Below are 141561 nucleotides of genomic sequence, written 5' to 3'. Positions count from 1 at the left end.
CTTAAGCAGGCTCAGAAACTTCACGTAATGGTGATACAAAATCTATGAGCAGTTAATGCTATGAGTGTCTGTCTGCTACCAGAGTGCTTCAAATGCTGGTTCATGAGCTGGCTACCAGATGTGCTCCTCTTCTCCCTGAAGGCCATCATGAGGACTGCTATTTCATTCTCAAATCTCAACAGCCAGTGTGGTGACAGCAGAGAGGCTGCTCTCTAACATATGTCTCCTGCATGACAGCACATTCATTTGAATACCTTGTTATGCTGAAGGAACTAAAGTGACCACTTAACAGGAAGGGATTAATCTTTTCAGCTATCAAAACTGAGCAGCTTAACAAGAACACCGTCAGAACAGCATCCAAAAATGAAAGGGCAGTTTCTATTAAGGATAGAACAGGGCCATATGCAGGGATTACTCTCTTGCCCGAGTAATGGCTATTGCCATCCACATACATATACTCCCTACCAAAGAAAGAGTTGACCATATTAAATGACATTGTCTTTTCTGATGGTTACAGCAAACTAGGAAACAATGCTGCCTTGGGCAAGGTCATTGCTCGAATGTCTGGCAGGTGTAGATCACGGTGTGCCCTGATCAGGGACGTGTTTGGAGTGTGCTCCTTTCACAGGAGCAGAAGCACCCGGGAAAAGGAATGAGGATAGCAACAGGCATCCACGTCTCACCCTGCCCTGAAGCTGTGACTGGGCCATGACAGGCACCAGGACAGGGCCCTGGAATCCTGCTGCCCACATACAGCCTTAACTGTCATGAGCTGTCTTTTAACAACAAAGTGTCACCAATATTTAATCATCCTGTTAGGACAGTATGAGCCTGAATCACTCTGTAAGATGCTTCTGTGCAAAAGAATAGAAAATTATCATTGATGTAATTAACTGTGTATGGCTCAACCTGGTGAAACCTTCAGCCAAGCTGTGTAAAACATAAAACCCTTAGAAAGGAGCCGCACGCTTTGTGCTCCTTCAGGAGCTGTGGAGTGAAACCTGTGGCTCAGTCTGGCGTGTTATAACCCATCCAGGAGCACAAACTGCTTCTCACTGCAGGCTCAGTTCTCATGGGTGCTGAGATTCAGAAGCCAGTGAGATGTCAAGACCTCGGATCTCAGTGTATTCAAGATTTATCTGCATCCCTATGCATATAAATGTCCCTTCAAAGGAAAAAAATAGCCCCGTGTGATTGAAGTCTGCATCAGTGCAAACCCCAGGCTGGTTTAGACCATACACATACAAGAATGGAATGTATAATCACAATGCCTGGGATTCTCCTTAACTTTACTAAGGGCTGGGTTGAAGCTATTTTGAAAGAAGCAACTATATCTCCTTAGAGCATTAAGCATTCCTGGCAGTAATAATTGCCTCGTAACTAACTCCTCATTAGCGCTCTCTCAGACCTGAATTACTGTGCTGACTTTATGTTGCTCCCGGTCCAAGAACAGGATTATCATCCCGGCACCAAAGTCTGCTCTTAATTATACTGTTACAGATACAAAAAGAAAGAAAAATTCCAGTGAAATAAAAGGAATGACTCTGGATTTAGAGCAGCAGAACTGAGATCAGTTTGTCCCATTGTTTCCCATCTAATCCACAATTTAGCATGATAAAGCGCAGTGTTCTACATAAACCTTCTTTTAGCTGAGAAGACCAGTTTGTTTTCCCCACCAGCAGTATGTCATGGTGACAGATAACTATTTTAATGATTTTAATACTCTTATCTGAGTTCCTTATACAGGAAGCAAAAATAGTTTTGCAAAAAAAGAATATGGCACCTGCTTTAGATAGAATAAAAGCATTAATGTGAAGAACAGGAAACCAAATGTCTGACCCTGAGTGATGCTGAGCAGCTGCAATTTCCACGAACTTTGTAGGAGCTGTAAGATCTCCATGGATGATGTTTTAAGATCCAATGCAATGTTTTCTCTACTATTTTATTCCAGTTTGTCATTAAGGCAAAGGAAGACACTAGATAAAACACCTGAAGAAATCACCATGTGCAATCCAGATGCCTGAACACAACTTTACGAAGCAGAACTTGCAGTGGCAATGCATGTAGAAGCTTGATCAAAGAGAGATCATTAATCATGTACATACAGGTTGGATGAGGGGAAAAGGCCTGAGGAAAAACCACATGAAAAGTCTTCATCACACAAGTACTTACATTATTGCTTCATAGCTTTTTACAGCCTTAAATCCAAGCAAAAGAAGACGTTATCTAAGGTGGTCTAGGGAATACAGCAAGGATATACAAAGACAGACTGAGGAAAGAGTAAATGAGGTTTTATAGCATTCCAGATTCCACTTGCAAGTGATGGAATGGCCGTTAAGACCGTTGGAATGATTTCTTGCATGGCAGAAAGCAGGAACTCAAGAAAAGAAAGCAAGATAAGTAAGTATGTTTTAGCAGAATTCTTACTAACTCCTAAATTATTATTGGCTGAATTCCAAACACTCCACACAGTGATAAACAACTGTTCATTTTATTTCACTAAACAAAAAGCCCATTGAAGGATTTCTACTATTACTGCACTCACTGGAACTCGCTTGAAAAATACAGTTTTGGACATACATCAAATACAATTTACAGCTGAATTGCTGCACTGGTCTGACTTACTTTCCAAATATGTCAAGAAAATGTTCTGTTCTCCAGGCAAAAGGAGAACAACAGAGTGAAGCAGTGCACTAACTACAGGTATCAGACATTCCCTGGGGCTCAGAAATAGCTTCTCTTCTTAATTGTGGAGATTTCAGCAACTGCCCCTGCTTTCAGGGGAACAGGGGCTGGGGGTGGTTTCACATACAGCCCCTCATTTTTGGTGGCAATCCAGCAAAAACAATAGGAATTCCCATATTCTGTCTTGCCACCAGAAAAGGTACATTTGCAACAGCTGTGTCAGCACAACTAAGGCCACACAGTAAACTAGAAAACCAAACCTATCTCAGTGAAAAAATGTGTTTCTAAAACCGGTGCTGCTTTTAATCCCAGCACTGGTTCGATCCCCAGTGCAGAGTTACAAACAGCTGTGGCAGCACAACCTGGTGCCATAGGTGGTGGTGGCAGTGGCAGGGATGACAAAATCCTTAAGATCTGCAGCCAGGAACAGGCTATGCAGCACTGTGTATCAGGCTGTATAGAACTGTCATTGTGACACATCCCATTTCCCTCAGAGGCAAGGCCAGTTATGAAATCCCTCTCTCTGTTCTTTGCCCTGGCTGCTGCAGTTTATCACCTCCAAAGCTGTGCATATAGAACAGTTTTAGAAGCTGCATCCTAAAATGGATCATGGAAATCATCTAGGTTATGGAGAAAAAAAGTACCACAATGGGTTTGTTTTCTAATCTTGCTCTGCGTTAGCTGAAGTGCAGGGCTAATGACTGGGCATTGGCAAGCTCCTAAACCACTTCTGTGTCAAAGAACACATAAAAGATCCTGAACATTTGAGTCAAAACTAAAATCCTCTGTAAAGCAACCCTAAAGTGTTTATGACTGGACAGCTCAAAACAGGGGCTCTTTCAGAAGGCCCATGTCCCACTTGAAAACCTGGATCCAAATTTGGTGAACAATGGTTCTGTAAAATGCTATGTGTGTTAATGGGTTTGTGCTCCCCACACCTTTCCTTTCCATGTGTTTACATCCCCTACATGTCTGTACAACACCACCAAATGCAATTCCTACTCTGCTGTTATAAATAGCTACCCAAACCCAAGGAGAGCAGAGAACCACTCCGTCCAGGTTAGGTTCTGTGTTGCTTGGTTGCTTTAGGCTCTGTTCATATATCTATCACCTGATAATCTGTTGATTCTCAGCGTCTCTGAAAGACAACTCCTACAGTTCTGAAGCTGGGTTCTCTGACACATTAGCGCCTAAGCCCTGTGAGCAGTTCTGGAAAGAAAGAAAAAAAATCCTTAAATCTTTCCACCCTCCATAGCCCTCACTCATTGGTGCAAAACCCTTTAACACAATTGTTTAGAGCACATAACACCCACAACCTGCAATTTATGAAGTTTGTCAGTCTAATCACCGCAGACTTTTTCAGAGTAGATCCACACAGTAACAATTATTTTCTGCTTTACTGACTCAGGGAATTTCATTCTAGTTTTTCTCCCCTTACCTCCCATCCACCCTTTTATTTCTATTCCACATTTCTTCATTCTCTCTTGTACATATTATGCCTTTTGTGGCCAAAAAAAGCCTGCAGCTATAGTATTTCCCCATGTTGCTAGTGGAGACTGCAACAGCCTGCATAATTTGTCCCCTCAAATGCAGATCTGCCCTAAACCTTCCAGTTTGTTTGGCTAAGCTTCGAGTTGTTCAGTAAAACTTGAAGCTGTGAATCATTATCAGGAGCTTTTGGGTTTTCAGTGAATCCCCGTGAAATAGAGAATAGAGACTGCAAGTTTTACGTGCTTATTGTCACTGCAGCAGTTGCACAAGCCGTGTGACATGAGCAGAGCTTAGCTCTCTGTCTGGCTACAAGCTTTGTTCTATAAAGGCACAAAAATAATTGCAGGAAATGGGATTTTAAAACATAACAGGAGAAATCTTGGATTTTCTTTCTCCTCCCTCATTTCATTTTTGAAGGGAATTTTAAAGTCACCTTTACAGACACACACACACGACTGAAAAGCAGAGTTCCCCAACATATGTCATAATTTTATTCTATGCCATTCAGCCTCTTCCCCAAAGAGCAGCTTTAGTTTAGCTGTGCCCCAGCCCCTCTCGGCAAGGTGGGCCAGGGAAGCCAGTGAGGGGCTCCCACATGTCCTTTTTGCTCCACACGAAGCCAACCTCCAGCTTAACGCAGGCCCTTCCAGCCGGGGAAAACCTGGGAATTGCTTCAGCTGGGAGGGCCGGCCGAGCAAACAGAACACCTCAGGTGCACGGCCCCGGCCCTGCCCTCACCTCCCGCCGGCCCTCCAGGCTCCCCGCTGGCGCACCCGCGTCCCCACCGCCCCCCGTGGCCCCAGGGCGAGAGGCTGTGGCGGAGACAGCCCGGACCTGGCCTGGCAGAGCCCCGCAGCTGCCAGCCGCGGCAGGGGGGGCGCTCCGCTGGCAGCGGGGCTCGAACCCGCGACCCCCGGGCACGCAGCCCGGGCCGCCACGAGGCGCGTCTCCCTGCGCGGCGGGCGGGGAGCGCCTGGCGCCATCCCGCCGCGCCTCCAGGGGTCGCTGTGGCGGGAGCGCTCGGCCGGCGGCCCGGGAGCCCTGAGTCACGCTCTCCGCGATTGGGCGGCGCTTTCCCGCGGGCCAATGGGAGGCGCCGTCTCAGTCGGCCGCCCGCCCGCCTCCGGCGCCATCTTGCCGCGGCGAGCCGAGCGGGCCCGGCCATGCCGCACTTCCAGGCCTGGGAGGAGTTCACCCGCGCCGCCGAGAAGCTCTACCTCGCCGACCCTATGAAGGTGGGACAGCCCGGGCCGGGAGGGCAGGATGTGCGGCCCGGGAGCCGGGAGCGGCGCTTTGGAGGCGGCTCCATTTGCGCGGAGCTCGGCGGGCGGTGTCGGGCTGGGGGTGGGTTCGCTGGTGACTGCACAGGGGAGGCAGGAATCACAGAATCGATTAGGTTGGAAAAGACCTCCGCGATCGTCGAGTCCAACCTGTGGCCGAGCACAGCCATGTTAAGTAGACCATAGATAGCACTGAGTGCCACGTCTAGATATTTTTTGAACATTTCCAGGTATGGTGACTCCACCACCTCTCTGGGCAGCCCTTTCCAATGTCTAATCACCCTTTCTGTGAAGAAATTCCTCCTAACGTCCGACCTAAACCTGTCCTGGCACAGCTTAAGGCTGTGTGCAGGTTGCATGGGAGAAGAGGCCGACCCCCACCTGGCTACTCCCTCCTTTCAGGGAATTGCAGGGAGCGATAAAGTCACTCCTGAACCTCCTCTTCTGCAGGCTAAACACCCCCAGCTCCCTCAGCCGCTCCTCGGAGGACTCGTGCTCCAGCCCCTTCCCCAGCTCCATTGCCCTTCTCTGGACTCTCTCCAACGCCTCCATGTCCTTCTTGCAGTGAGGGGCCCAGAACTGGACACAGCACTCGAGCTGTGGCCTCACCAGTGCCGAGTACAGGGGATAAAGCAGCCCCGAGGAAGAGGGTTACTCCTTGGTGTTGCACCTGACCATCCTTTTCTGTGAAACAGGAGGAAGCTCTCATTTATAACCCCAACAACATCCCTACAGAGCAGTGTTTCAGGTGGTGTTATTGGCAGCTGGGATGAACCTCAAGAACCGAACTTCAGAGACACTGAGTTCATTCACAGTGTACCCGTGTGTTAAAAACCGAGGTTAAGAGCTCTGCTGAAGTATCAAGAATTGGTTTATTTTATTAGTTTATAGCACTTAAGACTGTGTCATTTGGATTTGTCATTTCATTGGTTCTTATGTTGCATTGTTGCCTGCAGTGATGTTTCGGACTGGAAAGTGTTTGCATCCTAAAGAATAATTCCTTAAGGACTTAAGTTCTCAGTTTATGACTGTTTCTTGTTTCTGGTAACTTTTTTGGGAATGTGGTTTATGCAAATATTAAAAGTAACCTCAGACTTCCGAAACAGCATTATAGTTCATCTAAAAAGCAGCACAAACATGTGATGTGGAACTCAGACCTGAGAAAACTTCAGTAAAAAAGGCCTAGTTTTCTTCGCCAAAAATAGGGAAACTGGCGAAACCTTTAGAATATTAAATTAATATCTGATTATTTAAAGCAGATTAACGTCTGCCGTTTAATTAGCATAGCGGTTCCATATGCGATTGCTGCTGATAATAAAATTGCCCAGTTTTGCCGCCTTAGGCTCTGTGACATTCAATTAAGTGAAAGAAGAGGGATGTCACTGCAGCCAGGAGTTGCTCTTCCCCTTTCCTTAAGGGGTCTCCAAAGGCAATCTCTTCCCATCCCTGGCAGCAAACTTGTCTAGTTACAGAGGGGTTTATGTAGGCCCCGTTGTCGTAACACAAATACCGTCCTGTTAATTTGGCAGAGAATTAGCCTCAGGAGCTTTTGTATTTGGGCTTGCTGGGAAACTGAAGGAAGAACAAGAGCTGTGGGAGATGGGTGTGTGGTCCCCAGCCAGGTAGTGAGTGGCCCTGCCTTTTGCAAGGGCAGGTTATTGATGTGTTGAGCCTGTAGCTGCTGCCTGTGGCGGCCTCTCTTGTGCTTTTGGGGCTGCCCAGTAGGGAGATGCGCTGTTGTTACACTGCTGCTGTGGTCAGAAGGTGGCAGTTTGCTAAAAAGGGTCAATCTGTGATGAGATCCGTTCTGGAGAAGGAATTTCAAAATGTATTTGTAGTGAAGGTGGTTGTTGACCATTAGCACAAATCACTGTACAATAAAAACCTGTTTACAGTGTGAGTTCAGAATGTTCTCAAAAGCCACCTTGCCTCGTTTCTAGTTACTGATGTTAGCTGAGGCTGCAAACAGATACAGACCCTCTGTGGCTGATTCTGTGCTCAGGAGGAACCATTTAGTGCTCAGTCACTAAGGATGTGGTTTTTTATCAGCATGGATTTGAGAACTTTGGTGATTTGAGGGTCCAGAGCAACTGGATAGGTTAGAGCTGCGGGCAGGTGACTGCAGGAGTAACTGTGATGACAGTTCAGGTACCACAGGAGAAAAAGTGGTGGTGTTGAGCTTACCCCATTTAGTTGATCCCTTTCAAGTCTTCATGTAGAGCTACTTTTTTTTGAAGTGTTTCAAGCCTACAAACACAGGCTTCCAGTTGGTTTTTCTGGAGTGATACACAGCGAGGGGGTGTCTTGTCTCGACATGACTCTCATAGTTTATCCTGGCTGTCACCAAGGTCTCTGCAACTGTTGTTGCTGTATTTGCAGTGTTTTTGAACATCCCCAGTGTTAACCTTGCTGTTGCTGCTATGAAACCAGTTTAAAGTGTTAGGCAGGGAAATGTAGTGGGCCAACTTCCATGCCACTTTGGCTATGGGATTACAACTTCCATACCACCAGAGCTGAGGAGCACCACAGAGGTGCTGAAAACATGGAGCAGTACGTAATTATAATTAAGGGTAGTCTGAATGTGGGCAGGTTTCCTTCAATATATTCTGAGAATTGTTAGCTGTAAGTGCTAATTCTTAAAGAGTTTGTCATTTCAGGTGCGTGTCGTTCTCAAATACCGACATTGTGATGGGAACCTCTGTATCAAAGTAACAGATGACGTGGCTGTAAGTACAGAACACATTCCTCTGTCAGAGCTTGTTGTACCTCTCACAGACTTGTGTTTTGCTGTCAGTTAGCTTGGGAGCTCTTGGACACTGCCTTGAGAGTGCCTGACAGTTTTTAGAAAGCTTGTGCTCAGCCTTCCCTCGTTGCTGCGTCTGTGATTGACACTGACCTGTTCAGGAGCATTTTCAAACAGGTGTTTACTGCTGTGAGTGTGGTCCTGTTTATTTGCTCAGAGTGATGAAAACTTCTAGCCATAGATTAAGTTCCTTCTTTGTGATTATGAGACTGAATGACAGTGATGTTATAGCCGAGGAGTTGTTTTTCTGCAGTCCAGGGTGAGCCACAGTATTCTGCCCTACTCTTGTCTTCAGACTTGGAAAAGAGTCAAATTTCTTCTTTCCAAGAAAAGTAGTCTGGCATTGGAATTTCAAGTGCCTGGAAGCGATGTGAAACTCCAGTAAAGGCACTTCTTGATAGGGTAATAGGGCTAAACATGGGTGAGATGGTGAGTGTGGGGCACTGATAACAGGGACAATTTAAGGGTAATTTTGTTGAAATCTCCCACAGGGGAAGTTGGAGCCAGGTGATTCACAAATGTGAACTCTTCTGGGGTGTAGGCTGCCTTACCTGCTTTCAGTCACAGAAAGATGTTACACCAGGTGGGGGAAAATGGGGATTGGTTTCAGGTTTTTGGTTGCGTTGTTCTGTTGTTTCAGTTTTTTGTTTGTTTGAGTGTTTTTTTATCTTAATCAGATGCTGTGTTCCTTATTTAGGGCTGCCTTTGAAAAACAGGTTTTGCTTGGGGTAGGGGATCCCTTTCAGTGGGAAATACTGAATTTTATGTCCCAGGCAGTGTAACGTTAAGGACTGTGAAAGGCAAAATAAACTTGCTTTCAGAATATAGAGAATATGAAAGTAACTTCAGGTTTAAAATCTTGTTCTATGTTTAGGCAGCTCAAAGAGGAGTGTCTTTAAAGACAGCTTTAAAACCTAAGTTTTAACAGGCTCTTTTTGAGCTAGAAGAAACTAGAATAAATTATGAGCTTCCCTGTTTTCAAAATGGGAGGCATGAGCATTAAGGAGAAGCTGAAAAGTAAACACAGATATGTGTGTGCTTTGAAACAGGGTGGATGTGTTGGTGCTGCCTCCCGGTAACAAATGAACATTTCAGTGCTCTCCCTTGTTTTGTGTGTTCCAAGCACAAATGCATAGCAGCTATAAACACGATAAAACCAGTTGAAGTGAAATCTGATATTAGGAACTTTATCTTGCAGTGTTTGCTGTACAGAACAGACCAGGCACAGGATGTGAAGAAGATTGAGAAATTCCACAGTCAGCTCATGCGACTCATGGTGGCGAAGGAATCCCGCAGTGCTGCCATGGAAACAGACTGAAGTGCTGCAAATAAAATGAGTGCTCCGGTCATATTTCATTGGAAGAAAATCTCTTGGATTTCAATGAAAAACTGGGGCAGGAGATGCTTTTATGTACTGAAGTGGACTGATGACAAGTCAAGCATTTTCACTCCTCAGACTCCACTTTGGAAATCTAGGAAAATAAGTGCTTTCAATTGAAAGCTTATATTTATTTTTGGGTATCAAGCAACTATTCTTACACATTAGGTATGCTAAGAAGACAAGTAAATATTTTAAATCTACAGTATGTTAGTCTGAATTTGATCGGCCACAAGCATACTTCTGGAAAGTTACTGTAAAATTTCATATAGATTTGTGTTCATACCTTATGCTGGTGTATTCTTAAAATGAGAGGGTTTATTAACCTAATACTGTAGCATGGTGACTGGGTCTAATAAATATTTACATACATTATATAAATCTGTTGGGTTTAGAATAACAGATGTTTTCTGGAAGTGTTGAAATTGCCAATTTGTATTACCACTGTCACTAGCAACATTCTAGCTTTGGTATTGCTCTTGGTCATAAGCCGTGCAACATTATCCATGATGCAGTTTGTAGAACTCTTATATTGCCTAAGTAATTAAACTGTATTTTAAAAGTTAAAATAGAACTTCACTTGAATATTGCTAGAGATCTGTGAGAAACTGGGAGAGTTTTTTTTCTGCCTGTGCAAATACTGTTACTAAAAAATAGTCAGTGGCTTTTTTACATACTTGAGCTATTTTGTACTAGCAGGGGTTCCTTTTCCCATCCTTGCTTCAGGCAGGATTGAAGTATATCAGCAAGACAAATTCTGGAAGCTCTTGCCTATTATATTAATAGAAAATATCCAACCAAACACTATCCATATTCCTTATTCTAGCAGCTTGTTAACTGCATTTTCAAAAGTTACATGTGGCAGGTGGATGTCAGCCAAATGAATAAATGGATGAAAACAGCTTAATAAATACTTAAATACCACTGTCAGAAATAGACCGATGCTCCTGTAGCTTGGACTTGTTTCTCACAGTAACCTCTGGTAGGCTGATGGAAGCCTTAATTGTCTCTTGCAAAAAAAGCCTTTTGTTTGAAAACCCAGTAGCTAAAATTGATACTTACTTTGACTGGGTCTTGCATACTTAAAAACAGATGAACATTTTCGTGTAATTAGGCTATTGGTATAACTAGGTGCTTTCAGATCTAATTTTTTGGGTTAAACCAAGCCATGAAAGTAAAGCAGACCCATACTTGTAGTGGTATTTGTATATTACAAAACATCTACTTAAGTAGCTACCTGCTGTCACTTACATAAAAATAATTGAGCTACTGGGAAGCAGTGGACTTTCCACATTTGCCAAAAGCTTGGAAATAAACCACTGGGCTTAAATATTGCATTAGAGTACCCTTTCAGCTGAACATAGAATGTTGCACGTTGTTGGAAAATACTGCAGTGCTAAATTCGCAGTGACTGCTCAAAATTCTGGTCTGCAGGAATGACTGATATGTGTGTAACATTTTTGTATTGGCTTTTGAAATATAAATAAAGCCAGAGAGAAGGCTGGACTCGCTTAATTGTTAAACTTTCATAAAATACTGTAATACTGAAATTTTTCTTTGGTGCCCCCAATAACTTTCCTAATATTTGCAATATAGTAGTAGAGAGACTGGGTGTACCAAGTGGCCAAAAGGCTCCAGCTTTATACTCCAGGAGGTTTTAGAGGAGGGGCAGTTACAGTACTGTATATTAGAGCAGCAGCTGTCAAGCAAAACAGGCAAGGAAACACATTTGTAGTTTTCTAAATTCAGAAGTTATTTCCCTAAAACCATGGGGAAATACTATTGCTACTTTTGTAAGTGTATGTGTTGTTAAGCTTGTTCTCCATATAATCAGAAAAAAGCTAGGGTGGTTCTGTGCAGGCAGAATGCAAAAGAAGATACTACAAAGGTGCTGCTTAAAAAAACCAAATGTTTTGAAAACTTCTTTAAGAAAACATAGGTGCTTCGTAGCTTCGTCCCGGAATTTTCAGCCATTTCCATACTGTGTTCATGGGGCAGTAGAGAAGCTCTGAATTCCAAGCTCTCTTCCTTTCATGCCTGTACCCTTGCTGAGAGTGCTCCTATATACACTGGTCACTTCCCTAATAAACATTTGTTGAGTTAGTCCATCATGCTGCCAGCTACTTGAATGTGTTTTCTGGTTTGTGATTAAAAAAATCAGTTTCTTGTGGCTGCTGCAGCAGAGGGGTGCTCACTGTACATGAATCTGCATTGGGCAGCCCAGCTTGCCAGAGACTCCTGCTCTCCAGCCAGGAGCTGGTGCTAGGAATTACAGGCTGCAGACAGGCAGGGCAGGAGCACATGGGCAGCCTGTGCTGTGACAGACTGGTGACCTTTGCAGAGGTGGAATGGTTAAAAAAAAATAGGATGCTTTCCCCTGCTACAGCTAATTTTGTTGCTACCTGTTAGTTATCTTCAGTAATTGTTCTGTTTTGTGAGATTAGTTTAATAAAACAGGCCTTGTTATTGTTCCAAGAAATTGGGTTAGTTTACCCATGGAATTTATTCCATTTTTCTGGTGTTCTCACCTCCTGGATTCCCTGAGTGTCTTGATTTCAATTCTTTCTTTGTGCAAGGCATTTAGGCTGACTTTATGCCCGAGCTCTCTCTTAATGTGCAGCTTCACTGCTTCTGTTTCCAATTTTAGGGGTTTGAACCCTGAGCTGCTCCATATTTAATCCATTGTGGCAGTGGATTCTGGAGTGCAGGAAGATTTTACAATTATGTGTAGAAGTGAGACATTTGGTCCCAGGTCTTTGTTTTAGAGAGCCTTATGAAAGAGGCCTTCCCATTAAAGTCCTGACCTAACTTCTGGGAGTGACAGGTTTAATCCGGAAAACTGGATGCTTTGGTGCCAGAGTCTGTCAAAGTGGGAAATGGAACTGAAGCCAAGCAGGTGCTTTTACAAGTGTTTTAACTTGTCAAAATAATTATGTTTCATCTCAGTAAGTTTCTTCCTGCAGTATAAAAGTGGGTAATACTCAACATTTTGCTGTGACAAATGTGAAGAAATCCCGCTTTCTGCCAGATGTGGTCAGTAGGACTGGGATGATCACTTGTTACTGTAGGCTGATCTTAAAGGATTAAGTCATTTTAGGTGTTCATCCTGCTATAGGCAGGTTGAATCCCCTCACTTTGATCTCCCAGAAGAAGGGTGGGTGTTACCTTACCCACCTGTGCTTTTTCACTTCTGGCTTGGGGGAGGACAAACCTCTCACAGGAAACAACCACCTTTTCAATTAAGTTTGGATCTGAAGTGGAAGTATATAGAAAATAGGTGGGGGGTTTTTTTCTGTAAACTTACCCAGGGTGCAGATTACACACAAGAACAGATCCTTCATGATTCTGTGAGCATTAGTGGATGTCCTTGGGGAGTAGGAGCTTAGCTGCAAACTGGTGTTCTTTGTACAGTGCTGTGTGCTGGGGGACCTCCCAATTGACTGAAACAAAACTGTTTTGATCAAGCAAATCTAAGGAGTCCTTTTGTTAGATAACTGTCTTAAAGGATCTTCACTTTCTTTTTTTTTTGAGAAGAAACTAGTCTATGAAGAACTGAAACTAATTCCTTGCTTACGTTAATAGTGATCTGCTTTTCAAGACATGGGGGTGTCTATTCTGAAATGTCGATACTACTTTAAAGATAGATGCTGTGTGACTCAGCATAACTTTTGTTTATAAAGATATTATCTGTTAGAAGAGCCTTGAGAGTTCAAGGATTGGTATTTAAATACAAGCAAGGGTTGAGTTGTCTTTGTTGCTGGGGATGACATAAAAACATGCCTTTCATCTCTTATTACTTTCACATAAGTAGATCTTTAGTGTAAGTAGACTCTTCAGACTGGCTTTCAGATAAACCTCCCCACCCTGATGCTGGGCTGAAGTGTTTGAGTCACTTCAGACTGGAGACAGATGTGGGCTTTTTAGTCTGTAGAAATGTTATTTCTGAGATGAGAATAATGCCGCAGTACTTTAGCAGCAATTAGTTACTCAGCAGAATGCAAAGCACGGTAGTTTGTTAACCCCTCCCTGCTTAGTATGCAAGCCTGTATTTGTGCCCTGTAACTGCTCCACCTGAATAAATGCTCCTGGGAGAATGTGAGCTTGAACTGGACCATGTAAAACTGGAGTCTGTGGGAACCGAGCAAACAAAAACATGGTCGTGGCATGATAGCAGAGTTAACTGCCTTCATGCAAGTCCAGGCCCATGTTGTTGAACATAATCTTTGTTTCTGGTGAAGGTAAGTCCTTATGTTCTTCTACTGTGCCAAAGTTAGCTGTAGGGGTGTGGTCTTGGAGCCCTGGGATGGGAATGCAATTACTTTCTGCCATTCTAAAAGCGTCTTAAGCCCTGAGTGCCATCTCTGAGTGCTCTCATGTGAAAATGCCTGGTCTCTTAGCAGGAGCCAGTGTGCTCGACCCCTTATGACTCCTCAAACAGACAGTTCTTGGGTGTTGTGAATATTGGGATTATAAAACTAAGCGTATAGAGTTTCCCTTAAACTGTAATGCTGGTTTTTATGAAAGTGTTTTCCGTTTAATCAAGACGAGCTCTGAGGATACTTTGCTTTGTTTAGCAAGTGTTGATTTTGTGCTGACGTTCTTTAGTCACCTTTTTGGTGACAATTCTTAGTAACTTTTTTAGAACTTAAAACATCAGTCATGCCGAGAGGTCTGGAATAGATTGATTTTTTTTAAAATTTCCTTTGAAGTTCGTGCATGTTGGGTTCTTTTTTTGTCTAGAAGAAGTGTTACCCGTCCATGAAAGGAGTGGTCTGCATTGTCCTGCTTCTCCTGAGAACCTTCCTGAGTTACAGGCGTGTGTTTACAGCAAGATTCCAAAGACTGGCCCCTTGGAGAGCGGGTTGAGTTTTCTGGACACCTCCTGAATGGCTGTGCTGGCTGGTAATGAGCAAATGAGAGTTCGGGTAGCTGAAATATGCATTTTAACTGGGTTGCTCATGCATGTAAATACAGCCACCTCTACTGCAGCTCTGCTATCATTGTGTGGCTGCGAGATGAAAGGCTCGCCTCGGGGCGCTGACAAATGAGGTCTGGCAAACTGTGTGTGGCTCAAAATGTTACTTTCCAGAGGCATCTGCTCCGGTAAGGAGTCAGCAATGCAGGGGGATGAGCTAATGCCTCAGACACGTCCGTGTGAAATTCAGTGTCTCACTTTAAATTGCCTTAAAAGATAGCTTTTAAATTTGGGGGCAGGAGGGAAACTGACCTTTCAGTGACTGACATTTCGGGGTTGTTTTTTTTTTAAACACATTTTCTGCGGCAGTGCTCCCATATAGCTGAGGTCAGGGACCAAAGGAGTAAACAAATTTCATCAGGGATTGTTGATTTGTGCCCAGAGGCGAACCTTCTGTGCTTGGTCACACAGCAGAGCCGGGTGACACGTGAGTAAAACCGTGCAAATATCCAGCCATGGTTTTAGCAGAACAAACAGCTGCTCTGCAAATAGCTCCGTACCCACCACAGATGTTGATCATCCCATGAATGTTCAGACTGGGATTCCACAGCAGCTTTGGTCCATGGAAGAGCTGGCTGCTGGTCCCTCTTGCCTCTAGCACCAATTCCAGTGTACCTCTGAGCCTCAGCTGAGCTGTTCCCATTCACCAGTGCATCAGAAAACTCGATGTTCTGGAGAGCTGCTGGTGTGGTATTCCACCTGCTTAGTGTGCTGAGATGGCTTCACAAAAGGTCAGCTGAGTGCTACAGGGAGTGAAATGGAAGGATTGAGAGCTCCCAAAGGGGTGTGGAGAACGATGGGAGGGAAAGAACCAGTTAGATTGGCTTAGGTTGCCATGGTACCAGAGCCTAAAAAACTGTCATCTTGGAATTTCCCTGATTTGGTTCTAAAAACCTCCTGTCTGTCCCATTAAACGCCCTGTAATGTGCATGCTATACAATATTTACCTAAAAACTAGATATGTCTGAATTTGTTTCTGTATTGTTCTAGTTCATATGGATAACACAGAAAGTGCGGAACCAAAGATTGTAGATGATATTCTTCCTAGAAGTCTGTAACACTCTGGTAGCCTCTCAAACAGAGTAGCCAGAACTGAACACATGGTACAAGGTGTAAGTTATATCATGGATTTATAAAACTGTGTTGTAATTCCTAGCATTCTTAAAGTGCCGATGTTGGGGCAGGGGTTTAAGAAGGGATCAGCATTTAAAGGCTCACTCCAGCAGTAATGGTTCAGTGAGCTGTAGCTGCTCCAAACCAATAAATTCTTAAGATGCCTCCAGAATGCATCCAGGTGACCAACCCTCGAAACACAAATACTGAAACACCTCCTGGATATGATTTTGCTGGTGGTGAGAATGGGCTATTTTGATTTCACAGAGAAGGGTGTTTTCTTTCCTTATTCTTTTGACTCCTGTATTGAGCGTCCTTCTTTTCTGACTCTTCAGTCCCTTCTTCTTTTTCATTTGTTTTAAACTTATTTTTTCTCTCTAGGTCTTTCATGCTCCCCTTATTTTCCTCTCTACAGTTAATCATGGTGATGTTATAATTGGCTTAGAGGAAGAGGATTGTTATACAGTTGCAGCTTTACCTTCTACTTGTGGGTGTTCATAAAGGATTTTGTTCTCCAAGTTGAGCTTCAGTAGAGGGACATTCTGCATTGTCACACTTGGGAAGAGCACGTGTGTAGGTGTCACTGGAGCATTAATAGTAAACTGCATGGCCACCTTCCTCAGCCAAAAATAGTATAAGAAAATGGTTTTACTGGATATAGACAAATAACACTTGGACTTTAGCAAATAAAAAGATCCTTCAGCTCATACTCTGTGTTGGAGTATCTGCTTAGACTGTAGCAATTAATTTACTTTCCTATAGTGCATATTGCATATGTCATATTTTATTTCCCTGAAGACTACTATTGATGTCAGCCAGCCTACAACTTGTAAAAGATTAGATATCAGCAATTCTCCATAATAATATTTCATCAATATCTGTCTTACAATATAAAGAGTGACTTTTAAGGACAACCATTTTTTATCTGTTGTTGTCTGTTTTTCTGTGCTTGTATGAATCTTTGTTTGAGCGCTCTGCAGTTCCCCTCACACCAGCAGTCCCATAAGTTTCTATCATGGCCAAATCCTCCCCCTAATTTCTGTAACAAGCTCCAGCTGCTTTGAAGGTGGATATTGCGTGTATTGTTCCTCTACCTCAGCCCGATGCTAAAGCAAAAATAACTTCGAGGAATGCCAGACCATGGAGTTGCTAATGTTTTCCATTTGCTTTATTTAGAATCACAGAATATCTCAAACTGGGAGGAACCATTAAGGATCATCAATTCCAACTCCCACTCCTCACAGGACTACCTAAAGCTAAACTATATGATCAAGATCATTGTCCAGATGCTCCTTGAACTCTGACAGGCTGGATGCCATGAGCACTTCCCTGGTCCAGTGACTGACCACTCTGTGAAGAACCTATTCCTAATGTCTGATCTGAATTGCCTTTGGTGCAGCTTCATTCCATTTTCTTGTGTCCTGCTGCTGATTACCAGAGGGAGATCAGCATCTCCTCTGTGAGGAAACTGCTGGGCTGTGATGAGTTCACCCCTCAGACTTCTCCAAGCTGAACAAACCAAGTGACCTCAGCTGCTCCTACTGAGTCTTCTCCCTGAGGCCTTTCACTAGGTTGGTCGCCCTCCTCTGAACACACTTTAATAGTTTTATGTCCTTCTTATATTGTGGTGCCCAAAACTGCAAACAGGACTTGAGGTGAGGCTGCACCAGCACCGAGTAGGGCAATCATCCCCCTTGACCAGCTGGTGATGCTGTGCAAGATGCACCCCAGGACATGGTTGGCCTTTTGCCTTTAGTGGTATTTGCATCTCTGTGTTGTCCTCTGATAGGTTGTGGGATTTGTATGATTTTTGCAATAAACAGCCAAACCAGTTCCAGTTAGGAGGGATCCACGTAAAGACCTAAACCCGGTGTAATCTTCCTCTGTTCTCTGTCTGTTTGAGGTACCTACTTTGCTCGTTGCTCTTTACCACTGCTACTGCTATAAGAGATCATAGAATTGTTTAGGTTGGAAAAGAGCCTCTGAGATCATCAAGTCCAACCATTAACCCAGCACTGCCAACCCCACCACTAAACTATGTTTCTTAAGTGTTCAGTGCTGCTAAAGCACAGAGAAAAACTACTGTTAAGTTGTCAATTTAAGAGGGTGGACACTCACAGGAAAATGTGTTTGTCAGAGGGATATCTCCATCATAGAGACTTTGAACTACCCTGTCCACTTCAAAAGAGGAAGAACTGGGAGGCCCTCAGCGGTAACAGGGTGCTTTCCTGGATGACTGAACACACCTGTTTTCAGAGCATGGAACAGGATGAAGTATGACACTACCTCTTCAGCAAGTTACAGAGGCTGGAGTTACTAACTAGAGATTGGAACTGGCATCCTTATAACAAATAGAGGACAGAAGAAATGCAAATTTTCATTAGTTAAAATAGTCAAATAGAGTATTGTGCTGGCTTTGGCTGGAGTAATTTTCTTTGCAGTAGCTGGTACAGAGTTATGTTTTGGATTTGTGCTGAAAACAGTGTTGATAAAAGAGAGATGTTTTTGCTATTGTTTAGCAGAATTTGCACACAGTCAAGGCCTTTTCTGCTCCTCACCCCACCCCAGCAGTGAGCAGGCTGGGGGTGCACAAGGAGCTGGGAGGGGACACAGCCAGGACAGCTGACCCTCACTGACCAAGGGGGCATTCCACACCACAGGGCATCACGTTCAGCATATAAAGCTGGGGGAAGAAGGAGGAAGCGGGGGATGTTTGGAGCTGCTGTTTTCCCCAGTAACTGCTATGTGTGATGGAGCCTTTCTTTCCAGGCTGAACACCTGCCTGCCCATGGGAAGCAAGGAGTTAATTCCTTGTTTTGCCTTCCTTGTGTACGCGGCTTTTGCTTTACTTCTTAAAATGTCTTTATTTCTATCCATGATCTGACTTCTACTCCTCTGATTCTCACCCCCATCCCGCTGGTGGGGGAGTGAGTGACTGACTGTGTGGCACTTGGCTGCCAGCTGGGGTTAAACCGTGACAAGTATCTGGGTGGTAGCTGTAATAAAGGGTTATGACCTTGGCACACAGCACGTTTGCATTTTTAATTTTCATCCTATAGAAGTTATGTTTACCATGAAATTCAACACAGTCTTATTTGTGTGTAAGTGAAATCCCTGTAGTCCTACAGAAGAAAGAGGGACTGCTACTAAAGCTTTTGGTGTCTCAAGAAAAATAGTACGGAACAGTTTGTGAAAACAGATGCCCCAAAAGGGGTAGAAATCAGCACATTTTGTGTGGAAGAATAAAACAACAAAAAAGGACAAAACTTGCTTACAGAACAGTTTAGGGACATGTTACTTTAAAGAAGACTAGTCTTTAATTTAGGTACTATTGCTGCTCATAACAAAAGAGCCTGAGAGCTGCACCAAAGGCTCTGGGCAAAGGGCTGCTTGAGCAGACTGTGATGGTTGGGCAAAAGACGTTGAAAGATGTGAAAGGAATCATTATCTGTGATCACAAGTCTGTCTGTTGAGACCCCAACAATCCAAACGGGAGCTGAGATGGAGTGGAGGTGATGAAAAAAGAAGATTGGATCTTAGGAGTGAAGTGATAGGTGAAAGCTGAGATTGAATGGAAAAACCTCAGAGATGATGAAGAATTTAATATTTGCTTGTTATGTTTTTCCTGGTGGGATGAGTTGCTACAGCTTGACCTTCTGGGGCTTGTTTAGATCTCTCTGCCCAAGTTTGGAAGACAGGCCCTGGAGAACACAGGTTCAGGGAAAAAGCCGCCCTGTTAGGTGCGTTTTCAGCGCGTTCCTTCTGTTGGGCACAGTCGTGCTGCCCAGGACAGCAGCTGCGGATGGGCAGCACTCTGTGTTCCCCTTGAGCTCTACTCCCACGCAGCGAGCGCTGCTGAGCCCGGCTGAGAGGCCACTTCGGGAGCTCCCAGGGGGTACCGCACACGGCGGCTGTGCCCAAATCCCGGCAGGGCAGCGGGCAGCCAGCGTCTGCAGCCTGGGGCACTCGGGGAGCGCCGCGCCTCGGGAGCCCAGCGGGGGCTGAGCGGACAAAGCCTGCGCGGCAGCGGGGCCTCTGTGCCCTGCCCCGGAGCTCCGGCCCGGGCAGAACTACATCTCCCGGCGGGCTGCGGAGGGAGGGCACGGCCGGGGGGTGGCCCCGGAGGCTCGGGAAGGCTCGGGAGGCTCGGGGAGCGCGGTGCCCGCTCCGGCCCGGCCCGGCAGGTGAGAGCGGCGGGCGTGGTCCCGGGATGGGGGGGCCGCGGTGCGGCGGGACGGGCTGGGCTTGGGATGTTCCGCGGCGGGATGCGAGCGGTGCCCCGGCGGGGAGAGGAGCCTCAGCTTCCCATGCAGTAAAGGGAATCCGCTTTTTCAAGCGATTCCGTGTGCCCAAGCCCGCGGGCGCTGCGCCGACGGCCCGTAGATGCCCGGGATTTAAAGGGAGCGCGGTACTGCGCGTACTCCTAACAATGGGAATTGTTCAAGTCTGAATAACGCAGTGGGTCGTCTGGGGACTTTTTGTTGGTTTCGGGAACAGGAAGGCCCAAATCTGCATTCCTGGTGGGGGAGTGAATGTGGCATTCCCAACAGCTTGGTGGAGCCAGGGGTGCTTTTCCAGCGTTAAGGTCCCTGATAAGCGGGACTTACCAGTGCTTAGGGAAACAACAATTTTAGTTAGCGTTCCTTGGGAATGTGGCCAGGTTTCCCTGTTTAGTTAGAGTAAGTGGCTTTAACTATTGGCATGTAGTTTGCAAATGGTTTCTGTTTGGTTTATTTACTAATTTCTAAATGGGGATATGAAATTGAAGTTTTCTTTATTTACGGATAATTTTGCCAGACCTGAAAATGGTTTGATTGAGTACTTTATACATAATTCCCTTTGCTGAACAAGCATTTTAGGCATGAGAAGAAAACCTTTTAATGCACGCATTTTGATGCATAATTGAGCAATCTGCAAAGACTAAGCAAATTGTGTATTCTCTGCTCAAGCTGGGTTCAGTTTGTCAGAATTCAGTTGGGATTTCGACTGCCCAGCAGTTAAAACATACCATTATCGAATGCATTGCTTAATTTTCCAACTCTATTGAGTTAGGCTGCTTTCTCTTCCCTTCTTTTCCTAGCATAACTTTATCTAAAAGAAGAGAACTTGCCTAGTTATTTTAGGTGAACCTACAAGATAGGATGAGTCTTAGAAGCCAATGTCTCAAAGCTACGTAGAGAGCCACAAATGCAGAGTTCATATTTTGATTGGCACTGCTCTTTGCAGATGCTGTGCTTCTCCCCTGAAGCGGATATTACTCCTGTTTGAAGTAAGCTAAAACTGAGGCTTGAGTGCACAGATTGCTAATGTTTACTGAAAATCGATGGAAGATAGCCCCAAAAGCAATTAAGCAGCTTTGAAAATCAATCCACAGTTGAAGTTGTCCAAGGACGGGATTAGATCTTTGTCAGAGCTGAAGTCTTTGTGGGGAAGGTTCTGGCACAGTGTCAAGTTCATGGCTCTTTGTTCTACATCTTTTCCAGTCTGAATTCATATAAAAACTTGTGTGTGATTTTCTTAAACTCTGCTGGCTTGTTATTTCTTCCAGAGTTTGTTATTTTATTTCGTGTGATCATAGTTTTGAAGTAAATAATTTGAAATAGAGCACGGTTGGTAATAACCAGTGCAGCCAGAATCCACATGCAATTTCTCTGTATGAATTGCCCAAAATAGGTATTGGATTACTGGGTGTTTTCAAATGCTTTTTTGCCCCCTGTTGATTTACTGTTGTTCAAGTATTTGGTCATCCTGTAGGGCAATATAATTCTTTTCAGCCCATTTGTTTATCCAGGGTTTCAGCAAAGCTTTCAGGCCTACCTAGTATTTTTAGGCATAAAATGGCAATGTTGTAATCTTGTAAGCCCTGTGAAACAAGCTCAGGCTCCTTGGTGGAAGGACCAATTTGTTCTGAGTAATTACAACAGGTAAATGAAAAGGTTTGGGGTAATAATTCTGGAATGGTGATACTCCCAGAAAGACTTGTTGCTTCAGTAATAGTTTGTCAAGTAATTTGTCAGTGGAGAAGTAGCAAAGCAGGGCTGGGGGTGGTAGGTGAAGTACATTTTATAGCTCTAGGCAAAGTAAATTGATTATCTTACATATTCCTGTGCACATTTCTTGCATTATAGTTGGAGTATTCAAATTCTGTGGCCAGATGAGAAGAGGTAAAGCCTTACCTTTGTGGTGGAGTGTCCACTACTTCTTTGAGCCTGCAGGAGTATTTTCTTCATGCCATGCACAATCCCAGATCCAGGGCAGTCTTCTTTAAAGTGAAAGTTCCAAATGTGGCAACTAGATCTCTAATTACTGTGTAAGTCCCTGAAGAAAAGTCACTTGGAAAGTAGAGCATCTTGCTTCTCTCTGAAGAGCTTTGGTCTGCTTGTAATTAATGTTGAAAATACTTCTTTCCCTTCTGAATACTACTGCTAAAAAAGTCCTGGATTCTTCCTCTGAACACATTATTTTTAATTAAAAGCATCATTGTGTGTGTAAATGGGTATTTACATAAATAGTAAAGCACAAACCATCTTCTTCTAAAGCGGCATTTGCTTTAATATCTTGGTCATGCTAGACATAGCAGGATGGCTGACAGTGATGTGACTATACCCTGGGGTTTATGGTTGGTTTTTTGAAGCAGCATTCTCAGTTTTTATATGTATTTAAGTGCATTGTTATTGATTAAAAGCTTTCTGATTGGCAGGCCTGGGAATATTTTAGTGGGAATTGTGGTGGCCATGCTTTGTTAGTTGATTTTTTCAATAGTGTATTTGCCACAATGAAGCAATTACCTGTGATCATGTTTATGAAGGGATCCTGCTGGATTAAGGAACAGGAGCTGTTTGCTAGGTTTCCTGTCTTAAAAGTGAGCTGTTTTCCAACATTCCTCCAACTTTTTTTTGTTTTTTTGAAACATCTCTGTGGGGGATTTTTAGGTGTAATCCATGGGACAAGAAAGGGCTCAACAAAGTATTGGGGTTTTTTGTTCTTTCTCAGTCTCAAGCAATTCTTCTCACATTTATTGCACCCAGCAGTCAAATTTTGTTCATCTTGTGAATTCTGTAGTGAAGACACGTAACTCTTGCTCTCCCTGTTTGTTCTGTATCTGCAGCCTGGGTGTGCTTTGCTGTCTGATAGAAGACAAGTCTTCCTCTCAGATAAAACACCATGTATGATGAATCAGAACCCAAGCTCTGTTGAAGGACCTCTTGGGTGCTTCATCCAGAGTGTTAATTGCTCTAGTCTGGTGGGTACAGGTAGTGCACTTTTCTAGATGAAGGCCATGAATCCAAAACAGAACTTAAACATTTGTTATTAAGAGTGAGATGAAGTAGTAAGAATTGTTCTTGTTACATGTTTACTCTGGCACATCCTTTTGGTGTTGCAGTTATTTGACAGAAAATGATGACTACCATCTGTTCCCCTCCTCTGGCATCATTCAAAGTTCCTTTCCTTGTTGGGAACGAAGTCTTCATAGAGAGATAACAAGTTTCGATCTCTTCCTGTTTCCATAGTCACAATTAATATTCCTTTTTCCTTTTACACTTACGGCTCTAGGCAAAATGAATTGGTTGTCTTATGTATGATTTTGCACATTTCTTGCATTATACTTGGAGTATTCAGGCTTTGTGGCAAGAGAGTCTTGTCTCCTAGAAAAAGAAGGAATCTGAAATAATAGATGAGGTAAGGAGTCTCATCATAGAGGTAAGAGGGAGTCAGACATTGTCAAGGAAGGAGGAATTGTGGCATGAGAGAAAAAGAAGGAAATGTGGAAAAGTTGGGCATTACAGAGGACTGAGGTCATCTCACACTGAGGAAGGAGAGAGTCTCACACACAGGGAAGAGCAAGTCTGGCACCATGAAGAAAGAAAAGAGTCTGGCATCAATGAGGAAGGAAGGAGTCTGGCATCACAGAGGTATGATGGATTTGGACATCTCAGAGATAAGAGGGAGTGTGGCATCACATATGAAAAGTGAGTCTGGCATCAAAAAAAAGCAGGAAATCTGCAGTAGTAGAGGGAGGAAGGAGTATCATCATGGAGGTAAGAGGAATTGTGAAGGAAGGAGAGTCTCATCAAAGAGAGGAAGGAAGGGAGGGAGGGAGGAAGGAAGGGAAGGAAGGAAGGAAGGGTCTGCCATCACATCTCAGGGCAGAGGTAAGAGCGAGTCTGGCATTGTGAAGGAGGAAGAGAGTGGCATCATTGAGGAAAGCAGGGAGGAGTGGCATCGCAGAGCTATGAAGGAGTTGGACATCATAGAGGGAAGAGGGTATGTGGCTTCCTGTAGGAAGGAGGGAGTCTGGGATTGCTGAGAAAGGGAGGAATCGCCATAGAGATAAGAGAGAGTGTGATATCACAGAGGAAAGAAATAATCTGACATCATAGAAAAAAGCAGGAAATCTTCACAAATGGAGGAAGGAGTCTCATCATAAAGGTAAGAGGGATACTGGTGTCAGAGGTAAGAGGAAGTCTGGCATCGTAGAAGATGAAAGTCATCTTGGGTCGCAGCCGAAGGTGGGAGTCACATCGCAGGGGAAGGAGCACATTTGCATCCATGCTGCCCTTACTACTTGGAGTTGTGATCCTGATTTAAATTCACAATGTGCGCCTCATCTGTCTTGCAGTTTGCCAGAAAATTCCTCTGGCAGTCTTTATATTCATCGTTTCCTTCTCTACACCTTCTTTTAACTGCAGGGTTGTCATGTACTTTGTTCTTACATACCTCAAACTACTTGCACTCTTTTTTTTCCCCTCTAAAGCACCACATATACGTCAATTCTGCATGTTTTAATAATTAAAGGTTTCAGTAACACAGTTTTCTAACAGTGCTAATACAAAAAGCTTGTAAATCTGCTAGCTGAAAGATCTTTCCCTCCCTGATTCCATGGAAGAATCTTCAGAGACTTAGACTAATGGAAGATCTGCAGTAAACAGAAGGGGACATGCTGTGCTGTACCACCAAGCAGCTTGGGATGAAAACAAGTCTTATCTGGAGATCAGGGTGGGCAACACATTGGCAATAATACCATGGCAGGGAAGGAGGGTAACTTTTTACTCTTCAGTACTGGAGGATTTGGTGAAGCTAAAAATAGAGCCCTAATTTGCCTTAAGACCTGAGGAGCAATTACCTCAATCTCGTTTCCTTATCTGTAATATCTCACTCTTTTGGTTCTATATCTTCATATATCTCTCTCTTTCCACCCCTTCTGTAAAATGCAGATACTGGCATAGGATGAGGAGGTTAACCTCATTATTGCTAGAAATTCTAGTGGAAGGCAAAACAGAACCATGTGCTGGTCATAATTTCTTTTCAGACACTAGGAATGAAATGTTGAAGTAAAGCTCAAGATGTTGTTTGGACTCTGTTGGACTGTGTCATTTCGTTGGCTGGATAGTGGCTAAGAACTGTTTAAAAAACTTGTTGCTGGCATGGTATCCTTCTCTCTTTTAACTGTTAGATGGAATTTGAGAGAGCACTGAGAGCACTTTCAGCTGTGTTCACCCTCCATTGTATGCCAGGCTACTGTCACTTCTCTGCACCTGTGCAAAAAACCTGTTCTTGCTGGGATTTGAGGGTCATTAAATAAGAGTTAGGGCTGGATAAGATAAATAGGATAAAATCTTTGCATGATCTAACCTTAATGCATTATTATGGTAGTTTGAACAGTTCTTTCACCCTTAATCATCGTGACTGAACAGTGCTGATTTAAGAATCCTTTCATGGCTTTTCTGTCTGCAGAGTCTTAAACAGAAATTATTGCAGATGGAGAGTGCATCTCCTTTCTCCTGAATCATGCACACAGCCATTAGATCACAATAATGGGCATCACACAGATCCCAAGCTGGATTCTGTCAGTTTGAGTTTATGTAGCCCAAAGGCTTTTTTTAGACTCTTGAAAGGGAGTGGGTTTGTTCAAGCATAATAGAAGCAAAATAAGGAAAATTGAGATAAACGAATCATGTTTTTAAGGAGCACAAAAAAAATCTGTGGGGCATGGCTTTGAAAGAGCAAGTAGTGTTTCTTAAATATGTGTTCTTGTAAATTGACTTTCTTCCTCTTAAGAATGTGGTAATGCAGTATTTTAAATAGTGATTGGGATACCAGCTTTGACTGGCCAGTGGTTACATAAATATGCTGCCCCTGGGTGAGGCAAAGTGGACAACAGTGAACTTGGTCCCATACAGCTTTTCTTTTATACTTAGCTAGACTTGGGTCTCAGTGCCTGTGGGCTTTCAGGGTAGTACTGGAGAGTTAACAGTTGATTGTCATTGTAGGAAAAATGAGGTGGGAACGTGTTGTGTAAGGCGCTCAACCACTCCCCTGGAATAACGTGCCTGGAGGACTAAGTGCTGCAAGTGCAAGTTCTGGGTGATGCATTCGGGCACCCCCAGAGCCTAAACTGGCCCTGTTGCTTGTTCCTGTTGTCCAAAGGACAAAGCAGGTGAAGAGCTGCACGGGAGCAGTGCCTCAGTGCCACAGGCATGGGGTGTTCCTCAGCAGTGTACCCCCAACCCTGTCCTGGGAGCAGCATGCCCCACTCCTGGCAGAAGCCTGAGAGAGTGTGGTTTCCCCTCTTTTGGGGACGTGACCTCACTCCTTGCTTGTAGCCTTCTAATTAGGTTCCTTCTGTACTGGCTAATTTCTGATTGTGAACAGTCTCGAAAAAAACCTGTAAAATAGGACGATACCATCTCTTCCTGCTGTTTTGGAGATAGCATTGTGTGCCACCTCCCTGTGGCAATAAAAAAATGTAAATGCTAAATTTCTTATTGAGACAAGCCAGAAACTCTGTTGAATTTGTATTTCCTGTCTTTGATTTGCTTTCCTGAGTAGGACGCTTTATTTCATCCCATGCCTGCCTCCCCTCCTCCCCTACAATGTTAATGTATCATTTCATGTTCACCTGGGAGATGTTATCACTTGTATGCAAAGCAATTTCAGCATTGCTAAGCTATTTTCAAGCTTGTCATAATGCTCCATAAACTACAGAAGTAGGAAGGTTTTCTTCTACAAGTGACTTGATGGTTTTCTGTTTCTGGTGCTACATAATGGCAAAAATGTGATGCCTGGAGACGGTAGGACATAGACTGAGGGTGAAGCTGTGGGGGTTGTGCCATGTCTTAGTCCCTTTTAGGCTGTGGCAGTCCTCAGGGACCCTGTTACAGGTGCCATAAATTTTTGAAGTCCTTGAGTGGGGTTATTGTTCCTTCAGGGCTCTTGGGAAGAAGAGTAACCTGCAATTGCTGCTTTTTGGGCAAACCGATGTGTAAACAAAGACACTGCAGCAGAGAGGTGCCTTTTTGGTAAAGCCTGATGTGGGACTTTATGTAAGAGAACAAAAATAAACAGAAAAATCACTTCTAAATTGAGCTGTTCTCTCTCCTGCAGAGTAATTATTAATCAATAAACCCTGTATCTCTGAGAGTGTGCCAAGTGCTCTGAGCTCCCTCGCAGTGTGCTGGTAAACCAGTCTTGGAGAGAAAATGTTATTAACCCTAAGCTGTGATTAACTGTGGCATGTGTCTGAAAGCAGCCTTTTCCTGGTCTTAAAATCAAGAATCAAACACGGTTAGAAGGGAAAAAGGGGTTTTACCTCAGTATTTATTTTCAGGATCCTTAGGTGCGCCATGTCCGGGTGGAATGCGCTGAGATGCACACCACAATGCACACCCACGATAGACCTGGTATAACATTATAGGTCTCACTAATTAGCCTATCTATCAAAGATTCCCCAGTGAGAGGCTTGAGTGAGCCCCCTCCCCAAGGAGCCTTCCCCCTGGATGGTCCTATCTTAGTTTACAAAGTGTGTTGTGGAGAGGACCTTGGGGTCTGGGGCCTTCTGATCCCTAACTCTGAGGCTTCTAAGGTGTTCAGTCTCCTAGCTTGACAAAGTAAGTCTAAGAATGTAGGCTAAAAAACCACTAAGAATACAAAAAGCTATAAAAGGTATATAAAAGGGGTATAAAAGAAAAAGCAAAAAATCATCATGACATCAGTCTCACAGCCTTGCTTCACCCATGCAGCAGCAGTTTTGCACTGGCAGAGTTTGGCAGCACCCCTCAGAGCTGCGGGTGTTGTGCATCGTTCACAGCAGCTGGGTTGTGTTTGGGCCAGAACGCGTTTCCAGCGTTAGGTTGAAGGTCTGAACAGTTGCTTATTCCTCCAACAACATGTTTGAGATGGGTTCTAATGCTGCAAGGCAAAGATGAGTGTTTGCTTGTAGAAGGAGGTGGGGATTTTACTATTAAGCTGTTTCATAGATGACCTCTCTGAAAATAAAGAGCGCTGTTCTCTCGGGCATCTATTCCTGTGTATTGGTGAAGACAGAGCAAGAGACAGGACATAGTTTTGATGTAAATAATAATTGCTCTGTTCCTGTGAGCCCCTTAGCTCTGATGTTAATGCACAGACAGAGGACAAATCAAAATGCAAAAAGGTGCTGAAAACCAGGACTATTTCCTGAAAAACTATTTCCAGTAGGGAGCAGTAAGACACTGTAAGGAAGTTTTGGGGTCTCCTTGCAAACATATTTCTTGAGATGTGCTTGGCCTTCTTCAAGAGGAGCTTGGTTTTGGGCTATTTACTGGGCCCATTGCATTTCAACATTTTTCTTTCAAAACATGTTTTTAAAGCAGCAAACCAAAAGCATTCTTCCTTGAGCTCTTTAGGATAAAAGTACTGTCTAAAGTGTTTAAGTGCTGCCTGTAAACAATATCCACCCTGGGGTACAGCAAAGTCTTGGAGCCCAAGGACCATGGAATAAATGGAAATATTTCCTTCTAAGGTCTTGCCTTTGGTCACCTAAAAAGAGGGAAAAGCCAAACCAATACATGAACTCCCTTTGAAGTACTGGTTTATAAAGGCAACGTGCCAGTGTGGTTGCATCAAGAGACTTCAGACAACAAAACCACCAGCTTTGTTGTTGACATCTCTGAAAACTGAGGGTAGAAAAGTGTTACTGTACCTGTTTGTCCTTCCACACTCGTGGTGCTGTATTGCTGCAGCTGAAACAAGTGTTAAGGAGCTGATAGCTTCCATTTCACCACTGATCTCAGCAGTGATTAACGGAGGAAATTCTGGTGCAGATGCATCACGACTGAGGTTGCTTTGTGCTGCTCAAACAACACACAAGAGTTCTAGAGAAGTAGCTTGAATAGTGAACATGGGAAATCACTGCTCTGAGTGGCCTCCTCTGGGCCCAGGCTGGAGCTGTTGGTTGGAACATGCTGCATCCCAGCAGCTCATCCCTCACAAAACAATCCCCTCGAGTGCGCTGTGAACTGATGCGAGTCCAAATACTGCTGACGCACTTGGCCCTTCCCTTCCTGGGCACTCAGAGAAAAATGTGACATAGTTAGAGCTCTGGGTCCCGTGTTCATTATAATCAGGAATTTTACAGGCACTTTCAAGGGAACTGAGAGATTGAATACAGAGGGTCTCTGTGTTAGCAAAAGATAATCCAACCGATACCAGAGGCAGCTGCTTCCAAGTCAGGATGACATCTCATGCTAATCAGTTTGTCACCAGCTCCAACTCTCTGCAATAGAAGACAGGATTCTTGTGAGACCTGAAGCTGATTTTGGCACTTACTACTGGATTGTAAACAAGCTCGTCCTCAAGTGTGTTTGGAATTCACTGCAAAAATGGGTGTCTGTTCACACAGCGCGTTCTTTCCACACACAGTCCAGGGCGAATGCAAAATACACACATTTGCACACAACCCCTCCCTAGGTCTTGTGCTGAGAAAATTCTGCTTTTTCAAGTGTCCTCCAGAGCAGATGGGGGGAGCAGAAGGTTCTGTAGCTCTGGGTACTCCAGTGCCTTAGGACATGAGAGTTTTGTGCTGAGGAAGGGGCTGAGGTTCTGTTCCTGGGCAGAGCAGTTCCGTGTTGGGTGCTGTGCCTCTGTCACTGTGCTGGCAGAGGCCGTGGTGCTGATGCAGCAGGAGCCAGGAGAAGGAGTGCTCTGGTTTTGTAGGTAGCCCAGCCATTCTGCCTGCCCAGCGGGGCTGGCACTGACAGCAGCACTACTGTTTGTCGGGGGGCTTTGGAAACAGATTGGAGTTGGCCAAGAGTTTGGATTTTTCTGTGTGGTGTTTACACAGTTCTGGTGGTGAACCTTTCCAGTCTAGACACGGCCTGAGTTGTGTTGTGATTTCAGGGGAGTTGCTGGTTCTCTCCGTGAAGGCTTAGGAGTAGAAATGTTACAAAATACTGTGGTAGGTAAAAATCATTTCTGTACAAAGTGCTCTGAGGTTTTTAGAAGCCCCTCCAGTTCTGCTTTGCAGTAAAATTTAATTGTGCTCAGGATGCTCCTAAACTGCATTGGTTTGTGTGCTGAGGCAAGCTGAAATTGGATAAACTTTTTAATTCTAAGGTAAGTTACGGCCTGGGTGTTGTAAAGGTGGGGAAAGAGTGTTGTCTTGTGCTCCAGGTAACATTGTGAAGAAAAACAAGTGGCAGAAATTATGGGAGCACCAGTGAAACAAATAAATCAAATTTTCTCAGTGCCTATCATTCCCAATAGCTCCAGCCTCTGAGGATTCAGGCACTTGCAAGGCTGTAGCACTTGCATGTGTGAAAAATAGTTGCTTTTTTTTTTTGGTAGCTTGTTCAATCTGCACAGGGCTTGGCTTCTGTACAAATGTTTTAATGGGTGCTTATCTTGACTTATTATTTATTTATTTATTGTCAGCCATTAGAAAATTAAACTCAATAAGTTGACTAAAACCTGAGCTGTCACATAAAGGCACTTAAATGATTTAATTCCGTTTCATTCCTGCTCTAATCCTATGAATTCCCGTTAACTTGTGTTAAAATTCCTGTTTCGATCCAGGAGTAAATTTGGTGCATTCTGATGACTCTTTGAGCCATTCCAGAGCATCAAATTACTCTGCAGCAGCAAAACCAACAAAACCTTCTGGCTCTAGAGAGAATGAAGACGTTCTGGGTCATAAACAATCCTTGCCCTACAGAAGTTTTTAAATACTTGATGTCTTAGCAATTCCCCAGCAAACGAGTGTTTGAAGCACGACATTCTTTAAAATTATGCATTAAAATGATGACAGTACTGTTCCCCAAACCACCTTACAAACATTTCTTATACATAAAGGCATGCTTGAAAACATTAATTATTAAAGAGAGTCTAAATGTTTTTTCTACTTGCAGCATGAAATAGTCCAAATACATTCAAAATGGATTTTTTTTTCTTTTTTTTTAAGGTGTTCTGTTTGACTGAAGCACAGCAGCCCTGCAGCAGGGTTATGCAGATGTGCTGCGAAATCAGGTTGTTCTTCTCCTTGACAGAATTTTATCCCTTGGGAATGTGATCACCTTTTAGAGCATGGGCTTTTGTTTTCTCTTTAAAATAGTTCACAGGGAGAAGGAAGGGGAAGGTCCAACTACCCTTTGCACTGCTGTTCAAGGGTTATGCAAATATATCCCTGCTCCACTTCCTGGCTGACTGGGAGGTACAAGGTGGCTGCCCTCACACTGTTCACTTTTTATTCTGTGTATACGTGTTGTTTTTCTTTCCCTCCAGATTTACAGCAGTAGGTGTGTAAGCCTTGCTGAAGGGATGCTCTGCTTTGGGATTTGTTGGGAATCTAGAGCTTCAGAGGAAGAGAAAGCATTAAATGTGAATTACATAATTATAATTATTAAGTTATGTTATGTTTGTTATATTTACATTATAATGACTATTGAATTGCCACATAATCTCTTTACTTGCTTTGAGTTCTGTTTTTATTATAGGTCTTTTTATTTAAAACAATTCTTCCCCATCTGAGTAGGTTAAAACATTCTGTTTCAGAAATTTCACAGAAGTATCGATGTCATGTGAGTGCCAGAAGATCCTGTAGCTGGAATCCTGTCTAAAAAGGGAAAACCTTTGTAGTCTTCACAAAGAATGTGTGTCTCCCTGAGCTGATTTGGCTTAACAGAGGTCTGCTCTTCTCTTGCAGGCATTATGCTGCTCGAGGTGGTCCTGGTCCTAGGGACGCTCCTCATCTACTTCTTGTTTTCCAAAAAGAAAGAAGAGACACTGCCCTTCAAAGATGGGTGGTGGGGCAAGGGACAAAAGCCTGTGACTCAAGAAGACACAAGTGTTCGGCCATTTAAGGTGGAGACTACAGAGGAAGAGCTGAGTGTAAGCAAATCTCTGTGCTGGGGGGAGAGAAGGAAGAAATGGCCAAATAAATGCAGGACGTGTTTGGAAGTAATTTTTAAATTGAACCAGTTGAGTGCCTGAGATGTCCAAGTCTTGGGGGAAGGGATTTTTCAGTACTTTAGAAGACAGGTATGAATAGGCAGATCTCACTGTGTCATTTTGTTCTCAGCTGGCTCCTGCAAAATTGCTGGTAAATAAACCTACTCTGCAAAGCCCAATAAACATAAAAATGATATTACAGATTACTCAACTCTGTTTTTCTGTTTGTGCATTTTCCTCAGTTTGTGTAGACCAGAATAAGAACAATGTCGTTTTTTCCCCCTTTCTTTCCAAAGCAATTACAAATACCTCATTTTCTTGACTGCTTTATGTTTGCAGCTGTGTTGGATGCTGATTCTTCTGTAATTAATAGTCTACTTTGGTCAACACTAAATTACTGTGGTAATTACAGTAAACACATACGTTGCAGAATTTGTTGGATAGAAAGATTTTGATTGTGAGTGTTTAAGCCAGGGATTGAAGGATTTCATAGGTCTTTGTGGAGTCATGGTTCAAACAATACTCATGGGATTGCTCATATTATTAATTTACAATAGATTCCTAATTTCTCAGCAAGACTTGGGTTTTTTAACACTTTGCTTGCCCTTCTTAGTAGTATCAAGGGACATTGATCTCTGTTATGTTTTCCCATTACACTGCAGATGCTAAGCTGGATAATTTCTAACTTTAAAATGTTTGAGCAGGGTTAGATTTCCAGACCTGCCTTTCACCCTCAGCTACTCTGGGGTTCTGTTTGTGGTAGGAAGGGGCTCTTGGCAGTCCGTCCCTGCTGAGTGATTTTAGAGTGATCTTGCAGCATCATTAGCAGCCTCTGTACCCCTGAAGTGCAGTGGGAAGGTGACTGTCATTGTTATTCCAGACTGGCAAACTATAATATCGGTCTAGTTTCACCAACTTTCTGTCTATGCAAAATCCTTCCGAGTGTTTCCCAGAGAAGACCTCCCACCCCTGAGTCCGGGAAGGAAAGCAAAAGATTTGGGCCAGATTCATGCGTTGATTGTGAGGAAAGTACCCTGGAAATGCAGCAAGACTTAAAACGTGAAGCCACAGCAGTGCCAGCAGAGCGTCTTGCCCTCTGTGGTTGTCAGCCTGGCAGACAGGTTAGGGAGCCCTGCAGAACAAAGGCTGAGAACAGCTGTGAATGGAAGAGGAAGGAGGCCATCTGGAGGAGGAAAGGAATTGGAACAGCTGATGGAGCATCAGCAAAAGGCACAGGTGTCTAATTAGAGATGTTATTTCCATTGTTTCCATTTCACTTGGGAATAACTAGAAACCATACACAGTAGAGCCCAAGGCAGCAGACACAAATGCTTTTAATGTCTGTTCTTTCTTTTTCCCTGTAGGACTTATTTAGGAGACTTGACCAGGCTCGATTCACTGAGCCACTGGAGGACAGTTGCTTCCATTATGGGACTAACTCAGTGCATCTCAGGAAGGTTGTGTCCTACTGGAAAAACCAGTTCAATTGGAAGAAACAAGTTGAAGTCCTCAACAAGTACCCACAATTCAAAACAAAGATTCAAGGTGTGTAGCTTTTACCCTTAAAATATAAACAGTAATAGATACATTTGTCTGCAAGGGAACTTGGTGGGAAGAAGGCTCTGGTTGTGTCACGTGGGCCTTCCCTCTCTGGCTGCCATGGTCTGGATCACTGGCATCACTGCCGAAGCAGCAAGGAACTCCTTCACTGTAACTGAGGCCTTTAGGACAAGGCATGACAAATAGAATTCCCTGTGCTTGAGCGGGCTGTCAGCTGGTGTTAGCAGGAGCCAGGCACGGGTGTTTGGAAGCAGAAGTGGATCTTAACATGTACACATGTTCCCTGACTCGCATGCAGTCGTGCAAACATTCCCACAGATGTCTCCTGATGCTTCGTGGAGCTGCCCAGCTGCTGCTGTCACAGTGAAGCCATCAGCCTGGCAGCCCTCCTCAGCTGGGCAGGATGTCCCTGCCTGGCAGGGCAGATGTGCTCTGCTGCACCTCTTCAAGCATTCCCAGGCCTAGGAATGCACAGTGCCTTTCCCCTGGGGTTGGTGTGCTGCCAGGTGTGAGGGGATGGTTCTTCATTCAGAGCACACTGCACCTTTCCAAAGAGTTCATTCAGCCAAGCTCTGCTGGTGCTGGAGCTTGGTCAGACTGGGCTTTTTCAAATGCCTGATTTAGGGTGGTGCTTGGGTCTTTTGGGGCTGCAGTTGTAGATCTAGAGCACAGCAGGCAATTGTCTGACATGATGGCAAAATTTAACCTTACCAGAGGATTTTGTTACATTTTTACTTGCACCCATAGTTGTGTGTTATTTCAAATGGTGCAGTTTGCCACAATATTTTAAATGGATTTGGGACAATAAATGGTGTTACATAGTGGTTAGAGCATAAAGCATTTATTTAAGTGATGTTAGTGCTGAAAAAGATAAAACCAAAAAGCCTTCCCTTAAAAAAGAAGAAAAAAGCACCATCTGAGACAAGAAAGGGTGAAGCAGCTAAGGACAATGCACTATGTATAGCAATGGGAAGGGAAATGTCAGTGTTGGGAAAGATTACAGAGGGGAGATATGAAAAGACAAGGTCAAACATTCTGTGTATCAGATTCCTACCTTCTGTCATCACTTGAGAGCTTTTCAGAGAATACAGAGATTCACAGAAGTGTCAAGGATGGGGAAATCTCAAGTCAGTGAAAGAGGGTGGGATTGCTGGTGAACTGGAGTTGATGTGAGTAAAATATGCTAAAATACATCAAGAAATGAGGCATTCAGGCTCTGCTGGGAACAAATTCCTGTTTCCTGGAAAACGAAGCCCTGAGTTAGTTTGAGGAAGAGCAGTTCACCTGAAGCAGGTAGTGCAGTGCTGCGTGAAGCTTTCCTGCTGGAAAGGATCACAATGGAAACCACACTGCAGTTTTTACCTTCGTACTGAACAACCAGGAGAGTTTCCCATTTTGGTTTACTCAGAGAGATATTGAAAGCTTTGGACAAAGGGTAGGAAAGAACTACAAAAATGAACACTTTAACTCTCTTTTAGCCAGGCATAAAATCCTTGATTCGGCATGACTGGCTTATCAGCTGTTAAGATGTGTGACCTGATTACAGGAGGCTTCCACAGGCAGAGAATACTTACTGAGGGCTTTTAAAATGCCTTTTGCTGTAGCATTTAGGGTCAGTGGCTGGGGATACAAGCCAGATATGTTCAAATGGAAAGTAAGGCATGAACAAAATGAGGAAAGTGATTAATGCCCCCGAACCAACAGCTGCAAGTTGTGATGGATTCCCTATCTCTTGGTGCCTTCAAGCTGCTGTTGTAGGCCTTTCAGGGAGAAAAATCTGTGGCTGACTGAGGCCTATCCCGTGCCATGTAGGGACATTTGGGTAAGATTTAAGGGCACTTGGACTAAATGACGTAATTGTCTGTAAGCTGTGTGAGTCAATGTGTTACCATTGGTAGATTGCTTCACTTCTATGTCTTAATTTGCCAATTTATTTTAAACCAGAAATAGCCAACCTCATTTGGCTGCTGTGATGCTTAATTGCCCGTTATAAAGTCCTATAAGGTCCTTGGATAAATGTATCCAGAGAGGTGCAGTGTGTTTGCACGCTCACAAAAAAAAAAAAAAGGACTGGAGAAAAGCTTTATTCATCATCTGTTCTGTGATTAGTTTCAGTGCCATGGTAAAATTGGGCGTGCTAATTAATGATTTTATTTTTTACAGGCATTGATATCCATTTTGTTCACGTAAAGCCTCCTCATTTGCCTGAAGGCCAGGCTGCAAAGCCACTACTAATGGTTCATGGTTGGCCTGGCTCATTTTATGAGTTCTACAAAATTATCCCTCTCCTGACGGATCCCGCAAGCCACGGCCTCAGTGATGAGCACATTTTTGAGGTCATTTGCCCATCTATCCCTGGTTATGGTTTCTCAGAAGCACCCCACAAAAAAGGTATGTCACATGAGAAGAAACTGAACCCCCACAAGCCCAGTCTCACAGTGAGACAGCCTCTGTTAGCAGAACAGCAACTCCTGTTACACACTTCTTGTTTTCCCGGTGAGGAAGCAGAGATCCTGTGTGTCATGTGGGAGGAGGGAGATCAGGGGATGATTTTGGGTGACATCACTGGCTAGTTTCTGGAGCAACGTGTAGATGGATAATTTTAAAAGCACCATAAAAAGCTATGAAGTGACAACTCAAGAATTGTAATTGCATCCACGAATTGTCTGTGAGTGAGCAGGCAGGGTAATTTAATTTACTGCTGTTCCTTTTGGGTGTTTTGAATCTATATTTGACAGCATTGTACAAGTAGGTGAGAAGGAAGAGGTGAAACGAAGCAGTTCATGTATCCATGTGGCAGATTGTAGCCAAATACCTGCTTGCTCAGCTTGTGCTCTGAGGGATACAAACACAAGCTGCAGCAAATTGAAGCCAGGAAGTGTTTAAAGTGCTACTGAGTTTAGCATTTAATTACATGTGCGGGTGAATGACCAGCAGGGGAAGGTTGGCTTTGCTTTTTTCAGCTTCCCTGGCTAAAATTTACATGGTCAGTGTGCAGAAGCAGTGCAGAAGTGCATCACTGGTGGAAACAAGAGTTTCCAACTATCATTAAGAGAAGACTGTGCTCCCAGCAGACAAAACAGAAACACGCTCCCTGGGGAACTCTCTGTGCCTCTGATGGGGCTGAGATGGAGTATGGACAGAGCTGAGTTTAAAGGACTCTGGCAGCCCCGTGGTGGGGCAAGTGCATGGACAACTGGGAGAACACCAGTCAGCAACAAAGGCTGGAGTTTGTCCTCCTCATGGTTTCTGCTTGCTCTCTAGACCCTGCCTGGACGCTGAGCAAGGGCTTCCATGCAGTCAGTCAGACAGACAGGCAAGGAGAATTGGACTTGAAGCTTTTGAGGAACTTGAACGTTGCCTTGATGTGGAGAATCAATGCTTCAGGGTCAGAAGCGTGGGTGGAATTAGTACGAAATAGTGTTCTTTTCTTCTAATGCAGACTTCAATTCCGTGAGTGCCGCTTCTGTTTTTTATGAGTTGATGCTCAGACTGGGATTCAATGAGTTCTACACCCAGGGTGGTGACTGGGGCTGGCTCATCTGCACCAACCTGGCCCAGATAGCTCCCAAGTGAGTACCCCGTTGGTACAGCTGTTTTACTCTCTGAATAGTTATTTCTTGTGCACTTGGGAGTTCCTGCCCAAGTCTTCACTGTGTAGCTTCTTTCTTTGATGCTCAGTGTTAAGCAATGATGCAAAATTACATACTTTAGTTTATATTAAATGCTTTTTCTTTCAAACAGTTGTGCAGTAGTTTTGTAGTGGCCTCGCTGAGGTCTGGACTGGGACACATACCTGTAAAGAAAAACAAGGGAGGATTTGTGGCTTGGTGCCCTGGAGTGTGTGCTGATTACTGACAGTTGTCCCTCTGACTTGTCATCTTTGTGTGAAAAGCCACACTAAAAGGGCAGCTGAGGTCATGATGTAATTAACAGGCTGGAATTCAAGTATGTCCATTTTAAATGTTACAGGTCACAGCACCAAGCCTGGCAGAGTTCAAGAAGCGTTTGGGCAATGCTCTCAGGCATGTGGTGTGATTCTTGGGGCTGTCCTGTGAAGGGCCAGGAGTTGGACTTTGATGATCCTTGTGGGTCCCTTCCAACTCAGGATATTCTATGACTCTAAATACAACAACTTTGAGCTTTTGTTAACTTTTTGTTAACTTGTGGGGCTTTTTCTGTTTTTGTCTTTAGCCATGTGAAAGGTCTCCATTTAAATATGGCCTCAGTTTCAAAGCTGGGACTCACTCACCTGCTCTCTGTCCTGCTGGGCCGGTACTTCCCAGGGCTCTTTGGATTCCAGGATGAAGATGTCAGGAGGATGTTCCCCTTCTTGAAAAAAGGGCTCTACAGGATCTTGTCGGAGTCTGGCTACGCTCACATACAGGCTACAAAGCCAGATACTGTTGGTAAAACAAACAAAAAAACCCACAACCTTTTGAGCTCGGAATACTTAAGTCTCTTCACTTTAGTTGCACTTTCATAGACACAAAATGTACTGCTAAAAATATGCAGAAAATAATTTGGTTTTGCAGTGTATCTGCACGTTACAAACTGAGCATGCTCCAAGTGCCACTGACCTCATTTTCCAGTTTTCATAAATAAAATAGATTGTTTAATATTTTTCCACTTCTGCTATCACTGGGGGCTGCAATTCCATTTCAAATGCAGCTCTGCTGAGAGCAAAAGATAGTTTCTTCTCAGAGAATGGATCACATTCAAATAATGTAAACTGCAAGAAGCTTTTAGCTGTCTCAGCACACAATGTAGCTTATTTATTATAGGGATAAGTAATACCTGAGAAGTAAAATCAAATTTCACTTTCACTCATTGTTCTGAATCACTTGGAGACTTTAAAGGAAAAAAATTGTAGCTATGAGTGTTCTTTCTAGGCGAGCTAGTCACTCAGATGGTTTAACTACTCTAAGTATCTGAGTATTAAGTGTTTCTATTTTAAAAACATCTTTTGTGACTGAATTGGACAACTGAGTCAGGAGTACTGACTACATTTTAGTTTAGTGCAGCAGCAATTCACGGATGGATTTTATTAAAAACATAGCTAAGGAAAATATTTCGTAATGGTTTTCCATAAACTTACCTCCAGAGGCAGGTATGTTCTTAAAATGTGTAGGCAAAAGGATAATTTTTGGATTTAAAATAATTTTGCTTCCGTTGGGTTTTGGTTTCTAAAAATTGCCAGTCTTTTGTGCTTTAGGGCAGAGAGGGAAGCTAATAGCTGAGAGATGCCGAAGCCATGCTCCTTTGCAATCAGAATTTTGGCTGATTCTTGTCCTTACCAGTCGTGTGGTCTGTCAGAGCAGACTGTGCAGACTGGGAACCAGCAGCCAGATCATGCTTTGGGAGCTGGAGCATTCCTGCAATTCTCAGGACAAAGAAGAGAGGAGCAGGGCAGTGGCAGGTTCCTGAAAGGAGAGAAGAATGCTTTGAAGACATTTCTGACAGAAATGCCTGTATTCCAAGTGCTCTTAGGAGCAGTATCAGGGTTTTTTTTTCTATGTAAGCAGATGTACTCTACTCACAGTAAGCAGGTGAGAACAGACTACTGCTTGCCATGTCCAGCAGATCTGGAAAGTGTGCTCAACAGAACTTTTTCAAATACTTGCTATTTTGGTTATCAGTAGTAGTTGCTTAATAACTGAAATTGCACTGTTGCGTTTAAATAGCAATTACTGATGAAATTGTGCCAGCTGCAGCATTAGGCATCTTCCTGGAAGGCTGGGTTGCATGGGTGGAACTTCAAATGCATTGCTGTTCCTTGGGAACAGCTTTTCCTCATGTTTTACTGAGAAGCTGGGACAGTGTACGGTCCCTGTATTTCACAGCACTGGGATCTGTGTGATCCAAGTTCCAAGTGCAGGTGTGTTTTTTTCTGTCCAAGGAAAGCAAACTATAAAATCTATATTAAGGCTTGTTCTACATGAAGGCAGTTTGCTGTTGCTAATTTAGAAGATGGACTGTTTAGTAGAGCCTTGCTGTTCCTTAATGACTTTCTAATAATCCTTAAAATGTTTTGCTGTTAGATAATGCTGCAAATCCTCTTGGTCATGTGTAGGCATGTGGGGTTTGGCTCTGTAATGCTGTTTAATACATGACAACTTCCAGATTAATGGAAGCAAACCCTCCTTGGCACATAGAGCTTAATCTTACTAGCTTACCAGAAAAAAAGAAAAGGCAGCAGAAATCCAATACTGTTACATCAGTTCAAAAAACGTTCAGTGTGAGCTAATGTGGAGCCTGCTCCTTTGCAGATACTCTCAGTCTGTGATTTGGCATTAAATGGCTCCAATTCATTGTACTACTTTATTTATTTAAGAAAGCAGCTGATGGAACAGCTCTGTAAAGTTACATCCCCTGTATTATAATAGGCAGCTGTTCTAACACTCTCAGTAGTTGCATATCACCATTTTAGTTAAATTTTCCTCCTCCTTTACAGGCTGTGGTTTGAATGACTCTCCTGTAGGACTGGCTGCATACATCTTGGAGAAGTTTTCTTCATGGACTGATATGGAATTCCAGAATCTAGAGGATGGAGGTCTGGAGAGGTAAGCCCTTTCTCTCCTGGCATTTTGGATGAGGTGATTAAGCCCAGAGTCACAGCTGAAGAGGTTTGTCTGAAGTGGTCACCTCACACCTCAGGGAGCCTGTAGTGACCACAGCTGGTGCAGAGCTGCCCTACAGCACACAGAGAGGCAAACAGGCCATGGAGGGTGATGAATTCCCTTCCCACTTCAATCTCCTAAGAAAAGAAATACACCCTGCAACTTCTGGATATTAAAAACTGACTTGGGGGAAGAATCTCATTAGGACCAAAAGTTTAGCCCACATTAAAATGCTGGGAACTCATGATTCATTGTAATACTAACAATTAACTCACTGTGAATTGGCTTTGGATTGATTGTTACTGCTTCATCTACCTACCATTTGCTAATAAAGGATTATGTTTAGTGTGCAGCAGAAATCAGAGATGAAACTCCCTTTGAGAACTACCTGGCAGGAATGGAGAGAGGGGGCACGCTATGGAAAGGCCCAGTGGCAGCAGATTTGAATGGACTGTTTGCACTGCATGCAGCTGATGATTTTATATGAAACATGCACTGTTTACAGCACTTGTTGGGGTACGATGGCTGTGTTGAAGGCTCACAGTAGCATTTCAGATTATCATTAATAAATGGCACCAGCTGTTGCATGTGCTGTTCTGCTCCCACCCTCCCAGTCTGTGGACAGCCATGCTGAGGCATAAGGTGCTTGTTGGAATCTGCCCTCCGTGTAGGAGTTAAAATGTCACTTCCCAGTCTGTCTGAAAGCCTTTAGCATCCTTAACTGGTCACTGGCAGACAGAGGGGGAGTAGTAACTTCACCTCTCCACTCCTAACCAAGTTAACTGGTTTTTTTTCCTGTAACTTTTTTTTTGTTTCCTTACAACCGAACCAAAGTCAAGTCCCTGCTAAAGTGATGCACATCAGTGTTCAGGTCTAACTAAGCAATCTCTTGGGCTTGCCTCTTCAGGAAGTTCAGCCTGGATGATCTGCTCACCAATGTCATGATCTACTGGGTGTCAGGCTGCATTGTCTCCTCGATGCGTTTCTACAAAGAAAACTTCCAGAAGGGGATAGGCACACAGAAACATGAAAAGTAAGCGTGGCTTCTTCCCTTTAAATATTTTGCCCTGATCTTAATTTTATGGTTGCAAATGGATTGCTCATGCTTTATAGGTTTCTGAACGCTGAGGGAAAAGACTGCTCTATCACAATACTCCTGTGCAAGACAGACCTGCTAGCTGATGTACTGTGTTGTGCTTGCAAAACACGGTGCTTAGGTAGGAATCCTGAACCATCAGTGAAGAGATCTGACTGGAGGCACTGCTTGAGGGCCTCCCATTCATGGAGCATCCATGTACTTCCCGATTTTATTTCAGTTACTAAATTAGTCTGTGAGTGAGTCATGCAGTCAGTTTTGTTTAGTTTAGTTGGTTGTAGTTTTTGCCCATTTCTGGACACAGTTTGCCTATTTTTGCAAAAGGCTTAAGTCCTTCCTTTGGAAGCAACTTCAGCCTACTGACAAACTGCATCATTCAGGAGTCAGTGAGACTGATGTGCCTGCTGCTGCTCACACTCTTAAGACAGCAGCTTAGTTGCATATAATTGTGTGAGCTTGAGTATGAGTGAAGGCTTAAACCTGCCCTGAGGTGTTTGCAACCACAGCTTAGTGCCATGGTATTTATTTAGCTGTGAAATGATGCTCCCAGGAAGCTGACTCAGTTCCTGAAGCTGTTGTGGCTATGCTGTGGGCAGTATCTTGCTCTGGTTCTGCCTGCTTGAGATGAGCTGTGTGAGCTTCTACGTGCCTAGAGGACAGAGTCTCAAAGTCTTGTGTAAAATTCTGATCTCAGACTTCCAGTGGCTACGTGCCCAACACTTTTTGTATCTACATTTTAAAGTCTGTCATTTCTGACAATGCAGCTTATATGTATGGGATATTTAAACCTAGAAAATGTGGCTCTTATAACGAGCACGGATCATTCCACTTTATGAGACTCTTCCCCTCAAATCCAGTCACTTCCTTATACATCCTAATGTTCAGAATGTTCTGTATTGTGCATTTGTGCCAGTTAAAAGCAAGAGCTACTTTACAAGGTATAGCCTCACATTTAGAAACGTTGCTTCTGAACCAGTCTAGATTATTATTATTCCTCTCCTCTCTCCCCCTTTGAAGTAGTTCTTCCCCTGCCTCCCCTCCAGTTCTCCTGCCAGGCTTAGCATATTTGGGTGGTTATCTTCTCTGTAAATCTCTCTCCAGCCCTTACAAATTGTGTGCTTGCCCCTCAATTGGAACCCTGTGTGCAGCAAGAGGAAATTTGCTGCCCGCCACGTCCTAGGGCTCCCCGCTCTGTTTCCATGCTTCTGACCTTCATGCTGTTCCCAAGATCTCTTGCAAAATTGCTTTAATATCACTGTATGCAAAAACAAATACAAGTTTTTTTCCTCAGGAGTTAGAGCGTTGTCTTTACTTTTAGGATATGGAAGTTGAATTTTAATTGCCTAACAACAGTGTGCCCAACTGTTTAAGAGCATTCCCTTGGAACTTTTGATTTGTTGCAGGTTTAAGTGTTTGGAAGATTACAGTGATTCTCTCTCCTCTCTCAGGCTCACAGTACAGGTACCCACTGGCATTGCCTCCTTCCCTAATGAAATCCTGCACACACCCCAGGCTTGGGCCAAGAAGAAATACACCAACATCATCTCCTTCCACTTCATGCCTCGAGGTGGCCATTTTGCAGCTTTTGAGGAACCTGAACTTCTTGCTAAAGATATTCTGCAATTTGTGGGGAAAGTAGAGAAAGAGCAACTCTGGAAAAAGAAAGGGGAATAACTTCCCTAAGAAACGGCAGGGTAGTTACTTTTAGCTTAGCACATGTACAGGGCTTACTAAGTGTACTGTAATCCATGTAGTTAGATCTTATTATTGACCAGATGTGAGCAAGGACAGCAAGAAAAATGCAGTGTATCTCGATGAGATACTGCCATGGGGACCAACTGATTTTAGGTTGGGCTTTTTTTTTTTTGTTCAGCTAGGCTAAGAAAGTAGCATGAAGAGTACTTGGCTGTCTTCTAAAACGTGTTCTGTAGTATTCTTGACTCTTGCTTTGAGATTGAAAAGTAGACCTCACAACTGCTAATGTACCTAGTAACAGTTTAATTGTTATGAAAGGCCTTTATTTTCATGGCAGCAGTAAAATTTGAGTTGCTGTAAGTATGAAGTTCCTCACTTAAAGGGTGGGGAGCAGCCTGGCAGGACTTAACTTGCATGAGTGCATCAATCAATCAATCAATCAATCATCATTGATGATCTACATTACCTTTAAACTGCCTTCTGCTGGCTGCCTTTCTTTTCCAGCCTGGGCTGTAGAGCAGTTTCCTGGCTGTGAAGGAGCTGGAGTGCCCTGTGCCAGGCTCCTGGGATATGTGAGGAGCAGCTGAAGCACACAGGTGCCTGTAGCTCAGACCAGGGGGAGGGGTTGGGTAGGAGTAGCTACCTCTGCTCTGAATTTGTACTCTTAAGCTAAATCATAGCCTTAGGTAGGCTCAACATGCTGTGGCTTTGTGCTGCTTTGGCAGGGTATTGTAAATACCTCTTACTAAAGAATAAAAACCTGATTAATTCAAAATTAAAAGTGCATTAAATTTTTTAATAACTCCTCTTTGATTCTTTTAATTTTCTTAACAACTGAGATTTTGCTTGGTACCAGCTAACAGAAGCATCAGTTCAGAACCTATCAGTTCTGTACTGCATCTGTCACAAAGGTCAGATTGAAGGCAAACTGCTCAAAGGAAATTGAAGGGCTGTATGGTTTTACCAGCTCCTGTCCCTAGCGTGTGTAGTTGAGCTTCAAACAGGTCTTAAACCATATCCAGATGACTGATTTCAGTGTGGTTTTGTTCTCCAGTCACTTCTGATGTCCTTCTCTACTTCTGAAAGCACAGGGAAATACAATCTATCAATAGCACTTGCATGGATTAGTATTATTTCACAATCTTAATTGAAATGGAAGCTAAGAGCTGCTCAGCCGATCCGTGCTCCATCCCACAAGGCTTTAGACTCTAGCATACCATGTAGTTTGTTTCACAGAAGGGAAGTGGACCCTCCTGCTGGGCACATTCAAATCCTAGTGCTGAAAGCCACCACCAGCCGTGGCAGAAAATCATTAGGGCAGATGGGCTGTGGACCAGCCCAGATCAGTTTTCTGAGCAGAGATGAGACCTCTTGCTGCCTTTCCTCAGCCTGCTGCACCTGGGTGCCAGTAGTGCAAGGCAGAGGAGCTCTCAGGTCTCCCTACTAGATTTGATTCTTAAGCTGTTCTTGAGTTCTTTAGGACAGCTACCTGCTTCCAGAGTAGTAGTGAGCACTAATTCCATGCCTAATTGCAAATGCTTTCATTCAGTCAAGATTTGTGTTCTCATTTGCAAAATATTGTGTGATGCAGGTCTGTTTTGAACACTCAGGAAGAAAACACAGAATCATTCCCTTTGAAATAGACTCCCCTTGGAGAAGACCTTCCCCAAACTTCTTTCAGGAGCAGTATAGTGAAAGAGGGTTCCTTATTCAGCAGGAATTAGCTCACCTCTGACAAGAACAGCTGCTACAGGTACCACTACCTGTAGCACTACACACCCTCCTGCACAAGTCTTGATTTATGACCCTTTGGTTTAGCCTTTCCTCTGTCCCCTGTGTGGCCTTATATTTCAGAGCTGGAGATCACCCAGCCCCTCTCCTTGCTACTGCACATGCAGACATCTGCTGTGGTGTGAGGGAGCTCTGCCATATTCTGATATAACTGAGCAGTGCCCCAGGGACTGCTCAGCCACAACGCAGATAAAGGAAGGGGGGAGCAAGTTTGCTGTGTGGAATCTGCCAAACCTCTTTTCAGATGGGAGTGAAGCATCTTCTCTCCCTTCTGGAGCAGATCTGCTTGAAGGGGCCCAGCCTTGATGAAAGGAGGCATATCAGGACTCTGGTTTGGGATCTGTTGTTACAGCAGCTCAGCCAGGCTCAGTCATCAGAGAGAGCTGGACCAAAAACAAGCACCTGTAAAATCTTTCTATTTTCAAATGTGCCTCACTGTGCTCAGCACTCTGAGTCGATGACAGCGAGCACAGGCAGTACCTGAGCATGTCCTGCCCTGCTCTGCACAGCAGGTAAGTGCTCTTCAGGGTTTGATAAGCTTCTGTCTGAAAGAGAGAAAAATCTGGACCTAAAAGGTGTAGATTTTAGGAGCTTAAAAATTATGATTAAATACCTGATATATAGCAGAGTTTGTTCTGAATTTTGATGTCACACTTCTCAAACCTTAAGCCCACAGCTATCAGCAGCTGTTGCTCATCACCTACTTACCTACACTTAGATAAAAATGCAGTGAAATACTATGACAAAGTGAAAAAGTATGAAATTAGCTATACAGCAGCTGTAAAACCCGCCATCAGTTCCTCTTCCCTTTTCAAAATAACTCTCTGGTTTCAGCAAAACACAGCCAATCCCACCACCTGCAGTGCAAGGTTTAATACTAATGAAGTGTCTGTGAGCCAGTGATAGCATCTGCATCTCATCCTGTAGCGAGCAACTCTCCCAGGAGCCTGAGATCTGGATTTGACAAGTGCCTTGAGTGAATCCATATTCACTTCTGATACCCTCTGGTACTGGCTACAGGCAATTATTTGGTACAGAGAACCAGAAATAATTTTAACATTTCTGTAAGCAAGTAACTGCATGTCAGATTATTGCAATAATAATAATAAACAGTTGTCATGGGTTAGCAAGCATAGTCCCGGAAGTGATGTTCTTGCAAAGGAGTGCTTACAGCTCCTTCTGTGACCTGACAGAACCTATCAGCTGGCCACTTTGAATATGGACAATTCTTTAAGCCACTTAAAGTTGTGACCGCCTCTGTGATCCACACTTAAGAACAGGAAACCCCGAGGCAGACTCTCTCTGTCTTGTTTCCAGTGCTGGGACAGGTGGCTGCGGGCCCCGTGTGGGGGCCAGCGGGCCCGGCCCAGGCCCTGCTCAGGCCAGGCCGGGTCGGGCCACGGCCATCCTGGAGCCGACGGGCCCTGTTCCACCCGCGGAACCCCCCCCACAGCAGGGCTGTGGGCAGCCGGAGCGGCTCGGCTCCCCCTCTCCAGAGCTGCCAAGATTCAGCTAAAGCTGCACGGCTGTCTGGCAGAGGTCATGTGACCAACAGCGATAAGCCACATTCCAGCTGCAAGGCCTAGGTGAGATTAACCCTTTTAGTGCTATGAAGAGCTGAAAACCGGAGGGAAGTGAAAGAGGAGATGCTTAAAGCTGAAATTCTGTTGTGAAGCTATGATAGATCAGAGTACCTGCTGTAATTTCATGAAGGCATGGGGGGGTGGAGCATTCAACTTGTACTTGTGAGCAAAAGCACCTGCGCTGGGATAAGCAGATGCTGACGCAGCTGTAATTTCATGAGAAGTTTGAACAGGGAGAGATGGAAGTGATGAGGATTTTTGCTCCAAATGGAAAAGGAGAAAACCTCAGGTCCTAGAGATGCTCCCAGAGATAGTTCTAAAGAGGAAGATGAGGAAGACCCTTTGCTTCCAGGGAAGGAGAAGGGCCTCTATTCTTAGAAATGAAATGCTCCCAGAGATGGGTGAAGAGAACTTTTGTTTCTGAACGGCTCAACCTTAAAATTTTACCCCAGCAATTCAAGAGTGGACCCTCGAAAGCAGTTGTGGGAAAAGCTGCAAGACGGGGGGAAGGGACTCACATGCGAGCAGAGAACCAACCCGGGCGGCTGGCTCCTTGTGATAATGTTTTCATAGCATGGGCAAGAGACTCCTCTTCCTAAATGGACTGAACAAGGTTATTATGGAAGTGGTAAACAGACTGAACATCTCAAGGGCTGTCTTTTTACATTATCACTGCGAGAAGGGAGAAAGGTGGGGGGGGGGAGGAGGAGAACTGTTCTGAAGGTGTCATATGATTTTTTTTTCCCTCTTTCTTCTTTTAGGTCTGTTAATAAACTTCTTTCTATTCTTTCAAGTTTGGTGCCTGCTTTGCGTTTCTCCTAACTCTTATCTCACAGAAGGTAAACAGTAATGAGTATTTTGGACCAAACCACTACACTAAATTGGTGTTTCTGCCTGGTTACAAACCAAATCCACTACAGCAGTACAAAAGGAGTCCCTGCTCTGTTACAATTGTTCTTACTTATGTCAGCCAGCTGAGGACCTGCCATTCAGTCAGGGAATTTTCTCTAAAAAGGCCAAATGTGATGCTTTTGGCCTGGCTGAGCTGCTTCTTGGGAATAAGGCTCTGAAAGAGTGGCTACAGCCTTCAGGATAGCATAGAATCTGGTGACACTTTGATGCTCAAACCAGTATGTTTTGCTCCAGGGCCATTTCTTAGTGAAGCTTCAATTTATGGCCCAAAGTTGCCCCAAAGTCCCTGCTCAAAGAACCTGCTGTCCCAAAAGCCATGCCACATTAAGTTACTCCAAAACATGCATTTATCCCACGCTGAAACCAGAAGTAGCTGGCCTAAACCCTGCTATTTAATTATCCAGTCATAGCCCATTAAGAGTTTAGATGAGGGGTTTGGAACCATGGAGATGCCACTGAAAAGAAAAAACTTTGCACTCTGCCTCCCCAGCTGAAGTGGTTTGGGAAGTGTCTGCTTCCAGTATGGAAAAACACAAGTAAGGTCCTAATCTTCTCATACAGCTCCAGCTAAACAAACTCCCACTACAACCAAATTTGACTTCTGATTTTTAAACTGCAAACCATAACGTCCTGAAAAATCCACGTCACCATATGCAGCCTTTGGACATCTTACACAACAAGACAGGACTTCATATACATTAAACAAAAATAACAGGCATTACTCAGATCATGAATGAAAAAAATATGAATAGAAATCACACTTTCATATGAAAAAGGAGGTGAAACCATCATTTAATGGAAATTAGAATGTGTTAAGCCTAGCATCAGAGTTAGCTCTAGATCCGTGAGGGGCACCAGTCATCACCACTGAGGCAGCTGCAATTGCTCGGGGGCAGGACTGAGATTCAAGACAGTCAAATGCACAGTTCTGTTTTACAGCAGGTGCAATACATAATGTGCACTAAGTGAAGATACATTTTTGTCTGAAAGTGGAATGGAAAGCTCCTCCTGGGTGCTGTGGAAAGAGACAAGGAATAAATCCATATTGATTTCAGTGCAGCTTATTTTAAAACACTGAGAAATGATGCCACTTGTTTTACTTGCTGTAATAGCACTTCAAGGAACATAAGTCACACTAAAACTGTCTTGCTCAGGATTAGTTTTCTTTCATGGAAGAAATACCCTGTGCAGCGCCAGACAGCCCTGATGGTGTTATGCCAGTGCTGCTAGAAGAATTAGCCCCATTACAATTGTCAGTTGTCTTCTGGAGAGCAGTATTTATAAACAGATCTGTGCTGAGTGACAGCTCCTTCCCCTGGCTCGATGCAGTCCAAACCTCAGCCTTCCAAATACCTTCCTGACTGGATTTAAAGATGCTCAGGATGCTTGTGCCCTCCCCTCATTTAATACCTGAATGCCTGCGGTTTTGAGGATATGATGAACAGTAAAAGAGATTTAAATGATGAGTTTCCACCTTCTTAAATGAAAGATAATCCTTTGCAGCGGTAGCTCAAACCACTGCAGGTGATCAGAGGAAGTGCAGCACAGGGAAAGGGTGACCAGGAACAGGAAGGGACAAACTCCAATCAAGCAGCCCGTCAAAGATACCAACAGTTCTTCAGCTCTTTTGCAGCCAAGCCTGCATTGTTGGGGTGGTTTTGTGTGCAAACACATTTGTACCTCTCGAGTTCTAGGAAATCTTGTACAGACTTCAGGGAGCTAAGGTCCACCCCTGCATTTTTGTCTCAGTGGAAGTTTTTTTTATCACCCCAAGCCTTTGTGGCTCATAAAGCTTTCTGCAGTGATCAGAAGGCAATTCTTAATGTTTCAGAGAAACCAGAGGCAAAGAGGGTTTAAGAAATATCTCACACAAACAGAGCAGAAGAACCCACTGCAGAACACAGATGATGTCATTCTCCTAATTGCTCCACTCTTTTTCTTTTTGCAGATAAATAACTTAAATGATTCCTCTTAGAGGTGCTCAGTTGATTTATTTCTCAATTTTTGCCCTTTTCTTCCCAGCATATTATGATTCCTCATTTCAGAAGGGAATGAATTCTTCCTATTCTAGGAACATTTTTGAAGTTACAAATTTAAAATATGAAAGAACAAGAAAACCCTACTTCATTCTCTAAATCTAGAATCCTATCATAAAAAATTTCAATGCCTGCAACCAAATTATGGTACTTAGCAATTCTTTAAATCACTTCTTTTTCCATTTTCATCTATGGAGATAGCTGCTGGTTTTATTTCTCTATGTCTGTAGATGGAGGGGAAAAAATACTGATAATTTGCCTTAGGGAAAAAAGCCTATTTAGAATTCCAAATAAGTTTTGACATGGAACATCTTCACTTGAAAGAAGCAACTCAGTGCTTTACATTTCAGGAGAGCAGGCTATAAAAAAGCCAGTCAGTCTGAAAATCCAAGCATAAACCACCACCAAATGCATGAAGGATTTTCATACAGAAGGAAGGCCAGCTGTGTACAAAAATACATCTCTCTTACATTCTCACAGCTCTCAGTCTTCCTCCTGTACTGCAACTTTTTTTTTTTTAAATTCCAATGAACATCCAAGAAGCAAAACAGATAGGTACCTTTCAAAACCAGCCCCTAACTTCTATCAGAAACTTTCACCCTTTTGTGCCACTGCATAAAAATGGGAGGTTCACAACCACACAGCAGTAATGGTACGAGACAGCAACAAAATCTGGCTCCTGTTTTATTTAGGAGCACCTTATGACATACCATACATTGGTCTGCTAGAACTCTGTCTTCAACATCACTTTTGAGAAGAGTGCTTTCATTAATTATTAACCAGCACTTAGTTAACCACTGAGTCTGGGAGCAGATACAAAAATTTCCCTCTCCTTGCCTATTTACAGTCCCACCCATTCCCACTCAAATACCACACACAGATCCAGGACAGAACGTGCAAGGATATCAGATCTTGTAACCACTGTTCTGTGACTTCTCAGAAAAAGTCTTTTTATTTTATTTCAAGATCTAAACTGAGTCATCAGCTTACAGTCTGAAAGATGAAAGTGAATTAATGCCCTAAGACAACACTGTCCTGTCTGTGTTATATGTATCACATATCATTTCCCTAAGATGTGATAGATAAGATGGGAGTGAAGCTCTGGACCCCTGCAGAGCACAAACTCTGTATCAGTGAACCTTTCCAAACCAGAATTGGATGGAAAGAGAACTCCATCCAGAGCTGAAGCTGGAAATATAGTTAACCTTTACTTAACACACAGAGTATTACTTCCCACTAGCCATAAAAATTGAAAGAATTAGTAATGGAGGCACAGAGAGTAGGGAGAAGCAGCTTCCTATGCTAGACCAGTTAACTCACAGGGCCACATTCACTGTTTCATCAAAAGAATTAAAAGCTAATTCTGCTACAGCTGGATCTTAATGCATATTCTCTCCAAGCTACAAATGGTTACAGACTCTTCTGACAGACAAAAGTGAGGATAACCCAGGAGCTCTCTGTTTGAGCGCTAAAAACTTAGGAAGTTGTATTTGCTACAGCTGAGATGCTCCATTCTAACCAACAGGATGTGGGATACAGTGAAATGCCAGGACTTGACTGAAGAACCAAAAAATTATAGGGAAGAATGTTCCATTATAATGACCCAGTCTTCAGTCTCTCCACTTTTAGTTGTTTTCTTTCTGTTTTTATCCTTCAGACAGCTGTCCTCAGAAAGAAAAAAATAACTTCTCTACCTCTCAAATAGCTGAAACAGGCACTTGCAGCTGTTACAGACAGGTGACAAGCAGAATCCTTCAAGAAGTCTTGTCTAGATATGACAGAGAAGGGATTTGCAAGACCACTTTCAGATAAGACACATGACCCTGGCCATCATTTGGAATAAAAAGTGTGTATTTCCTTATATTGTTTCAGTTTTGAGATAATAAAGTGTGTCTTTTCTTTGTAGTCAATAGACTTGGGATAAAGCTCCTTTCTCCTCAAATCTTCTGTGCCTCTCACCTCTCTTTTGCCAAGAGTCAGGAGAAAATTTTGTGGTCTGTTGCTTCCAGGACAAGCCCGCCTTCTTGAAGAGAAGGCTTCCAAAAGTAAAAGGCTTCCAAAGACTCATAACCAAATTATCTGTAGGAACAGACACAAGAAGGCTTCAGCTGTGCTGCCAGCATGTGGGGGTAAGCAGAGCTGGGAACTGGACCTCTGTAAAGAGACAGAAAGAACATGGCTTAATGCTACACTGGAGCACTTGGAAGCTTAGCCAGCACAAAGATCAGCTTTTGGCTCAGGGTATGGGAAAAGCCCAGAGGAAAACAAAGCATGAACATGTGCACCTAATGCAAATGAGAAAATGCAATAATTTGGGTGTTGAGGATGTGTTGTAAGAGGGCTGGAGGTGAGCCAGGTTGGCCTGGCACACAGAATACTGGCACAGAGCTCCGTGTATCCAAGCAAGCCAAGGTTTCTGAGCCTCAGCAAACCATGTAGCAGCTTCCTCACTCTGGAAGAAATTCAGCTTCCCCGAAGTCTTTGCAGAAGTGCACCCTGTTGCACAGTGTCAAATGAGCTCCATTCTTCAAAGTGTCAGAGGCTGCCCCCCTCAGCTGTGTCCCAGAGAATCCCATCACAGACCACGCTCTGGGCTTCCTCCTGTGCAGAGTGTCAGATTGTGCGGGATTGCTGCTCCCGGGAGCGCTGCTGCTGCTGGTGGCTGCTGGAATGCCAGGAAGGACTTAGCAAGGAGCGGGGTGGGGGAGGCGCTGCTCCAACTGAGCAATGCAAGGCAAGCAGCAGGCGCTGGATCCCAACAAATATGGCTTCTGGGAGCCACAATCAGCAACTCCAGCTGGGCCATTTGCTTAGGCTGCCTGCCAAAAGGTTTATAAAAAGAACAGTAAAGAATGTGCCATGGCTTTAAATATGAATTTCAAACACAGTGCAGCCAATATCCACATTTGTTGAGGCTTCCATCCCATAGCTTTTCTCTAAGGCTCAGTCAGGAATGCAAGGAGTTTCTCCTGCTGATCTAATTTTATCCCCTCGCAGCTATCCACCAGCACGAAGGAATGAAGTAGAGCCTGGGCAGTTTCTTAATTACTTCCAGCTCTCAGAGAGGGACCCAAAAGATAATAGTGAAGCAAAGATACTAAACCAGCCTATAATTTGTGTGTTGCTGTACACAGATCTTGTGATAATTTACTGATAGATGATCCCAGCCTTTTCTCCAGCCGGTGCCTGTCCTAATGCCATAGACATTTCTATGAGTTTAACTGCAACAGAGCACAGCAGCAAACAGGAATGGCTGCTACACAGTAAGTGAAATATGCAGGTGGTTTCCCCATCAGACTCATGAACTGGTTTCCTCAAATGCCAACAATGACTATTTAGCAAGATGTAACTTTCCATTACCTAGGACGTTTTGCATATTCTATATCCATAGCACCTTAGCATGACTGGAGTTGGGTTTATTCAAGTTCACAGGAGAGCTGGCCCTGCCTGTACTGAACTTGTGCCAGCAACAAGGAGTGTCACCACCAAGGTTCAGCAACCTCCCAGGCCCCAAAAAGGAATCAAATCATTAAGGAGCTTTTGTCCTCGATACGGCACGTAGAACGTCACGGCGAGTACCAGAAGTCATTTGTTCAAAAGTGAGAGCATAAAACCCCCACAGTGCCAGCACAGCAAACAGGTCAAGTGTGCTAGCTGAAAGATTTATTTGATTCTTCAATAAGCACACATGTAAGCATCCCCTGCTGCTGCAAACACCTGGATGAGATGGGGTAGTGCAGCTAGAAATGAGTCAGAACAATCACAGGCTTCTGATCTAATGAACACAACAGGCTGCCTCCTCCTTGTGACCTCACTTCTGTATGAGAGACTCAGATATGAGTAAAAACTGTGGAGTCTGTTAGGTTTTTTTCTTCTTGGTTTGAACACCAACCTGGAATGGCAGCGTGTGCACAAGGTACACACCACCTCTGGTAATGCCACGATCACTAAAAATCAAACCACACACACACATGCAGAAACCCCTGACTAAACTGCACCACTGAAGTGAGAGTGTAAAATAGCCTGACAAATTCATGTGCCCCCACCAGACAAGGCTCCTCACCTGCCTTTTAAGAACCAGGAGTTGCATCTTCAGCTAACAGGATGGGCTTGTCATCAGAGGGATCAGAGCTCCACAGGGTCCTTCTTGCAGTGGGCAGGTCTCATGCTCAGCATGTGTCCGAGTGCTGCTCTTGGGAACTGGAGGTGGCCCTGCAAGGCACTGAACACCTGCACACATTTATGGCACAAAGTCTCCTTCAATCTCAAAATGTTGCTTCTTTACAGACATGTTAGAAAAGGTCAAATTCAGGAAATAACAGTTTAACAACAAGCAAGGAAACAGAGGGCCAAAAGATTCTCCTACCCAAAGGTCACCAAGATTCATCCCCTAGAGAAATGCAAAAGTATTCAAATTCCTCATGGGACATACTGTCATTCTAAGGCTTGTGGCAGTGCTCTTATAGAGAGTTCATGACCATGCTGTGAGGCAGCCAGCAAAAGGACTGTTTCAACACACAGAGAAAAGAATAAATAAATCAAGACAGCCTGAAAGTATTCTAAACTCAGTGTTTTATTGCTCTGTGATTATTAGTTACACTTTGACACATTGCACTTCGGAATAGATTAGCACCTACTACATAATTAAAAAACTTAGTATCTTCCAACTCATATAATTGGCACTACAGAGAAAACCCAGAGATCTGTAACTTTAACCCAAGATTAAAAGAGATAAAATGTTTACATCCTTTATTGTTGGCAGGTGAACTTTCATTGTGGAAGGCCCTTAAAAATAGTGAACAGAAACTAACAAGCTAAATGCCCTCCAAAAATATATAAAAACAGTATCAGATAAATCACTCCCTTCTTTACACCAGTCTTTTTGCTTTGGTACTTTTAGTATCCAAGTGCACAGTAATCCCTCATCTATTTCAAAGAAAAAAAAAGTACCATGATCAAGACTACGCTGACTACTTTGGGTGACAAGAGGAGAGACTCCCACACACCATTCTCAGCACCCATGCAAACAGCATTTTCATCAAAAGTGGCATTGTCTCAGGATTTAACACATCCCAAGAGGTTTATAAATAATAAATGTTGGGGGTTTTTAAAAAGGGAAGAATTATTTTGAATAAATAAATGACAGCTCTAAAGCTGCATTGGCTTTGGTGACCAGTTATCTGTATGCAGCATAAGTTATCTTCATGAGGCAAGTGATGAGATAGCATAAGTGAAGTCCCTGAGGATCAGCATCTCCGTGTTCAACTTGTTTGTTTCACAACGTGTGTAGACAGCCTGGAAAACAATCAGTCCCAAGGCATCTGCTTTTTAACCTCCCAGCACAGCTGCAGACCACACAATGAATTATTTCTGTACCTCTTCTGCAGGCAGGAATACATAAATAACACCTAACTCTTAGTGGGAGGTGGCAGGGAATGAGTTCTCCTAAACCTGGGCCAAGTGCTCCACCTTGTGTTAGTCCTCGGCACTCAGAGCGAAGCTCTCGATGCCTGATCCACAATTGCCGGTCCAGTGGCATAGCTCACGATTCCTTCTGCCTGGGAGCAAGTGTTGTCCATGGTGCCATACGACTGCTGCTCCGTGGGGGCCAGCACCGTCCTTTCTGTAGGATGAGGACGCAAAACCTGGGGGACGTACATCTGAAATCACAAGTGAAGGGTTTTAGTGGTCTCTCAAAGCACAACGCTGGGATAACTCACCCAGGATAATATTTCCCCTTGTCACTCTTCTTTTCAACCTCCTTTTCCCATTCTTCATCTTAACACCTCAGGCCTTTTGCACCCTGCTGGAGGCTTCCTGGTGCAACACTCACCTGCACCTCTTGACTGTGGCACAAGGCCTTTCCTTCTACCTCAGTCCTATATCCTTCTCAGTGGCATGGCAAGCAACACCTGCTACACATCACAGCTTTCAGAATCAAAGCAGTGGCCACTGACTGCATTTGGCAGCTGTCCAGATGTGAGGCTCTGTCTGGGGCACGGCACAGAACACAGCACACAGAGCTGCTGGAAGCAACGTGTCTCAACTACTCCTAAAATGGCAGCCGAAGGTACTTCTGGGACACCACGTGGGAGCAGGCAAGGAGCCCAGCTGCAGAACTCTCTGGTCCCACATGGGATGGCAAATCCCACAGTCCATTCAGACTAATATGTCCTACACAAGCTCTTGGGTAAGCAGGGTGAGAAATTAAGTTTTTCTAGGAAACATAAGGGAGTATTAGTAACTCTTAGCTTCTTACAGAAGATGTTGGGACTGTTGGTACATCTGTGTCTTTTCCTCTTTCACCTTGTGTGTCGTCTATCTGTAACCAGCAACAGGTGGGGAAAGAAAGAGAGAATATCAAACTGGTGAGTGAAAACCATACACACAGATCATGAGCACCCAAAACCTGCACAGACAGATCTCAGTGCAGGGCTGGTACTCTCTCCTACAATCCTTCTACACAGTATCATAGAAAGGTTTGGCTTGGAAGGGGCCTTAAAGATCATCTAGTTCCAACCCTTTGCCATGGGCAGGGATGCCACCAGACCAGGTTGCTCCAAGCTCCATCCACCCTGGCCTTTCATACTTTCAGGGATGGGGCATCCACAACATCACTGGGCAACCTGTGCTAGTGTCTCAGCAACCTCACAGCAAAGAATTTCTTCCTATTATCTGATCTAAACCTACTGTCAGTTTAAAGCCATTCCCCCTTGCCCTGTCACTAAACACTCTTGTAAAATGTCTCTCTCCACCTTTTTTTTTTGTAGGCTCCCTTCAGGTGCTGGAAGGCTGCAATTAGGTCAACCTGGAGCCTTCTCTTCTCCAGGCTGAACACCCCCACTGCTCTCAGCCTTCCCTCATAGCAAAGGTGCTCCATCCCTCTGATCATCTTGGTTGTCTTCTCTGGACTTGCTCCAACAGGTCCATGTGCTGGGACCCCAGAGCTGAATGCAGCTCTGCAGGTGGGGTCTCAGCAGAGCAGAGCAGAGGGGCAGAATCGCCTCCCTCAACCTGCTGCCCATGCTGCTGGGGATGCAGCCCAGGATACTTTTTCCATACTGCTATTTTCTCTCAAATTCACTGAGAGACTTTCCTGCAGACACTGAGAGACATTCCACTCTGCCCGGCAGCCTACCTGCACTACAGGCCCTCTTCAGCCATCTTACCAAGAGCCTTTGTGAACAGACACTGCCAGCAGGAAGGCATGGACAACCCCACAGGAACAGCTGGTGCTCCGTCAAGCACACAGGTAGGTGTTGAAAGGTCAGGTATCCATCACTTACCCTATAATTCAGTGGACTCAGGTACTTGAAACAGCCAAAACAAGTGTAAGCCAAGCAAATAACAATAGTGATGTTGACAACAAGCAAGGTAAACATCGTTGTAGGTGCTTTAAAACCTAGAAAAATATTCAGAGAATAAATATAAAAATGCATAGCAGAAAAAACCAACAGAACCAAAACAAGCCTTTATTTATCTCCCTCTTTTTCAGAAGCCTCATGGATTTTTTATTTTTCCTTAGAGGAACGGGCAGCCAACTTCCAGCCACAAACAGGAGAATGTCATTATACACAAACTTCTCCCACTTCTAGAGGCCAAGAAATGTTGCTGTAATACTTAAATGATAGACAAGACTCACAGTGATTCTCCTCCTCCCTCATTCATCCATTTGCACTCCCTTCTTAAATACTTTCATTAATGATCTGTGAAATACAATATTAATTACATTGATTAATCATGATGGTGGTACCAAGCTGGATGGTTTGCAAACAGCTCAAAGGTATGAAGGGAGGAGAAGAATCAAAATGATCTTGGTAGATAAGACCACCCCGCTTGCTTTAAAGGATCAAAACAAAAAAACCAACAGCAAGATAAAACTGTATGCAGAAAACAGCAAATAAGTACAATTTGGAAGGAAAAATGAAATGTAGATGTGAGGGATAACAATAGCACTGCAGCATACAACTGCTGGAAAGCAGTCAATAGTGGGATGGTATCAAAGAACACAGGAAGAGAGGAAAATGAAAAAAACAAGACAAGTCTCTGGCACCTATACAAAATAATTCAGTGCTACTGAGCCTTCAGCTGAGTAGCCTTGTCTATAATAAAATAGGGACAGAATTGGGAAGAATCCAAGGAAAAAGATCAAGAGAAGAAACAGTAAATATGAACTAGGCTGAAAGGTAAGTTTTAGTTCAGAGAGTGTGCAAATAAAATTATAGGAAAGGACATGGTTGCCTAGTATGGAAAAAGTATTAAAGATTACAGTGATGTCTTATTTTCCAGATCCACTAGGGGAATATTCTAAAGAAATTAATCTCATTTTGCAGTAAAGATGACTTGAATAGGATAACAGGAAAAACTAAACATCACTACAAACCCTAGCTGTTCCCCAGCTTCTTCAGACAAAAGAGGCAACACCAACCCTCAGACATTTTTGTGGTAACCCCAGCATAAGCAGTGGCACAGAGTAGACAAATTTTACACTTTAGCAGGTTATAGAAGCCCTGCACAGGTCTGTTTACAAGGGGAAAAACACCACACACACAAAAAAAATATAACCAAGAAAAGCCCTACAAACACATCACTATTCAAACCAAAAAAAAGGAAGTGAAAAAACCTCCCTATGGGTATTCTGGAATGTCCTTCAGAGGAGGTTATTTTTATAAGCACAGGTTACACAAGTATTTACCAGATGGTGAGGTGTGTCTACACCAAAGCCAATGTATGGTGTAAACCACAAGACAAACAGCAGAGATTAGGGAAGGAAAAGTCTTCTACATCAGTTTTCCCCTGCACTGTGTCCTCAGAACTCCTGCCTGTCAACAGCTCTGGAGAACATGGGATTCAAGTGACTACCCCAGGAGGTGGAGGTTGAACTGCAGATAGGACCTCACTTCCTCTGTGGTGAGAGGCCCAGTGGTGCTGCAGGTGTAGGATGGATGGATGGATGGACAGATGGATGGCATAAGAGCTGAGGAGGAATACAGGCACTGAGAAGGAGAAAGATGACACCAGTACAGCCTATCACCTTCAGTATGCAGGCAGGTGGTATTTGATCCTGAGAATTGGGAGAGGGGTCTTTCCAGGCTTACATTAATATGTAAGGAGTGAGAAACAAGAGTACTGTCACTGGACTCTGCAACCAGACTGAAACACCCATATCAAGCCAACTATACAAGCCAGTGACCAAGCAATCAAGCTTTACACCATAAACTGATCTATTTTGCAGATAAGGAAGCAGAGCTCTCTTACCCTTCCTTCCTTCCTTCTTTTTGGCACTAGAAGGAGCAATGAAATCAATGGCAATGAAATCAACGTATCAAATTCCTACCTCTCAGACTGCCCTGTGCACTGACAAACCACCAAACAACATCCTGTAAGCAGGGTCCTCTACACTGCCCAAGCCAAACACAGTAATCCAGCCTGTGTTTTCCATTATTAAGGTCCCTGACAAATAATGGTTTTACCATGCAGAACTAGAAAACATTATAATAAAAGATTTCATTTTTACTTCACCAGGATTTCCTTCCTAATAATTAAAGAGGTGGATCAGATGCTGAGCCCTTGGAGGTGATTTTTCTAAAGCATGCTCTAGAAATTCTCCTGTTAATTTAGAGGACACAGATTTGTTGGTCTTCCTGGTTGCAAAAGCAGCTCTCAAAACAAGGGAAAAAAACAAGCTCTCAAACATACAAGTAATGCAGAACCTATTAAAATCCAAGGACAGCCTGAAGCAATAGTTCCAAGTGCCTCTTACCTCCACAGGGAGATTTCCCTACCCCTAAAGTTAGATGACAGCCTGCCAACAATACCTTTCTGACTACTGGTATGCTAGAAAACACCATGCAAACATGATCATTTGCCATGAGGGCACAATGCTGTTAGATATCAGGAGCTTCCTTCTAAAGAAGGGAAACTTGACTCTTCCACCATCACTGACACCCCCATTCCATGCCAAATGCTTCCTGCTGTATCATGGATAAAAACCCATACGCTGTTTCTTACCTTTTCTGACATCAAAGGTGTTGGTACAGCACAGCCAATACTATCAATGCCAAGTATTTGCAAAACATAGAATGTCCCTATTTTAAAAATAAATTACACACAAAACCCATGATATTTTAAACTACAATGTGGGGAGGAGAGTCATCATCTCACTGCAGTCTTCCATGTAAAATTTGATGGATGATGTAGAACACACGAGGACTAGCATCAGCCAATATTTTAGCATTTTTCCTGAGAGGTGGCAGCAACCAATTCACCCAAGCAAATTAAACTTATGCCCAGGCTACACAAATGCAGGTAGTGAAGCCAGTGATCATCTTACTACAAAGAGCTAATTCTGAATAGATTTTTGGTTTATGTAATGATTTTTACTGTCTGTCACTTCACAGCCCAACTGGCCAATTCCAAGTATCCTGATTTAAGGAATACATGATGTCCTGTGAAATGAAGGAACATGGAGCCCCATGGTAACAGTTTAATATATCAGCCATCTCCATCAAAGGCCCTTATGCAAATCTTGTGTAGTTCAGTCCCACAGGCAACCACCATGACCTCCCCTTTAGGGAAGGAAAAAGAAAAGTCTGCAAAGCTTGTGAAACTTCACATCTTATTCAGGGAAGCTGGCAAGAGAGCTGGGAGCAGCTTCTAGGTGGAAACAGGTAATACTTACCCAGCCGCACAAAGGAGTAAAAATAGAGCCAGAAAAGGCAGAGGATTGGAGCTGCCAGGGCCTGATTGACAGCTGCAAAGTGCATCTTCTTCTCCAGCTTGGCAGGGAGATAGGCGTAGTAGAGGTTGTGACGGTCCACCATGTGCTTCAGGAGGATGTAGATCAAACCTGGCAGGGAAAGCAGGAGAGCCAAGCAGAGGTTGCTGGAGGTTTGATAAAAAGCAACAGCTCTGTGAGGAGATCTACACTATCCAAGTGAGTGGAAATGTAGATACCAGTGGTGGGTACAGCCCAAACACGAGGAGGGTACAGCTGCACGACAGCACCTGCTCCGAAAGCTGTTGCACCCCCATCCCTCCCCTCTCCACACACTTCTCTGTGGTGCCTCTTGTGCTCCCAGGGAAAGCCCAGAGCTCCATCTGAGTGCTGGCACGTGAGGCCAAGCCAGTAGGTAAAACTTCCTAACTCTCCTTCCACTGTGCTGGTGAGGAAGAATGGCCTGACAGTGGCTTAACCTCTCCCTCTCGGCTTTCACCAGATTCATGAGTGGATTTCAAGTCAGCTATTCCTTATCCAAACAAACAGCCAGGAACTGCTGTGGCAGCTATGAATTGCAACAGCTCTGGGATGCAATGACACATTCAGATTATTTACAACTGCATACAAAACAGAATGGAAGTAAATATCAATTACACTGTTACATAAAAATTGGCCACATTCTCCCAGTAATAAGGTTGTTGATTGAACCAGTTCTGAACAGTATCTAATTTAGATAATTATCTTGTATCTAGCTCTGTAAAGTTTTGGATTAGAAAATGAAAATACCAACTACATAAAATTATTTAGTACTACTTATGTCTGATCTAAACCTCTCAACACCAGAGCCAGTACACTCAAATTTGAGAAATAAAATAAACATCTAATAGACATTAAATACACTTTCAACCTCTAAAGGCAATACAAGAGCTAAGTAATTCATCATCTTTTTCGGTGTTCTTCAACAAGAAGGGAAGGAAACTTGGATCCAAGTGCTAAGAATTATCAGCATTTGAACAGGAATAAGAATGCAGAGCTGGGCCTTCCAACCTTCCCACATGCCCCATCTCACTCCCACAGTGCTCACTGGAAAACTTACCAAAAGGGACAATGATGGGACACGTGATGCTATAGGCCATGATGACAGTGAACACACACAGCATCCAGGCATACATTGCTCCAAATTCATATTCAAATGCCTGTTGCTAGGAACAAAAACAAAACATCCAAAACTCTCAAGTCATCCATCAATGTGTCAGGAGTTAAGAATAGATTCACTAAAGCAACAATTCACCTTCTCTTATTCTCTCCCCCTGAGAGATCAGTTATTTCCCTAAGAGGCAGAAATGATGTAATTAGATGAAGTATTATGTGTTTATATTATCTGGACATACAGAAAAGATGCTGCTTCTTTCATAGCCTTAAAGTAATTTCTCAGGGAATCTGCATCCACAAGAAGCAGCCCCTTAAAACCACAAAGCAGAAAATAATTGTGCCAGACTCAGAACCTTCACCTCACTGTGGCAGCTGTACACAGGCTTAAGTTCCCATTGTAACACCTGGAATTTCAAACTATAGGGATGACACATCACCTGGAAGTCCACCTCTTAAAATGGAATACAGGCAAAAAATACATATTTTGCTAGGTGTATGTTCAGATTAAAGCAAGTTGTTCACACCTGCTGGCTGACAGAAGAAACTAACTCTAGACCGATTTGAATTAAAAAAACCCCTGAAGTTCAGACTACAAGATAAAATCATTAACTATTCTATAAAATCCTAATCATAAAACTCTGACTTAGAGCTATGAAAAGATTGATACCTGAAGCTCAGAGCTTGAGGTTTGATTTTTGACCATCTCTGACTTGAATAACTCCCTCCCTGTTATCTGTGCTGCAAATGAAGGGAACATGAACCTGTCGTGGACAAGCAAAACAAAGGCTAAAAAACCACAAACGTCAGGAGATGATAGTTAATGGTGTGAAGGATGGGTGCTCCCACTGTTTCTGACAAGGATCGATCACTGAGTTGCCTCCTGCTAAGGAGGAGCTCCAATACCTGTTTGATGTTTTTCCTCTCTGCTGTGGACTTGGCCATGATCATGCGTATGGTGTAGAGGATGAGGCCTGGCAGGCGCAGCAGCTCCATCCCATTGCCCACGAAAGCAGAGGCAATCACATAGTTCACAAAGAAGGCTCCCTGGTCAGGCAGGAAGACACATCTGCCAGGAAAGACACCAGACACTGACTGGGAGGAAGATAAGCAAACACAGGAGGTATACAGTCTATCCCTATTGCCTTTGGAGATCTCTTACCATCAGGATAAGCACTATGTACCTCAGGAAGTGGCCAGAAGAGTTGTGATAACCTTGTTGTAAAAGAATACTGCAGAGCTATAAAAGCAGCCAGTGTAGTATATAAGAGCCTGGCTGAGTTGCAGTTCAGATGAGGAATAAACTGTTCACAAAAAGATGCAGCAGCCTGATGGGTGGCTGACAGCAGACAAGAGCATCATCTGATGTCTGCAACAGCAACCTGCCACAAGATGAAATAAGACTGCAACAGAATAATCATCTCTCCTAACTTAGTAACTCCTAATTGTCCTCCTGTTACTAATTTTGAAACAGCATTTGGAAACCTATATCCTAACAATTGCATTCTATTCTTTCCCTCCAGGCACAGGCACAAGAGCTGAAAATAACCAATACCTGCAAATTTGCAATGCAATGTGTGTAAAAACATACATTTTCCTTAAAATCAAGATGCACTGGATTACAGAAAGAGAACTGCTGCAGTTATTTGGTCTCACTGTAATCCTTGGGAAGATCCCCTGTCCATGATAGGCAACAATCCTCAGCCAGTTCCAATACCTTACCATCCTTTCTGTGAAGGAATTCTTCCTAATGTCCAACCTTATTGTCTCCTCCCCTTATTCAGCAACTCAACATCATCCCAGAGTAGCAACCCTGAGCAAATTCTAATAAACACTAACCAAGTCCAGTAAAGAGTAAAAAAAAAAAATGTAAGTCCTAAGTATTCCTTTACAAAGGAATAGCATAGAGGGAACATTATTTAGCTAATACTTACTCCAGCCTAACTGCAGAATCAGACGATTCTCTGTCAAACAGCCAGCGGAAAAAAAAATCAAGGCTGGAAGAAAGATGGTGAATGTAATTCAGTCTCCCACATCTTAGCACTGTCTAAAATAGCTTCTCTTTTCAAGTAGTTTAAATCAATATAGTTGAGAGAATTTAATCAAATAATCTGAACACTACTTTGGCTCTGTCACAGGTACTGATAGCTGGAAATAAGACAAAAGGTACAAAATCAAACAGAACAGAAACATCTACTCCATATTAAAGTTTTAATTATTAATTTTTAGCAATTATTATACAGATAGGACAAGTACATGTCACCCAGTTAGCCAAGGAAACAGTCAAATACTGTGGAAAGAAAGGGACAACTCCAACTGAAGTACAGGAAACACTCAGGAAACTTGGTTCTCAGCTAAGATTGCAGCCATGGGCAACTTTTAATTAGCCATTGGTCTTACAAGGTCTTAAATTTCTTTGTTAAAAGAAAAGTCAGGCTTTGGAAACTTTAAGGGTTCTGAGGACCCCCAAATGTAAGATGAGCATTGAAATCTAATGTGTAATGACAACATAATCACACACACTGGGGGGAGTGAGGGTACACTGACTATACCTCACAACTAGAAAACACAAGTAAAGATGTCTCATCATAAAAGTACTCAGTCATTACTTCATTTAACTATGATTCTTTACCTGGTCAGACCAAGGGAGGGCAGAATCAATACCATGAAGATCAAAAATATGTAGACTTTATGCATCATTATTCTGTTCTCTGCAGATCTATCAACATAAAAAGGCACTGAGTAAGAAACTCATACAAAAAGCTGCCACACATGAAGGATCTTGCCTGGACAATGCCAACACCTGTCTTGGTGACTTCCAGCTTCCCCTACCATATCACGTTGCTACAAGATAAAAAACAAACATCTTTGAGATATTCACCAATATGGACCAAGCAGACTTTCAGTATCTTCTTGGGCAACAAAAACACTGCTGAATGTAAATCGAGACTCTGGATGAGCATCACTACAGGTCTGTACCACAAGCACGGTGATGTGCAACCACCACAGCTGGTCTCTCACCCAAAGACACTCAATCTTGCAACAGCTTGTAAACAAACAGCTCTTCAAGTGTCATGCCAGGAGGGATTAAGCAGTTCAGAAGAGGGCACCACTGCCAAGAAACCAGACACTTAGACAACCTCCTTGCCAAGTGTCAAGTCTTGGGGAACAACATGACACTACTAACACCATACCCCTACTGCAGCAGCAGGAACATGGATCTAGTGACACCCTGTTGTCAGAAAAGTGCAGCACTATGAACAATTCAGACTCTTAGACGTGGCATCTGAGAGGGCTTTAAAACCATAGGGGTTTTATTACAGGAACTCTTGGGCATGGCAAGACCTATCAGTGTAACTGCACTGAGGCTTGAAATCAGACCTATGATCTCTAGTGACTTCAGAAAGTTATTTTGACTGATTGAGAAGGGCTCAAAGTTCTTGTGTGTAGCACAACTACCAAAATAGAGTTGATGAAAAGCATACAACTGTGGCAAATAAAAGGTAGACTCTGGACATGTCTTAGAAAGGAATGGTACAAAAATTTGAAAGGAAAAAAACAAAATTGACCTTAGAATAGAAAAACAAACAAAAAAATGGCTACAAGCTTTATTGACAAAGATCGAGTGAAGTTGAGGGAAGCTGGGATTGACTGTGCAGTACTGTGCTTTTATCTGACTGAAGGCAAACAGGGCATCAAATCTGGTATTCCAAACCAAGCTGTGATGAAGTCTCCAAGTCAGCAGCACATCAGTGGGCTTGACATCTCTGGGGTGCACCAGTTCTATGTGAAAACCATGCATCAACACATCTGCTGGGCCTTTGGCCCCATGAGCCTGCTCAGATCACCACTAATATCCAACAGAGCTGAGTTGTGCACCACGAGTAACATCCAGACCATTTTGTCATGCCAAACTACAAAAAGATGGATGCCCTTTTTCATAAATTGTCAGCCTGGAAGGGATCCAAACCCACATGGCCTATCCTCTCAGAGAGTGACTTAATTACGGGATTAGAGGCACTTCCCATGCTCCTGTTGAAGCTACACCTCCTGAGCCTGCTCATACTTTTTTTTTTTTTTTTTTTTATTAAACACAAAGAGGAGCGAAGTGGGAAGCAGGGGAAAGCATAAGCAAATCATGTGGTCAGATTACACTTGCTGTGTGGGTTATAAATTACCTAAACCCTGAAATGTGGTTATAACACTAGAAAGAGACAAGAACAGGAAATTCCCTGCTACGAGAGGTCTGCGGATTTGACAGTTCTGTGAAAGATCAGCAATTTCCTTTATTTTAGTAATTCAGCTGATAAGGTAAAAACAGGGGAAAAGGTTGCTTACTTTGTCCAGTGGGACTCCAGCAAAGTTGAGTAATACACAATTGTTGGTAGCAAAGCTGAGAAGGACCAGAGCAAGAGTGTTGGGAAAAACTGACTGATGACAGGATTCTAGTGGGGGAGAAAATAAGTATTAAAAACACTTTAATGCAGTAGTGGTGGAACAGAGATGGTAGTATTTTGCTTTTTGTAAATTATAGCAGGATGAACTGGGGAAATTATATTCAGATAATCTTAAACTGAGTAATAAGTGCTTAGCACTGGCATGCAAGACACAAAACCAAAGTGAGATTGGGCATTAAATTCCATGAAAGTGCAGTCTCACAAGGAGTTTTTATGTAGTTTGCACTAGCTTGGGGAAATATTTAAAAAGAACATCTTGCAAGTTGCTTTAGCTGCGGTCAAACTAGGATCAGATATATATGCCATCTTGCTTTGAACCCTATGAGCAAAATAAAAACATTTTACATCAGAGTTAAAAATCTGAATTTCCTCCCTCCTTATAAAAAAAAAAAAATAAAAATACAAGTTGGACTTGAAATTCTGTTTTTTGCAAAGATTTTTTGATTACACAGTTTAGAATTATTTGTTTGGATTGCAAATTTTTACCACAAACAAATACATAAATATGTTATCATAATATAAAGCCTCAGATTAAACTACTTCAGACTATTATCCAGGAGCAAAAGAGGGCTAAAGACCTGATTCTGGATTTATGCTTTTAATCAGCAGCTACATAAAACAATCCTGAGAATTTCAACTGAAGGTGTACAGTAAGACAATGAAACTCTATCAATTTACCAAAACTTTGGTCTGATCCACAGCTATATCCAAACATATGGCAATACTTACATTAAGGTAGTGAATAGGTTTAGTGACATTGAACTTGTCCATGGTTGAGATGATTATGGAAGGAGTAGTAAGAAAAAACAGCACAATAAAAAGAAGCAAATTAATGCAAGCCCATCTAAACCACCATTTCAGTCCATGCACTGAAAGATTTTTCCTGGAGAAAGAAGCAAAAATAAAAAGGATATTAAAACAAGCAGCAAGCATTTGCTGTTAAAAAAAGATATATACTATCTGTCAAGTGACAGGTGGCACTGCTTTTTCTAAACTGAGCTTTCAAAGTTATATAACAAAGCACTACACAAGTTCCAGTTGCTGATCCTTATTAGAAGTAAAGAGAACTGTGCAAGCTCTCTTGAATGATAACATAAATTGTGCTTGCAGAAGAACACATTTATTCTTTCATTACACAAACAATGTCTAATGTAGTTAAGGTTTGGGATGAAACACTTCCATTGTCCAGTAATACAGAAGTACTAAACAGAAATAAAACAAGGAGAGACAGAGATAGAAGACACAGAGAATTTCTGCAAGGAGAATACCTATCAAAGGCAGAATCTACCAAAAAACTGTGATGTGAAATGAAATTTCAAATTTACAAATACTGCACCCTTTCCTGCCATATTAAAACAGCAACCATAGATTTTAAACAAGTAAAGTTCTTAAATGTTATTTGAGATGGTTGTCAAAAGGACTGGAATGATTTGAACTCCAGCCAAAGCCAAATATTCAGAACAAACAAAACAGGGATACAGAAGCTCAGTAATATCCCTAATTATGACAAGTCTTTTTGTGAACTTGGAAAATCCCTGTGGCTCCTCTTCTTCAAGGTGGGGGGAGGAGAAAAGAAAAAGAACAGAAAAAGACCCAAACAAATAAACCAACCCAAAATACCAAAACCCCACCATTTTTTTTCTCTTAGAGATGTTTAGAAAAGTTTTGCAAGTGCTTCAGTGCACTGAGTCTCAGACCATTTCCTCAGTCCAGTGCTTGAAGAAACGAAGAGGAAATGAAGCACACACACAGAAAAAGGCACATTAAACAATCCCTACCTGGAAAGCAGCTTGCAAGAGATTTTTTAATTCATATCTCAAAATAAGACTGCTGCAAAAGACACTAAGCTAAGAATCATGGGGTTTTGCCTCATGGTTAAAGATTCTGAACTTTGTTCCCAACTACAGCATTGTAGTTCTAGAGAAAACCTCACAATTACCAGGAATCAATAGCACAGTCACCTTAAAACTCATTTTCTATTAAAATCATTAAGAAAAAAAAAGTTATTTTTAAAAAAACTACATACAGGTGAAATACAGTAATTTGTGCATGTTTGTGTCTCACTTGCAGTTTTGGGTTGGGCAATGGAAATGTCACAACAAATTTACTATTACAGAAGAAAGGATTATATTGACTCAAACCTAAGGGATTTGCAAAACAAACAGAAAATGCTTAGATATTTTTTAGCCTATAAGCATGACAGATGACAGCACAGGAACAGTTTAATTCAAAAAGCATTTATCTGGGACATATACTGAGTCAATAGAGATGTTAGAAGACAGACCAGAGTTTACAGAGTGGATCAAGTTACACTCATCATGTGGCAACTCAGAAAAATATATACATATTTTGAGGATACTCAGCACCAACACCAAGTTGCTTTCCTCAGATCTCAACAGTAGATATGCACACTGAGGGACAGACTTACACAGGATTAGGGTTTTCTTTAAATTTTAGGCAGGAAAAACTCTAGTCCATTACCCCAAGCAATGTCCACAGACCCCAAGGATAAGAAGAACACCAGTAATGAAAATAAAGAGGCAGATCAGCCACATTCCAACACCACATAAAGTTTTAGTTTAGGGTTAAAGAATAACACTCTCATCTGTGTTTCTCCTGTTCCCATTCTAAACCTACATTATCACCAATCAATGGATGTAAGACAGAAATCTTACCAACAAATATTCTCAGGATAAGGAGCATATCTGACCTCCCAGCTGGATACACACAGCTCCCTGCTGTAGGATGATGGCTGAGGTTCTCCTTTACACTTAATGCTCTGACATTTGCAGGCATTGAAGTCCTTAAGGATGCTGTAAGGAAGAAGAGGAAGATTTTTCCAATTTTTTAACACCTGAAAATGCTGAATATGTAATGAGAAAGTCTGGGAATAGTGATAAAGGGTTGTTTTTTATTTTAATGACCCGCAATCAAGATAGAATTTAAACAACAATGTAACATATTATGCACTAATGACCATTATATAAACAGTTGCTGCCACATGCTTGAGATCTGTTTTGTTAGAAATAAAAAGCAGTCTTGGTTTAAACTGTTTGCTGTTTCTACCAACATGAACAACAGCAATGGGTCATATTAAAAAAAAAAAAATCAAAGCCTGAGAGCATTGGAAAAAAATTAAAGACAGACAGTTTCCTAAACACATCTTTACATAATACATCTGTTTTCAAATCAAACTAGACTAATGAAATGAGACTGCAGACTAATCCCTTACTATCTAAACCAGCCAATTTTGCCTTGAGTACCAATTCTCAGAAGAATTTTTAGCATGCTGGTATTCTCACAATTCAAAATATTAGCCTCTTTCACCCACTCCTAAAATAATCACAGTGCTTAATTCTATCTTCTAATATTATGAGTTGACCGACACTCAAAATATTTAAAGAAAGTTTAAACATGCCCAGAATAAATACTTTCAAAGATCTCTCAAAGGACAGCAGGGCAAGTAGAAGGGCGAGACACACATTCAGAGAATATTTTATTAGAGTAGCATAGAAACAATAGATATTACATTTAAATGGGGAGATTCTAAAATCTGTGAACATGCTTGTTTCTCAGTTGAACGTAAAGAAGACAGAGAACTACACACACAAACACTAAACTATCAAACATAACCCCCAGATCTTTTCCTTACCAGAATTCAAGCAGTGATGTCAGATTGCCAGCATCTTGCAGCAGCAAGTATTTAAGAAAGTTAATTATTCTTTGACAGTTTATTTCAAAAATACATACAGAGCAAGCTTCAGCCATCATTAGCAAGCTTCTACAACCATCTGAGCCCCCAGAACTTCAGTTCTGGCTCCCTGTTTCTCCCATCCTATTTCAGGGCTCTGTGGAGCAGAGCATCCTAAGGGCACCAAGTAACTTTCTAATTTGATGGGAGCCTCAGCTTCGCACGTAATCCTGTCTAATTTTCCAGGGAATGGAGCCCACCACATTAATTCCAAGCTAAAAAACAAAAATGTTTTCAGGCCTTGATGATTCAACTGAGAGATGCCTGCAGTGCAGCTCAGAACACATGCTCAAGGACAGACTATCACATCAAAATTGTACACAATACATCAGTAGCTAGAGATGGAACTTCAGTGCTTATTTCTTCTTTCGTTTTCACATCTCAAAATGTTATTTCATTACAAAATTACAAGAGGAGGCAGATTTCATCACACAATCACTACTCCGTTAAGGAGTAGCAAGCAAAACTTTCTCCAACACACCAAATTCTTGCAAGAAATTCTGCATCCTGGACTTCCTTGAAAAACAGCCTGGAAGACTGTGTCTCTGACACGACTTGAAGGCCAAAAGAATGCAGACAATTTAAGTGACAGAGGCTAAGAAGAATTTAAAAAGAGCATGATGTGTTATGCTGTGATACAAATATTATTCTGCTTCCCTTTACCCACCTTGTGTTAGCAAAAGATGGTCACAAAGTGCCAACAGAACATGAGAGGCTACACACATTTTCTCTACAAATGACTGAATAAAAGCACAGAACAACTTTGGATATTAGATCTACACATATATCTATAACAACAGGTTAAGAGATGCACAGAATATGTATCTATCACCTGTGGCAAGGTCCCTCACTGACTCTACACTTCTGAGATGACTTAACCAGCAGAGTAATTTGCACTCACTCTGATAGCTTGGTAATTGGACCATTTGCACAGTAGAAAATGGAGATATCAATAATTCATATTCAAGAACCAATCAGTCTGGTCTCTTATTAACCTACACTGATGGACTGGATCCCACACAGAAGAGAAAGGCTCTTTATCCCATTAAATGCCCCAAGCCTTTTAGTCCCTTAGGTAATTTCTTCACTCAAAGCATAGAGGCTAAAATGCACACTTACAGGAAAACTTACCAGAAAGCAAAGCAGAACAAATCCACCGAATGGTGAAAAAGAAGAAAGGAAGAACCAACATAAGCAAACCAGGGACACAAACAAGAGATCAGTTGTACTATTTTAGTAAAAAGAGAACAAACATGACAACAGACAAAACTTACTAGGTTGCCATGGATTTCTCTTGAAATGTTACAAAAGCCATTCCCAGCGGGTTACTATGAACAGCTTGTTCCTCTTTTGAATATTCTTCCTCAAGTTCATTTCTAACTTTGGTATAATAATCTACAGCATCCTCCTGTGGGGAAATTGATGACTGTTACATGCAAGTACGAGATGGCCAGTATCTTCATCAACACACAGCTTACACAGACCATAGTCACCCTTCCTCATACCATTCCCACAAATTACAGATCATGTCACAAGGCAAACAGGAAGATTCTCTTGTACTTCAGTTTGTGCACTAAGATTACATTTCAAAAGTTTCAGGGAATTCCTCTTTACCACACAGTACGAGAACATGGCAGATGACCTATAGGCAATGAATGAATAAAGAATTTTCTGAAGGCCACTGAAACATGACACAAAAACTATTTTCTGCTCCTCTAATAACCTACTTAGCCATAACTAAAAAAGAACGCTATCTCTTACCCTTTCACATCCTCTCATTTCGCAGCAGCAGAATTGACCACATGGCTTAGGGTTGATTTGGACCCTCTTGCCATACTTCTGATGCAGATGTTCATAGTAAATCAGGCTTTTTTCTGCCTGTTTTCTGCACAGGAAAATACATTCATAACATTTTGCAAGAAAACAGTATCAAATCAAGCTTTAAAAGATTATAATCCCTGAGAGAACAAGTTATGCCATGGACTGATAGCAAAGTAATCAGTCACCAAAGATATTTACACACACTTTATTTTGGTTAATCATATAAGTATAATTTATTTTCAAGTCTGGAATATCATTATATAGCCTACACTTGCAGTGAGGTTACAGGAAAAAGAACAAACAAACTAATGCTATTCTTGAGAGTCCAGAAGACAACACTTGTGTCTCCTGTGATCAGCACCTCTCACCAAAGAAGCAGGGTTAACAGAGTTATTAATTCAATAGTTCAGTTTTTCACATTGCACTGCCTGACTATAAATAACTAAGTACATACATGAATAGATAATCAGCAAGTCAAAACTTAACTTATGCATCACACAACATATCACACCTACAAGAGATGGGCTGAACCCCACAACTCCCTTTAAAACACAGCTGAACCTAACTGAAGTCCAGACCAGAGCATTCATCTTTAGTACACACCAGGTTAGTACTGCTGGTACATGTTGATTAAGGACTAGCAAAACATTAATAAAATTATGCTAAACTCATGGAGGTTACAAAAACAAGTACCTTTTTTTGAAAAGGTTAATCAGCTTGGCTACGTCGTAACACAGCTGGACCTCCAGCACTGTGCAGGTTGGGTAGGCATCCCTGAGAGGAAGCAGCACATGAGACCAATAAGAACAGAAAGCACAATGAAGAAATTGCTCCAAAGAGCAGCACTGATATCTAACTGACATCTCATCTCTCATTTAATTTCTGAATGAGGTATCAGAGAGCAGAGACTTCCACAGATAGTTGGGAAGTTACTTTAATATGAGATGTGCAGCTTTATTCCAAGTAAAAGTTGTGTGGGAACATGAATGGAAAGCGTGGATACACAGACACTTTCTTAAATTCTGATTTTAAGATCAGCTAACTAACTTTACTGAAATATAGTCTTTTCTAAATTCTGGCTAAGGAATAAAGTATACTTTTACAAGGTGGGTTCTATAATATGAATTTTAAACAATGCAAAATTAAAAAACCTTATCTGCTTGGGCAGGTAAAACTACCAGGACAATTTTATATCTCCTATTCCTAAACAAAGATGGAAAGAAACTTTTTACAAGGGCCTGTAGTGACAGGGTAAGGGGGAATGACTTCAATCTGAAAGAGAAAAGATTTAGATTAGATATTAGAGGAAGTTCTTTACTGTGAGGGTGGTGAGGCACTGGCACAGGTTGCCCAGAGAAGCTGTGGATGGCCCATCCCTGGAAGTGTTCAAGGCCAGGTTGGATGGGGCTCTGAGCAAGCTGGTCTAGGGAAAGGTGTCCCTGCCCATGGCAGGGAATTGGGACTGGATGATCTTAAAGGTCCCTTTCAACCCAAACCATTCTATGACTCTAATGTTATTGCTCAAGCACGAAACTTACGTGAAATGGTTTTGTATTGTCTCTTCACTCGCATTTTTTGGAAGACCAGTTATGAACAACGTGCACTTAACCTGGGAGAGAAAATGCAAGTCACATTAGGATAAACCACATCACAAAAGAGAAAACAAGAATATAAGGAAGGCCAAGACACAGCACAATTAGCTGTGTAGTGTGTGGGGGGGGAAGGTAGGAAATTCGGATTTTGGTGGGAGCTGCATCTATTTGACAGCACTTTATACACTGGTAATAGGCTACAGCAAAATTTCACAAATCCCTCCCCAACCCCCTTCTCTCCATCCATTTTCACAATTCACTCAATAGAGCATTGCTTTCAGTCAATTCCTTCACATTCATGTCACATTCTAGCATGTAGGAGGCACCTTAGCAATTTGCTTTTTTAGCATTATCCCCTAGCAAATAAGCTGTATGGGTTTTTTTTTCACTCCAACACAGACACTTACTATGTTTTCTTCTTTATATGTGACGTACTTCATGTGATGTCTCATGAAGACAACAGTCAGAATCAGGTAAACAACAGCAAAAACTGTGTGCAGCCAAAGCAGATTATTGCTGTCAGACAAAACATTAGGAATATGAGAAACAGGAAGAAGTAACTGTCCAACTGGTACAAGCAGCTATTAAAATGATAATCAGATCAAAACCTCTCACTGAGCACAAAGCAAGAAGAAAAAGGTAGTTACTGGTAGTCAGACACACCTATGCAGATGCCTTGGACAGCCAACAGGATAATTTGCTTATCATAAACTTCTATGGGTCAGGGAGCTACAAAGCAAACAGATACTCTATGACACAGACATATTTAGGCAGTGTTTGGCTTTCACTTTTTCATGCAGATGACCTATAGCACATATGATGCTATTTGCCAAAATGTTTGTTATTCATTTTTTTATTTACTGTGCTGAGCACACAACTGAACTTTCCTTGAACACAGTCCTTACTCAAATTGAAAACAGCCTCATAAAGGGAGTAAATACTGCTTTTCTGATAGCTCCTTCTTCAAAGCTGACAGAAATTCTGTTCTGTGAACAGCTCTTCAGTTTTGTGAAGAGCATTAATTATTGCAATTAAACTAAAATACAGGAACCTATTTTACAGATGAAAAAAACCCAACCCAACAAGAAAAATAATCTCCCTTAGTTATTTGGTTTCATAATGTGGTTTAACAAAACAAAGAAACTCTGTTGGACATAGTATCATGGATGGGTGTGGATTGATCAAGTAATAAATTAGAAGACTTGTGCAGCTTCGTGATGCAACTATTTTACAGATTTTTAAAAGACATAGAAGTCATTTTAATTGTAATCTCAGAGACATGCACACACATAAATCTAATGTAAGGGAATTTAAATCATCCCAGTAACACATTCCAGCTATCAGCTTCACCTTCCTTCTGAAGCATGGTTCCTCTTCATGGGGAAATTTCTGAAAATAATATCACTAGCTGTGCAGTCATTAGCCAAGAGAAACATGTTGTGTGAGAAGAGGGAGCTGAGAGACTAGAAACCCAGTCTCAAGATTTCTTATCAGCACTGTAAGTGCACATCCTGAAGCAGAACATATCCCAGTTTAAATTGATGCAGGGCGATTAAGTTATTCTAACCCCATGAGCAATGCTGCAAATAGCAATTCCTGTGTTTAGAGACCATGGCAGGAAACATCAGCATGAAGGGACTCTGCAAGACTTACTTACCTAGTCTGTAAGTTTACTATAGTTGTTCTTCCAAAACTATAGGGATCTTTATCTAAGAAGAACAAAAACAAGTAGGAAAATTAACTGGTGCAACAGTTACTGTCAGAAACCCAGCTTCTATTCTATTTTTTAAAGAAGTTGTTTTATTTCTTTTTAATGCTGAGCAAGTTCACTGATAAAAAGACTTAGAATGATAATCAATGTTGGTTTACTCTGCACTGCATTTTAAAGTTGGAAAAAACACCCCTAGATTATACCACCTTTGAGCCACCAAGAAAAACAGTAGATTGTTTTGAAAATCTGAACACTAGATCTTTGAAGCAGTTCCTTTTCTCCCTCCCTTCATGTCCATTAACAACATTGCTTAGGGATTGAACATATTTCCTTCATGTTTTTCTTTCATCTTAACTGATTTCTTATCTCAGGCTTTTAAGATGCATTAATTCAATGCTGACAAAGCAATGCCGATAACCTTGATAAGGTCAAAAATGGGTTTACATGACATTATTTCTCTAGACTGTCAAGTATTTTAAAAAATGATAATGCAAGTGAGGGAAAATTGAGTAAATGTTCATAAAGAAAAAAGAGTTAAGTGTATCTGGAAAGCTAAACAATCCTTCTAGCCCAGACTGTTAAACCACATTGCAAGTTACGTTAGCACAACTGAAAGAACTGCAAATGCACAAAATCAGCTTACAGTGGAAGAGGAGAAAGAAGGGGAGAGATGCTAAAGCTTTGGTTTTCAGCTGTATTTCCTAGACTCACAAAAGTTAATGCAGAAAAACAGAAGCTGTATTGTCCTGCTTTAATAGAAACATTAATATAAATATTTATTAATAGATTATAATTATTAATAAATATTTATTAATAATTATATAAACAGAGAATTACCAAGAAAGAGCTCATAAAAGGGAAGTCAGAGATGGAAGTTCCACAGGGAAACAATACAAAAAGGAAAAGGTACAATGTATCCTATTACAGACAAGAGCTATGTCACAAAGTTCTTAAAAGCCCCGAACAACACTTTAAACATGATCTTGATGAGACTGATACAAAACCAGGTATAAAATGGGATTGTAAGGGCCCATTATCAAAAATGGAAGAGTGTATAAACAGGGTTTAACAGAGTTCTCACTCAAAGAACTCAGTATTCCCATCAGCAAACTGAATGGCAGACTAGGAGACATGATTATTGTATTTGTAGGTGCCACACTGGAAGACATAATCAGGACTAGACTGCAAGAAACATGAAATTAATTTTACCAAGTCAGCATTGACAATGTCTCTGCAAGATTTGTCCAATTTTGAGACACAAACCAAGACTTAAAGGAACAATGGGAGACTGTGTAGCTAGATTAAAACAAAAATTCAAGGCATGGCTGATGATTTTATGATCAGCCAAATGGAAAACATTTCTCATTAAAGACCAAATTAACTGGTCAGTTTATGAAAACAAGGAAAAAGCAGACAAACAACCCCATGTTTATAATCCTCAAACAGCTACAAGGATTTTGTAAAGAGGAAAAGAATAATCTATTATCTCCAGTGACAGGTCAAAAAAACTGATTTTAAATTAATTGAAGCAAAAGAGGTTCAGACTGGTTACTAGAAAAAGATTTCTCAGCAGTGAAGATGTTTTCCATTGACAATCACCGCCAATAAAAATCACAATGACAAACACCAGTTAAGAGGACATGGGTAAAGTTAATCCTGTCTTGAGCCTTTTAAGTCGTGTCATCTATGTCTGCATGAGGTCTGCAATCTTGTTTCTGACAACTGTTTAAAGAGCCCCCTACACTCACACAAATTTCACATCAGACTGAGGGGGTGTGTTGGGTTTGTGTGGCCAGGTTTTGGTAATGGTGGGGCTACAGGGGTGGATTCTATGAGAAGCATTCTCCATATCCCATAAGCTAATTCCAGCCAGCTCCAGGACAGACCCACTGCTGGCCAAGGCCAAGCCAGTAAGGAATGATAGTAACACCTCTGTGATAACATATTTAAAAAGGAGAAAAAAGTTGTTGTGCAGATCTAATTGCAGTCAGAGAAGAGCAGAGTGAGAATATGTGAGAGGAACAGCTCTGCAAACACCAAGGTCAGTGCAGAAGGAGGGGCAGGAGGTGCTTCAGGCACCAGAGCAGAGTTTCCCCTGCAGCCCGTGGTGAAGAACCATGGGGACACAGAGCTCCACCTGCAGCCTGTGGAGAAGACCTGCTCTGGAGCAGGGGATGCCTGAGAGGAGGCTGTAATCCTGTGGGAGGCTTGGGCTGGAGGAGAGTCCTGGCAGGGCCCTGTGGACCCATGGAGAGAAGAGCCCATGCTGGAGCAGGTTTCCTGGCAGGACTTGTGACCCTGTGGGGGACCCACGCTGTGCCTGAAGGGCTGCACCCTGTAGAAGAGTGACCTCTGGTGCAGCAGTTTGTGAAGACAGCATCCAGCCAGGGTCAACCCACTACAGTGGTTAAAACACCACCTTATTAAGTCCACCAAAATAAATTTTCAAAAAATCTTAAGAGCTTTTACTATTATATAAAAAAAAGAATTCTTCTCAGAATCCAAAACCCAAAAATTCTTACCGAGTAGATCACCCGATAGGTTGACAGGCAATATCACACACACGGACAAAATGCTGATAGCAATCAGCAAGCAGATGATGTGACGCTGGAAGGCGAGGTAATGGATGGCATCTTCACCACACCTCTCGTGAATCTCATCATCACTGCATCAGACACAGAAAAGCACATGGTCAGCCTACTTAGTCTTCTTGGGAGTGGTTTATGAACACACATTAAATCCTCACTCTACTCAGTGACATCCCCATCCTCATCAATCCCTATCGGCTTTCAAAATGGCCATGTTCTTTCACGTGTAAATTCAGGTTTCAAAAGGGTATTTTGCTTGTGCAGTACCACCATACAAAAATTAACACTAGGGAATTTAAGACTGAAACACTAATCTGAAAAGCAAATATGAATCCAGATTCTTTTGGACTAGAAAAGGACAAAGTCATTTTCTGTGACCTCCTGCTTTATGACCGTCACAAGCCTAGCTCCCCAAATTTAAGATCAGTGACAGTATTCACTCATCTCCATAAAGGCTCCCCTGAGAGGAAAATTACAACAGAATCACCTCACTCTTACGACACCCAGGTAACAGGAGATATAAAAGGCTTTGGAATGAACTCTCACCATCTCTCCACTGTCAGCAGATTAGATCATTAAAACAGGAGAACTTGGAAAAGGAAGGAACTGAACTAGCAAAAATAGACAGGCTTAACCCCTACTCCTTTTATATTTCAGTGTATCCAAGCTAAAAATTGATTTATAAAAATCCTTATCTACTAAGCCCCAAGAGACATAAAGAACACACATCACATTCAGTTTCTGGGATACACTGGGATGGCTAGTTAGTCAATTCCAACTAAAGCCCCAACTAAACCACCAGTTCTCCACAGAAACCCTTGCAGGGAAATCACACTGCCTGCCTGGGGCCCTACTGGCTTCAAACAGGGGAACACCCACAAGGTACTCTTTGAAGAGTAAAAACCTAGAGTGTAATTATTAGCTCTGAATCCATGTAAATGCCATAGATTCACTTAGATTCACACACTGTCCCAAGATTGGAAAGTCCCTGGGCTGCTAGCAGGACAAGCTTAACCCAAAGAAGTATTCCCATAATTGTTTTCACTTTCTTTTTTCACTCAGCCAGAGGCACCTGTATCAGTGCTTGTATTGAAATTCTATCTACTCAAAGGGGGGAAAAAACCCCAAATTTTTGAATGAAAACTGCATTTTCAAATTTAAAAAGATCAAAGCAAACCACAGCTCACTATTTCTGTTTCATATACTTACTGCATCCGAAAAGCAGCTGTTATCCAAGAACAAAACCCCTATAAATAAAGAAAGAAGTTTTTAGGAGATAACATATAAAACCCAGAGTCTAATCCATCCAATTAAGAGAAGTGTTTCTATTAAGCCAAGCTCTTAGCTAAAAAGCCAGTAGTCTGTTGCTCTGAAATACAAGGCTCTAATACAAGTTAATCAGTTAAATGCTTGTTAGAAACACTGCTGTGATTACATTAACAGAAAGGCTTCTTATTTAGGCTTACAAATCCTCCAGTGAAACTGGATAGCAGAATTCACATCTCTGAGCGTCCCACTGTGGTTCAAAAAAACCCCTTCTTTCTCAAAAGGGCTCTTCTTTCAAGTGAACATTATCCAACTAAATAAACACGTTACTCAACAGCTGAAGTTGCTTTAGGGTTTAAAAAAGATGAAGAAAAGTACACAAATACACAAATAGCAGAGCAATCCTGATCAAATACTAGTATGCTTTTGATGTTCACATAAATAATTAATTTCAAGGCTAGATATTAAGTTGATGCATGTACAGAATGTTAAAACACAGGATGCCGCCAATGGACAGCTCTTGCATGGTTCATTTTGAAGTTGCAACATGAAATTATAGAGGTGTACCAATTCAAAGGCACCAGAAAGACCATGGAGGGAGCCATTTAAAAGTTTGGCCAAAATATTACCCTCCACTCCAAACCAATTTGATTATTAAGAGTGCACAGCACTATTATTAGCCTCACACTTGCATCCAGTTTTCTCAGCACTGTGAGGAAAACAATGTACTATACAGAGCAACTAGGTATTATTTGCAATGTGAACACAATGCAACTTTTTGAACTGTTATCCAAATACAAATTATTTACTAGTCTTTTTCCACTCTCCCCTCCCCCTTTGAAACATTAACATTTAGTCCCTCTCTAAATGAAAAAAAAAAAAAACAACAAAACAACAAACCAGACTTAGAAACAATGACATAAGATACTGGTTTATGATATATGGCAATAGTTTGTCAGGAAACAGAGATTATGCATGGCTCTATAAAAACACAGCAAACGATGCATTAATAACTTTTGCATAGAGATGAATTTCCAGTTTAATGATGGTTCATTGGACTATATGGAATGGCAAATAACTGCAGACTCCATTAAACAGATTCCATTCAGAAAGTATTATCTGAACTCTAGAATACTTACCTTATCATATTCAAGATCTTCAGGTACTGATGATGATGTTGACAATCGGTTGTACCTTGATTCACTAAAATACATTAAATGATGCTTTTAAGTATCTTTAATAACAGGTGATGGAGTTCTACAGAACTGTTTCAATTTTAACAATCCTGACTAGGGAAGTAGTACAAACACACTTTTTCACTTATAAGAGCTGTGGTTTTCACCTTGTAGCACACACCTGATTATAGTAACTTGTGGATGTCTCATGTTGAACAGAGAGGACACGTGAGCTCCCAACACGAGAGCACATACTGAACTAGAAAGAAAATAACACTTTGTGGGGATATTAAACCTACAGTGATATAAGAGAATGCAACACAGGTGTGGGAGCCTAGCCAGGATCAAATTTGAGAGCTGGCTTCCTGTTTGGATATTCCTCACTATAAGACAGCACCTCTTTTCCCTCCACCTTCCTTCCTTCGGCCACTACTCACAATTTCTCCTATCAATTAAATCCCTGCAAAGCCACCTCCGCGCACAAACAGTCCTGTAGCAAGGCTAGAAACATTTAGAAACTCTGTAGCCCTCAAAAGTAGCAGAGTGCCTGTTTTCAGTTTGTTGCTAAAAAGAAATGTTGCAATGGTAATTACAGAACAACACGTGTTAGAATTGAGTGTGTTCCTAGGCGTCTCTATAATTTTGACCCGCAGGCTCAGCTCACAGTCCAGCAGGACAAAAACACAGACTCCTGCGTGTCTGACTGCTCCAGGGCCTGTTGATCCCAGGCCTCCACAGCCCAGTACCAGAGCACCTTCATCATTGCTGCCTCAGCCAGCTGGATTAAAGCCTTCTCAGTTATTGCCCGTTTTATTTTACAACATCTACCTTTCACAACTGTACATGGATTCCTAAAAGCAGGTTTTGAGTTCTTTCCTGTTGCTCAGTTGTGAATTTACCACAACTTGATTGCACCAGGAAGAGGCTCACTGTTAAAGTTTCTCCACTTCGCAGACAGACAGCTTAGATTTTAAACATCCCAACATATCATCTTACAGAAAAAAAAAAAAAATCAAAAGATCATTTGAAATATTACTAAAAATCAGTGAAGAATTTCAGAAACCTGCAACAGTATGTTTTTATTTTTGAGCCCTTGGGAAATTTTGTGGCACAGGCTGTGCAGGGAGCTCAAGGAACAGGGCTTGAGCCAAGATAAACAAAATGGTTAATATCCCTCTGCACAGAAACACACTGCAAACATCAATGTGCAGCATGTCATCTAACATGACAAGCAGCCTACTTCCTTACCCGCACTTCCTTAACTCACAGCTGTGGGATGAAATTCATGGCAATGGCCAACACAGGACTTTGGGCTGAAACCACTAACAGTAACTCTCTGAGGGGGATCTATTCCACACAAAGCAGTGTGAGGGCATTTTTAACAAACAAGTGCATGTGATTACAAACACATCTAATTGATACAAATGCACCTAATGTAAGCCACATTTACTGTACTTTCCTCCCCACTCCCCAAATGGTTTCAACAAGTCAGTCTGATTGCATTCCTTTTTTACCTTTCAACTTCTGACACCAGAGCAACACGACCGTAGTCCCAGAATCTCTTTCTTATAATGGAAAACAGTAACATTAAAATCTAGAAAATAAAAAGGAAGATATTCAAATATTTATTTTTCCCATTTCATAATAATTTTTCTTAGGTGTGTAAGAACTGACAAAAAATGCTGTCCTAGCTCCTAAATCAATTATCACATGCCAGCCACCTCAGTGGTGCCCATGCTACAGACCAACCAGTCTGCGACCAAAGGACCAGGACAGCTGCCTTCCTGTTCTAATTTAAAAAGGAGGAGAGCTGCATGCAAAACTACTTCTGAATTGCAAGTGTATGAAGGTTTGTGACAGGAAAAGTAAAAGCAGTACTTGGGAGCAAGTCAAAATTTTCCTGCACATACTTTTACTGTAATTCATTACTTAATGACCAGAACTGTGATGGGACACTTGCAATTTTATTTGCTTTTCAAACAGTGATGTAAACAGACTGCAGGGGGCTTAGCTATTTTCTCAAGTTTAAGAATTATTTTTATCCAAGTAAAGTATTATTTTAATTCTCAAACCCCAGAAACTTGTATTTGATCTCTGCAATGTGTTTCTTATCCGCACCTTGTATTTCCCTTTTTGAAAGAGACTAAGAAAACAAGAAAAAGGCTCCATCAGTGAGTATTTCATAGATTCATTTCTCTCTTTTTCTTTTTTTTTTTTAAAGAAACAAGTTGCTCTGTAGAAAGTAATGAAGCAACAAAGCCTGTTTTCTATACATGTGTAGCATACGCCCTCACCTTCTGGTTCCTCCTACATCCCATTCCTGTTTGGCTGGAAAGTGGTGTTAGTGATGTAACTTACTGGGATCAAATACTGACTGGCAAGCCAGGATACACGTCCAGATTATCTCTGTGTCAAGATTACACAGCTAATTTCCACATTTCACAATTAATATAACCTTCTTATGAGAGCCTTCCTCCCAACAGGAAGAATTAATTTTGATCTTCCTCCTTCATCTGGTCGTTAAACTTGATGCAAGCAGGAAAGTTCTCTAGATTCTTTGACAACTTTGGTTGAAATTGGCTATAGTATTCTACAGTTATGAGGTAGGACTGCCAGACAAAACTGGGAAGACAATGAAATATATAAACCTCACTTCCTTTGGAAACCAGCCTCGAAATAACTTATCAGAAACCCATCAACTGACAGTTACTAAAATGATATGCAGTAAACATGTCACGAAAATAAGAACACAGGAGTGGATAAGTAATTTTCAGTACTTGGTACTTGAAGAAGAGAGGAGCCTTCTGCACTGCAGCCAACTCTCTACCTAACACTGAGTGCAGAGCTCAACAGCAAGAAACTCAAAAGCAGAGACTCAGTGTCTTAAAACTGAGCCACAGCTTAAAAAAACAAAGTCCCTCCAAACACTTCAACTAAATCTTATTAAATGCTGAGATGCTGATCACACAGAGCTGCAAATGCTGTACATCCTCAGAAAATGGATTTATGGTAGCATACACTAAATCAACAGCAAAGAATGCCACTACATAACCTTTAGGAACATCCTCTACATTCCTACAGAGCTACCAGCTCAGAACACAGGTACTTTAAGTTTCTTTACCGCAGATTTCGAGAACTATGTCATACCTTTAGTATTATTTTACTACCACAGACTCACTTCTCAGGCCAATTTGCAGGTCTGGTGGCTGAAGACCACCTAGACCAAGCTTACAGACATAACCACAAGTTTTATTGCAGTCTCAGGCCTATCCTGGAGCCCCCAGACAGCAATTAATCATATTCCACCTTTTGTCAGGACTGAGCTGGTCAGTACATTATTTCATCTTCATCTACAGCTTCAGGAAATCTAATTTTTAAAAAGTTTGTCTTTCAAAAGGCAATACAGTATGGAAAATCTGTCATTTCATGATCGAGTTAGTAATGGTGTCTCCTGCCTGAAAATGTACCCAGGACTTAAACCCAAATGTTCTTGCAGTTAAGATAAAACATGAAAATTTGAGTTACCACCACAAGATTCACTGTGAATCCACACACAGACCCTATAACACTGCACTCTCCCTACATCTACACATCCAGCATACAGTGACACCATTATCCCATCTGCATGCAAACATTTACCAACACTTGAAAAGTGCTTTGATGTTCCCAGGATGGCCTCAACTCATTTCTTATCCCGAACATTCTCAGAAACAAATCCCAACTCGATTAATAAGAGAATTCTGAGCAATCTAACTTTTGAGAAGGCCAGAAGTGCTTTGAATACAAGAAACAGAAAACCAGGCTTACAAAAAAGAAGGTTACGTCAAGCAGCAGGACAGTTGGGATTCCACCAAAAGTTACTCCTTGGAGCACCGTGCTGCCCTGGGCAGTGCTGTAGCAGTAAGTCTCATTTGTTCTGTTGAAAGGTTCACTCCTATTCCCGAAGATGCCCAGATGAGACTGTCCAAAACCCAGAAAATAGAAAGGGTTCATTTTGGCTATCCCTTTAAAAGACAAAAAAGAAAAGAAAAGAAAAGGTGAAACCAACCTGTGAAAAGCCTGGTTGGTATTTGTGAGATATACTAATATTACAAGTATAAAAAGTGCAGGAAGATCCAACCAGAAAACTGCTTTGGAAAAGAAGGTGCCTCCTTTGACAATCTCTTCCTTTCACATGTGAAATATTTTGTAATAACTGGCAGGTTCAGCTACCAGCAGTGTCCAGACAAGAATTCCAGACATCCAACAAACTACATCCTCTACAGACATCTGAGCACAACAGCAGAAGACCCCTCTCCAAAAAACCTCCCTCTCATTTAATCTATGTCATCAAACTACTTATTCCAGCCTGGTCTGTGATTCTAGGAATCACACAGGGCATTACATATTCCAACAACAGTAGTTTGAAGATTTTGTTCCTAGTTGATGAGCATGTGCGAATGCACCAGCTTGTGAACTTTGTATTTAAATGTCAAAACCTTGAGATCATTAACAAATTCATCACTAATTCCACAGAAAAGAACTACTACACAAATACATATGCTCCTTTCTGTTCTTGGAATATTGTGTGATTTTCCTTTTTCAAAATAATTCAACAGAAAGGACAGCACAGTAACTACAGTACATTTCAAACAAGAAAGAACAAGGAGTATTTCTCAGAGAACAGCCATCTACCTAATTTTAGTCAACTGACCTGATCAGATAACGTGGTAACATACAAGAATGCACGAGATTTGGCTATTGATACAAAGTTCTTTTTATCAGTGCAGGCAATTGCTCTTTTATCTTGGGGCTTTCCACTTCAAACATTTCCTTTCTTGGATCTGATTAACTTGCTGATTCCCAAGAACTGCTTCATGCAGAACACACTTCTGACTGATAAATTCACAAAGAAACCATTTCCCAAATAAAAACTTAATCCTTCAAAAGCAAATATTGTAGGTCCTCATCAAACAGGTCCAGGGACACTACTTTTGGGATGTCGTGCCTCTAAGAAGAATGCACATGTCTCTGGCGACAGCACTGTTCTGGATGCTGAAAACAAAACAAAATAAAGAGTACAGATAACTACAAATTCTCCTTTTAAACAGCAGGAAAACAGCATGGAGAATACTCCTCCCAAAACAGCATTTGTTGAATGTTGGACCGTGTGACACAGGGAGGAAGAAATTTTGTCTCAGCTGATGTGTTTCATCACAGGGGAAAAAAAAAAAAAAAGAGAGAGAGAGAACGAAAAAACCCCCAACAACGCCCACAAAAGTTGTGCCGTGACTCTATCCTTGATTTCTAAGGACTGAAATTTAGTGCTGGCAGAAAAGAAAGTATTTTTGAAGAGCCTTCGGGTATCTCCAGCACAAGCCTGCACGCTAAACTCTAAGTAACACACTGGAGTTTATCTGTCACGGCTTCCAATTCTCGAAAGCTGTTCTTTTTAAACAAGCCAGCTGCCAGGAAGATAAAGGGCAGGGGAAGAGCTCCCACGGGTGGGGCTGCGCCGCAGGAACCCAGCGAGCGCAGGCACGGGCTCCAGTGTAGCGCTGGGAGCCCGGCTGCGCTCCCGGCTCCGGCAGGGACGTGGAGCCGCGGCGGGCGGGGCCGGCTTCCCCAGGAGCGCATTGGAAAGCGCCAGGCTCGCCTCTGGCGCAGGGAGCGGGTCCCTCCGCTCCAGAGCAGGGTGGGCTGGCTCAGCCCCCCGCGGGGAGGGGACGCTGCTCCCGGCGCTGCCCGCCCCGACGGAGCTGCGGGGGTCCCGCTGAGGAGGGGCCGCGCTCGTCTCGCCCGCTGCCCTCCCCGCGGCCCCGCACAGCGCCGCTGCCGCCCTCGCTTACCTGCGCTGGAGCGGGCTCTCCTATCCCTTCCCTTCCCTTCCCTTCCGTTCCCTTCTCCGCCTTTCCCTTCCCTGCCCTCCCGTCCCGTCACCTCACGGGCGCTCCCGGCCCCGGAGTTACCAGCACCCGCAACAAGTGCCGGGTCTGCGCATGCGTGCGCAGCCCGCGGTCAGCGCTCCCCCGCCCCCGGAGCGCGCTCCCCGCTTCCCGCGGCGGCGCGGCCCCACAGGCCGCTCCGGCCGGGACAGAGCCGCCCCCGCCGGGACAGAGCCGCCCCCGCCGGGACAGAGCCACCCCCGCCGGGACAGTGCCGCTCCCACCGGGACAGTGTCTCCCCCGTCGGGACAGTGTCTCCCCCATCGGGACAGTGCCCCTGCGGCCGGGACAGTGCCCCTGCGGCCGGGACAGTGCCCCTCCGGCCGGGACAGAGCCGCTCCGGCCGGGACAGAGCCACCCCCGCCGGGACAGAGCCCCTGCGGCCGGGACAGTGCCGCGCCCACCGGGACAGTGTCTCCCCCGTCGGGACAGTGCCGCTCCCACCGGGACAGTGCCCCTGCGGCCGGGACAGTGCCGCTCCTACCGGGACAGTGCCTCCCCCGTCGGGACAGTGCCCCTCCGGCCGGGACAGTGCCCCTCCGGCCGGGACAGTGCCGCTCCCACCGGGACAGTGCCGCTCCCACCGGGACAGGGCCGCCCCCGCGCCTCCCTCACGGAACGGACCCTCAAATAATCGAGGGAAAGCTGCTGTTGCTGTTCAGCCTAGAGAAGAAAAGGCTGCGGGGAGACCTGCTAGCGCCTACCAGTGCCTAAAACCAGAACCAAACAGAGCATTTTATAGCACAGAAAAAAAAAATCCTCGAGAAATGTGAGATATGATTTCCAGAGAGATTTCACAGCTCCAGGTCTGGTGAAGTGGGCAAGCACGCAGGTGGAAGTGGAGCAGGCCATACACTAAGATCACAGAATCATGGAATACGGTGGTTTGGAAGAGACCTTAAACATCATCCATTTCCAACCCCTCGCCATGGGCAGGGACACCTTTCACTAGAGCAGCTTGCTCAGAGCCCCATCCAACCTGGTCTTGAACACTTCCAGGGATGGGCCATCCACAGCTGCTCTGGGCAACCTGTGCCAGTGCCTCACCACCCTCGTAGTGAAGGATTTCTTCCTATTATCTAATCTAAACCTACCTTCTTTCATTTTGAATCCATTCCCCCTTGTTCTATCACTACATGCCCATGTAAAAGTCCCTCCTTTGCCTGTGTAAAAACTCCCTCTCCAGCTCTCCTGTAGCCCCCTTCAGGTACTGGAAGGTGTTTTAAGGTCTCCCAGGAGCTTTACTCCAGGCTGAACAATCCCAGTTCTCTCAGCCCATCTTTGTAAGAGAGGTGCTCCAGCCTTTTGAGCATCTTCATGGTCTCCTCTGGACTTACTCCAACGGGTCCACATCTTTCTTGTGCTGGGGGCCCAAGAGCCAGACTCAGCACTTCTGGTGGGGTCTCATGAGGACAGAGTTGAGGGGGAGAATCACTTTCATTGACCTGCTGGCCACACCTCTTTTGACAGGTAGCTCTGAAATAAATTAATAAATTAATGGTAGTAGCATGAATTTTCCATGAAATATGCATAGCCCCTTGTCTCCACACACCTATTCATACGCTGTAAATTGGGAAAAAACCCAAGGCCTAGGGAGTTTAAGTTAATGAGTCTATGATAGAGCTGGGATGAGACCCATTCCAAGACATCCTTTGCAGGGGTTGATTGCTTCCAGACAACAGGCCAGAAGCACTGTACAGCTGTTTCTGCCTCTTCTCTACCCTTTATTTTAGTGTTCCCTCAACAGCCATTTGATACCCAGCATTGCCAACCATCCTCATCCTCCCGTGTCTTCATCCTTTGCCCCTGACTGGCATGACTGCCCTCAATGAGCTGCAGGCATACGAGGAAGAAGAAGATTATGGTAATGATGAAAATGTAACTGTTCAGAGGGAACCATGGAGCACTTGCCTTCAAAGGTTTGCACCCCAACCTGCAGTCTCATGGGTGAAGCAGCAGTGATGTCTTAGAAGAGTAACTCACTCTAAAACCAACTAGAAATAATTAGGGCATTGCAAGGTTCAGTCTGATGTTACATTGATCAAAACCTCAATTATCTGTTGACTTTTATGTTTAAAAGGAATTAATGTCCCAGCTGCCAAGAAGCCACTATCTGCTCTGCTTGACAGTCCTGATCCTGCCTCTCCAACTTTAACTCCTTGTGTCCCTGTGTATTCAGTCTCCATGGATTATTTAGGGCCCTGCATGCATGGTTGCTGTCCTGCTCCCTGCCATTTTATTAACCCACCATTTTTTTGCTCTGCCAAATCTTTGTTTCACTTTTCAGGAATGCCTGCTCAGTGGAGATCAGTATCTGGCTGTATGTGTGCTATCTGCCTTCTTGCACTTCATCCCACAAGAAAAGTTCCAGGTTATCTACAGTCACTGAAAGACATTTCAAGACAGAATTTAATGATTTACCTAGCAGATGCACTGTAGGTAATCTGTAGTTTTAAATTGGCTGTAACAATTTTGCTAGTTAGAAAATGACATGAAAGTTCTCAGCTCAGTGTGGTTCAGATTAATTGCTGGAATAAAGAAATCCCACTGTTTTTGAAGGATGATAATGGTTTTACCTTTAAAGACACTCTCTCCTCTCTAGGGCCATGTTGGTGGGAAAGTTTTTTGGTGTGAGTGTAGTAGAGTTATTGTTCCATCCTGCCTTTTCTGGAACAGCTCTTCCTGTGGACAACTTATTTCAAAACAGGATTTCAGAGTGGAATAATTATAATCACTTTCTTTTAAATTAAATTTCACTGATGTAGGTGCAGCAGAGTAGATCTACCATGTAGGTGAAGCCTCGGTGTATGCTTGCAGCTCTCGCACTTCTAGGACCAAATTCTGTTTGGTTGGTTTTCTCACTGATTTCCTAAGCTGTTCATACTCTTGATTCTTGCCAGGTTTTCCAAAATTAAGAAGGCCTTGCTCTGGCTAGATTGTCTTGCTCTTTAGTGTAAAATGTGTGATATTCAGTGATCCCAACGTTGTAGTCTTGACATTCTTCAGTGTGATGACTTTTGCCTAGCTACAAAATAATTTTTCTCTTTCTTTCTCACAAGAATAACATCAAGCTTTTGTCATTTGTTTTTGTTCTTCCTCTGTCTAGACAGGCTCTTTAGCTAAGTGGTGTGATTTTGTTTATCTCTAATTTCAACAACAGAGTCACATTTCCCTCCTCCCTCCCTCTTGTAAATAGGGTTTTGTTTACCACTGTCTGTTCTTTTGGTGACAAAAGCCACATACTGTCATTAGTTCACAAACGTTTAATTATGTTGCCTAGAGCAGATGGAAAACCACCCTCAGGACCTAGGGAGCAGGTCAGTAGAATCTGAAATCCTTCCATCTTTCTTTTATTTTGCAGCCTCCATATCCACTTCAACAGCTCTTTAGCACCAGGTTGAACAAGTGTGCAGTGTATTTACACTTCCATGTGTGACTCTTCCCTTATTTTATTAAATGACCTTATGGCTGAAGAACTGCCTTGTCACTTTAGTTTGATTTATCACAGCAGGAAGGCCCTTGATGGGTGAACTCCCAACAGGACTTCAATAGTCCCTGGAGGTGAGTAGCAGGTGGCCTGATGCTTTGCCGTGCGTGGCTGCTCTCGCCGTGGTTTCTTCTCTCTGAAGAAACTCATCAGCCCAGCTTGCTGTTCCTTACTTATCTGCCTATTCAAATATACCTTAATGGATTTAATTCAGGCTTCCAGCCTGGCAGCCCTTTGCTATCTTCTAGTCTTTGCCTTCATCTGGCAATCTGTTTACAAGCCTCAGCAGACCACACGGCTCAGTGTGGGCATTACGGGGTTTTCCTTTGAAAGGTCTGAGCATTAATATGTTTATAATATAAACAAACAAATAGAAAAACCCAGACAGATAGACAGCTTTAAATGTCATAGTGCAAATCAGCAAGCAGCAAGTCTTGATTTAAACTGACAATTTACACTTCTTTTCTCTCTATTCTTTTTAATTGTTTTTGTCGTGCTGCTTTTCATTCACAGGTAATATGTTGATTTACAAGGTAGAAATAGCCTTGCATTAAAGTTGGAATGTATTTTGATTAATCGATAGAACTATTATATAAAATATCTAACCTAATATATCTAGCCATGGATGATAAAAATTTGCTTTTCTTTTACATTTTGTGTCAGATAGGAAATGGTGAATGGAGCATTGGTATTGATGCTTGAGCGTGATTCATTTTTCATGTCATCTCCATCAAGTTATACTTGGAATTTTATTAAAATACACAGGAAGCTGCAATCTAAAATAGCAATGCTGAAAAATACAGGAGGAAAAAGCAGGCTTATTGCAACATATTTTGCATAAACTTGATTTATGAAATGATGAATCCATGAGCTTCCTCATCACTCACCTCTGGGCAGGGTGAGGTTTTAAACCTTGTTTTTCTGGGATAGTAGCAGGTGTGGAAAACCTCCTCCTGATATATGGGATTGTTAGCTTTATTGTAGCATGTCACAATGCAACCGCTGTTGGTGTGACACACTTTGGTACAAAATGAGGGCAAGGTGGCAAGGTGGGTGACTTCATTGTTTCCTGAACGTACACATTATCTTAATGCTCATCTGTGCATTAACCCCAGGTGTATAGAAGCTGAAGGGACCTCATGCATAGGTGGCACGGCACTAGCCATAATTAAGGCAGCTCCCTGAGAGAGAGAGGGAGATGGAGAAACCATCTGTCACAATCTGGTTTGTCCCACTGAAGAGGAGAGCACCCGGCCACATGAGCTATTTATCAGGGACCAGGTGTACTTTTTACCTGTCTGAAATATCAAACCACTCAGAGCTTGTAAAGTTTTCACGTTCCCAGGCACAGCATACATTAGTTTTAGGGAAGAACTCCAGTGTCCTTGAGAGCCTCTGTGCTCCACAGGTGTCCTCACTGTACATAGTGACTCCTGTTTCAACAGTACTGAGGTGAGCCCTGGACAGAATTTAGCATCCTTGCCTTAGGTTCTGCTTTCCCTGGAGCACAAAGACGAGTGGTTGTTTGTGCAGGAGCCATAGAACACTCCAGGAGGTCTTGCAGTCTAAACCATTGGTGGGTCAATTCAGCTGGGTTTGCTGCAGTCTTGGATTGAAAGTAAATTTTTGTGAAGCAAGCTCTGAAATCCTGGGTTTGATCCAAATAGGTCAGAAGGGGAACACTAGTTTTTCCCTTTTTATTTTTTTCTTTCCAAACACTACTCTGTTTGACAGCTTTGAAGAAACTGCTCATTAAACTGGTTGGTTTGCTGTATCCACTCTCTATCTGCAGAGAGCCCAGTGAGATTCCCAGCTTTTAGACATAAGAAGTCTGTTCCAAGGCCTTGGTGACAACTCTTCCTGGTTCCCTGGCTTGATTTCCCTTAAAATATCATCATCAAGCATGCTACTTGATCATTTATAAATTTATAGATTAAATCGTTTTTTCAAGGACTTTTATAATGAATAGTCTTTTTTTTTTTTTCTGTTGGGCAAGAATTCCCCCTTCCCACTTCAGGATTTACAGATGAAAAAAATTCCATGTCCAAACTGTGAGGATTTCAAAGAGCTGGAAATGTCTGTGTTACAATTTCCACTGCAGCAGCGACTTGGCTCCTTTGCAGACAGAGCAGACGAGCAGAGGGGGCCCCTAATGAATGCAGGATGATCCTGGTGAGCCCAAGCAGGGGGTCAGGTGCCAGGGATGCAAGGGGCAAGTGGCTGGGGTGACTTGGTGTCAGGATGCAAACTGGCTTAAGCAGGAAGCTGTGAAGAGCTGTGGCCGTGGCAAACAGCCACGACCAAGGGCAGTGAGGCCTTTTCCAGCAAGGAAGGTGCTGAACCCGGGGGCCTGGCTTTAACAGAGCGTGAGTGGAAATGGTGGGGAGCAGCAGCATCCAAGCAGTTCCAAGTGCATGACAGCTGCTGGAGGCACACCACAGGCACGTGGATCCTTGCTGTGTGCTTTCTGGCACCTCCACTTCAGGGAAGCAGAGTTGCCTAAATCTGTCCATTCCTTAGTATGTAATTACATGTTGGACATATTGCCACCATACTTTCTGATTTTCCCATTCTTGTCTCTCCCTGTCCACTCTTTCCTTCCTCTATCTACGGTATTTTATTTCCTCCCCCCATTCATCCTTTGTCATATTTCCATTTCTTTGATTCTTTTACTTTCTTTTCTTTCTGCTTGATCTTTGTCCTTTCAAATGTATGCAAAGGATATAAAGGTATTTCCTCACATCTCTTCCAGCTGGACTTGGCATGTTTGACTTTGCCTCATGAGTGGGAGTGTGGCCTAATCTGTGTAAAAAGGGAAAGTAATGTAGTCACTGCAAGCTGAGCAGCTTGAACACACAGGTGATCGATGGATCACTGGAGAACTTCCTTCCCTGTAACAGATGGCAAGAGGGACATGGCTTGTTTTACTAACTTGATTACATACAGTAATTATTAGAGTCTATTGGTGATTAGAGTTTTGTTGATAGAAGCTGTGGTTGGCTGGTGCCTTTGAAAATCAGCTTATTTATTTTGGTGTCTAAATATGGACTTGAAAATTTTGGCCAAGGCAATTTGCTCAAGGTCATAATCCTCACTCAGGGACAGAACTGGGAAGAGAGCCCAGATGTTTTCAGCTCTCCTTTCCTACTGATATTATGTACTGTCTCAGTAAAGCAGATGTTTATAGTTAGATTCACTAAAGTAGATATTTATATATTCAGGTTATATATCAGATTATGATAGAGTGAGTTGTCAGAATTAACCTGGGAGAAGTTAAGAGCAGGTCCAGTAAAGTGGCCCAGTTTCTGGAATGAGATGAACTCCAGGATGGAAGAAAGGGTCAGTGTTACATGGGAATGCCTAGGCAAAATATTCCTGCCTTCACAGCATGGTGCACCTTTTCTTTTACACCCTGTCTGGGTCAGTTCCTGGGACTGTACAGCCACAGCTAAGAGAGCAGGTGCTGCATGCAGAACCCTGGCATGAGCAGACCTAAGGTTTAAGGCCAAATGTTCTGGGCAACAGCAAGCCAGGTTGATTGTAATTCCTTTACACTGTAGTTCCTGTGAAGATTAGAAGAGTTTCATACATCAATGTAAGATCTTGAACTTACTAATCAAATTATCATCGTGAGAGCATTTCTCAGAGGACATGAAATTGTTAAGGAATTGTTAAGGAGCCAGTTCCCATCCACTTAGGAAACAAGACAACTGTGTTCTGTTATTGCTGTGGTTTCTAGATCAGTTTCAAGGCAAGCCCAAGCAATAGTATATTTTCATGTCCTGTTATGAATCACAGCATTTTCTCATTCAGGACAGCAAGTGTTCAACAGTTTACCAGCCTGGGAACACAATGAAGGCCAGAGGTAAGCTTTCCTACCACAAGGGACTGAAAACAAATCAAACAGTGAAGCCTTCAAAGAGTTTTAAGAGCCCATTTTCTGGGTCTGCTTCACATGATGATTTTTAGATTCCTTCCATCAGATTTGCAGACACTGAACTTCCTTGCAAACATTGTTTTCATGTAGTCTGCCACCAAGGTGTTCCAACAGATCTGGTCAAAATGATCAAGTGTTTCAAATTAATTCTCAGGTTATCTATGTCTCTGCTCAAATTGTAGTAATTATTTCTAGTTTTGCTGTCACAGGGTAAAATACTCCTTGCTCTATTTTAGAGTCAAAGCAGAGAAAAGGGACTAAGCACCCAAGTTTTGCTCAATGGAAAATGGACTCTAAATTCCTTCTAGTACCTTTGAAAAATCTTCTCTACGTGTATGATTTGTCAAAAGACTCTGAATTCTGAACTGGCAGCTGCTGAAGCTAAGAGCCATGCTGCATAGATAAAATAAATTTTAGTCACCATGTCTTTAGTTATTCGGCCTGGAAGGCTGACAGATGCCAGCTTCAAATGCATGGCATTTCCTGCAGAGTCACATGTCAAAGTCAAATTTAAGGTTCAGAAATGCATTTGGTTGCTATGTGGAAATGATGGCCATTCCTGGATTAATGGTTTTGAATAAGCAAATGGTAAGGTAAGAAAAGGAGAAAAAAAACCCCAAGCAACTGAAGTTTGTGTTTCACGCTTCTTCAAGTGACTTGGCCAAGTGTGGCTAAATTCCCTTTTAAAATCAAGTGACCATGGTGCATCTCCCAGGGTGCTGCAGTATGAATGCTAAAAGGATTAAAACTAGTTAGGTCACAGAGCTTTATTTTTTGCTCTTTTAAGGGATATGTTATATCTGAGATCTTACACTCCTTCTTTACATAGATATGAGTACATGGCAGGAAATTATATAATTTAACCTGCCTCATGAAGTAAAATACTTTTTTCTGTTCTGTTTTGGAGCCAAATACACAAAAAATGGTGGTTTCTTCAGTTCTTTTCTGCTGAATACTTTTTAATTAAAGAGTAATAACATTAAAGAACGTTACAAATCAATACCACGATAATATAAATATGTAAATGAAAACAGCTTTGTTGTAGCTGCTTGAGTAGGAGCAGTCTATCCACACACCCTCCTTTCTGAACATTGCAGCACTATTTGAAAAGAAAATTAGGAGGCTATTTTGATATTTGTTGCTGTGCAATTCTCAAAGGTGTAACGAAGTACCCAATCCAGACAGAAGGGGAATAAATGAACAGGATAAATAATAAATCACCACTAATAGTAACCAGCTCACTAGATTTTAAAAATGAGTTAATGATTTTAAATTTTATTAACAGATCTAAAATCTTTTAAAATGCATTTCAAGAAAGCTGCAGGCCTTTAAGACCATTCTCCGAAGATGTGTGAGCACTCTGGAGACAAAGAAAAGCTTCCTGCAGAAAGTTCAGTGCAGTGTTTACAGCCAGGCAAGCCTGCCTCTTTCTGTTTAAAAAGAATGGACATTAAACATCAGAATGAGGGATTATAGTCTGATCCAGATCATAATTTCCAAGATGATTTTGTATCTCTTGAAACTCCTGCCTCTCCTGGAAGCCTCTCAGACATCTTGTCCCAGTATGAGCCCAGCTCACTCAGAGCTCAGACAGGCAGGCCCAGCGTTGTTGCTGGGCCCATTCAGAACTCTACCTCAGCATCCTTTTGCTCACAGCCCTGGCGTGCTGTTAACACCAAGGACAAAAGCCATGTGCAAGTAATTATTTTTGAAATCGAATACATCTGAGTTCCATGGTGTAAAACCCACTGACATGCAATAACCCCAAGGTCACTTCAGCAACAGATGTTACAGATGGAAAACAACCCTGTGAGTAGTTTAGCTCATTTTCCTGTTGTTGCAGGTATCTTTTTGCCGATCAGTAGGTTTGCTAAGGCACTGCCCAATTGTGAATATCTCAGTGAGAACTAGCAGAAGTCTTTGGGCAGCTGCTCTTCACTCCATCTGATATACCAGATTAGAGAAGTCTAAACTATTTATCAATTCTGTCCTGTCATCTCTGTGCTTGTTATCACTTAATTTTGCCTTCTACAATCTTGCATTGGGTTTTGTAATTTTCTGTGCAAGTAACAGCCCTTTTTTAGAGGTTTTTTGCTCTCCACTAACAAACTACTGTTTTGCACAACAGCTCATCATTTTTAGCATAAGAGGTTGCTTTTAGGTCCCATTCATCTTGGCCTTTCTTCCTTATTTTCAGCCTTTGGACAAAAAATATCTTCCAGCAAAGTTAGTAGTGAAAATTATTCAAGTTGCATTAACACATACTTCATAATCTTTCTGCCTTTACAGCTTCTTCTGGTAATAGAAATAAATTACAGCTGCTAGAAAACAGTGTTATTCTTTCTCTATTTGAGTTGGGGGAAAGTGATTCATTTTCTCTTTTTCTTAGCAAAAGAGGACAGTCTGTTCAGTGAAGCAAAAGTTATTAGAGCTAAAATTAACAGGAGGAAGTACAATCCATAATTAAGCCAGGTTACTCACTGCCACAGATGCAATATGAATACTATTCCAACTGTATTTGCATGACAGGAAAATGGGGACATCACTCAGTTTTTGGAATTCCAATTGCCACACAAACTTGTCACAGAATCAGTAAGGGCTATGGGACATTGAATTGTTTAGGTGAGAAATGACCTCTAAGATAACCAAGTCCAACCATTAACCCAGCCCTGCCATGTCCACCACTAAACCATGTCCCTGAGTGCCACATATTGGTCACACACTGAGCCCTCACAGTGACATTCGCTGGAGCACTTTGGTTACAGCCCAGCGTGGCAGCAGGGCAAGTCTCTCCTTGGCAAGGGCAGGGGCAGCCTGCACAGCCTCTCTGAGCCTCACCAGCCCTGCCTAGCCCAGAGCTGGGCATCACTTGCATCATTAAGGCAGGAGCAGCATACTTTTAAAAAAAGCTGATAAACTTCTAGAGTGAAAATACAGTTGCAAGGAAAAAGCAGCACTTTAACTAGGCCGATAAATGGGCTCTGATTAGAAATTAAGTGGTGCTCCCACAGAATTCAGCTATTTCTCGGTAATTAGGACATTCCTTAATGAAGTGGACTGTGGTGTAAAGCAAGCAATTTAGGGCTGTATGCTTATTTATCTGATTCAACTGCATTAGCTAAATGTCAATGTTTCTGCCAGCAGCCTATGCTGCAGCCATCAGAGTGGTGACGAGCCCTGCTTCCCCAGCTACAAAGAAGGAACAGACTGGGGCGATGGGGAGGAGACTGCTGAAGGCATAGAAAATGCTGTATTTAAACAGTTGTGTTTGCTTTTCTGTTAAAAAAAATATCTTGAAGATCTCCTTTCTGCCAGAACACAGGCACTTTGCAAACACTGCCAACACAAACCCTGCCAGCGGGCCAGCTGACATCAGCTGACCAAGGACATGAGGGGACTTTGGACATTTTATCCATTCCTCCTCAGACAGACAGCCTTTTGTCCTGGCCATCTGACCAAAACAAGTTCATGAGTAAAAGCAGAAGCTGCCTGTGGAAGACATGCTTATGTCAGTGCAATCTGAGATACACAGCAGCAGAAGTTACACAAACCCAGCTCAAGATCAAACCAGGTTTGCAGTATCTCTCTCAGATAAAATTTAGTTTAGTATACTGGATACACTGTGGGATAAATGCATAAGGAAACATTATCCCCACTGCTGCCTGGGGCTTCACCACCAGCATTTGTGAGAAGAACCCAATAGGATGTGATCTTTCAGGTATTTCCATTGGAGATGGCCAGTTTGGTCTGGCCTATACTGGTGATGAGGAAAAACAGTCTCACGTCCCTGCCTAGATAAAATGAGCTGGACAATTTCTGTACAGCTCAAGCAGGTGATTGATTGGACCACAAAAGTTGCTACTGAAACTGGCTCCTCAGCAGGAAGATAAATACTAAGGACTGAGGCTGTGGTTGCAGCATCTTCGGAATGAGATCTGTGCGCTCAGGTCAGAGCAACCACAATTCCTCTCAGACGTGGGATATGAAGTTCTCTTTCCCAGAGTTGTGTTAGTCAGAGCTCACAACACAGATCTAGAAGCTGGAAGCAGGGGAGGGAATGCATGGGAGGCAGGTAAGTCAGGTGATACCTGATTGAGCACAAAGCCTTTTGGCACAAAAATTAACATGGCCAAATTTTTGGAACAAATCACAACCAGCAGAAAGATCAACACACTGCTTTGAGTGGCTCTGCCTGTTTTCAGTCTAGCCCTGGGAGACACCCAGATGTCTTGTTTTATCAGGCCTCACCTTCTGGAAACTTTCTCATGCCAGATACTTGCAGAGCAATCTGAGGCCATGGGGGCAAACTCCAGTGAGCTGTACTGGCCCCACAGAAGCCCTGGGCACTTCTATTCTGTCTTTGTACACTGAGCAAGCTATGCATGCTCTCCTATGAAAGCTGAGAGAGGTGGGGCTGTTCAGCCTGGAGAAGCGAAGAGCTCCTGGGAGACCTTACGTCACCTTCCAGTATCTGAGGGGACTTACAAGGGAGCTGGAGAGGGACTTTTTACAAGGGCATGTAGTGACAGGAGAAGGGGGAATGGCTTCAAAGTGACAGAGAGAAGGTTTAGATTCCGTATTAGGAGGAATTTCTTTACTGCGAGGATGGTGAGGTGCTGGAACAGGTTGCCCAGAGAAGTTGTGGATGCCCCATACCTGGAAGTGTTCAAGACCAGGTTGAACAGGGCTTTGAGCAGGGTTTGGTGAGCTCCATGCTCTCTGTCTACAGCTGTGACTCAGGGCCAGTCCCTGCGGAGGAATAGAGGCCCCAGCACCAGCACAGGCCATGACAGCCAAGAAAGAAGCTAAAGATTCCTCCAGGAAATAACCTGAAGAAATCCCACTTAAAGGTGTGTGGCCTGGGTTTGCTGGTGGGAATATTCAGTTTGAAGCACTGTTGGGTGGCTGGTGGGTGCATGGGTGAGGCAGTGAGAGGGGCATGCCTTCATGCATAGCCCACATTTTACATCCAATTTTGAAGCCTCTGACCCAGCTCTTCACATGACCAGCCTCTTCCTCAGTGTTTTGTTAGCTGTGTAAAACTTGGTGTGCTTGAGGCTGAAAAAGAATATGAAAGAGAACTTGTACCTGTATTCTTTTTGACCTGGCATGTTTATACCTGCTTCTTAACCACTCCTGTTTTTACTTCTACACTCCTAGATTCAGAAGGCCCTGACTTCAGGGAAAAACAGACCAAAATCTACATAGAGTTGTGCTCCCATCTCCATAGGACAAACATGTTGCACAAACATGGGCACTTCTTGGAACACACAGAAATTGTTGCCTTTCACATCACTCAAGCAAGGGCTGTTTGAATATGGGCCCAGCTGTAATACAAGAGTTATGTCCATGGCAATTGAAATCTTGAAAAGCTAAATATTCAGACCCTCAATATTGCAAATACATTTCAAACATTCTTGTTTCCCAGGATAATAGCTACATAATTAGGGTAAGCCTTTCACACTTTCTCTTTGATCCCGCTGGATTTATCTACCAAAAATCATTGCACGGATGTGCCCAGCAAATGTCCTACAGAACTGCTTGTAACAAAATTAAAAGCTTAAATAGAGAGATTTTCTCTCCACTAAGTACTGGCTTTTATTAAAACTGGGAGTTGCTCATACTCCGTTCCTTGCAGCCTCTTTGAATCCTCTGTTTGATGTTTCAAAAGTGCCATGCAGGTTCTAATACACATTACACAGAAAGAGCTATTATAAAATTCCCGACTTTTTCTTGTTTGCACGACAAAGGGGGAATGGCAAATCCTCCAATTGGACCAGATAATCAGTCTCCTGTGAAAAGCCTGCAATACACATCCTCTGTTTTCTTCTTAGCTGAGCTTCAACTGTGTTTGGTCAATAATTTTATTTCAGGTGTGAAGGCCATAAATCACCTTCCAATACACATTGGACAGTGGAGAGTCCTGGTGGATTTGGCATCAGCCACAGGAGAAATCACATCCGGATACAGGAAAGCTGGGTGCTGCTGCAGAAATCAGGCATTTTCATTTCACATTGTCATGGTCTATTGAAGAACACTCACTGCAGAGTAGGACCACTCTCTGGAGCAAAGACTAATTGGATGGATAAATAACTACGGGATTATGTCTTCTGATATAAGAGAGAGACCATTACAAATCCATGGACTGCAGTTTTATCCAGGTGATCATATAAACACAGCAAATTCCCTGCTGGAACTGAGCTGGCCAACACTTAGAGAGCCCATCTGCAGAAAACTTTGTCAGACACCTGAACATTGCTCAGGTGCAGTTTCCAAGCCTCTGACACACTCATTGTATAACCAGTTCTTTTGCCCCAGTCCCTGGGAATCAGTAATGTGCCATTTGGTTGGGGAGACAGTCCTGAGGGAAGAGCTGGGTGTATGAAGCTTTCATAAATGGCTGAGGGGTCAAAAAGATTTCAGGAAAAAACCTTCTCTCTTATTCACAAGAGCAAGAGTGTTTGACATGAGCAGAGGTTGAAGCAGTGAAGTGAATATTTTTTACTGCTGTTTGTGTCTTGGGAATGGGTGTATTTTGAATTGATATACAAATGCATGTCTAAAACTCATCTCCAGAGAAAGATGCTACACAAAGTGCAGGATTAAAGAATGTACTGCCTTGGGCCATGCACAAGGTGTTGCTTTGTAGTCTGTTCCATTTTCATCTTAAAACTCAGTTTAGCTAAATAAAATGCCCTTTTAACATCTGACAGCGGCTTTATTATGTTTAAGGAGACAAGTTTCTTAAGAGGTTGTAAAGACAAAGTGAGCAGTAACAGAAGTGTTGAGTGGGACTCTTTCAGACGCCTTTATTGCCTTCCCCTGAGTACAAACCAGGCTGCCTCCCTCAGCTGACACTGGTTTCAACGAGGGATGAGCCACAACGGAGTGATTTTGTACAAGTTCATTACATGGCATCCTCCAGCCAGACGGTCCTCAGGGCACACCATTCAGCCTGGGCACTGGATGAAGCTGGACCAATTTCAAATCATTTACAGAGACATATAAAATCCAAAGGGCCTTTGATGCTGAAGACATTTGTATGTAGGCTCAGGTATGTGGCTGCTGGAGAGGATGAGAATCTGCCCCAAGTGCTGTGCTCCTTCATGCTTTTATCAATCACATTTTATGTCTTCAATTCTCCTGGGATTGGTGCCAGAAATAGATTTCCGCATCTTGTGCCAGCAAAGGCCAGGGAAGAAAAGGGTGTAAGTTTCGAGTTTAAATGTTACAAGGTAAACATCCAGCCTTCCCCACCCCAGCCTTCAGGTCAGCTTCACTCTCCAGAGCCAGCACCCTATCGTGGCTGTTAATAGCATTCAAAATACTGCTACTCTTCATCCATGTTGGGAAAGAGTGCAGTGGTTTCCCATGTTCACTGAGAAGTGATCTGCCTTTACATAAAGCCTTCTTCTTTTAAGCATTATTATTTTGAAACCCACAGGAATCCATAAAGAGGGATGGGACATTTTTCTAAAATGTCACACCCGTACATCTTCCACCTTCTATGATTCAGAAGCAGCATAAAAGGCCATAAATCATTCAACTGCTGTGATTCACTGCCCTGATTCATACACTTGATACAAATACTCAGAGATCAAAGTGGAACCTAACACCCCCCACCAAAGATTTAAATGATTTTTCAGTGCTTGCCATAAAGATGGACTTCCAGCTAAAGCTAAAGCTTCTCCTGATTGATATTGGCTGTTTTAGGTACAAGTTCTCTGCAGTAAAGATTGATGCATCCTTTAAGAATCATATGGCATAGTACATTAAGCAATGTATTCTGCAGGTGTGCCACCTCCCTAGCGAGGCTGAACAGGGAACACTGATTGCTCAGGGGGCTTCTGGGCAAATATTTACAGGGAATTAAAAAACAATGGAAATTTCTTCCCCATGGAGGAATCTGAGAGCCCCTAAACCTTCTTGTATTAACTTTGCAGTGGATGAAGGTGTTAAACTGGCATGTGTCTACCAACAGGGGAGTGATCCTTTTAAGTCCTTTGCTTCGTCCCCACTTGTGAAATTTGTTGTGCCAGTGGGACGAGGCTGGCTATAAAACCCCGGCACTGGGGACCTCCATCCAGCTCGGGCAGCCTGCCAGCACATCTCTGCCGAGAGCAGCCCCAGGGAGATCCCCCCCTTCATCTCTGCCGGGCAGGGAACTGCTTCGCTGACAGAGGAGGATGGACCTGAGGTGTGCCGGGATGCTCTTCATGCTCTGCCTCGTCCTCACGGTCCAAGGCTTTACCCAGGAAGGGTTCAAGGAGGTGGTGCTGAAGCAGCTGGGGCTGTCTGAGGTCCCTAAACTTCATAAGAGAGACTTGGTGGATCTGGTTATCCCAGAGCACGTCAAGAACAAGTACATGTCCATGCTGAAGCGCCAGAGGGTGAAGCGCCGAGCTCTGCCGAGCCTGGCTGGCATCCTCAGGGCGATCCCGGGACACACAGGTAACGTTTCTTCTGCTGGGAGCATCCCAAGCATCCTGCTGCCGCCAGGGAAATCTGCCAGGACTCTGCTGGCCGGCCGCAGGATGGGCAAAGGCAAACCCCCGGGGGGAAGGGGGAATGAGGGTCGGGTTTGGCTCCAAAGCTCAGCTGGGCAGAAGAGGTGCATGCAACAGCATCTTAAAGATTAACAAGCACTCTTCGCACCTGGAGAGGGGGTCCCGCAGTCCTTCCGAAGGGCAGGATGCTGCTGGAGCTTGATAGAAGCCTGGAAGGAGTCTGGGCAGGTGGGGGGGGGGGGCGGGGGGGGGCGGGTTGGGGGGAAGGGCAGACCATACAGGTTTTGGGTCAAATCTACAGCAAGTCCTCTAATAGGAATCACACCCGTTGGACGATGTTCCACTCTCTCTCATCTCTTTTTTGTTTAGATTTTTATTTTAACAGGAAAAATTATCAAGGAGGAAAATAGCCACACAGACACAATGGTGGCTGTACAAGGGCGCTTAGAGCTTATTTTGCTTTCAAAGGACATACACAGGACCCTTGCCAGAAAATGAAAATACTTTTCCATTCCAAGTGGTGCTGTTGCTTGCTTTCATGCCCAGCACTGACAAAGAGATGCACACCTTTTCAGGTCTGCTCAGTTTGGGGTCATATTGTGTCGGAGATCTCATTCTTCTAGGTTGCAGAGACTCAGACATAGGAGAAGAATTAGAGCATTTGCAAGACACTGATTCAAGTATGCATTAGAAAAGATGTGTTTGGTGGCTGTCTCTGCCACTAGGGCTCGACTGGGAGCATGGAAGGAGAGTGTTGTGATGATAATTGTGCACAAAATGTGGGGGCTTTGCTCAGCAGGATGGCAGTGACAGGCCATCTTTTCTGTCCCCAACTGCACAGGTATGACAGGAGAAGTCCTCTACTCCGACACAATCACGCGCCAGAAGCTGATGTTTGACATGGAGGGCAGAATACCTAAAAACAGCGAAGTCACAATGGCTGAACTGAAACTCTTCCAAAAGCCTCTGGACAGAGCAAACCTGCCTGCCAAGCAGTCTCACAGGCCCATCTCCAACGCCAGAGTCAGCGTGTACTGGGTGCACGATGGTACCAACAGGACCTCCCTGATAGATTCCAGGTAAGAAAGGGGCCTCTGCTGGAGGCAGGACTCTAGTTACAGAGTTTGGATCCTCTGAGGTGCATTTGGGTATCGTGGTTGTGCCTCAGCTCAGTCTGATGGGGTTGCATCTGTGCAACCAGGTTGTATGGCCTCTAAACCCAGAATGAGCTTGTTAGAGCAGATATTATGCTAAAGTGGCAATATATGATAATTCTTTGAAATAATGTATGAAATGATGCCATGTACTGCTACATCTTCCCCTCTAAAATCCCCCACCTGGTTCAATTCTCTGTCACTAACTCAAGTGGGTTACCGGCTGCTGGTATTCTTTCCACTGGCCATTTCATTATATGGTTTAAATAAGTAAATTTTGCAAAAGGCATCTGATTCTGTAGCCATGAGCTCTGTGGAATTTTCACAACCCTTAAAGGCAGAATGAGACATGAAACCCATTTCCTGGGTGGGTAGAAACTTATGGCCCTACTGCAGCTCAGACAGGAGCAGGTGGGAGCTCAGGCTGTTCACCAGGCTGTTGTCATCAATACTGAGGCTGCACATGATCCTGCACCACCTAATTTTTTGTATGAGCTTGTAGAGAGGGTTTTTTCCGGCCCTTCAGTGTCTGCTTCTCTCTGAGGTGGCAGTTAACTGCTGTGGGTGCTTGCCCAGAGCAAAAATGATCATGTAATCAAGGCATGTGACAATCTACAGGAAGTAAAATATTCTGCTGCAATAACAGAGCTGCGAGCCCGGGATTTATCTGATGGGCTTTTCTGATGCCAAGCCCTTGTCACACAGGCTGGTTCCTATATATGAGTCGGGCTGGAAGAGCTTTGATGTGACCCAGGCCGTGCATTACTGGCTGCGAAACAAGAGGCGGGAGCCGATGTTCCTGGAGGTGTGGATCGAAGGGGAAAGGGTGGGCAGCTACGCCTCGGAAATGGCCAAAGCCGTGCGCTTCACCTCACAGGACCCCAAGGATAAAGCCCTAGGCAAGCCTGAGCTGGTGCTTTACACCCTCTACTTGGATGACTATGGGTATGTATGAAGCCTAAATCTGTATTGACTCTGGTGTAATTTTGCCCCTGAATTATTGGGGGAGGGGAAACTCTTACCCTCACAAGTGTTTACCAGCTGTGAATGGAGGAGTTAGAAAACTGCTGCTTAGTCACACCTCTTGTCTTCCCGTATCTGTTGTCTGAATGCTCAAACAAACCCTGAGCACGGCCCAGATTTCACATCTCAGAGCCCACCTGTGCTATTAGCAGCAGGGATTATTTCTCCCGCTTCCCAGTTTCCAGTTACAGCACCCATTCCTGTTTCTCCCTTGGCGTCCAGGAGCCCTGGGGACTGCAGGGAGGAGGCGCTGATGGGGAAATCCACCTGCTGCCGGCAGAAACATTACATCAGCTTCCGCGAGCTGTCCTGGGCGCAGCACTGGATCCTGGAGCCGGCGGGGTTCCAGGCGTACCGCTGCTCCGGGAGCTGCCTGCAGCCGCCCCGCGCCCTGCGCCGCCTCGGCTCCGGGCAGCGCTCCTGCGCCGCGGCCGGGAGCTCCGCGCTGCCCGTCATCTACCTCGTCAAGAGGGGCAACAGCACCGAGATTGAGGCGGCCGAGTTCCCCAACATGATCGTGGAGAGATGCAGCTGTGTCACGGACGGCGTGGCGCTGGTGTGACAAATGGGCGGCCTGGGGGGTCACCCACTCCCCGCAGCCCTGCCAAGAGCCACCCCGGCACCCGGCCCCCATCCCCGCGGCCAGTGGTGAAGGCCCTGGGGGGTTCCTGCCTGCAAGGGTCAGCAGCAGCTGGGGCTGGGGCTCCCCTGCGCCCTGCTGCCCTGCAGAGAGGGTGCACTTAGAGGCACTGTCCGTGTAGATGGGCTCAGAGGGGCGAGCATTTCACATATGTGAGGGGTACCTAAGGAGCCTAGTGCTTCTCGGGGCTCCCTCCATGACAGCTAAATTTCACTGAATTTATTTCAGTCGCCACCCTGGAGTATTGCAAACAGCTCCAGGCAAAAGAAGAGCGCCCATCACCAGGTGAAGAACAAATGCATGGGCTCAGCTGTTCATTCCTAGGCTGCTGGGTTTGGTCCTTGTCTATCCAAGCCACGTTTATGGTGAGCTGGAGAGCAGAAGCACTTGTATATGTATATAATACATGTATATAACACACACACACGTGTATACATGTACAGAGTATATGAATATATGTGTGTATTGTCTACATACTGGATGCATACATATTGACTATATACACATATGTATGTACATAAAATATTGCCTAGAGCTCAAAGGAACAGATGTATTGAATGCACATATACATATCTGCATGTACATATAACATTATCTGAAATTCAAAGGATTATATTTTTGGCCCCACAGGCTTAACACAGTTTTAGGCAGGATTTAGAGTCCTGGAATCAACGGGAACATTAGGACTTAGTTTTGCTTGCATGAATAATAATTTGTTTTTCTGATTCTGTATTACAGTTATTTCAGTTTTGGGATATTTTTGAAGTTGTGTGTGCTGTCAAAATCAAGGAAACAATAAAATACAAGTGTTAAAGTAGCTGTGTGTTCGCTTATATTTATTCTTAGATCTAAAAGTGGAGGGGAAAAGATCTGTCCTACTTCTGAGAGTATCCAATGCCCAGCTCCTATAAACATACACACAGTAGAAGCTCTTCCCACCTACCTGTGTGATCCCACCTGCTCCTGGTGAAGCTTATCTGCTCCCCCAGGGCCAGGGACTGGGCTGAATCAGCAGGCAGAGCAGAGCCTAAACTGCCAGCGCCTCATCCTGAGCTTAAGACAACACTGCCGAGTTTAAGACAACACTTTCTTAAGCAGAAAACCTAGAATCTTATCTGCCAGCAGGAGGTGATGCTCTCCTCGTGAGCTGCAGCGGTGACAGAACAGGGGTCAGCTGCAGCTGTAGTGCAGAAAGGGAGGAGCTGCCCCCCCACCCCCTTCGTCCCCTGGTGAAGCGTTTTAACCCTGACCCTTCCTGTTGGACATCTGACCAACACATCCCCTGGAGAAACGCCATGATAATGTGGTTTAATCCCTTTGCGAACTGTTCTGACCTGCTGGCCGGGATGTCACCCATGCTGATGATTTCCACCTTCATGTCAGACTCCTCGCCTTGGTTCGTGAGCCACCGAGATAGCAGCGGCTCTGGGGATGAAATGTTTGCTGCTGACCATCTCTGTTGGGTGGTGGCATGTGGTCCCTGAGGCTCTGGTTGAAGCTGCTGCTGGTGCAAGGACTCTGGAATGTGTTCGTCTGGCTAGACAGGGTGACCATGGACCGAGGAAAAGAGGGACCTGTTGACTCTGCAGTGTCATCCATCAGGAAAATGTGAGTGTTCCTGCTGCCCTAAAGGACCCCAAGTCTGAGGTCACCCAGGCATCTCTGCCATCACCTCGTGGGTAGGCTGGCACCTCTCACTTGTGTAAACACCTGTGGCAAAAGAGCTTTAAGGGGAGAAAAAAACCGCAAAAGCACAGACTCACCATTCACCAGCACTGGGCTACAGCACCATGGGTGGCTGGAATCAGAGTTGGATGAGCCGGAATGACCTCTGGCCATTTCCTTCTCATGACTACCTAGCATCTATCTTAATGGCATTGGAATCCGGCCCCAGATCCTTTGCCAGGGCATAGCCTGAAGGCCAGGAGCTCAGTTATCACCACGAAGAACAAAGCCGATGGTTTAGCCACACACTGTGCCTGGAGAAGAAAGTGTTTGAGCTGGTTGCTGCCTGAGAACGAAGAGCATTAACCCTGGCTTTACTCCAGCCTCCAGCACTTGCACTTCAGACGCTATTCATTCTCCATCCGAGGAGAAATTCCATGCAGTGCTATTGGGGCAGGCTGCTGCTGGAAATGGGGAGCAGAGCATCACAGGGGCCGCGCGGTGGACGAGGCTCCTCCCCTCCGCCAGGATCCTGTGCTGTGTCCGGCGCCCCTTGCCCTGCGTCTGGCTGCCTTTGCTCGGGTGTCCTGCGGACACGAGGTACACAGAAGCGAGCGGTGAGTCTGTGTCTGTGACACCTGGAGGGTGGGGAGGGAGAGGCGGTGGCCAAGGACACCTGGTGTTACTGTGGGGAGAACTGCGGGTATTGCAGGGCAGGGACAGGGCGCAGATTTGTGAGCTATACCTGCCCTGCTGTCGGCATGGACACTAGGGGGTATGGACACTATTGCTAGGGGAGCTGCACAGATGTCACAGCATCTCTGCTGGGGCTGGTTTTGAGCTCACATTTGGATTGGAGCTCCCCACTTTTGGGGAGACAGGACACTACTCCTCTAAACTCCAGCTGGCTTTGCAATGAAAACGTTGCAGACTTGGAGGCTGGGCTGATGTGGAGAAGGCTCCAGAGACTTCCACACTGCAAACTCCTGGGCAGAAGGCTGTGGATGAAATACTGCCACACCCGGGGCTTTTTCAGACATCAGCCCGTGCTACAGAAAATTATCTCCCAGCCTGTCATCTTCAATCCAGTCTGCATTCGCTGTGACACCTTCTGTGTGCTACTTGCATGGGTACAACTTGTAATGCACACAAAGCCTGCCAAGCTGTCATGTTCTCCTTTACATCTGAGCAGCACCACGGTCTCTGAGGAAAGGCAGAACATCTCCCATACCTGGCAGCAGCGTGGTTCAGCACTGTCATTGATGCTGTGCTGTAATGAAATAAAAAGGAAGAGCAGCGCAGGGGCGTAATGAACCACATAAAACCAGAAAAGGTATTAAAAAATGAAAGGTGATTTAAGGCAGAAGCAGCGTTAAACCATTGGGCCTCCTCCTGCACTGCTGAAAGCACAGAGCGCCCCGGTGCTGCTCAAGGAGCAGGAGGTGTGTGCTCCTCATGTGGAGGACTTCAACAGCCCTGTTAGTCCCACACTCCAGGTTAGGCTCTTGTGTGAGTGTTCGCGTGGCAGTGCCTGAACTAAATCTTATCAGAAGCATGAGCTTATCACGAGTGTGAGCTCTGGCTGGCCCTCATGGCACTGCTCACAGGGTGACCTTTAAGGGCCTGCTGTAGTTGATGGAGCTGGACCTGAGGTCTGGAGATGGCCCTATCAGTCTTGGGAAAGCTTTTCTGAAGAGAGAGGTTTGGGCATGCCCAGCAGCACTTTCTCCATTATCTCTACCCATTATCTCCATTCTAGGAGAGAGAAAAAAGTTTCAAGCCACATTAAATGCCACTGCTAGCTAGGCTACATTGCCCTGTGTGATCTTTCCACAGTTTTATTTAAACCAAGGCTGCTTTCCCATTTTCTTTCAAAATCTGTGAGAAGTTGCAGCCTTTCCTGGCTGGTGAGACCTTATTTCCTCTCCCTCTCCTGCTTTTTCCCTTTTGCACTTCACAGACTCCTACCGAGGGTGTCTGACACTTTGCCTTTCAGGGCAGCCTTCTAATTGCCTGTATAAGTGGAAAGTCAGGTGCCCAATCCACATCCCAGCAAAGGTGATAATCAGGGAGCTCCTCTGGCTTTGGCTGGCAACAGCTGGAGTCTGGGAAAGGAGAAGCCAGGGCAAAAGGGAGGGGGGAAGGTGGGGAGGTGATGGGGGTGGCAGGGAGTATGACAGAGATCCTGCAGGACTTTGATGTTTTTAGAGGACTTGAGCTCCTCTGTCCACTCCTGGAGCAGTGTGAACAGCATCAGCACATTTCAGAATAAAACAGAATTAAAAGCTCATCGTGACTGCTGCCTCTGGCCTGTGCTCTGGAAATGCTGGGCACTCCAGAGCTGCTGGGCTGCCTTGGTTTCCTATGGTTAAACCAGCAGGTGCAGAATGGCCAAGAAACAGTTTTTAACCATGGCAGGAGATAATAAATTATCTGGAGATGCTGGGCACTGGAAAGTCATGTCAATAATCCACAGCTCTCAATATCCTTTTTTGACAATTGCTAGAAAATGTTTTGGGATATTTTTGTTTGGGTTTTTTTCCAAACCTATTTTTAAATTTCGTTTTAAAGATCCTCCTGATCTTTATTTGTGTGTGGGTTTTTTCTGTTTGCATTTTTCCTTCTAATTTTCTCAGTTATGACAAATCTGCCTCTTTGAAAGCCTGGGATGCCTGTATCCCCTTTGAAAGTCTGCTCTCTGCTGAAAATGAATGCACTCAGTTCATAATCATTACCTCCCAAGTGACTGCCAACTTCCAGCCCAGTGGTCAATAGCTCTGTCACCTTATGAGGTCTCAGCTGGTTACTGTACGATGGATACAGCATCTCACTGGCCATAACGTGCCATCTATAACCACCAGACCTCAGAGAATTGTTTAGGTTGGAAAAAACCTCCAGGATCATCGAGTCCAACCATTAACCCAGCACTGCCAAGCCCACCACTAAGCCATGAGCCACATCTACCCAGCTTTGAAGTACCTCCAGGGATGGTGATTCAACCCCCTCCCTGGGCAGCCAGTTCATGTTTTCACTGAGATGTGCAATGTTCCCAGCAGACGTTTCACAGGCTGGCTGGCTCCTTATAAACATTTCTTTCCATACAGCCCCGGCAGGTCCTTCAAGAGCTCCTTGCTCCTTTCTGCCCTGCAAGTTTTGTGCAAATTCCTGGCTCCTTGTGCCTGGTTAGAGGCACCCAGTGAAGGCAGCAGGGAGAAGCAGGACAGGCAGCTCGTGCATTTAGGCCACCGGGACACTTTCCAAGCAGGCACAGCTTCTGGCTTTAAACCCAGACTAACTGTCCTGGATTTGCCCAGCCTCTAGCAGTGCTGGAAAGCAATGGTGCCTGCCCCGCCCCTCCTCTGCAGCTGGGTGAGGTCAGAGTTGTCACCTCCCTCCCTTCAGGTATCATTAGGCATGTTAATCTGCAAAGCCACTCTAATTGCTCAGCTATAGTCAGAGCCGAGCCAGTTGAGGTGGCAGTGCTAACTAAGAGGGGTGCAGGCACTGCCATTTCCAGTTAAATGTCTTGGAGGAAACCTTAGGATTTAAAAATAGCACCTTCCCGAGAATAGGCATGGCTACAAATAAACCTTTCAAACGCCAACCTTCTCCAGAAAGCTAAATGTTGCGCAAGAATGAGTTGCGGGGGGATCAGAAGGATTGATTGTGACAGTCACAGGAACGGGCAGAATGGTGTAAAGGTGACCCAGTGTCCCTGCTCCGCAGCAGCACCGTGTGCCTGCACCCGCGGGACTCGGGTCAGGTGCCCTGTGCCGAGGGGCGAGGCTTTGGCAGCGCTGCTGGAGCCGGACACATCCTCCGCGTCAGTCCAGTGCCACCTACAGCAGCGAGAGCAGAAGCTGCAGCACTCGGGAAACCAAGGGAAGCAATTCCTGCACGCTCCAGCAAAAGGGATGTTCACGAGTGGCTTTTGAGCAACTTGCTTATTTGTAGAGGTGAGGACAATGGAATGGAGCCTTTTGGTTGAAGGCTGGCAGCTGTTGTGTCTGCTGCTGGTGATATTCCTAAACCTCCACCAGTTCTTTCCCTCTGTGACCTGCCTTGTTCCCTGCTGGTTTGTGTATTAGATGTACTTCTTTCATTCCAGGGAAGAGATGGATCCGTATGAAGTGAGGAAAAGCCCTCCCTCGGGCTTGTGCCAGTGTTTTCACTGATTACTTTTTCTCAGTCAGTAACTCTGAGATGCCAGTGAAACACGAGGCAGTGCTTAGGTGTTTGAAATAAATGCATTTAAAATGACACTTCAGAAGTGTGACTGAGTTGCAGCACTTGCTTTTTGGGGAAGTGATTCCGTGGGAGGATGAACCTTTTCTCTGGGAAGATATTCACAGTTTTGGTGCATTTACAACCAGAAACATCTTTGAAATCCAAAACTACATAAATACTCAGGAAAAGACAGACATAGGCTGCCAGCTGCATTATCCTCTGGCCCTGGACCAGTAAGATCACCTCTATTGAGGCCATTCTGTCCTACAGAAATAGCCCATAGAACACTGGAAACATTGGAACTGTTTTAGTTTACAATTTTTTTTCAACTGTTGACTCTTCTGTTCTTGTCCAAATTCTTAGAAAGCTTCAAGCACTTCACCTACTTGTTTCACATCTGTTGAAGGATCAGTCCAAGTCCTGTTGTTATCCAGCTGTTTTCAAAAGGATACCCTTTAAACATGTGAAAGTCCTGAATTGTCACTGAGCACCCCTCTGGCTCTCCAGACACAATAATGCTCTAGGGTAACCTTTGATGTGGGCACATCCCAGAGCAAGAGCTTGCTCCTTTTTAACTCAGCAGGAGCTAAACAATTCCCAAACAAACTTGTGAAAATGTGGAGCTGGTTCAAGGTATAGCTCTTGTCCTCCAAGACAGATGTAGGGCATTTCTTTCAATTCTGGCACTACTGAAGATGCAGATCATCACTGAAGTGTTAGGTGCTACTGGTGGTCTAAAATATTCCGATCTCTCTTCACCAACCGGTGTTTTATGTAATCCCGCTTCCGTTGTGCTGGCGCAAACTTGTTAGAGCCACACCAGGGAACTGATCTGGTTTCACAAGGAACCCACAACACTAAAGGCAAGTAGGTGACACATAGGGTAGGCTTGGACATGGCTGCATCAGTGCAACTGAAGCAAGAGAGCAACTGCAGGGAGGGGAAATAACTTGGGTAAGGGTTGTTGCCCAGACACATCATTAACATGGTCAATTCACTTTTGTCCCACACTACCCATCCCATACTAGAGGAGTTTCAGTGTGCTCAGAGCTAAAGGCTCTCCTCTCTCTCACTGTCCCTGCCTCTCAGAGAGCTGGTGACATCAAAGGTTTGCCATCCAGGCAGGGACTGCCAGCATCTAACATCCCCAGCCAATGGATCTATACTAGCAAAACATCATGCTAAGGTGACCTCCCAAGCACCCTCCATCCCAGTTTCCTAATGAAACATTCAGTAAACACACCCATTTCCTTTCTACACAGAGTCCACTTGTCCTGTCACAACCTCCATGATATGTGATTTGCAGGGCCTCAGCGTTTCTCTCCTCCTTCCAGAACACTGTGGAACAGATCCCCAAGCACTGTGTCTATGATGATATCCTTACCACCTGTCCATCCTTTCCATAACTCCTTGGGATGCTAACAAAGCTTGTGGACGTGAGTTTAGAAGCTGGGAATACTCAGTTGAAAGGACACCAAGAGCTTTTATTTAATGACATCAAATACACATGCAAAAAAGGTAAATATTCTCAAATCTAACCAGAGGTTTTCCCTTTAGGGGGCTTTGCAAATAAGGATGGCTTGATCTGGTCTCTAGACAGACCCCTCACTGAAAACAGCCTTGCTGCTCTTTCCTTCAAAGTGCCTCCACATTTCAGTCCCAAAGACATCAATCCCATCTTCAGCTTCTCTAGACCCAGGGCTTCCAGTTCTGCAGCAGAGTTGAACGCCAGCAGGTCTATCGGTTCTACCTCCTGAAAAGAGAAAAATGTTTGAGAAAAACAGGAGTTCAAAAAGCTTTTGGACAACACTCTCAGGCACATGGTGTGATTATTGGGGCTGTCCTTTGCAGGACCAGGAGTTGGACTTTGATCCCTGTGAGTCCCTTATACCTCAGAAGATTCTATGACTATCCCCAGGAAAGTTCAATACTCCCAGGAAAACTGAATTCAAAACAACAGTTCACCATCGTGCCCAGCAGTTCAGTAGCTTAACCTCAGCTTCCAGAGGCACAGCAAAGCTGACAGCCCCTTTTTAGCCTGATGCAGAATATAACCAATATACCTCCAGCAGGAGCAGGAAGGAGGATGAAATGGTTTTTCTAATTCAGTTACACTGTAATAAAAGAAATAGATATAAAAGCACCACTTTTTCAGTAAGACTAACCCAAAGAAGTTCTGAAGTTCACACCTCATTCTGCTGCAAAAAGAAAATATGGACTAAAATTTCATCTGGAAAGGGAATTGGTATATTTGCAAATTGATTGAGGGTAAAAGGGACCTCTGCAGATTGTCTAGTCCAAGCCCAGGGCCTTGTCCACTAAAGAACATGGAAAAGATGGGATAATTCAAGCGCTGGAATTTACTAACACTAAAAATGACACCAAAATCTAAGCCCATGTTGTTCAATATCTAAATGCACATATTGGTCTTATAGTCTGTACCAGAGAGACTTCAGAGCAAGTAATAACAGCAGTGGGAATGAGTGTACCCCATTATGCACTCAGCAAAAACAATTCTTGCTGGCAGAATCAGAACCTTTGTCCTGCTAAGCATACAAAAACCCAACTGGTTGCCTCATTATTCTCACCCTACTTCTAAAAAAAATATATTCATCAAGGACTCCTATAAAAATATTTCCACCTGCAATAACAATCTGCCACAGCATTGGTGGAGTTTCCTGTTCTAGGAATAGAAAGTCTCGCAAATACTGAGCAAAAGGTAAACAGTGAAGAATGGTAAACATCCTGTTTAAAATTTGCCAGCTCTAATGGTACAGTAGATGACAAGGATCTAATTGATCAGATTACATCTTTGGTCTTTTTCCCACTGAACTGTGATAAACTTTCACACATCAGAGTTCAGTCACTGCCAGTGGCTGACTTTCCACCCAAGGTGAAAAAAAAAATCCCAGTAACTCGCTAGCCTGAAAAAAAGAGCTACACTTTGTTTTATTGCTAGAGTAAGCCCAGATTCATCACCCTCACAAATCTTTAACAGTAATATCATGCAAGAACCCAAAAAGCACAAGTATTGGCACCCTTTGCTGCCAAGTATCAGTTGGGCTTTCATCAGTGGTAAAAGCTACATTGCTGGAGCTTGCTTGCTTCTTCAGCTCTAAAAGCAGCTGAGGACACACCACATTTTGTACTGCTTCATACTTACTGTGCTCTGTGACTGGTTTGTTTCCTGTGCCTTAGCAGGAACATTTTCTTGCTCTTCTTTCTGAGCTTGAGTCACTCCATTTTTTCCTTGGGCCTCTTCCTTCGGGGGCTCTGTCATTTTACTGTTTTCTTCAGCCAGAATTTCAGCCTGCCCTGTGCACACCTCTCCTTGCACATCTCTTCCAGAACCTTCTGGCTGCTCCAGTGGTTTCTTGCTTGCACTGGTAGATGGACTGTCCTCTGCTGAAGCCACAGAGCTGCTTGAACACTCATCTGAATTTCCAACACTTTCATTGGATCTGCTGCCTGATGGACAACTTCTGTCAGATGCACAAGGGGAGTCATCCTTATTGTCATCCTCACAGCCTGAGCCTGTGGCCTCATCCAATCCTGGCCTGGCACAAGGAATATGTTACAAATTAACATGCATCTATTTTAACTTTTTTTCTTTTAAATAAGTTTTTTAATTGCCACATTTCTCTTTCCAAAACCCACTTCAGAGAGATTTCACGACCTACTCTAACAGCTATTTAGGTTAGTTTAGTTAATGGAAGAGCTGTTGATACTGAACAGGACCTACAAACCCCCAAAACAGGTATTACAGCATTCCCAATACAGAAATGACTGGAATCCTTGACTTCTCTTTCATGTTACATTAGCTGAAAGATGCCAGGGGAGAAAAATAATCTTTTAAAGTTCATTGTAAATAGAACTCATTAATGAAGAAAATGACAATGGGAAGTTGTAGAGTACAATCATTTATAAGGGGTGGGGGAAGAAAGTGTCTGTTTTTGCAAATGAAATTTATCCGCTCCACCTGGGACAGAATTATAGGAATGCAGTAATGTTTACTTTCAGTTCTTTGATTTAATCAGTTCAATTTTCTTATTTCCATTTCAGTCTACATCTCAGACTAGATTCTGCTTACTTGGATGTACCTATAGTTTCATCCTGTTCAAGGCTTAAGACTTCAGTACAAAAACAAGGTGTAACTCTTACCAAGGACATTTTCTTTTTTCAGATTTTGTTTCATTCTTTCCAGGCTCACCGGGACGTTTCCGACTCTTGCCACTTTCTGATGACACTGCTTTGCTGGCAATAACCTGCAAGCCTTCAAAACAAATTTGAAAGTGAACTTCATCAGTACACGATTCATACCTGTCCTAAGTTCTACTTATCTTTTCACTTCAGATGTAATTTAAAACACTAATGGAAAGAATCACTATTGCTGATATAGACTCAAAACTTGAACATAAACTCAGTAGCAGCAAAAGCTTTCCTGCATGGATTTACTAAGGCACAGAGTCAATTAAAATTGGATTCCTGAACTGAACTATCAGGTTCTTCAACCCATTCAGCCTCAAGTTTCACTATCTAGCTGACAGCAAGGGAACAATATGGGGATAAATAAAGTAACTACAAAGACCAGGAAGCGAAACAAGGTATTCTGTAGTTGGATCCAAAGTCAAGTTTTTATGTCCAACCTCTTTATAGTTTCACTGTGTAATTCTTACAGCTCAACTAGCAACACCACCTTCACAGACTTTGGCTGTTATGAGGTGACCTCGCAAAGCAAGGTGAAGCATCACACTGTTCAATAAAATTTAACACACACTTCAGACAAAGCGCAAAAATCAAATCAAACAAATTTCACTGGAACTTAAAATTTCATTCAATTGAAAGAAACCAATTTTTCTGCACATTTTCCTACTGGAGTGAGGCTAGAGAGGCTCTTAATCTGCTGTATGCTGTGAGGCCAGAGTGAGGGCAGGCGGCAGTACCGATGCGGAGCGACTCCTCCTGGCGCTCGGCCATCTCGCGGTACTGCCGCTCGTACTCGGGGTCGGTGAACGTGTGCCGCGGCTCCGCCAGCTTCCGCTGCAGCCTCTCCAGGCGCCGCTGCTCCTTCTCCGCCTCCCGCTCCGCCTGCTTCTTCACCCACTCAGCCATCCTGTGCACGACAGAACCACCAAAATGAGTGCTTCCAGCAGCTGCTGTAACAGCAGTTCGCTGCTTGGCAGTTACAGAACGCTTCCACCACCTGCTAGCATGGGAGACAATGGGAAAAGACAACGGCACTCAGGGGAAATACCGAGGGAATAGACATTCTGCTACAGAGAAGAGAGTAGAGTTTCTTTTGAAAGCCAGAAACAGCAGTTAAGTTCACACATCCCCAAGACTGTGGTTTTGCAGCTTCAGAGAGAACTGTGAGAATTCCAGATGAGGAATCCAAGAGGTGCAGAACAGTCTCTCAGATGCAGGCCGCAGTAAAATCACATTTATTTTGCCAGGAGAGCCCTGTTGGCTTCCAATCCACCTGCACTTAAGATTTCACTTTTGCTCTTTTTAGCATTCAAAATACCATTCCATTACTACAACAGGCTGTCATTTGGCCTCTTTTGGTAACAGTGAGCTACAGGATCAGGTTATTTCATGACTTCAGCTTCTGAGAAAATGCCTTACGCTTTTTCGTGGTTGACATCCCGCAGTCTCCTTCCACTGAGATCCCGACACGCCTCTCTGTTTGTCGTCTTCTCAATCTGAGCACCAAGGGCTCGCAGCATCGACCCAAACCCTTTCAGAGAAAGAAAGTAATCAGGAGTTAGCTAAACAGAAACAAAAGGAGATGAGCTGGCACACAACAGAAGAATAATTATGGAAAAAGAATACACAGAATTCAGCCCTTTCCCTCAATGGAACTGAAGTAAAGTTAAAAGTTGCACAGTGTTATGCTAGAGAGCCCCTCAACAGATTTCTATACATTCCTCAGCCACTAATTACTCATGGCAAGACTGTTAATTTCTCTCACTCAGTCCCACCTTACGCTGTCTCCAGCTGAAGAAAGACCCTCATTTAACAAGTTCAGAGTGTGGATTAATAGCAACAGAATTCTTCATGCAACTGCAAAGTGCCAAGCACTGTTTTTGAACTGGAAACTGAAAAAATCTGTACTTTTCAGCGCCCTAAAAGGACCTTTAAGGAGTGCTATAAACAGGCCAGGCAGCCTGCTGTACCGTGAGGCAAAAAAAGTATTGTGTTCAGCTAATAAACACCTTCAGTAACACAGTTAAAATACTTCATCAATATAACGAGTACAGCTTAGGTTGAATTCTTAATTCTTTGGCTACTTTGGCATCTTGGCCTTTATACGTTCTTTTTTAAATAAGAGAAGATAAAATCAATTAGGTCACATAACAGATGCAAATCACAGACTATCTGTGCCTGAAATACTTGTCCTAAGTGACCACGAATGAAGCTTCAGAGCCTAAGATGACAGGTCCTTTTCAAAACAATTTCAACTCTGAAGTCACTTTGGTGCACGTGACAGATTTCTACTAATAGAGATAAGCTGAAAAGGGATGTGAGGAAGATCTGGACTGCAGCTTCCCTGGTCAATCCTCAGCTTTGCACGTACACTTTGGTTTCAGCTCTGAGACTTTGTATCAGTCACACACACAAGAGATCTGCCAATACCTGAGGACTCCTGCTATCAGTATAGACTATGGCACAGCAAAAGTTTTTTAACCTAAGAATCTAAAACCAGTATAAACAACAAACCTCCTTTTCCACCACAAAGCCTTGGCTCCAGGCTATAAACGACTCCACTCTGCAACTCATCTTCATCACTGGCCAGTCGCCCGTTACACTTCACATACAAGCTTTCTTCTGGGATGTTCTAAAGAAGCAGCAAAATTGAGTCAGATCCTTGAGGCAGAGAAAATGAAACATTCTAACACAGCAAATCATTAAGCAGTCGTGTTTTCTTCCTTCCAGAGGGGAGCAAAAATCAGACAATCTGAAAAGCATGAACACTCTCTGCGGTGCTTGTTTTAATTCCTGGTCACCAAAGGATTGAACGCAGTCTAAATCAACTTGTAAACATGAACGGGGAAAAGCAATAACATGGGGAAAATTCAGAAACAACTTGTGATGAACTGACCATAACCTTCAATCCCTGTCCTCCAGTGCCACTGGTGGGAAGAAGATAGAGCCTGGGCAAGAGGGAAGGGAGAAGGGAAGGTGTTTTCAGGATTTCTTTTACCTCTCATAATCCTGCTCTGATTTTGACTGGTAATAAACTAAGCTCATTTCCCCAGGTCAAGTCTGTTTTGACCGTGATCTGCTGAGAGATCTCCCCGCCCTTATCTCGACCTTTGACCCTTTTTGTTCCGTTTTCTCTCCCTTGTCCAGCTGAGGAGTGAGAGAACGGCTTTGGTGGGCACCTGGCGTCAACCCACCACAATGTGTATGTGTATATATATACACACACACACATATACATAATGCAGATAAGAGGCTACAGGGCTCTCTTACAGCAAACCCTCCTGCTCAGCGACAGCAACGCAAAGCAAGGGCGCACAGGTGGGCATCGCGACCGCCCTTCAGCGGGTGCCGGAGCAGCCTCACGGCGGGCGGGCAGGGCCGCGGGCGGCCTGCGCGGAGCCGCCGCCATCGGAAGCGCAGCGCCTCCCGAGGCCGGAGGGCCCCACACCCGCCTCCGGCCCCCCACTCCCCCGGCACTCACCAGCTCCCGGGCGCGGTCGCGGCGGAGGCAGAGCACGGAGCCGCCCCCGGGGGGCAGCGGCAGCGGCCGCACCCGCGGCCCCAGCGGGTCCCGCACCCACAGCGGGCCCGGCCCCGGCGCCGCCATCGCTCCGGCTCCGCGCGGTCACGTGACGCGGAAGCGGGCGGGGCGGACAGGCCCCACCCCCGCTCCCTCAGCCCCGCCCGGCGCCTCTCGGCCCCGTTTTTATCTCATTTTGCAGTTTGGGGTTTCTATGTAAACGGCTGAAGGCGAATCCAGGGAGCCCTGCCATTCCAACTCGCGGAATTCGTGCAGCCCGCCAGGTCGTAAAGCCCTTCCACAGCCCGTCACGGACCGAGCGGCGGGAAGCGCGCGCCGTGGCTCCCACTGGCGGCGGCAGCGGGAGGGCGGGAACGGGAGCGCTCGTGCCCCCTCAGGGAAGGGAAGGGGCAGCGGCGGCACCGCCGACCGCCGCAAGTGCAGGAGATGCAGCGGAGATGCGCGGCCCTGCATCGGCCTGTCAAACACGGTGCGGATTTCACGCAAGGATTTGCAGAGTGATGGAATCAGTCTCCGTGGATTCTTCGCCTTGTTTACTCGCTCATGTGGTTTTGCATAGGGATGGGAGCAGGCCCAGAGCTCTGGTATCTAAGGACGATGCGCCTGGGTCGGGGCAATCCCAGGCGTGAGGACAGACCGGGAGAAAAATTTATTGGGAGCTTTCCTGCGGAGAAGGACTTCGGGGTTCTTGTGGGTGAAAAGCTGGACATGAGCCGGCAGTGTGTACTTCCAGTCCAAAAACCAAAGACATCCTGATGGGCTGCATCAGAAGAAGGACAGCTGGCAGGCCAAGGGAGGCGTTTCGCCCCCATTCCCCTCATGACACGCCGCCTGAAGGGCTGTGCCTGGCTCATCCTCAGCACAAGAAGGGCGCCTGTTGGAGTGGATCCAGAGGAGGGCAAGGAAGATGCTCAGTGGAGGTGGAGCACCTCAGCTATGAAGACAGGCTGAGAGAGCTGAGGGAGTTCAGCCTGGAGAAGAGCAGGCTCTGGGGAGGCCTCATTGCAGCCTTCCAGGACTTAAAAGAGGCTTATTTAAAAGAGGCAGAGGCAGATAGTGAAAGGACAAGAGGGGATGGTTTTAAACTAACAGAGCAGAGATTTAGATTAGCTATTAGGAAGGAGTTCTTTACACAGAGGGTGGTGAGGCACTGGCACAAGTTGCCCAGGGAAGTTGTGGATGCCCTGTCCCTGGAAGTGTTCAAGGCCTGGTTGGATGGGGCTTTGAGCAACCTGGTCTAATGGGTGGCATCCCTGCCCATGGCAGGGGGCTGGCAGGAGGTGCTCTTTAAGGTGCCTTCCAGCTCAAGCCTTTCTATGATTCTATGATTTGATTATGTAGTCACATAAAATGTGTTTAAATCAGAGTGAAAGTTGATCTGGAGCAAACTTCACAATCAGCTCTTCATGGCATATGGTAACTACCTGGAAGGAGGAAACTGAAGAATTGGTTAGGAAAAAAAAATCCCACCTCTACCTGTTCAGGAAAGTTTGTTTACAGAGGTATGATGGTGGTCCAGGCAGTGCAACCATTGTACTCTCTGGTGGTTTCAAATCTCCTCCATGTCTTCAATACAACTATCTAGCTAGAGGATATTTGAAGGCAGGTTGCTCCCAGATGTCTCTGGTGGGAATTGTTTCAAACACTAGCAAAGGTGTGGTTGGACTGCCCTGAGATCTGCAGTGTGACACACCTGTCACTTTATTTCCAAATAACAATGTTACCTGCAGTGCCTTTTTGTTTAACGGCAGCATGGGCAAGCACTATTGCTCACGGTGTCATCTGCCCACTTCAGGTGTGTCCCCACCCTAGGTGGGGGCTTCCCTGCCAGGGTGGCACCTGGTACCCTGAAAATCCCTGTTAGCAAGTGAGATAAGTTTCTGTGCTGGAGCTTGCAGCTGAATTCAGCTCTTAAGCATGTCTCTGGTGCTGTTTTAGGAAGATGGGGGTTTTGTCTGAGCTCCTTGGCTGTTCCCGAAAGTTTGGTGACGTGGCTGTCCCACCTTTTCAGCTTGCTGAAGAGCTGTGCTGCGTGGCCAGGCCTGTGCCAGCATGGGTAAGTGGGTCTCGTGCTTGGCTGTCTTCAGCTGATGTGATAAAGAAGGAGGAAGCTGAGAAACAAAGAGGCAGAGAGATGACTCGAAGTGGAGACTTCAAAATGTAAACAAATGAGTACTAATTTAATTGAGGGCATCTCCTGATGGGTTTGTCTTGGCCAGCTTGCAAATCAAACATCACCCACCATTTCTTACACTATAATTTTAGCTAAAATAATTTTGTAAAGGATTCTGACCCCGTCCAGACAATACCTTACTGTCTTTATTTGCTGTAACAAGTTGATATTTCTGAATTATGCGTCATGTTGACACAGTGGAGCCATTCAAGCCCTGTGTGTCTGTAGCCTGCAAAAGCTGTGGTTATTTTTTGCTGGATGAGGCCCAAATTCATTTGACATTGTATTTTGAGTCACATGGTACTGCTTGTTTCACTTATAATCACTGCCATATCTGTGGCATGCCACCTGATGTTAAATTCCACTAGATTTGGGGGTATTTTTATTCATGTGCAGTACCTAATTGAAATGTAATGGGCGAATGTGAGGTATGCATGTATACATATGCAGATGAGTAAGTGTTTTCTTAGATCTGTGGGATTTCACTTGCATTCTGAGGGCATGAATAATTTCCTCCTCTGAAACTCCTGTTCTTGGCATGGAGGGTGGAGCTTGCCAGTACAGGGCAAATAGGTGGAGTTGTCCAGGAAAGAGTTGGGCTGCTGAACTGCCCTGTGGATGTTCTGAATCACTGTAATTCACGGGTTGTTTGAGCCGTGGCTTTTCTGAATGTTTCAGTCTACTCTTTTATCTCTGGGGTTTTATGTCATCGCAGTGAAAAGCAGACCTAAAAAGAGGTCCCACTGCATCCTGAGAGATGCCCATCCATGACAGCAACCTGTCATTCCTAACTCTGACACCCGGATTCTGCCTGCAGGTTAGAGCTGTGACACCCTGAGAGCAGGAGAGCTGACAGCAGTGGAGTCATACTGACACAGATCAGGCCCTTTGCAGACTGTACATTACCACCTAACAGGTGGTTTTGGGCTACTAATGCCATTCTCTGTCCGGTGCTGGGGTCTGGGTTTGGGTGATTGCATCTATGAGACTTGCCCAGATCCTTGCACACAGTCAGACTACAAGCAAGCAGCATTTAGCAGGCAGAGGAGTGGTTTTCTTTCAGCTCAGCCCTACAGCAGACCCTGCTCTCAGGATTTATGCAATGCCGTTTAGCTGGTGCCACGTTCATGTCAGTGGGCGAGTGTTCCTGTGTCTCTTGTTCTTGATTATGCTTCTATTCCTAGAACTCATCAAAATTCTATTGCCTTGCTCCTCACAGAAAAGTCTAAATAAGTCAAAAGGGCTGTTATTATAATTTCCTATTTGAAATGTATTTTATGAGAAATGTTATTCTCTTGATAAAACAATGAACACTCTGATTCTGCAGTGGTGCTTTAGACTTAGTTACTAAATCATACTTGCCACTTTTCATTTAGAAAGGATTTCACAGACATAATTAATTAAACCTGACAGTATTCTTGTGGGATAAGTAAGTACTCTGACTATTTGAATGGTGACACTCAGGCAAACTGGTTATGCTACCTTCTCTAGTCAGTCAAAGGATCAAGTCTAGAATTTAAAACTTCCTGCTTTCTTGACATAATTTAAGAGATAAGACCACCCATCCTTTTCATATTTCATCCTGATATCCATGTGTGTGATGCCTGACATAGTGGGTGGGGTTCTGTGGCCTGCAGTATGCAGTGTGGGAGACCAGGCTGTGATCTGCTTCAAATCTATTACTTGATTTAACATGGAACACAGATTTTTCAGTCTATCTGGAGCCATCAGTCGTGTAACTGTCATAGCACTGCTATTGCTTCACTTGTTCATTCATTCACCCTCATTGTTTCCTCCAGTATGTTCCATTTCAATGGTAGTATCAGTGCTTCCCGGTGTTTCTTAACGGTCTGTCAAGACCAGGATCACATTATGCAAGACTGTAACAAGGAAAGAGTAAGGTACTCGCTGGCCCTTGTCTTCTAATGACACCTGAAAGATGCCTGTGGGAGTGAAGAACACAAACCCAGTTGTTCACGAGGTGCCCACATTAGCAAAGGATGGGTCAAAAGTTGTTCTGGTAAGAATTCGGTGTTTCTCACTTCTAAAAATGCTCCTAGACACAGGTAAGAGAAAGGATGAGGGACTTCACTAAAAGTATGAAACAGATGAGTATGTTCCTTTTAGAATATTCTAAATGTGCAGAGATACTAACAAAGGTGGATTTTGTCCACCGTGGCCGCTTCCAAAATTTGAAAACATGTCCTTTAATAGTGGGGGATTTGTCTGCTAGGCAGTCGGTCATGTACTATCCTAAGTCTATGGAACTGGATCATCTGGATGTGTTTTCTTTTACATTTTAATGGTATCCCGAAGGGTAAATTCCACATAATTTATTTGCAATTAAATGTGTTATATGCTTCCATATTATTTTTGTATGGGGCATCAGGACAGGATGAAAAGAAACCTGTGTGTGCATGTTCTTAGGACAATAACTAAGAAGCTATATGACATGAGGGAACATATGTGGCTTCAGACACTACTACATCATATTGTTTGACAAAAATGTCATTAACTGTAATGAATCTAAGTTGATATTTGCAAGTGCAGTTTCCTGCCAAATGTCAATAGTCATCTGCTTCAGTTTCTGTGTCATTGGCGAAATGGGGAGAGACAGGGTGTTAAGATACCTGATACTGGACTGAGAGCAGGTGGGGGAGAAATGGAAATGTTACTTATACATTGTAGGAATGCAATAGCTACTGTTTAATATACTTATTGTCTCACAGGGAATGCCTGGATATCAATCTCTGAACAAGTCTGTGGTGAGTAGCTGGATCTCTTTATTCTCATAGCCCATAGTTGTTACTAGTGCAGATACTTAGAGTTAATCAAGATTTTAAGGTAATTCTAAATCAAATTTTACCCTCACATTGGTCCCTTTGTTGTGCTTAATACCTTTGTCTCCATCCTATGCAGGGATATTTAAAGTGTGAGTTCTTTCAGGGGAGGAACATGCACTGCTCTGCACATATACATGTGAAGAACCTGAGAAACCAAGGTCTCTCTTTGTTTGGCCATAAATATCTTCAGCACAGTCAGCCTTGTTAGTGTTGTGAATAGTAATTTGAAATTTGGCAGCAATAATTTGAAATGAATTGACTAATTGGACACCCAGGTAATATTGCAGAAGGTGACGCTTCAGGTTCTAAGAATTCCTTAGCCTTGTGTTTTCTCTGCTTTGCTAGTCTGAATGCCTAGATTTGGTGTCTGTTCTGATTAATTTTAACTAAATACAGCTGGAGAGTGCTGAATGGGTCACTTGTAGTGAACAGTATATTTTATAGGAAAACAATACCAAAAAGAGGTCTCTGCCTCTCTACTTTTGCTCTCCCTCTAATGAAGCTTTTAATTACAGCTCACAGAGACACTGTGCTTAATTACTAAATCTCTGTGTAGGGACTGGATTCTAGTTTCCTAATTGGCACCTGTATGTTTGACAACTTCACAAAAATCCAAAGCTAAGAGTGACCATAATGTATGAAATGTGTATATTATATACAAGGTAGATCTCTATTGCCTGTCAGACCCCTATGCCTTAAAATTTTTAAGAAACAGGAGAGAGAGAGGGAACATTGTATGGCTTTGCAATGTGGACTTTTCATCCCATCATGCAGACACTGTCTGCAATAATTTGGAGCTCCTAGACCAAAGTGATACTCTTCTTGAAATGATCAGCTGAAGGGGAAAAAAAAAAAAGATCAGGTATCCTCATTTGTTTTTCAACTGAGATGAAAATTGATTTGGAAATGTTCCTTGCTAGAACTGAAGTTGCATTTCCATTAGTTGGGAGGAGCTCCCAAATTATACTACCCCACCCACGTCTGCCTGCTTTCGGTTTACCTGAGGAGACATTACAAAGGAACAGAAAGAGGAAAGGAGGACAGCAACAAGAGGGAGAGCACACAGGACAGGTCTAAAAAGACAGAAATTTCAAGCAGAGTGCTTCAAGTGGGTAAGCCCTCCTTTTGGATTATGTTCAGCAGAGATACCACGTGCTCGGCAGTCTGTGGCATGGTGGTGTTCATAAATCCTGTTCAAAGCAGATCGTGACACTGATCATTCGACCTTTGATCAGGTGTTGTGAGTCAGATCCTCAGCTAGGGTAAATTCTCAAAGGTACATTGGCTTGAGGGAGAAATGCCCCAAGTTAAGGATCCAGTCTGTAGTGTAGGGAGACCTCATTCTTTGGGTGCTGAGTTTGACATGGTTGCCTTTTGACTGGATCATACAAGCCCCACTTATACTCAGACAACATTCTTGTAGTACTAATATTTATTGCCTTGTGTAGGGAATGTTCTGCTAGCTTGCTGAGGACCTACAAATGAATAATAATAACAGATGCGGGTTTGTATTTGTTTCTCTTGGAAAAAAACACGTAAATATTGATTTAGGGAAAATGTGTGTGGGTTTTTCGTTGTTGTTGTTTTATACTGTAAGTTTGAGTTGGAGAATACTGACATTATAGGATTACAGACGGGTAACTTGTTGGATCGATATTGTAATAATTTGCCATTTTCTTTACACAATATCTTTTTGCACCCATGCAATTGAAATTAAATTGTTAGTGTGATGTTCAGAGAATACCACTGGTTGGACTCCCTTCCAGTGTTTCTTCTAATCCTTTCCAAAACAGAAGTAATTATATGTCATCTATGAGGAATTTGCAATACAGCTCACTATGCCCCTTGAGGATCTTTCTTAAGTCATGTGTATGTGAAGCCTGGAAAAATCATGTCCTCACGTGGTTGTATTTCAATATTAGGAACACGATGATGATACAGCTGTGCCTTTGTTCCTTCGTGTTCCTGTCTGACTTGGGCTCTAGCCTAGAAGTGATGTCGGTGTCAGAATATGCCAGATTGGTTGTTTCTCAAAGCAGGGCTATGAAGAAGTCTTGCCAGTGTGTGAAAGTCACAGTTGGAAAATCTTGTTGATTATGGTTGTTTTGTTGTTTCGGGTTTTTTTTTTTTCTCCCTCATGTTCTTTTGTATCAGGAAGTTACAGGAACAGTTTGTCAGGAGAAGCCTTCATGCCTCTTTTATCCCCCTCACGTCTGCAGACCCAGGCATGGCTCCAGTGTGTGTTCACTCCTGGTTTGTGCAGGTGGCCCTTTGCCTGGTTCTACAGGTGACCTCATGGTTCTCAGAACCAAGAATCTTAAATATTGCAGATGTGGCACGAGCAATCTTCCTGGCCCTCTGAGCCACATCCCAAAACTCAGGACTGCCAGACAGCCAGCTTGTCCTTCAATGCACCACGGGAGAAGGGTGCTGTGTTCTTTTAGCAGGGGGGAAGTGACAGTGACTCCCAGGAATGCTTGCTGTCCATTGTGGGCCAGGGCTAGGCCAAAGGATGTAACTTCAAAGATGGAATAAAGTGTGTAATGTCGACTTCAGTAGCATCTAATAAATTACTCCCTCTCACAGTGGGGGTTTATCCTGCATAAGCACAGCCCCTCTGCTGAATGTGGGACACAGTGCCAACAGGGAAGCTGTGCCTGGAAGCCTTACAGCCCAGGGGAAACAGGCTGACAGCCTTTCCTGTGGTTCTTTGTTGCTGAGGTTTCAAGTGGTGCTGCTTCTCTTCCTCTGTCCTGAGATCTGTGCCCTGCAGTCCATGTTTAATCCAACTGATGTTCTCCACTTTAGTTGCCCAGGCTGTGGCTTGTATTTTAACATCACTTGTACACTGTAAGTTGTAGTGCCAAGAGTTAGCATACAAGAATTGTAGTGAGTCCCCATGGAATGTAAGATTTGCCAGAATCATGCAATGTTAGCACATGCTAAATTTGTGCATTCTCATTTACCTTCTGTTGCTTGTTTGTTTTGATGAGTTTGGAGTTGTTAGGGGATCAAGCTTGTGCCTGCAAGTACAATTGTCTGACACTTTCTTTAGAATTCAAAAACAAAAGAAGAGATTTTGCTGTTATCACCTGTCTGCAGTGATGTAGGACTTTTAGTAAAACTCCCCAATCTCACCGTAAAACTTAAGAGGGAATTTTGTCAGCAGCTGACTAAGACATACAAGTCATGTATGATGAACTGGTGCTGCCTGACAAATCCTTCTGGTACACCAATGATCCCTGGGCTCCTTTAAGGCAGCTGGGCCCCATGAAAGCAGCTTTGTGGCACTCACAAGTGAGGCTTGACAGGCACTGCTTGGTCAGAAGGAACCACCTATTGCCACATCGCTCCTGTGCACCCTGGCTTCCGGCCCCCTTCTCTGACACAAGAGATGTATGGTCAGAGCGTGTTTGGGAGACAGGAACTTCTAATTCTGGCTCTAGCACTTTCTTCCTTGTGATGTGAAAGCAGCTATATGGACGTTTTAAGGGAGTTTTTAAAAAATAGCCTCTAATTAGGCTGCCCACACCTGAGTATGTAGTCAGAGGCACACTAGAGCTCATTTTCAGAAGTGAATATCTGTGCATCCTTTTATTCTCAGCTGGAATTGTGGATACTGAACATTGAGTAGTCAGGGCAAATTATTCTTTATTAGGCTTGAACATGAATTGTGTTGCAGAAGTTTCTAAGCATTAGGAAACTAATGAGTAGTGCTACTTATAAAGTGCTATTCTCAACAGCAACTGCAGTTTTCATACCATGATGCCTTGTGAGATGTGAATTTGAGAAGAAGAGGAGGAGAAATGAAGAAAAATAATCTAAAAATATTGTACAGAAAAGTAGAGTCTACAGAGTGTGTAGCTTACAAAGAATGTTGGGAAAATAGGAAGCTTTCATTTCTTTAAAAACCCCTAAAGCTCTGTAGTCTCATAAGACTGAAAATAACTTCATGTTCTTTGCTGATGCTTTAAGATATAATGTCTGCTACTCCATCTTCCCCCTCCCTTTTCTGCTCTCAGGAGACCACTTTCTCCAGAAGTGGGTTTTGAGATTTGGGAATACTTGCTAAGAAAGATGGGACACATTCGAACACTTCTCAACTGTCTTAGAGCCAGACCTTAGATGTGTATTTTCATTTTTGAGACCTTTCCTCAGCTGAGGCTTGAGGAAGCATCACAAATGAGGCTTATGAAGCATCGATGCCTTTTCAAGACAGTCTTATGTTTTTACGAGGAACAAGCAGATCTATTTTGAAAGCAACCAGCCTACAGAATATTGTTCCAAATAAATTAAGATACAGGGTGTCGTAGCTGGTATTTTGGTCTGCTGTTTGCTGTTGGAGCCTGAGTACTTTGGTCTGTGCTGTTTGCACTGCACTAAAGAGTGGCTGAGTTTCATTCTGCCTGCTATCCCCAGGGCCCTCATGAAGAAGAGATTTGTATCTCATGAGATTACCCCACTGAGCAAAGAAATGAAATAAATTATATTATATTTTACTTGTGTCAAGTATAGTAGCTCTCAGAGCCTTTCAAGGCAGTGTCAGCATGGGCTGGATCCTGCATCAGTGTGTAAAGAGGCATCCTTTACAAGAGCAACGCTGCAGAATGAAGCCAATGTGAGCCTAATGGGTGGTGGAAAAGAGTGAGCCTTTTTTTCCCCTCCCTAGTACAAGCCTGCAGGGGGTTATTCTCCAGCATGTGTGAGCCTTGGGGCAAATCAGCCTGCTGGAGTTCTTCTACAACAGGAGTTCCTAGTAAATCAGTGTAGTAGTAGTAGTAGTAGTAGTAGTAGGGATCTTACTTGGGAACCAATTAGAGCTTGTGTTGGTTGTTTCTCCTTGGCAGCTTTAATGAACCCATAACACAGAAGTATTGGAAAGAAAAGATTTTGCAGCAGTCTCTGTTAAAAAATCGTGGCCTACCCAGTTCCTTCCACAGTACAATACAATGCTTCGAAAGACAGCAAAGGTTGTTATCATAACTTAGTCATGTGTGAAGAACCAGGAGAGCTAAAATGAGTTAAATAATTTTATTGTGCTGTAATGTTGGGAAGAAATATTCCCCAGAACAATTGTTCTTCCCTATTCTGCAGAAAATCCTGCAAAAACCCACTTGAAATGTGTCTGTCAATGCAAACTAACTCAGGCAGGTACAGTAAATTCCAGATTCTTGCATTGTCACTACAGAGAATAAACTCCCTTTTCTTTTTACTCGTCCACCAGTCCTTTCACACAATGCCTTTAACATATTTCTATAATTAAATTTCACATCATATCTCTGAAATATATTATGACATTTGATCATACTTTATCTAAAAAATCACAGATACTGCTTGTCATAGCATACAATTTCTAGTCTTTGGCAAGGCTGTACAATAACCTCACAATTATCTGTTGTGCCCAATTCCCTATCAGGTGCTAGGACTTGGTTTCTGTTTCAGTTAACCCTTTAGTGCACTCCAAAGTGGCAGTATCTAAGAAAAAAGCATAACTCTGTCGTGAGAAATGGAAGACGATAGGGCATGAGCTTGGAGAAGTCAATAAGAAGCTGAAGTTCTCCTGACGAGCGGTTTCTATTTAGGATTTCTATAGTGCCAGTGTAATAGGAATACAGCTTTCTTGGTGTGATATTGCAAGTCCTGCTTCCACCTTAAGATACTGAACTGTTGCATGTCAGTCCTTCAAAGCTGATAAGAAGAAATGAAGACGGTGGTTACAGCTACAAGGCATTGTATGTACCTGGAACTGTTCTTAGCTCTGTATCAGGCAATTAAAGATATTTTTAACTTCCAGTCTTCAAAAGGTAATGGACTTTTTTTTACTTTCTTTTAGAAAGTATAATGAAATATTAAGCATATCTAAAAGGCTATTAACAAACAAATAAGCAAACAAGATAGGAATAGGAATGGAGTTTCAGGATGTCATTATAGGGTGCTCGTACAGGATTTTTATGACTCTTTCTACCAGAAGAAACTCACTAGACCATAGAAAAGGAAGAATTAGCACTATTTTATGGAATGTTATTTACTCTTTCATGTTCTGTGGGACCTCATTAGAAGGATGAGAGATGAGTTCCAGCAGTGCATGTGTGTTAATAATAGGCCATACAAATGAGATTATAATAGAGAATCCTGGATGATACATAAGGAATTAGAGCCAGGAGTCCCCATATAAAAGCAGGCATATACTCATTGAAACTAAGAGCTTGGTAAGTCTTTGTAGGAGAGGATGCACAAAGGTGAGTCAAACTCATCAAGCCCCCTAAAAATTAGTGGTAATCCAAAAAGAGAAGCAAAATCCGGGAGTCCTGAATCTTATTCTCTGAGCTATTGTAGGTTTATTTTCACTCTCTTAGAACTTTGTCCTTGAAATACCTTTTGGGAAAATCTTTTCATTGAAACAGTGTTAATTAACAAAAAAAGTTTGGAGAAAAAAACAGATTTACTGCTTTTGGGTTATGAGACATTAGGAAAATGCACTTTGTCTCCAAAATAGGTTGTCCTGAATCCCCTGTACATATGTGATGCTCAAAGTGTGAAAAGAAGTACCTTTGTCCAGACTGATAATTTTGCATTTTACAGTAGCTATCTCTTTTAAGCTTTCCTGAAGAACCCAGGAATTCCAATAAATTTTTTCATGTGACACATGTACGCTTTCATTGTTATTTAAACAGGGGGACTTTCCTTTGGGCTCAGTTTTCAGGGATACACTTTAGCATGGGCATAAATTCAAAACTATGAATCCTCCATAGTAATCTGTGGAGCTTGAGAGTTGCTTAAAAGTAAACATGTATGAAAGAATTTTCTTTGAACAGTGGGGCCATAATGTCTGATATATGTGAAGCATTTCAGACAACTGCAAAAGGCAAAAGACACTATTAAAAGACATGATAAAAGTGAGGAAAAAGCTGTAAGTACTACTACTGCTACTACACAACTTCTTCTTATCTGTATTTCCAGTGGGTGCCAATCTCCAAAGATAGGTGTACTACACAGCTGCTAGTTCTGGCCAGTGTATTTTTGGTGTCTGTATTGACAGAGAATATAAATATTCCAAAGGATAGAAACGTGTCCTGTGTGATAGGCAATCCAGCGTATCAAACAACTGTGCATTAGAATGGCTGCTGGTACAGTGCTGTAACTTCTGTGGTCTACAAATCCATGACATAGAAACCTTCGAAACAAATGCTAACAGAAAGCTATTTACACAGAGACAAAATTACTGTAACTCGTTTTGAGGTTTTTAGGTGACTTGTACTTTCCTTAACAAATCTCAATGATTGTCACCCCTTGTAGCTTCCTAGGAAAAACCAGCAAATGTGTATTTTCATCTTTTATGTAGATGATTATTTAGGGATACATTTAAATCTGCACCAAATGTACTGTTGATACTAAGTTAAGGCTACAAATATTTTAATTCTATCAAAATGCATTTTAAGAGGAAGATACTTTTAAAGCTTGTGAGCATTTTGTACTGACATTTAACTTTAATTTCCAGGAGAAAATTGCATAGTAGTCACAACCAGAAACTGGGTGGCAGGCCTGCCAGGCCTGGAGTGAGGATGGAGCAACACAGTCCAGTGTTTTTTAAGGATGGAATCGAAATTGGCTGGGAAAGGCTGTCCAGCCTGGGGGCTGCAGAAGGGAACACAGCAGGTATGGGACTGGGGCTGGCTGAAAAACTAGGGGAAGGTGGGAACTGTTTGGCATCAGAATCAAGAGGATGCAAGATAGGGATGGGGAGGAAAAAACAGGAAGAAGAGAAAACTGACGCTAAGCAAACACATTGAGTCAAGGAGGTGTGTAGGGAATATGAAATAAGGAAATGGCGACCAGGCTGGGAGCTGGGGCAGGGAATGGGTGTGAACTTGCAGATCTGGAGTGCAAAGGTTGGTTGGAGGTTCCATGAGTTAGAGAAGGGAGATAGATCTGATTGAGAACAGGAAAGGGAAATTGCGTCTGGGAGGAGATGAATGAAAGTAGGAGTCAGGTGGAGGCTGGAGATAAATAAAGGTAGTCTTTTATGCTCCTTCCCTCACTGAAATGTCTGAGTAGCTTTTTACATAAAACTAATAGCAACCCCAATTTTCCCTGGGTGATAGGAGGGGACCTTTATCTGTTAAGCTGGAACTAGACTAAGTCATTTGCATGTTTAGTTTGTGCTTTTGAGGGGATAGGAAAGAAATGTTTCTTCTTTGATCAGAGACCCTTTGGAGTTTGGTCACAAACTGTGAATGTCTCTTGTAGTGGAAAGCCTTTTTCAAATGATTCTGAAAGATACCTGCAGTTGCTTAAAACCCACCATACTCTGATCATATTCTGGACTCCCTTTTTTTTTTTTTTTAGTCCAGTTAACCTCAAAAAAGGCAAACTTCATCTGCTCTGCTGTGTTTTGTTTGGCTTGTCATCTGTGCTGTTGCAGAGGGAAGCAGCTGCTGCAGTTGTTTGTAGATGTTCCTGTGGTCTATGATGTTGCTGGGGTTGATCAGGTAGCTCTTTGGCCAACTGGGCCAGTCAGTGTATTACATTGGCACTGGGAGCTGACTAGGAGCTATTTGGAAAGGCCCAAAGCAACAATGTGTTCGTTTTGCTTGGTTTGTGTTTTTGTTTCTTTCTAGTAACATTTTGAAACAGTATTTTCAGCTTGATCTAATAGTTGCAACTAATGTATCCTGGTAGGAAAAGTGCCTGCCTTCCTCCGCCCAGACTCTCCCGGGCAAGATGAGAGTTTCCCAACAAGGGAAAACTGAAAGAGATTATTTTGAAAAATGTCTGCTACTTCGACAGCCCAAATGAGTACAAGCAGTGGAAATCTGCCTCTTTTTGCTGAATGAGGGCTGTCTACCTTCTATGAAAGGTGCTAAAAACAACTTCTGATTTGAATGTTCCTGTTTTCTATTCATTATCATTTGAGTCTTCTTTGGCTCCAATCTGCACCAGCTGTTTTCCACCCTAATCTTCTTTCCTGTAGCAATCTGGCCATGTTTGCAGCAGCGGTGGTTACGCTGGGTGAGGATGAAGTACTGCAGTTGTCCTTGGCATGTTATTGCCGGCTAAACCAGTGGAATCTCATTAGGTTAGATTTCCTCATGGCCGCTTATGGATGCCTTAGGGTGGAAGATGCCTGTGGTCTGCAGAGATAAAGGCCTTCGGAGAGGAGGAGCAAATGCTTATCAGTGCTGCCAGTGAAAAATGAACGTCTGGGGTATTTTTAGAGTTGGGCCAGCTCTTTCTGCGCTGTCCTGTGGGCACTCAAATAGCATTTGTGGTAAAGCTCAAAGAGCCGTACCTGTTCCTACAGCCGTGGAAAAGCACGAGTTTAATGGCATTAATCAGCGAGGACGAAACGAGGGTGCAAAACCTGATAATACTGGAATAGTTTTTCCTTCTCCGGGCTTTCGCTGGGCTCCGCTGTGGGCAGTGAGCAGACAATACGCTGTAGTCCTGCCTGCGGTGTTCCTTACGCGTTTGAAACCAGCCAGAGCTGCCAGCGGCAGGGCGGGAGCAGCTCTGCAGCCCTACAGGAGACTCGAGGGCTCGATCGGCCCCTCGGGTTCCCGGAGCACTGGTTCGCTGTGGGAGGGGGCCTCGCCCCGCCCCGCCTGGCGTCATGGAATTCCAGGGCGCTCCCGCCAATGGCGGCGGGGGCACGTCCGGTGCCACCCGCGGCAGCCCCGGAGCGGGGGGGCTCCGGTCCCCGCCGGTGACCTCGGGGCTCGGTCCCTCCCGGCCGCCGGGGACGGCCGCAGCCGGGGAGCGCGGCGGGAGCGGGTCCTCCTGCGGGAGAAGGACGCGGGAACAGCCGGAGAGAGCTGGAAGCGCGGCCGCTTCCTCCGCACCTCCGGGAGCGGGCAGAACTAAAACTGACAGGGACAACCTACGGATTATTACTCTCTGGGCAGCTTCTTGCGGGCAGCTTCCTGCGGCTGGGAACTAGTGCTGCCCTCTTTTAACTTTTCCAGCTCCTCATCATGGGATGCGTGTGTTATGTGGGGAATTGATGCCAGTTTCGGTGCCTGGCTTTTAGAGTTTACAGAGCCTTTGCAAATAATCTTATTGTATAATACAGCACAGCTCAGAGTTCCCTTTCTGACTGTCCAGTAAGGTGCTGTTCTCTCATAAAATTCTATCAATAGATATATCAATCCACCGAAACTTCTGTAAGTATAAATAAAATCCTTTGTGGTTTCTCTTTCCTGACAGTGACCTCTCATAAACCCACCGTAGCGTCAGAGGTGTATGTGAGGCATGTCTGGTCATCTCTGTGTAGTGCATCCCGTTGTATTTATCTGAGCACTAATGCAGACTATCTGTTTTAGCAGGGTGTTCTGCCCACGATAACACTCTCTTTCTTGTCAGGTTTGATTAGCCCCAAGTAAATGCTCACATGGCTAAACCATTTGTGCCGCTGGAGGTGGTTTGCATGTCTCCACACAGAACTGCATTGCATCATCATCCATAATAAAGATTTTGCAAATCAAATACGGCTCCTTCTAATGCCTAAATGACAGACAAGATGGTGGCACCAGTTTGTGTGAGCAGAGAATCTGACTCTGGAGTTGAGATGTGCTTAAGACAATTGCCAGTGACTGTTCAGTTGTATTACAGTGCAGGTTACTTCCCCCCAGGGCATTTTGATCCTGACATTAACAGAAAATAAAGAGCAAATTTTCTCATTAAACATCGTGGCAGCTGATATAACTGCTTGGGATATGCTGGTGATGATAGTGCTAAACTTACAGTTGCTTTTCCAACAGCTGTGTTTCAAACTCGAAACCATGGGACAGCACTGATGCAGGAAATGAGGCTCCTCTTCCTTCCCCAACAGCAGATTTTCCTTGTGAACCCTTGTGCCTGCAGTGTGTTTCCAAGTCAGAAGTATCCCCAGCAGTGCCCTCCTGGTACTCGTGTCTCATTTTACAGACCAAGTATGGCCCTTCCACAGTAGATCCTTGCTGGGTGGGCTTACAGGGAGAATTTTTTGGTTTCGCTTCTATGTAAAGAAAAAATATCACAGAATCACAGGATCAATTAGGTTGGAAAAGACTTCTAAGATCATCGAGTCCAGCCTTGGTCAGAACGCCACTTGTCAGCTAGACCACGGCACTAAATTCCATGTCCAGTCTTTCCTTAAACACTTCCGGGGACAGTAACTTCACCACCTCCCTGGGCAGCCTGTTCCAATGTCCAATCATCCTTTCAGTGAAGAAATTCCTCCTAATGTCCAACCTAAACCTCCCCTGGTGTAATCTGAGGCCATTTCCTCTTGTTGTGTCACTGGTTGCCTGGGAGAAGAGGCCGACCCCCACCTGGCTACTCCCTCCTTTCAGGGAGTTGCAGGGAGTCTGAGCCTCCTTTGCTCCAGGCTAAACACCCCTAGCTCCCTCACCAGCTCGCCGTGAGATTTGTGCTCCAGACCCTTCCCCAGCTCCGTTGCCCTTTCCTGGACATGCTCCAGCACCTCCATGTCCTTCTTGCAGTGAGGGGCCCAGGACTGAACACAGCACTCGATGTGCGGCCTCGCCAGTGCCGAGTACAGGGGGAAAATCACTTCCCTAACCCTGCTGTCCGCAAGACAGATTTTTTGGACGATTTTTGTCCAAGCCAAAAAGAACCCACCCAAAACCCAGCAGGACCAACTCCGGGGGACGAGGATGTCCCTCGTACCTCGGTGAGGGTAGGAGCCAGGCCTATCTGGCTCCCTGCGGGCGGAGCGGGGGGGCGCGAGCTGCCGGCGCGGGGTGTCCTGGGCCGCCGCCGGGCCGCGGGCAGGGGGACAGGGGGATGCGGGGACAGGGGGATGCGGGGACAGGGGGCCGGGGGTACGCGGGGACGGGAAATCCCCTCGCGCGCGCGGCGTGCCTTTTGTGTTTGTACACACGGGGCGGGGCGGGGCCGCGGGCGGGGCCGCGCCTTCCCTCCATTGTGCGCCATTGGCGGGCGGGCGGGCCGGGGCGGGGCGGCGCGCGGGGGGCGGGGCGGCGCGCGGGGCCGGCCCTCCCGAGGCAGCCATCTTTCAATTGTGCTCCGAGCCGCCGCCAGCGCCAGCCGCAGCAGCTCCGGCTCCTCCTGCGCCCGCCCGCCCGCCCGCCCTCCATCCCTCCCTCCCTCCCTCCCGCACGGCAGCCGCGCTCGCCCAGCGGACGGGGTAAGTCTGGCGCCGCGCCCGCCGCCCCCCGCGCCCCGACACCCCCCGCCGCTGCCCCCCGACCCTCCCCACAAACTTTTGGGGCGCTCGGGAGGCGGCGGTAGCTCGGGTTCCCCTTGGCCGCGCCGCCTTCCCGGCGCAGCCGGAGCGGCTCCCTCCGCCGGCACCCCCGGCCCCGCTTCGCGCGGTCGTTGCCCCCCTCTGCTCCCCTCGCCCCCGCTCCAGACCCCCACCAGCGGCCTCCCCAGCCCCTTAGCTGCCTCCTCAGCCCGACATCCCCCGGATCGGGGCCGGGAAGCGGTCGCAAAGAGGAGCCGCTCGCCAGCCCAGGGTAACTCTCCTGCCTTCCTTCCCCTGCTCCCCACAGTTGTTGCTCAGCTTCACCATCTTGTCTCTTTTCTCTGGTCACCGACCATATTTTTTTTCCTATTGCATAAAAAACAATAAAAAGGGAAAGAAATTCGCCGAAGGAACGACCCAAACGCAACGCAATTTTTTGGTTTTCGAGTACAAACTTTTCCGCTGCCTCCCCCTGCATCTGCACCCGCATGGTTTGGAGTGCCTGGCGATATTTTTGGCGTTATTTTTTGCAATTTATTTTTTCCTCCTTTGCAAAAGGACTAGGGCTGCGTTTCGTGATTGTTTCCATTTTGTTCTGGCTCTGGGAGCTGAGTTTGCCTGTGAGAGGCGCTTGGGAGCGAGGCAGCTCTTGGGGAAGCAGTTACACAGAAAGAGAAAGACGGCACCCAAAAAACAACCCCCCGAAAAAAAAGTTTGTTGCTTTCTTGCACTTTATCCGGCCCCTTTCCTTTTCGCACGATAAACGCCGGGTTGCCTGCGGTTGCCGGCGGGTCGGGGAGCGCAGGCGGGCGGCGGCGAGCGCCGGGCAGCCCCGGGGAGGGCCGGCGGGGGCTGCCGCTCCGATCTCCCCCGCTCCGCAGTTTCGGAGGAGGTTTTCCGGCGGGTGGGAGCGGCGGGTCGGTGCCAGCCCCCCGATGTTTGCCGGGCGGTATTTGCAAACACTTGGCAGGTGACGGGCGGCCGGCGGGGGGAGGCGACAGCCGCCTCTCCGCGCCTGCTGCCGTGCGGCTCGCTCGGCTTCAGCCGCCGCCGCTTTGATATTGAATTCGTGGGCAAAAAAAGCTGTATTTTAATATTCCGCGATCGGAAGGCGTTTAATTTCTAATTTAATTTTTTTCCTTTTTTGGTGTGGGTTGTTCTTTTTTTTTTTTTTTCTTAATGCCCGCCTGGCCGTCGGAGGCGTTCGGCCGCCGCGGGCTCGGCGCTCGGGGCTGGCGGGGCAGGGACGCGTTGCGCGGGACGGGGGCCGCGCTGCCGCCCACCCCGGGGCAAGTGCCGCGGGGGGCTCACGCCGAGAGGGGCGACCACCTTCCCCTTGCCCTGTCTGCCCACGTTCCCCCCGGCAGGTGTAAGGCAGCGACGTCGGCAGGAGCATGGCCCGTACCAAGCAGACCGCCCGCAAGTCCACCGGCGGCAAGGCGCCCCGCAAGCAGCTCGCCACCAAAGCCGCCCGCAAGAGCGCGCCCTCCACTGGCGGGGTGAAGAAGCCGCACCGCTACAGGTAACGCAGCGCCGCGCAGAGGCGGCCGCGGGGCGGTACCGGGAAACCTCCACCCCCCCCCCCCCCCCCAAAAATCCCTCCTTCTCCCCCCCACCCCGCGGGACCGATAGGGCGGGGGGCGCTTCTCCCCGCCTCCGCCACGCTTCCTCCGCGCTCCGCTTCCCGCGGCCGCCCGCCTGCCGCCAAAATAACAGCAACAACAAAAAAAAATTAACAGGCGCGGGTTCCTGCCAGCCGCAAAAATCACCAGAAATTCCCAGGGCGGCACCGTCCCCCGGCGTTTGCCATCAGCCCCTTTCCGGGCGTTCCGGTGCTGGTGCCTCCAAAATCGACACCCCTCCCCCCGCGGCGGACGCGGCTCGGCGGTTCTTTTAAATTTTTGTAATTTTGTACCCGCGGTTATGTAGAGGCCGCAGCAGGGCTGCGCCGCCGCCAAGTTTATTGTTACCGGCGCGTTCCGTGCTCCACTGGCGGGGCTGGATCCGGCCGCGGCGCTGGGCGGGCACGGGGCCCTGCAGGGCGCGGAGCCGCCGCGAGAGGGAGCCGCGCACCCGCGGATGCGCCGGGGCTCCCGCATCGCCCGTCCCGAAACGCGGCCTTGGGGCACCCGAGCCGGAGCGGAGTCGGCAGCAGAGCTGTCACACAGCCCCCGAGTCCTGACCTCTTCCAGTCCTGCCTCCGTGCAGCCTCCATGCTTCTACTTGGAGGATGGTTTTGGGCTAGGTGTAGGTATTCCTTGGGGAAAATGTGGATTGGGAAAAAGTGGGTTTCAAATAGGGAACTTAATCTAAAAGTCCGAGAGGATTTATTAATATGTTGAGGAGTCTGAAGAGGATGGAGCCAGGCTCTTCTCAGTGGTGCCAAGCAACAGAACAAAAGGCAATGGGCAGCAACTGAGGCACGGGAAAATCCACCTGAACATGAGGAAGAACTTTACTGTGAAGGTGACTGAGCATTGCAACAGATTGCCCAGAGTGGTTGTGGAATCTCTTTCCTTGGAGATATCCAAAAGCCATCTGGACACAATCCTAAGACACCAGCTCTAGGATGACCCTGCTTGAGCAGGGAGGTTGGGCCAGATGACCCACTGTGGTTCTTTCCAACCTGACCCACTCTGTGACTCTGTCTCTTGTTCTAGGTGTGAGGCAGAATAAATCAATTGGAACAAAAGTAATAAAGCTGGAGCAGGAAAAGACAAAGGTTCCACAGAAATAAATACATTAATTTCACAGACGGACATCATGTTTGCAAACATATGTTGCTAATCTGAATTTGTTATTCTGACACCAAAACTAACATGAGGAAATACACTGGATACTTTTGACTGGCAATATAACAGAGAATATAAATTATGCTAGTTCTGTGAATGCTGACAGTAGGGAAGAAGAACCAGTTTTCCCTTAAAATCAGGATTGCTGTCAGGCCCCTCGCTGGGAGGGTGCCTGTGGTACAGCTGAACTTGGGACAGCTTTGTGGCTTGTCACGTCTGCACTGAGCTGTGTTGGTGTCAGGTGGACAGCACCCGTTGGCCAACTCTTCCCTTGGTGAAGTCGGGCCTGGGGAGTCTGCCTGAGGGATCCCTGGTGAAGCCAGTGGAAGCTGGCACAGCTTGGTGGGGAGAAGACAGTGACCCTTTGCCACAGCAGACCTGATTTTGGATTGTAAATGTGGAACTCTCCTAGGAAAAACAGAAGTGTATGGTGCTTGGTTTAGTCTGGAGGATGAACCCCTATTTTTAAGGTGATGCAGAAGATGTTTTAAATACTAATTATTTTTATTATTGTTATTATTTTATCTTAATAGGCCGGGTACTGTGGCCCTGCGTGAAATCAGGCGCTATCAAAAGTCCACCGAACTTTTGATCCGCAAACTCCCCTTCCAGCGTCTGGTGCGTGAAATTGCTCAGGACTTCAAGACAGATCTGCGCTTCCAGAGCGCTGCCATCGGTGCTTTGCAGGTGAGCCCTGCCGGGGCAGGCTGGAAGTGTCCCCGCAGCCGGGATTCCCTGGAGCGGGGCGGGGGGGCTCCGCCCCGCGCCCCCATTGGCCAGGCTGTTTCCAGGGTTAGTTTGGGCTCCCTCTGATTGGTGGGGCGGCCGCGGTGGGCGTGGCCCGCGCGGGTCGGGAGGGATGCGCACCTCAGCCTTGGCTTGCCCGCGGAGGACCTGGGAATGCCTGTGGGTACTACAGGATAAAACAGCTCCTTACAGAGCCTCTAAGTGTGTTTTTGTGGGGGCTGCTTTGGTTTTGTTTTTTTCTAAATAGCCCCTCAATTAGTTATAACAGCGCATCTTGTTAAGAGGCTTAAGGAAAACATGTTTCCTCCGCCCTTGAGCTCTGCTGCGGGCCCTGCCTTTGGAAGCTCTGCAGTTGGAGAGGGAAGCATCGTATAAAGCTGGTTGTGGGGTGTCCTAATGGAGGTCTCAGTGTCTTCGAATGCTCTTTAAAGGAAAACAGCTCAGTAAGCCACATCTAAACACAGGGAGATAGCTGCTTTCCTAGGATGTAGTCGATGCTAAACACACTTTTTAATATATTAGTTACATAACTTATTTAGAGGACACAGAGAGTAAAATATTAATTGCTCTTTCTGGTCCAAATTCCTGAATCTAAGTTAGGACCCCCCACAAGATTCAGTTCTTATCATGGGAACATCTCCCTCTCATGATAAAAGACACTCCTGATTAAAGATCGGTTCTGGAACAATCTCTCAACAGCTAAAAGAACAGTAAAGACCTATCTGTAATTGTAGTCTGTCTGACATGCAGGCAAAATGGTCTCTTTCTAGTTAATGACTTCAGTTGATAAAGGGCCAAGACGTTTGCCATGAGAGCCCATAAACTTGGGCATATGCTTAGCTTCAAGAGGTGGCTGTGTGTGTTTGCAGAGTTGCTGATTTTGCTTTTAGTTATACTGCATGGCAGTTCTTAAATCCTGAGGTTTATCTGTGTGTCTCTTTATCTAGAACTGCCTATTAAAATTTAGCAGGTAATACACTTTCCCAAGGCTCCTGGTTTGAATGTTCCTGGTTTTGCATTAAGGAGTTGTTGGTACAGAACCTGATCACAGCTCCTAGTGTGTTCTGCTTGCATATTTGAAAAAACAAAAACCTAAAAAAGTAAAATTAAGAAACCCCCAAAATTCTTAACCCCTTGGGTACCGTGTTGTTTGCACCAGCATGGATATTTGGTGAAGTGTCTTAACTTTTCATGTAGTGATTTGGCAAAACTTTGTTAGGGGTTCTCATAACCTACTGTGTATGAAATTACTACAGTCCTCATCTGCTGTAGTAAATATCCTTCTTTCTTCATATTGGATAATCTTTTGTTTTTAAATGGGATCTTTGAATCTAGTGAGTTGATTCTTGGAGTTCCTGGCAATGAAGGGGTTCACACAAGTTCTTCTCTTGTGTGTATTGTAGGAAGGGTGACCTCGACCTCCTTTCTATAGTTGAGCCCCATCATTCCCACCTTCTCAGCCCAGGTGTTGCTGTGTCCAATACTGGCATGCAAAGATGCTTCCTAGGAGATTGATAGGTGTTAGAATTCCATGTCAGCCCAAAAGTGTGTAAACAGTTACCATTGCTGTGCTGGGCTCAGCAGCAGCTAACTTAACATGAGTCAGGAGAACATTTAGTTCCAGCTGAGCATCTGTCTAACTCAGAATCCTGTCTGCAGGTGCTCAGTAACAGGGAAAACCACTGTGGTCAGCACTGCTTTTGTGCTCCCAGGTGCTGACCCCTGATTCTCACAGGTGTGAGAAGCTTCTGTGATAGTGAGGGCCTGTGCTGTGTCCCCAGATGTACAGGAACAGGACATGTGTCTAATGGTGATTCCCTGATGTCCTGGTTTTGATGGTTCAAGGAGTTCCTGAACTAAAGGAGTTGTCTTATTTCTAATACTTCTCAGTATATTTTTTTTCTGCTAATTTTTGGCTTTTGAGTTAAGCCACCTCTTCAGTATCTGTGGAAGGAGCTGTGTGCCTGAGCTGTGTGTTGGGAAGGAATACCCGCTCTTCTTTTCCCTGGCACCTGCCAATTTCACCTGATGCTCAGTAACTCTTACTCTGGAAGAGGCAGCAGACAAGTGCCTCAAACAGTGTAACCTAGCCTTTGAAAAGAGAATTTCCTAAACAAACTAACCTTCTGATAATTTAACCTCTTCCTATCTTGTGAGAGTCCCATGGGAATATTAGTTCCATTGTGTTCTGGAGGATGTCCTTACCAAATGGCAGCAGTACACTACTTTAGACACAGATTATTGTTTTGGTGCTTTATAAGAAAATGGAAGATTTTCATTTCTGAAAATCTAAAACTTTTGGTGTTTGCAAGTAATAAAGATCAAAACCTCAACTTAATGCCATGTTACACTGTACTTTTAATTCTTAACTACGATTCTTTTTTTTCCTGCTGCTCAGAGAGTGAAAATGTTCTTACCTCTTTTCTTCCACACTAGGAGGCAAGTGAAGCCTACTTGGTTGGCCTGTTTGAAGACACCAACCTGTGTGCTATCCATGCCAAACGTGTCACAATCATGCCAAAAGATATCCAGCTAGCACGCCGCATACGTGGGGAGCGTGCCTAAACCTCACCACGATGGGTTTGTCATTCTCGAAGCAAAATCTTCTTCCTGTTATTGGTAGTAATGAACGTTAGATATTTTTTCCATGGGGTTAAAAGGTACCTTAAGTATATGGTTGCAAGTGGAAAAATAGGGGACAGAATTGGGTATTGGCAAGTTTTCTTTCCATTTTCATTTGTGTGTGGATTTTTAATATAAACAAGGGGACATAAAAACAATCAATGTGGTCAAAAAAATAAAAAAATGAATTGTTGAAACTTCTTCACCAAAACAACTTTATAAAAAAAATTATAAATAAACCTGTCAAATTTTTCTGGACAATGCCAGCATTTGGATTTTTTTAAACAAGTAAATTTCTTATCAATGGCAACTAAATGGTGTTTGTAGCATTTTTATCATACAGTAGATTCCATCCATTCACTATACTTTTCTAACTGAGTTGTCCTACATGCAAGTACATGTTTTTAATGTTGT

The 141561-nt window shown here is 44.1% G+C and overlaps 6 protein-coding genes across 14 annotated transcripts in view; 4 read left to right on the top strand and 2 right to left on the bottom strand.

The window, feature by feature from the left end:
* The first annotated feature begins 5274 nt into the window (after window positions 1–5274).
* Window positions 5275–11143, top strand: SRP9 (signal recognition particle 9). Its single transcript, XM_048298800.1, has 3 exons — window positions 5275–5411; window positions 8114–8182; window positions 9458–11143. Exons 1-3 carry the CDS (start codon window positions 5340–5342, stop codon window positions 9575–9577), a joined length of 261 nt encoding a protein of 86 aa, XP_048154757.1. The 5' UTR covers window positions 5275–5339; the 3' UTR covers window positions 9578–11143.
* An 8570-nt stretch (window positions 11144–19713) lies between these two features.
* Window positions 19714–43690, top strand: EPHX1 (epoxide hydrolase 1). Of its 2 annotated transcripts, none has more exons than XM_048298618.1 (9): window positions 19714–19909; window positions 31684–31868; window positions 33293–33473; window positions 35652–35879; window positions 36931–37060; window positions 37683–37897; window positions 39943–40051; window positions 41016–41141; window positions 42653–43690. In XM_048298618.1, exons 2-9 carry the CDS (start codon window positions 31689–31691, stop codon window positions 42876–42878), a joined length of 1395 nt encoding a protein of 464 aa, XP_048154575.1. In that variant the 5' UTR covers window positions 19714–19909; window positions 31684–31688; the 3' UTR covers window positions 42879–43690. The 2 variants fall into 2 exon arrangements, with proteins under 2 accessions (XP_048154575.1, XP_048154576.1); XM_048298619.1 differs by lacking the exon at window positions 19714–19909 and adding an exon at window positions 31256–31276.
* Window positions 43691–53776: 10086 nt separating this feature from the next.
* On the bottom strand, window positions 53777–85389 carry TMEM63A (transmembrane protein 63A). The gene is made up of 24 exons (XM_048298202.1): window positions 85280–85389; window positions 84145–84485; window positions 83259–83455; window positions 80966–81045; window positions 79416–79479; window positions 78220–78257; window positions 76945–77087; window positions 74369–74420; window positions 73119–73227; window positions 72658–72728; window positions 71813–71893; window positions 71060–71183; window positions 70573–70706; window positions 68223–68360; window positions 66277–66430; window positions 65429–65535; window positions 63723–63809; window positions 63025–63087; window positions 61997–62159; window positions 61038–61143; window positions 59903–60070; window positions 56508–56623; window positions 55481–55543; window positions 53777–54881 (listed from the first exon to the last, which is right to left on the bottom strand). The coding sequence occupies exons 3-24, from the start codon at window positions 83442–83444 to the stop codon at window positions 54711–54713; spliced, it is 2418 nt and encodes an 805-aa protein (XP_048154159.1). The 5' UTR covers window positions 83445–83455; window positions 84145–84485; window positions 85280–85389; the 3' UTR covers window positions 53777–54710.
* Window positions 85390–88574: 3185 nt separating this feature from the next.
* LOC125324002 (left-right determination factor 2-like) lies at window positions 88575–104940 on the top strand. 7 transcript variants are annotated; one of them, XM_048299461.1, is made up of 6 exons: window positions 88577–88692; window positions 98673–98960; window positions 100743–101250; window positions 102148–102385; window positions 103166–103405; window positions 103706–104940. In XM_048299461.1, the coding sequence occupies exons 3-6, from the start codon at window positions 100986–100988 to the stop codon at window positions 104043–104045; spliced, it is 1083 nt and encodes a 360-aa protein (XP_048155418.1). In that variant the 5' UTR covers window positions 88577–88692; window positions 98673–98960; window positions 100743–100985; the 3' UTR covers window positions 104046–104940. The 7 variants fall into 7 exon arrangements, with proteins under 7 accessions (XP_048155419.1, XP_048155418.1, XP_048155415.1 ...); XM_048299458.1 differs by adding an exon at window positions 97529–97649 and having other exon boundaries at window positions 98673–101250; XM_048299460.1 differs by lacking the exon at window positions 88577–88692 and adding exons at window positions 88728–88936; window positions 97529–97649 and having other exon boundaries at window positions 98673–101250.
* A 6538-nt stretch (window positions 104941–111478) lies between these two features.
* Window positions 111479–117843, bottom strand: SDE2 (SDE2 telomere maintenance homolog). The gene is made up of 7 exons (XM_048296821.1): window positions 117703–117843; window positions 116736–116853; window positions 115641–115752; window positions 114959–115128; window positions 114177–114288; window positions 113179–113572; window positions 111479–111768 (listed from the first exon to the last, which is right to left on the bottom strand). Exons 1-7 carry the CDS (start codon window positions 117826–117828, stop codon window positions 111550–111552), a joined length of 1251 nt encoding a protein of 416 aa, XP_048152778.1. The 5' UTR covers window positions 117829–117843; the 3' UTR covers window positions 111479–111549.
* Window positions 117844–123870: 6027 nt separating this feature from the next.
* LOC125322751 (histone H3.3A) overlaps window positions 123871–141561 on the top strand; it is a 17741-nt gene continuing 50 nt past the window's right edge. Inside the window, exons 1-4 of one of the 2 annotated variants that reach the window (XM_048296823.1) lie at window positions 123871–123890; window positions 136354–136508; window positions 138312–138465; window positions 140962–141561. The exon at window positions 140962–141561 is cut by the window's right edge and continues 50 nt beyond it. In XM_048296823.1, the coding sequence (XP_048152780.1) occupies window positions 136381–136508; window positions 138312–138465; window positions 140962–141090 (411 nt within the window). In that variant the 5' untranslated portion in view covers window positions 123871–123890; window positions 136354–136380 and the 3' untranslated portion in view covers window positions 141091–141561. Of the gene's footprint in view, window positions 123891–134841; window positions 134927–136353; window positions 136509–138311; window positions 138466–140961 lie in introns of those variants that run through there. The other variant, XM_048296822.1, reaches the window with a different exon arrangement.

Source organism: Corvus hawaiiensis, chromosome 3 (assembly GCF_020740725.1).
Source record: "Corvus hawaiiensis isolate bCorHaw1 chromosome 3, bCorHaw1.pri.cur, whole genome shotgun sequence".
Taxonomy (NCBI): Eukaryota; Metazoa; Chordata; class Aves; order Passeriformes; family Corvidae; genus Corvus; species Corvus hawaiiensis.
Note: the sequence above shows the minus strand (reverse complement) of the source record. Positions and strands in the feature narration are given on the sequence as shown.

Bases quoted from the DNA above. Each gene is read 5' to 3' on its own strand.
- SRP9 (XM_048298800.1), top strand. From the start codon at position 5,340: ATGCCGCACTTCCAGGCCTGGGAGGAGTTCACCCGCGCCGCCGAGAAG. The intron at 5,412-8,113 runs GTGGGACAGCCC...TTGTCATTTCAG, and splicing joins ACCTCGCCGACCCTATGAAG to GTGCGTGTCGTTCTCAAATA. The intron at 8,183-9,457 runs GTAAGTACAGAA...TTTATCTTGCAG, and splicing joins AAGTAACAGATGACGTGGCT to TGTTTGCTGTACAGAACAGA.
- EPHX1 (XM_048298618.1), top strand. From the start codon at position 31,689: ATGCTGCTCGAGGTGGTCCTGGTCCTAGGGACGCTCCTCATCTACTTC. The intron at 31,869-33,292 runs GTAAGCAAATCT...TTTTCCCTGTAG, and splicing joins CTACAGAGGAAGAGCTGAGT to GACTTATTTAGGAGACTTGA. The intron at 40,052-41,015 runs GTAAGCCCTTTC...TTGCCTCTTCAG, and splicing joins GAGGATGGAGGTCTGGAGAG to GAAGTTCAGCCTGGATGATC.
- TMEM63A (XM_048298202.1), bottom strand. From the start codon at position 83,444: ATGAACCCTTTCTATTTTCTGGGTTTTGGACAGTCTCATCTGGGCATC. The intron at 72,729-73,118 runs GTAAGTGTCTGT...TTTCTCTCCCAG, and splicing joins CATATAAAGAAGAAAACATA to GTTAAGTGCACGTTGTTCAT. The intron at 56,624-59,902 runs GTAAGTATTACC...ATATTTTTCTAG, and splicing joins TTACTCCTTTGTGCGGCTGG to GTTTTAAAGCACCTACAACG.
- LOC125324002 (XM_048299461.1), top strand. From the start codon at position 100,986: ATGGACCTGAGGTGTGCCGGGATGCTCTTCATGCTCTGCCTCGTCCTC. The intron at 101,251-102,147 runs GTAACGTTTCTT...CCAACTGCACAG, and splicing joins GGCGATCCCGGGACACACAG to GTATGACAGGAGAAGTCCTC. The intron at 103,406-103,705 runs GTATGTATGAAG...CTTGGCGTCCAG, and splicing joins CTCTACTTGGATGACTATGG to GAGCCCTGGGGACTGCAGGG.
- SDE2 (XM_048296821.1), bottom strand. From the start codon at position 117,828: ATGGCGGCGCCGGGGCCGGGCCCGCTGTGGGTGCGGGACCCGCTGGGG. The intron at 116,854-117,702 runs GTGAGTGCCGGG...CTGCTTCTTTAG, and splicing joins GCGACCGCGCCCGGGAGCTG to AACATCCCAGAAGAAAGCTT. The intron at 113,573-114,176 runs GTAAGAGTTACA...TCCTTGTGCCAG, and splicing joins GAAAAAAGAAAATGTCCTTG to GCCAGGATTGGATGAGGCCA.